Source organism: Papio anubis, chromosome 6, assembly GCF_008728515.1.
Source record: "Papio anubis isolate 15944 chromosome 6, Panubis1.0, whole genome shotgun sequence".
Classification (NCBI taxonomy): Eukaryota; Metazoa; Chordata; class Mammalia; order Primates; family Cercopithecidae; genus Papio; species Papio anubis.
The window spans coordinates 127,717,564-127,823,922 of NC_044981.1; the positions used below are offsets into that span (position 1 = coordinate 127,717,564).

General features: G+C 36.1%; 1 protein-coding gene across 4 annotated transcripts; it reads left to right on the forward strand.

The window, feature by feature from the left end:
* The first annotated feature begins 6,398 nt into the window (after window positions 1-6,398).
* HBS1L (HBS1 like translational GTPase) lies at window positions 6,399-98,073 on the forward strand. 4 transcript variants are annotated; one of them, XM_021937832.2, is made up of 18 exons: window positions 6,399-6,644; window positions 10,660-10,725; window positions 19,132-19,257; window positions 23,002-23,196; window positions 54,800-54,908; window positions 59,823-60,082; window positions 60,553-60,718; window positions 63,664-63,781; window positions 69,977-70,123; window positions 72,173-72,247; window positions 72,801-72,918; window positions 73,571-73,639; window positions 76,383-76,487; window positions 79,948-80,038; window positions 80,421-80,529; window positions 89,809-89,909; window positions 92,670-92,814; window positions 93,856-98,073. In XM_021937832.2, exons 1-18 carry the CDS (start codon window positions 6,602-6,604, stop codon window positions 93,865-93,867), a joined length of 2,055 nt encoding a protein of 684 aa, XP_021793524.1. In that variant the 5' UTR covers window positions 6,399-6,601; the 3' UTR covers window positions 93,868-98,073. The 4 variants fall into 4 exon arrangements, with proteins under 4 accessions (XP_021793524.1, XP_021793526.1, XP_021793525.1 ...); XM_021937833.2 differs by lacking the exon at window positions 19,132-19,257 and having other exon boundaries at window positions 6,471-6,644; XM_031667408.1 differs by lacking the exons at window positions 6,399-6,644; window positions 10,660-10,725; window positions 19,132-19,257; window positions 23,002-23,196 and adding an exon at window positions 24,913-24,979 and having other exon boundaries at window positions 93,856-94,525.
* Window positions 98,074-106,359: the final 8,286 nt, after the last annotated feature.

Sequence of the window (106,359 nt, forward strand, 5' to 3'; positions counted from 1 at the left end):
GCCTGGGCTTGGTGCCTTTATGAGATTATTTTAACCATTTTAGGATCTTTGCATCTCCATTTAAATGACAGGATCTAACTGACAATTTCCACACAAAAAAAACCTGGTAGGATTTTGATCGAGATAACACTGAATATAGATTAACTTTGGAGGAATTGACATCTCTCCCATTTAACATAACAATAGTGACTTTTCCAATCTATGAACATGGAATATCTCTCCATTTAATGTCATTTTCTGTATTTCTGTTAGCAATATTTTCTAGTTTCCTAGGATTAAAAAAAAAAACTTTAAGTTTTTTTTTTTTTTTTTTTAATAGGGTCTCACTCTGTTTCTCAGGCTGGAGTGCAATGGTGCAATCAGGGCTTACTGCAGCCTTGACTTCCCTGACTCAAGCAATTCTCCCACCTCAGCCTCCCAAGTAGCTGAAACTGTAGGCATACATCGCCATACCTGGATAATTTCTGTATTTTGTGTAGAGACAGGCTCTCCCTACATTGCCCAGGCTGGTCTCGAACTCCTGGGCTCAAGCTATCCTCTAGCTTTGGCCTCCCAAAGTGTTGGGATTACAAGTGTGAGCCACCACACCTGGCTGGATGATATTTCTATGCCAATGTGGCTAATACATTTTTAATTTTTATTTTTCTATTGTTTGTTTCTATTCTATATAAGTCATACAGTTTCATGATTATATATACAATTTTATAATTTTATCCAATTATATATGAATTATATACCTTATATATAAATTATACATATAGTTGTACATATAATTTATACAACTATATTCACAATTGTAAACAAATTATACAATGTATAAAATATACAATTTTGTGTATTGGTAGTGCCAATTAATTTATTAATTTTAATAGTTTAATTGTACAATTTTACCTTGAAATTTTTAAAAAAATTTACATAGCATCAAAAATATATGGAGTACTTGGCCAGATGTGGTGGCCCACACCTGTAATCCCAGCACTTTGGGAGGCCGAGGTGGGTGGATCACCTAAGGTCAGGAGTTCGAGACCAGCCTGGCTAACATGGCAAAACCCTGTCTCTACTAAAAATTAGCCAGGTCTGTTGGCGCGTGCCTGTAGTCCTAGCTCCTCAGGAAGCTGAGGCAGGAGAATTCCTTGAACCCAGTATATGGAGGTTGCAGTGAGCCGAGATTGCCACTGCACTTCAGCCTGGGTGACAGAGTGAGACTCAGTCTCAAACAAAAACAAAAACAAAAACAAAACACACACACACACACACATACACACACACACACACACACACACACACGGAGTATTTAGAATTAAATATTCCAAAATTGTGCAAGACCAGTCACTGAAAAACAAAAAGCATTATTGAAAGAAATCAAAGGAGACCTATATAAATGGAGAGACATATGTTGTTCCTGTGTTGAAAGACTCAATGCTAAAATGTCAGTTTTCCCCAAATTGATCTATAGAGTAAGAAAAATACAAGTTAAACTCAGAAGAAACATGTGTAGTAATTGAAAAACCTCATTTAAAAACACCTATGGAAATACCAAGGACCTAATATAACTAAGAAAACTTTGAAAAAATAGAACAAAGTTGGAGGATTAACATTACTAGATTTTCAGATTTATGAGGCTGCATTATCATGACAGCATGGTAGTAGTGTTAAGGTAGATCAATAGATCAGTAGTATATCAGTAGTATATCAATGGTCCAGAGACACACTGACACCAACAACTGATTTTGGATAAAGATGTTGATGCAATTCAGGGAAGAAAGGACCTTCTTTTCAACAAATGGTTGCAGAACAACTGAATGTCCATAATAAGCAAGAAAAAAACTTCTTTTTTTTTTTGAGACAGGGTCTTGCTCTGTTGCCCTGCTCACTGCAACCTCTGTCTCTCTGTCTCTTGGGTTCAAGCGATTCTCCCACCTCAGCCTCCTGAGTAGCTGGGACTACAGGTGCGTGCCACTATGCCTGGCTAAGTTTTGTGTTTTTTATTAGAGACAGGTTTTCGCCATCTTGGCCAAGCTGGTCTCCAACTCCTGACCTCAAGTGATCCGCTCACTTCAGCCTCCCGAAGCGCTGGGATTACAGGTGTGAGTCACCACGGCCAGCCAAGAAGTGAACTTTGATCCAAACCTTTCCTCATATACAAAAATCAACTGAAAATCAACCATAAACCTACATGGAAAATCCCAAATTGTAAAACTTATTTTAAAAAGGAGAAAATTTTTGTAACTTTAGATCAGGCAGAGATTTCTTAGTTATGAAATCAATAGCATACTCTATTAAAGAAAAATTTGATAAACTGGACTTTTTAAAAATGAAAAACTTCTATTCAAAAGACACTGTTAACAGTATAAAGAAATGAGTCATGTACTGGAAGAAATATTTCCAAATTTTATATCAGATAAAGAAATTGTATCCAGAATATAGAAAGAACTCTCTACTACAAACACCCTATTAAAAATTGACCAAAGATGCAAAGACTTCACCAAAGCTGATATATGGAACTGTCAAATAAGCTTAACATCTTTTTATTTTTTTTCTCAAGACAGAGTCTCGTTCTGTCACCCAGGCTGGAGTGCAGTGGTGCGATCTCGGCTCACTGTGACCTCCACCTCCCGGGTTCAAGCGATTCTCCCCAATCAGCCTCCCGAGTAGCTGGGATTACAGGTGTGTGCCACCACACCCAGCTAATTTTTTGTATTTTTAATAGAGATGGGGTCTCACCATGTTGGCTAGGCTGGTCTCAAACCCCTGACCTTGTGCTCCACCCATCTCAGCCTCCCAGAGTGCTGGGATTACATGCATGAGCCACCACGCCAGGCCATAAGCTTAACATCTTTAGACCGTATGAAGTGTTGGCAATGATGTGGAGAAGATAGAGAAAATGGAACTACATTGCTGGTGGAAACATAAAATGTTACAACTGTTTTGGAAAACAGTTTCACAGTTTCTTTAAAAAGCTAAAGATAACCAATCATATCATTCTGCTCCTAGGTATTTACCCAGGAAAAATTAAAGTTTATGTTTATATGAAGATTTGTACACAGATATTCACAGAAGCCTTATTTGTAGCCATCAAAATGGAAAACAACCCAAATATCTCTCAATGGGTGACTGGAAAAACAAATTGTGGTATACCCACACAGTGGAATCCTCCTCTAATGAAAATGAATGAACTGTTGATTCAAGCAACTACAAGGGTGAATCTCAAAATAATTATGCTGAGTGAATTAAGACAGATAAAAAAAGAACACATACTATATGACTTCACCTGTATAAAATTTTAAAGAATGCAAACAACTCATAGTGACAGAAAGACGAGCAGTTATTGTGAGGGGCCATGGTGAGGAAGCCTTGATGGGCAGGAAGGATCCTTGGATATTCTGGAATTTTTATTCTGGGTATAAAGGTACTTTAGGAAACTTTTGAAAGTCTGGATATGTTCATTATCTTGATGGGGTCGATAGCTTCACTGGTGTATACATATGTCAAAATGTATCAGAATTACACATTATATGCAGTTTATTGTCAATGATACCTCAAAAAGGCTGTTAAATTTTTTTTCAGTAATGTAGTTATGCTTCTTTCATTCATAATTTTTTTCACAAATCAATATAAAATGATTTGTATTGTTATTTATGACATTTAACAATTCCATAGCAAGATAAATGTCATTTTATTTCTCTTCTTTTACTCATTAATTCATTCACCAAACATTTAAAGTGCCAGACATTAGGGTGCTGGAGAAACAAAGATAAAGCTTTGTAATTACTGGGGGTAGAGAACTGGCATCTATTGAGTACCCACTCTGCAACACCTACTGTTTTTACATACATCATTTACTTTTCACAAAACAGAAGACATACATTTTCATATATATCCATTTTACAGATGAAGAAATTAAATCCAAAGGGATTAACAGCAACAAAACTGGGACTGAAATCCAGGTTCCTGATATTCCAGAGTCATAGTACTTTCCATCAAAACACAATACCAGAGTCTTTTTTTTTTCTTTCTTTCTTTTTTTGAGACGGAGTTTTGCTCTTGTTGCCCAGGCTGGAGAGCAGTGGCGTGCAACTTCTGCTTCCTCGGTTCAAGCAATTCTCCTTCCTCAGCCTCCCAAGTAGCTGGGATTACAGTCGCCCACCACCATGCATGGCGAATGTTTTTTTTATTTTTAGTAGAAGACTGGGGTTTCACCATGGTAGCCAGGCTGGTCTCGAACTCTTGACCTCAGGTGATCCACCTGCCTTGATGTCCCAAAGTGCTGGGATTACAGGTGTGAGCCACGGTGCTCGGACCACACCTGCAGAGTCCTGAGGGGAGTGTAACAGTCCTAACTTTTTCTGAAGAAATCAGTGAAGGCTTTCCTATAGAGGCTCTATTGTTTGAGATGCAGTAGAGGCTGTGCAATATTTAGAGTTTTAAAGGAGTGCATTATTGATGACCTAAGGGCAAATTATATATTATCTGGCAGAAGTAATGTTTTCTTATTCATTGCTTCTGTAGCACTTTGCTTATGTGGTCTATTTATAACTCATTCACTTCATACCTCAGTGAGTTGTAGTTAAGCTTGCAATTGACAATTACAGTGGAGTGCAAGCTGCCATTTGTATTTTAATAACACGATTTTTTTGGGGGGCGGGGAGGACAGAGTCTCACTCTGTCGCCAGGCTTCAGTGCAGTGGTATGATCTCAGCTCACTGCAAACTCTGCCTCCTGGGTTCAATCGATTCTCCTGCCTCAGCCTCCCGAGTAGCTGGGACTATAGGCATGCACCACCACGCCCAGCTAATGTTTGTATTTTTAGTGGAGAGGGGGTTTCACCATGTTGGCCAGGATGGTCTTGATCTCTTGACCTCATGATCTACCTGCTTCAGCCTCCCAAAGTGCTGGGATCACAGGAGTGAGCCACCGCACTCGACCAATAACACAATATTTTTAAGCACCTACTATGATCTGTGATAAATCCTCTTATGTGGATAAATTATTCACAGCTCGCGAGTTAGTATTACTATCTCCATTTTACAAAGAAACAGGTGGCAAAATAAAAATTACCTAAGGGTATAAAATAATAAAAACACTTAAGCCATATAACATTAGCAACTATCTCTATTTTTTTTTATCTTGGAGCTACATTAAACAACAATTTTTGTAGTCGAATACATTCAAATGCATGAATAAATTACGTTCCAAGCCACTTACAAATATAAACTAAATTTGGATTACTCTTATTTCTTTCTATTGTGCATAGCAAAAAGCTGAGTAAGCTTTTAATTATCTCTAGAATTTGACATTTGCCTTTGATGTGAAGTATCATCATTTCAAAAACACAAGCTAAAACTGAAGTGGTTTGTTCAGTATAATGAGGTTGGTTTCTTATATAACATTATTAACTTTACGTTCTAAGAAATGAGGACATTTAATAGTGGGTTATAGATTCATGCATCAACAACATTCATCATTACTACCTAAGGCCAGTGCTATGTCTAAAAACCTATATTTAATACAATGTTACACACAATTATGTGTTCAATGAATGTTCAGTGAATCCTTCTTTATGATGCTAATAAATATCGTTTATATAGCTAAAATCGTTTGCATAGCTAAGGGCAAATCGTTGTTTACTGGAGATACTAATGCCGAACGGAGTGAATACATGAAGTTGTAAATTATATGAAAGCAGGGTGACCTATTATAGCCAGGGTCTCAATTTAATAATATATACCCGTTTAAAAATAGCCTTATTTCCTCCTCTAAAGCTTGGACTCTTTTTTTTTTTTTTTTTAAGATAAGTTCTCACTTTGTCGCCCAGGCTGGAATGGAGAGGCCCGATCTCAGCTCACTGCAGCCTCGACTGCCCAGGCTCAGAGGATCCCCCCCACCCCAGCCTCTTCAGTAGCTGGGACTATAGGTCTGCATCACGGGGCCGGCTAGTGTTTGTATTTTTTGTAGAGACGGAGTCTCGCTATGTTGCTCAGGCTGGTCTCGAACACCTGGGTTTAAGCGATCCGCCCTCCTGGGCGTCCCAAAGTGCTGAGATTACAAGCAGGAGCCACCGCACCGGCCTGGGCTAAATCTGCTACCAAGTTTACACAAGTTTGTTGAATGCCTACTGTGTGCCTAATTAAAGATCAAAGTTTGATAAAACAAGGTCCCTGCTCTTACTGAGCACATAGCTTTCTCAGGTTATCAGAAACCACACTTGTAAAATAATCCAGAACGCTGGCCTAAGTAGGTCAGGGTTCCCCGCTTGCAACATTTAGTCCAAACCAGTCAGTTCTAGGAGGCGCGATTTCCCCATCCCCCTCCGTCGCCCAACCTTTGGGTGGGGCCACGCCCAAACGCTCCCTCCCCTCTTCCCGCCGTGCGCAGCAGTGCGCATGCGCCCTCAGGGAGGCGAACAGTGACCCCCGAGGCATTGCCGTCGCGCGGTGCACAGATAAGACGTCGCGCTTGCGCAGGCGCTCGGCGCAGAGGCCTGCGGGAAACCAAGATGGCGCATGGGAGTTCTCCAGGGCGCAGTTGGCACCTTATCAGTATCTAAGCGGAGTGTTTTGGAAGGAGTTAAGGGGCTGTGGCAAACGCCCTCTCCGCCGTCATGGCCCGGCATCGGAATGTTCGAGGCTATAACTACGATGAAGGTAGGAGGCAGGGTCATGCCGGGACGTTCTTTTGCGGTTACAGCTGGGATCCTAGCCCGTTGGCATCTACTTCAATCTGTGAGTTTCTCGTCAGTAGTGCCCTGTCGGAATTGGGAGAGCCCAGTTGGGGAATATTACAGGCCTTCTAGTGCCGCCAAATGCCGTCGTTTTTAAGTCATGATTTCTGCCCTCTGGTGTTGATTTTGTTTGGGGAAGGAGAGGTGCTGAATAGCGTCATATGGGTAGGACATTGGTGAGGTTGGGATCCGGTGATATTTAGGCACGTAAGCATTATCACCTCTTCCATTGTTTCCTCCCATGTCGGGCACTCACGTGCCTGCTTCTAGCCCCTCTCTTTCAGACCCCCTTTGAGAAATGTCCTTGAAACGTTGCTTATTTGTAAAACACAGATTGACTTAATGCTTACATTCAACAGACCTGTACCTGTGCTAGATTTACACGGTAAATCTTTTCTGTGTGTCCATACATATTTAGTGCAGAACCAGTTTGCGCTAATTTATTTTTCAACAAATTTCAAAGTGGAAACTTAGGAGACAGTAGAAAAGACACATATTAAAAAGGCCCAAATAATGAGTCGATCAGATGATCGTGAAGTTTATACTCAGTTCTTGGCTGGTAATGCTTGATGTAAATGTATTTTGAAATGTAAATAAACGGCGGTACTAGAAGAAAGAGTGTATGGGAAAGGACTTTTTGATATTGAAAAATGAAATAAAAGAAAAATGTCTATATGAATGTTCTGTAGGAGTTAACAGGAGTTAGAATTATTTTTAGGAGGAGCACATCCCTCTTCATGCAGTAGATAACTATAGACATCACCAAGCATCACATAAACTAAAAATATAAACAAGTATGAACTAATGCAGAAGAAGAATAAAGACCTATGCTTTGCAAAGTGCAGAACATGTAATGCTTAATATGTTGGTGATTGTCGTTGGCACCCCAGTAGATTATTATGGAACATCAGTGTGCTCTAACTAGAGTGAGGGCAGCTAACACCCTGTTCTCCATTTGGAACCTGTGACTTCAGTCCGTCTAGAACATGTGAATTTTCTGGTGGTTACTTTAGAATAGAGGCCCTTTTAAATAAGTATTGCAATGGATGGTGTTGCATGTGGACCATTGTCACCTAAGAAATGACTTTAGACTGAGAGATATTTTTGCAAATATTAAGTACATGAATAGGCCTAATTATTATTCGTTTCTTTAATAGTTGTTTATCATTTCCTCAACCACCATTAAGTTAGTGCTTAGAGTACTGTTCTAAGCTTTGAGGACTGACGGTAAGATATTTGAGGGTAGTCTAAAAGGAGAAGATTATACCAGTTACAGATTATTAGAGTATGAAAAATGCTACAAAAGGTACTGAGAAAACGCTATGGGAGGGATACACAGATGAGAACACTTAATTCAGAATGGATTGGGGGGAGTCAGCAGGATTTCTATGTGAAGGAATGCTTCATGGAGGAGAAGTGGTTGGCCTCAGGGAGCACCTTGGCTACTTGAGGTCAGGTTGTCATGTTTCTTTGGAACAATTGGTGACATCATAACCAAGCTGTTCCTGTAACATTAAGGAGGTTCATCCCCTTTTCTTGTTTATAAAAGTTGTACTCATTATCAAGGTCCAGTTTATTTCTCTTCTTTCCTGTTAGGCTTTCTCTTGAATTCTCAGAATAATAATTTAAAAATTCTCTTAAGTAATATAACCTCATTAGAGAGAGCGTGTGTTCTAAAACCTATTGGTTTCTCTACTTAACTCCCACTTTGTTTTTCTCTGTAATTTATATAATACTTTACATGACTGCCTCAGTCACTGATTTAAAAGTCCCAGGAAGGCAAAATCCATACTTGAAGTGGCTGACACAGTGTTCTTTACATGTAGTAAATATTCCATAATTTTGTTGATTGAGGAAACAAACTACGAAGATTGCAGGAAAGAATTCTCTTCATCTTTTTATGTGGTGGCACTTTAGGGTCAATTTCAGCATTGACAAGCTGACTTAGTAAAAAAAGAGTCTCATTATGTTTTTTTTTTTAAAGAGACAGGATCACACTTTGTTGGCCAAGCTGCAGTGTGAGTGCAGTGGCATGATCATAGCTCTCTGTAACCTCCAACTCCTGGGCTCAAGCAGTCCTCCTGCCTCAGCCTCCAGAGTAGCTAGGTCTATAGGCATGTGCCCCATGGCTGGTTGATTTTTTTTATTTTAGTAGAGACAGCATCTGGCTGTGTTGCCCAGGCTGGACTCAAATTCCTGGGCCCAAGTAAGATCTTGCCTCCTTGGCTTCCCAAAGTGCTGGAATTATAGGTGTGAGCCACGATGCCTGGCCTGTTGTTGTCTTCAGTATCTGAAAATATTTTGTTTGTGAATGGCCCCTTGTTTATTTTCAAATAAATTTTTATTAACTTGGGATTGTGATCTAATAATTTATTTAATCATATATCTTTTTGCCCAATAGTAGCATTTATCTAATTTTTCTTTGCCGTAAGCATTTGGTCTCAGCCTTTGAGCGTGCTGTTTCTGCTGCATGAATACCCTCAGAAATTAGCTAACTCTATCCTTTGGGATTGGTTTGGATTTTATATTCCTGGGGATCTTTCCCTGGCTACCCCACTCCCAGTTCTAGTTTTGTCGTTCATGTGTGTGTTCCCAAATTGCTCTGTGTTTCTCACGTCAGGCATTTACCACATGGTTTTGTAATTGCCCATTTTCTTGGGTGTATTCCTTGTCAGATTTTAGGTGCAGTGATAACTGGAAATGTGTTCACTGTTATACCACAGTTGTCTCAACTACTCCCTGGCATGGTGTTAGTGTTTGTGAAGTGAAATTTATGTAAATATATTTATGTTCTTTGTGGGTTTTTAGTTGTAATTAGTTTGATTCGTTAATTTATAATAAAACAGATATTAATCTAGTTCCACATGTGTGCCAGGTGGCTAAACCAAGTCTTGCCCTGAAGAAGCTGATAGTCTCATGTAGTGAACAGGCGTAGTACTCTGTAAATTGGGTAAGTGTGCTGGAGGGTAACAGTGGCAGAGGGGCTTACTGCTTTACCTAGAGTGGTCAGGGAAGACTTGTGCAAAGAGGAGACGTTTGAGCTAGAACCTTAGCTAGCAGAAAGAAATGGCCTAGGAAAATCAAGGCAAAGAGCATATCCCAGGAAGCAAGAAAAAAAGGGCAATTAGCCATCAGTGGGTGAGCATAGGGGTTTAGGGTAAGCTGGTTTGTATGGATGCTACTTAGCTTTTCATGAAGAAATACTACTTTTGTGATCTATTGTATACCCCCATGTTAGTGAGTTGTGTGGAAGAGACGTGCTTTGGTTATAGAGGGAACTTGGTAAAAAAAATGGTTTATTTCAGATTTTTGTCAACACTGGAGAAACTAAGTATTTTTTTTTCTTTTTTCTTTTTTTTTTTTTGAGATGGAGTCTCGCTCTGTCACTCAGGCTGGAGTGCAGTGGCGTGATCTCGGCTCACTGCAACCTCCACCTCCTGGGTTCAAGTGATTCTCCTGCCTCAGACTCCTGAGTAGCTGGGATTTCAGGTGTGCTCCACCACGCCCAGCTAATTTTTGTATTTTTAGTAGAGATGGGGTTTCGCTATGTTGGTCAGGTGGGTCTCAAACTTCTGACCTCATGATCCGCCTACCTCGGCCTCACAAACTGCTGGGATTACAGGCATGAGCCACCGTACCTGACCTCAACTATGTTTTTTATAGGATTATTATCTTTGATCCTATGAGGTGAAAACTTGGGACCTGGGTAACCCAATTAATTTAACAACTGAAGAACTGTATATGTCTTTATAAATATAGTCAGTAGATAACTATTTTGTGGGTGAAATTCTTAGAGTTTTTTTGAAAATAGACATTCTAGATTCCTTAAATTTTGGATAAACAGTTTATTTTGGAGAGGATTCAGATGCTTCCTCACTAGTAACTAAGAATATGAAAAGAACTTGTAAATGAATTTATCTCTTTTGTCTTTATTTTAGATTTTGAAGATGATGATCTCTATGGCCAGTCTGTAGAGGATGATTATTGTATTTCGCCATCAACAGGTGAATTTTAAAAAATAATTTGATTCCTTTGATTTGGTGTTTAAAAACGTAAAGTAAATGTTAGTCGTTCAAGGACTAGAAGTGTTCTGTGAGACTGTAATGTATAACACTTAAAAAGTTAATTATATGTTAATTTTTAAAGGCATATAAAATAATTTCTTTACCTGTGAGTAGAATTTAAACTTGTGATTCTGTTATTTAGTTTTAAATAATATAAAAAAGACTTTGGCTTTTTTTCCCAGCATACTTTGCATCGTGCAGTTAATCTAAATATACTAAAATGGTAATTTAGTCAATAATGAAATTCCGAAGGCTCTAGAGGCAGGCAGCCATTATATCCTCAAGGATCCTTTGAGTGTTAGAAACATGGAAGTCTTATGCATAGACTTTCCTTTATACAGTACTTTAGTTTATCTATTGTTAAACAGTTTGGTCAATAAACCAATACATGTAGTTCAGACTTCTTTTGGAGTCTGATTTGGAGAGGGATTTGGTATTCATATTTCTGTATGATTCCACGTCGGAGCTGTATCTTCTAGATTATCAGCCCAAAGATTTCTTCTCTGCCACCATATAAGGAAAACATTCATATATTCTTCCCAGCAAAGACTGCGTCATTAATCCTGATCCTCCTCTCACTTATTTCCCTAACACTACCCTTGTCTCCAAATTTCAGCCTACTATCTACACAGGTTAAAATGCCCTGCTAAATTTTAGTATGGTATAGGCTGGGTGCTGTGGCTCACGCCTGTAATCCCAGCACTCTGGGAGGCTGAGGCACGTGGATCACCTGAGGTCAGGAGTTCGAGACCAGCCTGGCCAACATGGTGAAACCCCGTCTCTACTAAAAATACAAAAATTAGCCAGGCATGGTGGCGAGTGCCTGTAATCCCAGCTACTTGGGAGACTGAGGCAGGAGAATCACTTGAACCCGGGAGGCGGAGGTTGCAGTGAGCTGAGATCACCCCATTCCAGCCTGGGCAACAAAAGCTAAACTCCATCTCAAAAAATAGAAAAAAAAAATGTACTATGGTATAAAAAGAGGGTATAATAGTATATTTACCTATAGTTGGGTGTAGCATAAATATAATTTATAAAACTCATTTTTCACAAGTTTAAAGATTTAATAAACATTTCTTTCAGAGCCTTCTGCCATGGTCTGAATGTTTGTGTTTCCCTCAGATTCACATGTTGAAATTCTCACCCCCAAGGTGATGGTATTAGGAGGTGGGGCCCTTGGTAGGTGATTAGGCCGTGAGGGTGGAGCCCTCATAAATGGGATTAGTGCCCTAATAAAAGAGGTCCCAAGGAGAACTCTTGCCCTTCTATCATGTTAGGACACAGCAAGTGGGTGCTATCTGTGGGCCAGAAAGTGGGCCTTCACCGCACACAGGCTGCCTTGATCTTGGACTTCCTAGCCTCTGAACTGTCAGAAATTTCTGTTTGTAAGCTACCTAGTTTATGACATTTTGTTATAGCAGCCTGAATGGACTAAGACATCCTTGTCTTAATTACCTTCTAGTCTGCTGGGCTGTCTTATAAACTGTACCTACTTTCATCCCATTTTTAGCCTCTTCTGACCTAATATGTCCCTTCTGACTTTTATAATTTCTTTTTATTTATAAAGGCATAGATATGCTAGAAGTTGTCTTTATCGTATCTACTCTTACCACCTTTTTCCTGTTAATTGGTTATTCTGAAATGCATCTAGCTCTTTATTTACAGGCCTGCCCTTCTGGTCAAGTACTTTTCTCATTTAGCTTAATCGTGGCCTTTGCTCTCATCTTTTAATGTTTCACTGTTATCAGTCCATATTCTGTTAGGAGATAAAGATTGTACCAGTTATTTTATCAGAAAGTATTTAACATAAAAAGTTGTTAACCAGGTATGATAGAACAAAGAATGCAAAAAGTGCAACCAGGATATCAAGAAGGTAATAAGTTCAGGAAGCACTTTACTGTCCCTAGTTCTTGGGGGAACAAATGGCAAGGTTGAAATCACCTTTTAGAAGCTGGTGGAGGCACCTTGGAACTGTGACTTAGACCTTGAGGAGAGGGTTTTTTGCTGCGTTGCCTCTGAAGTTTTCAAGAGGGACTGTGGGGCCAGGACTCAGACCTCTGGGCAGGGAGGCACTGCATGACTGATGCTGGTGCCTCAGAAAGCCCCTGAATCTTAGAGCTGGGATTCAGCCTTTTAAAGAGGGGATTCCAACCTACTGGCTGGTTGTGTTGTCTGGGGAGTGAAGAGGCAGATTGAAGCTGGTTCTGGGAGTTTTCGAAAAATCGAAAATGGATATTAATTGCAGTTACTGGAAGAAACTGCTTCTGGAAGGTGAAGTGAGTATTGCTGGGGTGATACTGGAACAAGAAGCAAAGGGAGAGGAGCATGTGCCTGCCTTCTCTGGCTTTCCAGTGTCCCTTTAGTATCTCCTTATTGGATGATCCTAAAAGGGAGCTGGGTATCAAAGAAGAAACGTGCTTTGCAGTGACTTCAATCCAGCATCACAAAGCTTAGTAAAGGATGGTAGGTTAGAAGCTGAGAGGTGGCTTAATAAGCAGCATTCCTTTATAGCTCCTTATTCAGGGATTCAAAAGAGAAGACATTTTATAGTGATTTAGGAATAAAACAATTTCACATTTTTCTAGGAACCTCTTAGGCATTTGCCCTTTGGGGCTTCTATAATTCAGCATCACAGTTGACTAGGTAACTTAAATATTAGAGGTGACAAAGTGATGTCTGGTAGTGCTATCCTCATCACTCTCATTCTAAGCACAGTAGAGAGCATGGCATATTCATAGAACTGAGAAGATGGTATGGTTATATTAGATTTGAGTTAAAAAATCTCTAATACATTGATAATGGATTAAAGGTGGTATATGGGTAGATGTAAGTAGACTCGTTAGGAGAGTGTTATATGTATTTATCTAGAGGAGATGAGGCTATTTAGGACAGTGTTCTCAAAGTGAACCATCAGCATCACTTGAGAGTTTGTTCGAAATGCAATGTTGGGGACTCCACCCAAGAGTCGGAAACTGGGAGTGAGGCATAGCAGATGTTTTAATGAGCCCACTGGGGTATGCTCGTGGTATACATTGAGAACCATTTGTTTAGGGCAAGAGTGGTAGCATTGGATTTGGAAATACATTCAAGAGAAAATTTACAGGAGTTGAGGTCTACAGGACTTGAAAGTTGGTTGAATATGGCTTTGTGTAAGCATGGAATCTTTCAGATGGGGAATTACTGAAAGACACCTTAATATTGCAGGTTAACATAGTCATTTAGGCTTCTCTGGATAAATGTTATGTTATCTTGAATAATAAGCTAACAGCACAGAAAGTCAGACTTTCAAAGGGTGTTTCTCTGAGATTTGCATTTATGGCCTAGCTTTCTTGAGGACAGGGTCAGAGTTTATCCATGTGTCTCTCATAGCTTTTGATGTGGCTCTTACCTGTGGTTTGTATTCAGGACAGTCAGAGTTACTTTTCGAACACACCAGAAGCCAACTGATCTTATCAAAGCAGGAGATAGTTAAATGTTTTTGAGTTTCTTCTGTGACAAACTGATATTTTTAACAAAAGCATGCGACTTTGGATTTTTAAAATTTTCAAAACATTTAAAAATAACAGTAATATCAGATAAGAAACTTAACTTTCCTCTTTAGTGGTATATTTTCCAAGTAATTTTCAATAAAAAATGAATAGTTTTAGAAGAATATTTTCCTTTCTTAAGCAGCTAATGTCATTGAATAGCTGATTATATTCATGGTGTAATGAAGTCTGATAATTGAATGACTTTACCAATTAATTGGAATTTCTCTCTAAAATTCATCAGCATGTGTATATTTTTTTGAATTCTATTAAGCCCAGTTTTCCTGGTCTCACTACGCTGCCTAGGCTTGCCTCAAACTCCTGAGCTCCAGTGATCCTCCTGCGTTGGCCTCCCCAAGTGCCAGGATTATAGGTGTACGCCACGATGCCCAACCTAGAATGGTGATTTTTAAATGTTAACTTTTCTTTCTTTTAGAAAGATTGACTTTGATACTGAGTATTGAACCTATGTCAAAGAGTGGGGGTAGCAAAAAGTTTGTATGTAAAACTTTATTTGAATGGTGATGTATTTTGTTTCAGCGAATATGATTAGAAGTAATCTTTATTTGCTCCATTCTAATTTCAAACCTTTATTGTGTATTTTTTTTTTGTAAGAAAAATGTTATTCTAATACATTTACAAATTAGTTTGGTATAAGGAAGCTTGTTTAAAGTCTTGTTCAAATAACTTGCTACAACAGTATGGTGGCTAAAGAAAATAACCCTGACTGAAAGAGTATGGGAAGGCTTCTGGAAGGAGTTGGGATTGAAGCTAGTAAATTTGGGAGTAAGAATGGATTGAATCCCAGCTAGAGGAAACAGTGTTGCTTAAGCAGTGACCTGTAAGTGAGGCTTGTTTCATCAGACTATCAGGATTAATGCACGTGGCAGGAGGAAACAGGGCTAGGAAAGAAAATGGGAATGAAATTGTGAAAGACAGTTTTTAGTTTTGTGTTTTTAGTGTCGACTTATTGGAGTTTTTTGAGTAAGGGAGCTAGTATTTTGTGCAGATAATCGATCATGGTCCACAAAGTGGCGTATGGGTGTGACAGAAGAAAGGGAAGACTTGTAGGTCACCAGTGTTTCTTAATCTTACCTTGTGATATGAATCTGCTGGGAATAGGTCTTTTTTTTTTTTTTCTTTTTTCCTTTGAGACAGAGTCTCATTCTGTATCCTAGGCTGGAGTGCAGTGGCATGATCTCAGCTCACCCCAACCTCCACGTGGCTCCCAGGTTCAAGCAGTTCTCGTGCCTCAGCCTCTCAAGTAGCTGGGATTGCAGGCGCCCGCCACCATGCCTGGCTAATTTTGTATTTTTAGTAGAGATGGGGTTTTGCCATGTTGGCCAGGCTGGTCTTGAACTCCTGACCTCAGGTGATCCACCTGCCTGGGCCTCCCAAAGTGCTGGGATTACAGGCATGAGCCACTGTGCCTGGCCGGAATAATTCTTAGGAATACAAATTTCCTGCTTCATTCCAGCACCACTAAATCATAATCTCCAGGGGAAGAAGCCTAGAAAGCTGTATTTTTAATGAATGCCTCATGTGATTTTTATTTTAAGGTGTTTAGGAAACCATTTTAGGAAGTTTCAGGTGTTAGGTTTTGAATTCTTTGCACTTTTATGTTTGTCAAAATGCCTTAAGTTTTGAAAATTATGTGTCCATTTTTTTCAGAAAGCACTTCCATCAAAGTTTGTGATTTACAATTTTAGAGAATAGCATTTTGTATTTATCATTTTCTCGTCATTACTTTCTCTCACTCCATTATTTCTTGTATTTGTTGCTTTTGGGGCTCTCAGTACAATTTCAGAGGTTTGGACCGGTCCCCGCCTCAGTCCCCGCCTCACCCACCCACCGTTTGAAAGTAATGGAAAAACCTGCAGTTACTTTTACACCAACCCAGTGTTTCTCCTGGGGGAATTTTCTTACTCTTTCCCCCACCCACCCTTCGCAAATCCAACCATTACTACTTCCAGAATAGTGGCCACAGTATAGGTTTCTGAGTTGGAGTTATGTGTTGGGTGTGTGTGGTGGTACAGGACCAGCCCGACCCCATTGCAGAAAAAATAGCTCCTGGCAGGCAGAGGAGAAGCCTGTACATTGAAAACTTCCTGTTCCCTGTCAGTATTTCCTGACTGAAACTTGTTAAGGGAAACATCTGATTTCATGCCTCACTTAATTTTTTAATTTGTTTTGGGTTTCTCCCTCCTACTTCATGGGTAGGAGGAGAAGTTGGGGGAAGTATGTTTGTTACTTTTAGACTAAACTGTACACAGTTTATTAAAGCCAGGAAAGCACCAGGGACCAAAGGGCCTCATTTATACCACATTAAATCTAAAATGCTATGAATTGTAAGGTGTATCATTATTTTAAGGACCACTTTAAAACTGAAAGCTATCAGTCTAAGTATTATGTAATGCTCAGATGTCATTTGATTGAAAGACACATCTCTAATTCTGAGATTTGTAATGTGAAAAAAAGTTGTCCTCTTAGAGAATTGATGAAATAGGATGTCTCTTCTGCTATTTAGCCATGCTGACTTTATACCAGTGTTGTTATCTCCTTGCACAAGAGGGGGGAAATAGAGAGATATATGCAACATAACGTGCATTCTTACAAATCTTTGTGATCTCCAGAATTACATGGGGAAAATAAGATCAGGACAAACCACTCCACCTGTAGAGTACTAACAGAAATAATCATCTTAATAAAAATGCTTGCACATTTGAAAAGATAAATTAATTTCCTATTAAGTATTCCAGTAAATATAGGATTTTACACTTTAAAAAAAATGGTGAAAGGAGATAGGAGATGTAAGAAAGGGTTGAAACTAAAGAGTAATATTGTAAATGCTCACAGACCTTGGAGAGCCAAGCAGTAAAGGCTGCCCAAACAGCGCACATGTCCAAACTGAGCTAAGGGGAAGAATGTGAAGCTATGTGGCATTACAATACAATTATACTTACAGTATAATATTTCTCTGTGGTTGGTGTTATCGGACTTTATATGTGTTGTTATTATGCAGTGATGCAAAACCTTGAAGTATTAGGAGAAAAATTTCATAAACTAAAGCATCCTCAATGTTACACTTTCATAGCCCATTGACATGAGCTAATTTGTTTTAAGGAAACATGCATTATAATAGAATGGATTGAATTCTGTCAACTGTTCTTTATTAATATTTCTCTTATTCTGTTCTTGTTCAGGATCTCTTCCACCTCTTCAATTTTCCCTATATTCCTACCTCCTTTATTATAATGCTCCAGTCTTCATTGGTTACTTCTGTGCTTCCACAGTGCTTGTTGTCCGGTATTACTCATTTGGCTTTTAAAATAAATTATTAGGTTTTTCTTCTTTGCCTTCCCTCCTAATTTGTAAGGCCATTGACTTTTACAATGAATAGAGAGTGCTTATGCTTTAACCTTCTGAGTATAGGTGTTACACATACACTGCAGCTTTATGTTCTATGCATTATCTATGCATTTTGATGTCTTTTTCTCTACCCCTAGTGTGATTGTATATCTATAAATTTTGAATGTAGCTTCCCTTTAATAAGTAATATCTTCCTGATAACCTATACACAAGTCAATGAACTTAACATGTTTTGTGCTCTTATAGAAAGCTAGATAATACCTCTAATAATACCTTGCCTTGTGAATATCATATCTATATTTCTGTCCTTCTTAACATATTCTTTAATTTTATTCCTTTACAATTGAACACAGTCTCCAGGATTCAGTTCAGTGGCCATCCAGTAGAGCTGAAAGCGTTAGTACTTTGGATATGCCTGTGATTTTCTCTTTTGCTCACTTGTATTTCATTTATGATACTCAGGCGTGTATCAGCATTTTGATAATCTGCCTTTCCTTTCCTTGATCAGATATATAAAAATACCCAGTTATATATTGAGTGATGATGTTGACAGTATTGCAGAGTAGCACAGATGTCTGAAAGTTAAAGTTAGGTATATGACCCTAGTTTACAGTGTCAGTGTATGATTGAAAGTGTGTGATTGAAAGCATGAGTTGTTTAAAGATTAAAGTCTGTATTTTCTGTGAACTCTTACATTTAGGCAAAATTAGCACTTCTTGGGAAGTGAAAATTAACTTTGTGTTTTCCTTCCTTTTCTTTTTTGTTTGAGATGGAGTTTTGCTCTTGTCACCCAAACTGGAGTGCAATGGTGCGATCTCGGCTCACTACAACCTCTGCCTCCTGGGTTCAAGAGGTTCCGCTGCCTCATCCTCCTGAGTAGCTGGGATTACAGGCGCCCACTACCATGCCCAGCTAATTTTTATATTTTTAGTAGAGATGGGGTTTCACTGTATTTGCCAGGCTGGTCTCGAACTCCTCACCTCAGGTGATCCATCCGCCTCAGCCTCCCAAAGTGCTGGGATTACAGGGGTGAGCCACCGCGCCTGGCCACCATGTGTTTTCTTAATTATGTAAGTTAGAGGTTTGATATTTGGTTTGAAATACTTGTATCGAAGAGAAAATTTCAGAGAACACAGAATAGTATACAAAGAAGAGATAATAGGAAAGGTAGATTTTGGAAGCCATGGAGAAAGTAGGCTGAGTGGAATGGTTTCAGAGATTGGGGCAGAGAAGGAAGAAGATTATAAGAGATTAATAAGTGTAAGCACATTCGAGTAGGATTTTGGGTATATGTTTTGGTACGATATTGTTTTTGTTTTCTTCCCTTATTTTGAAATGTGGGTAACTATAGATGATTGATTAGAATTTTTAATTTTTACTTTAACGTTTGTAAAAAAAGTTAATAGGAAATGACTATACCATAGCATTCTTTGGTCATTTTATATTCTAGCTGCTCAGTTTATTTATTCACGGCGTGACAAACCTTCTGTTGAGCCTGTAGAAGAATATGATTATGAAGATCTGAAAGAATCTTCCAATTCTGTTTCGAACCATCAGCTCAGTGGATTTGATCAAGGTATAGCAAAAAGTAGTGCATCTGTTATCTGAAAATGATTAATAACCGAACACACCAGAATTTATCAGTTTTGTTGTGAGTGTTTATAACAGTGACTATGAACAGTAATGATGTAAACATATCTGTCCTATTCAAGGACAATTTATGTTTTATTAAGTATGTTTTGTGAGGAGTGTATTTAACTGTATGATTGAAAAATTGTATGGCTGTTGTTTAGTAACTGGAATTTTAATTGAACTGTCCCATTTAAAATTTTTTTTCCATGGGAGAGAAACTCCAGTGATTTGTTAAGAAGACCTTTTTGAGACGATTTAATTGTTTGATAAGCTGTATGTGGAGCTTATGATTAGAATACATAAACTCCTTTACTTACAAAGATGTTAAGTTCAAAAGGTTTGAAAAAAACCAGTTGAAGTCTAAAGTGACACTGGATAAGTGTACTCAGGATTTACATCCGTGTGAATTAAGTTTCAAAATAGAACTTGGTAATGTCATTGGTTCTGAGTTTTTGCATATTTTCAACTCTCTTAAACATTTTAATGAATATATTTATATTTTGGCTTTCTTCTTTTATAAATAAGTTCCAAACATGACATGGCTTCAAACATCACTCAAGCCATAGATTTGATAGCAGAACTAAAATGGCCAGGTAAAACAATAATGCCATTTGTTGATAGCACAGGGATTTGATCTTTCTCTGGAGTGTGGCTTTGTTCTATAATTTTTTTTTTTGAGACAAGAGTTTCGCTTTGTCGGCCAGGCTGGAGTGCAGTGGCGCAGTCTTGGCTCACTGCAGCCTCTGCCTCCCAGTTTAAAGGGATTCTCTTGCCTCAGCCTCCTGAGTGGCTGGGATTGTGGGTGCCTGCCACCACAGATGGGTAATTTTTGTATTTTTAGTAGAGATGGGGTTTCACCATGTTGGCCAGGCTGGTCTCGGTCTCCTGACTTCAAGTGATCCACCCGCCTCAGCCTCCCAAAGGGCTGGGATTACAGGCGTGAGCCACTGTGCTTGGCATGATTGTTTTTACATTGAAAATTTATAATAATTTTAAAACAGAGGAATTTTATGAATCTGGGAGTTGATCTTTGAATTAATCAATAAAATATATACCAGCTGCTAACCAACTCAAGAAAAATGGAGAGAAAGCACGAATATACAAAAGTAGAAAGCAGAAAGGGAAACAACAGATAAAGAAGAAATAAAAGGAATTTACCAACTCTGAAAATATGTTGGAAAATCTGGATAAAAGTCTGTAGCTGTTGTATGCACTCACTTTATAATTGTATTTTTAAAGAGTATTATTGTTAAGATTGTAAGGAGAGAGGATACGAATAGGATGGAAGTTCTGTCCTGCTATGCCTCAGTGGACAATGATTAAGGAGTTAGGAAATTCAGAGTTATTTTTGAGAAGGAAAGTTAATCATTCCAACCTGACTTATATGTAAGTAATGACAGTAATAATGATCGTAGCTGATTTTTGCTAATACTCTCTAGGTACTTTCTATGTACTGTTCAGGTGTTAGCATCTTTAATCTTCGCAACAACTTTATGAAGTAGGACAGTTGCCCTCATTTTACAAGAGAGGAAAAATGAGACACTGAGAAGTAACTTGCCTGAGATTTTACCTGCTAGTAAGTGGCATTAGGATATGAACCAAACTAGCCTAACTCTATAACCTCTACTTAAAATTCATAACCAGCCTGACCCACATGGAAAAACCCCGTTTCTACTAAAAATACAAAATTGTCCGGGTGTGGTGGCACATGGCTGTCATCCCAGCTATTCGGGAGGCTGAGGCAGGAGAATCACTTGAACCTGGGAGATGGAGGCTGCTGTGAGCTGAGATCATGCCATTGCACTCCAGCCTGGACAATAAGAGCGAAACTCTAACTCAAAAAAAAAAAAAAGAAAAAAGAAAAAAGGACGCCCTAATGCTAGCTATACTAAGTATTTTGTTACAGTTTCAATAATTGATGTTATTTATCAGAGATAGTATTATCCCAGTATAGCTTATTAGCCTTTAAAAGTTAATCTTAGATTGAAGCAAAGCAGAATTGCCCAAATATTTCAGGAATGTATTGTTAATAATTAAGGGGCCAATGAAATAAGTATCAAATACCTTTTTTTTTTTTTTTTGTTAAAGAAAGAGTATTGCCAGTAGATTACTTGTTAAGCATATGAGCATGTACAATTAAATATAAGTTGCATTCTGTGAAATGGTTTTGTGGAATAGGGAGTTTGAAAACCTCTATTCTGTTTTGGTTATTGCTGATTTAGTAGTGCCATGATTTTCAATCTTATCTTTATTAAGTTAGAATTTGCCTGATATATCTAGCTCATAGACTTATTATGAGGATTACAAAAGAAATATATATATAAAAGTATTGTGAAACTTGGCAAGTGCTATACAAAAATATAAAGGAATATATCATAGATTTTTATTCATTGGCCCCTAGTTACCTGGTACTGTTTTAGGTTCTAGGGATACAAAGCCTCTCTTCTCTTACAGATTTTACATCATTAATAAGTATTATTAATAATTTTAATACTGTCATCAGAAAATTAAAATTCATAAACAGCTGAGATAATTCCAGACTTAAATTTTTTTATTTTAAAAGTGAATGCTGGTTGGGTGTGGCGGCTCACGCTGGTAATCCCAGCACTTTGGCAAGCTGAGGCAGGTGGAAACCTGAGATCAGGAGTTTGAGAACAGCCTGGGCAACATGGTGAAACCCATCTCTACTAAAAATGGAAAAATCACCCGGGTGTGGTGGCGGGCATCCGTAATCCCAGCTACTCAGGAGGCTGAGGTGGGAGAATTGCTTGAACCTGGGAGACAGAGGTTGCAGTGAGCTGAGATCATGCCACTGTGTTCCAACCTGGGCAACAGAGTGAGACTCTGTCTCAAAAAAAAAAAAAAAAAAAAGCCTATCCTCCCCTTAACTTCCTGGACTTTCTTGTTTTTATGGCATTTTTATATTACGTTATCTTGCCGTTTTTTTAAAGAGTCATTAAGGATTATTTTAGTTAGCTGGGAAGAACTGAAGTTAGCCAAAAAGGAAACAAGGTAGCAGCTTGAGAAATATAAGAAATATACTTTGTGAGTAACTGGGTTCACTAACAAATTAGAAATAGTTCCACACTCACCCCTTCCTTTCTGTACATGCGAAAAATGATCAATGCAGATACCATCATCATTGGTGACTGAAAATAGATATTAATGTATACTGTTCAGTGTACACTTTTTAAAATTATTATTATTATACTTTAAGTTCTACGGTATATGTGCACAACGTGTAGGTTTGTTACATATGTATACTTGTGCCATGTTGGTGTGTTGCAACCATGAACTCGTCGGCACCCATCAACTCGTCATTTACATCAGGTATAACTCCCAATGCCATCCCTCCCCGCTCCCCCCTCCCCATAATAGGCCCTGGTGTGTGATGTTCCCTTTCCCGAGTCCAAGTGATCTGTAATGTACACTTTTTAGAAACATTTAGTCACTATTATTCAGGAGACATTTTATTATAGTGATTTTTAAATTAACGAAATCGTTCCTCTGATAAGGGAAGATAGGTATATTGTAGATAAAAATGTGATCATTAGAAATAATTTTTGCCAAAGAGAAAGGAGAGTTGAATATTCTAGTACAGCTGTAAATTTTAAAATCAGTTTTGAAGATTAAAAGTTCTTTCATGGCGCCATTTAGTATAGCTTTTGACCATTGTTGTCTTTTCTAGCTCGTCTTTATTCGTGCCTTGATCACATGAGAGAGGTACTTGGAGATGCTGTGCCAGATGAAATATTAATTGAAGCAGTTCTGAAGAACAAGTTTGATGTGCAGAAGGCTTTGTCAGGGGTTCTGGAACAAGATAGAGTGCAGAATTTGAAGGACAAGAATGAGGGAACAGTATCTACAAGAAAGATGGCAAAAGGTATGCCTTTACTTGTTCTTTTTCACTTGTTTTACATAGTTAATGCCTAAAGAGAGGCTTTCATTTGCTTGAGCTTTTAAGAAAATACTTAATTTGCTTGAGCTATTAAGAAAATCTTGCATGTTATTGTTAACTTTTGATTATCAGTTGATCTTCTAGTTGTGAATTTTTAGGATGAGTACTGAGTTTCCTTTCTTCTGTTGTACCCTGTTTTTGTGGTTATTTTACTACTTGATTTTTTTTTGTTTGTTTATTTGTTTGTTTTTTGAGACAGAGTCTCACTCTGTCACCCAGGCTGGAGTGCAGTGGCATGATCTTGCTCACAGCAGCCTCCTACCTCCTGGGTTCAAGTGATTGTCCTTCCTTAGCCTCCCAAGTAACTGGGATTACAGGTGCATGCCACCGTGCCTGACTTATTTATTTTTTCTTTGTGTTTTTATTAGAGATGGGATTTCACCATGTTGGCCAGGCTGTTCTTGAACTCCTGGCCTCAAGGGATCCGCCCGCCTCGGCCTCCTGAAGTTCTTGGATTACAGGCGTGAGCCACTGCACCCGGCCTCACTACTTGATTTTATAACTAACAACATAGTGGAAATAAAATTAGATAAGACAAGACATCTTTTTCTTCTTGTTAGTAGCTTACAGAACTTTTCAATTGTTATTTTTTTAAACTCTAGTGAAATAGGAAAAGGAAATTAACAGCCAGCTAATTAATGTTAAAAAAATCCCTTTATGCTTTTATTATGTATACTTTTTAAAATTTAAATATAATTAGGTATAAGTATCATAATTATACTACTTTGCATTTTATAGCCAGAGATTTAATTTTAAATTTGTAAAATTTGGGGTGAAATTTGGAATTCAGTGGACGTAAGAGGGGAACTGAGGTGGTAGCATTATGTTAATTGGCATGCTATCTCTCAGTACGAGTATGGCAATTTGTTTAATTATGTCAGTGTTTATTGTAACCTTTGGGCTAAATTTTTCTACAACAAAGCTGCGTACAGCCTGTTACGATGAAATAAGAGTGTTTTCCGGGGATGCTGGGCCCGCAGATGGGCACTTTTAACTGGCTGTGATGGGAATGAATCTGTAATATGTCATCTTGTATTGATGGTGTATCCCAGATTATGGTAGAAATTACTGGGAGTTATTTGTTTGCTTATTTGTTTCTAATACATTAAAATATAGAATAAAATGAACCTAGTTTCTTTTGTTTTTTTAAAGAAGTTTTTGAATTTGAGACAATCCTGACTATAATTTAATTATGGTTAAAACCTCACATTTTTAAATTCATGAAAATTAGAACATTGACTGACTTACATTGTATTTATCAGTGAATAGAGTATAAAGAGTACTTTAAATTGTTAAAGGAAGGTAATACTCCCTTATTGGTTTTTAGAGTATTCATGTTAAGTAATGATCAAGTATCACTTTATTCATGTCATAATCAAAAGAAGCATTTAGTAATTAAATGCCTCATTTCATGTTTCCTTTTGGTTGCTGTGACTGTCTTCTGCGTGTATCAACCTATTCATCTGAAAATTAATGGCTCTTGTAAGGTAAGGAGTCTTATTTTCTTCTTCTGAAGTTTCAGCTGATAATGTTCAAAGTTCTTATCCTCAGTCAGCAAATCATTTGGATTATAGTTGCAAACCCTTTGATTTGTCTAGCTCAGTAGGAAAATATGGATTATCTCATAATTCTTCAGTTCCAAGTCACTATTTACTCCATAGAAGAAAGAAACTTGACAGACTTAAAAGTGAAAAGAAACTAGAATCATGTAAGTTAACAAAAGAACTTTCACTAGCTAACCTAATTCATGATATGTCAAGAGATTCCTGTGAAAGTCAGCCATCAGTCAGATTATCATCTACAGAGAGTCTGGAAAGTCTACTGTCAAAGAACGTAGATGCTGATTTGTTGAGACTTCATGCATCTGAATGTGTTTCCAAAGATGATTCTGCATTGAAAGAAATGCCAGATTTAAAGCCCGTAATCATAAAGAGCACAACACCGAATAATTCTTTATATATTCAAAATAATTCGCTATCTGATTTTCAAAACATTCCAGTACGGGACAGTTTAGGAAGTTCAAATAATCATTTGTACTTAACTAGCTCATTGGAAAATATGACTGTTGATCATTTAAATGCTAGTAAAGAAACTGAAGTTGGAAGTGTTTCTTTAGTTGAACAAAGTGCCGAGAATTATATTTTAAAAAATGATAATTTGCAGTTTTCTCAGTGTGAAAGTCCATCCCTCACTGAACTATTTCAGGAACACAAAGAAAACAATATAAGCCAGTGCTTTACTTTATCTGACCTTTATGACCAGTCATCTGCCAGTTTCACAGATCTAAGTTTGGGATCCTTTCCTCTGTCACAATTAGCAAATCGCTGTCAGTCTTCACCCGGAATATCAGAATTAACAGGATCTCTCTCGTCATTGGCATTTCATAAAGCTTCTCCCACAAGAGACCTTGAGAATTTGTCACTTTCTGAATTGATTGCAGAAACAATTGATGTAGACAACTCTCAGATTAGGAAAGAGTCCTTTGAGGTCAGTTTATCTGAAGTGAGGTCTCCTGGAATAGATTCAAATATTGATCTTAGTGTCCTTATAAAAAACCCAGATTTTGTTCCAAAGCCTATAGTAGACCAATCCATTGGTCCATCATCACGAACTAAAGTTCTAAATTCAAAGCTAGGGAAGAATTCCAATCTTGCTAAGGATAATAAAAAAAACAATAAAGGCTCTCTGACCAGGAAACCACCTTTTTCTCTCTCTTGGACCAAGGCCCTTGCTGCTAGACCTTCAGCTTTTGCCTCAACACTGTGTCTTCGTTACCCACTGAAAAGCTGCAAGCGACGCACCCTTGACCTCTATAAGACTTTTCTTTATAGTAGACAAGTTCAAGATGTAAAGGACAAAGAAATAAGTCCTCTTGTAGCGATAACACCATTTGACTTCAAATCAGCATCACCTGATGACATTGTAAAAGCTAATCAAAAAAAAGCATTTACTAGAGAATAGTAACAAAAGAAACACTTGATTGCTGTTGTAGAGCTTTTTATTTTTAATTAAAGTCTTCAGAGGATCACTTTATATTATGGGATTCAAATTGTGATTTTTATGAAAATTGTCCTAGGTCAGTTGATTAGTTGATACTTATTTTTGCACTGAATTTTTTTTAAACTATGCCTTCTTTCAGTGATAACTGGCTTTATTTAAGTTGGTAACCTATACTGAGTATATGTTTACAAAGTGGATATGGAAACTTGATGTTGTGAAATCAGACCTCAGATATTTTTGTTTGAAGCATTCAACTTTCTATGTTTTTTATGACAAAGTATTTTTTTCTATGAAATATTTTTGTGCTTTGTTCTTAAACGAAAATGCCAGCATTTGGGATTATTATAGTTTAGTGTGAAGGTTATTCTTATGTGGCACAGCATAGCTGAGACGTTATATTTTAAAATATGATATAATTCCTAGTTTCATTATTTTTCTGTAGATAAATACTAAAATTTTTCTATTAGAAAAATCTTAAAATTCCTGACTTTTGAGAGTACTGTGGAGATTGTTAAAATACATTTTTGATAATAATAAACTGAAAATCTTTTAAGGGACCATGTAAATATAGAAGTTGGATTAATATGTGAATTATTTTTATACATTTTTAAAAACCATTTGTCCTAAATATACACTTTAAAATAAATGTATAAAAAGTGTTTTCAGGTATGGTTGCATGTTCTTTGAATGGAGAATTTTACTAGATGTCTTTAGCTGCTGCTGCTGCTGCTGCTTCTGCTTCTGCTGCTGCTGCTTCTGCTGCTGCTGCTTCTGCTTCTGCTGCTGCTGCTGCTTCTGCTTCTGCTGCTGCTTCTGCTTCTTCTTCATTATTATTATTATTTCTTCTTCTTTGTTATTATTATTATTTTATTTTATTTTATTTTTTTGAGACAGAGTCTTGCTCTGTCATCCAGGCTGGAGTGCAGTGGTGCGATCTCGGCTTACTGCAAGCTCCGCCTCTGGGGTCACGCCATTCTCCTGCCTCAGCCTCCCGAGTAGCTGGGATTACAGGCGTCCGCCACCATGCCCGGCTACTTTTTTTTTTTTTAATTTAAAAAAAAATTTTTTTTTTTAGTAGAGACAGGATTTCACCGTGTTAGCCAGGATGGTCTCCACCATCTCCTGACCTCGTGATCCGCCTGCCTCGGGCTCCCAAAGTGCTGGGATTACAGGTGTGAGCCTCCGCGCCCGGCCTGTTCTTACTTTTTTAAGATGGAGTCTTTCTCTGTCGCTAGGCTGGAGTGCAGTGACAGTGACACTCACTGCAGCCTCCGCCTCCTGGGTTCAAGCGATTCTCCTGACTCAGCCTCCTGAGTAGCTGGGACTACAGACGTGTGTCACCATGCCCAGTTAATTTTTGTATTTTTAGTAGAGACGGGGTTTCACCATGTTGGCTAGGATGGTCTTGATCTCTTGACCTTGTGATCCACCCCCTCATCCTCCCAAAGTGCTGGGATTATAGGCATGAGCCACTGTGCCCGGCCTAACTTGTTCTTTTCAGTAAGTAATGGAATGTGGAGTTTTCCTTTTTGCTACTGACAGCTGTGTGCCCCACAGTGACAAAGTTTCAGCAATGGGGGATCAATAAAAGCTTTTCTAATCATTAGAATAAGTATGTAATTAATCCCTTAAAGCAGTGGTTCTCAACTAGCAATCAGAATCACTGGAGGAATTACTTCAGAACACAGACACTGAGGCTTCACTCCGTATATGCTGAAGCAGTCTCTGAGGAATGGCACTTGGGAATGTGTATTTTCAAAATTATTCCCCAAAATGTGTATTTCTGTTTGAGAATCATTGCCTTAAAGGGAGAAATCAGTAGAATGGACTTATTAATGCCAAGAATAACATCTGACTGACCTGAATGAATAATTTCTAGAAATAAGGAATACCAAGGAAAAATGCTACTTAGGAATTATAGCTTTTTGCATAAAATGATGGAGATATTATTAGTATTCCTTGCAAAAATATAATACAGTAGTATCTAAAATGTTATTTTATTTTTTTGAGACGGAGTCTCACTGTGTTCCCCAGCCTGGAGTGCAGTGGCATGATCTCGGCTCACTGCAACCTACGCCTCTCAGATTCAAGTGATTCTCCTGTCTCAGCCCCCCAAGTAGCTGGGATTACAGGTGCATGTCACCATGCCTGGCTAGTTTTTGTATTTTTAGTAGAGATGGGGTTTCACCACATTGGCCAGGCTGATCTCTAACTCCTGACCTCAGGTGATTCGCCCACCTCGGCCTCCCGAGGTGCTGGGATTACAAGCATGAACCACCACGCCTGGCCAAATATTTTTTTTAATGAAAATAAAAAGGCTGATCTTTTCCCAGTAAATATTTTTTCTCTGGCAGCTACTTTACTGTACATTTGATAATTTTTTGTGTTACTTTTGTTTCTGTTTATTTTCAGAATGACATTCCAAAATTTTAATCTCTGTGTGATGTTTTTCAGTATTTCGATGGGAAAAGTTAAGATGGCATTATGCCTTTTTTTTTTTTTTTTTTAAACCAAACACTTCTTGATTTCTTGTGATGTCTTCAGGTTTTTGTTTTTTAATTGAATATATCAGTGCACCATAATACTAATGGTTAGGAGATCATTTAAATCACAAGCTATATTTTGTGATTGATTTTAAAATTTTAATTATCACAATGGTTGAGATTGTTTTTCTAGTCTTGAATCTTGGTCAAACATTTTAGTAACTTTGAATTAGTGTATGACTGAACTAGATGTCTATATTGGCAGTCTTCAATTTAGGAGTGAATTAATTATAAGAGTTTGTTTGTAACTGATGATAATTATTGATAGGTTAAGTGCTGCACAGGTGGTCCACATTGCACACGAATCCCCAAATACTTACGTAATCTATACTGTAGTTGAATAGCAGCACTATTGTGTTACCTTCTTTTATAACAAAGTAATTTTCAAGTGGAAATGCAATACTTCTAAAGCCATATAGTAGACCTTGTCGGTTGAACTAGGTCTCCATTTGTTGGCTGATTAGGGTTGTAACTACCAGGTATGAGATTCTTTTGGTGGGGAAAAAAATTATATATTATAGGGTGGTAAGAGATGGCAACGATATCTTAAATAGGTTTCCAGGCTTCCTATTTTCCTTGGCTTGGCTACTGGTCTGTCAGGCATGTACACGACAAGTACTTCGCTGTTGACTAAGGGAATGTCACAGTCTCTGAGATTGCAGAGGTGGAACTGAGCAGACCTTTCCACCTTCCACCCTTGGCCATTGGTCCTTGGTAAAAAGCCAAGTGTCTGCTTGTTCATGAATATGCTCCTTGTGATTGTTGGCACTAAGTGTATATTCTGTACCAGCTGCTGTTTATTGACTGCTGTCTTAGTAGCTCAGGTATGCTAGGTGTTTTAGTTTACTTTACTTTCCAGTTCAGCTATAAATTTTAAGAGGCAAAGCTGTTTTTATTTGCTTTATGATCAAGGGCATTAATAATTTACTTTAGGAATAGAAATAATATTGTAATTATATTCTAAATGATATAAAATACATTAAAAACAATTTTTGCTCTTCACTCTTTTTGGTTTCTTAAAAGATTTGATGTTGTTCATGGATGGATGTTTTGTCCTTTTGCATTTTAAAGTCTTTAGTTGGCTCTTTTGGATATGATTCTTCTAACAATAAATTGCCAAGAACCAGGGTTTCATTTCTGTACAGAGCACTTTTTAAAACTTTTCCTTTTTAAAACCTTTCCTAGTTACTAAACTGGCATTTTAACCTCTTTTTCTCCTTTTAGCTTTGAATCTGTCTTTCTTAAACTTGCCTTTTACACTTTTTCTTCTCATATGTAATGATAACTATAGTCAGTGTTTTATATTTAGTTTTTAGTATTCAGTGGGGGGTCATGTAACTAATTGTCATACCAGGGATAAAACTAATAAGGTGCTCATTTTTTGTAAGTAAAAGAAACCACTGAAGATAAAATACAGTTAAAGATAAGAATAATGAGTTCTCTTATGATTATTTCCCTTTTTAAATTGACCCTGAATCTATATGTGGACCATTGCAAATAAACAAGTATACATTGTATGTTGAGAAAGAACTGTGTATCAACATGTTTTCTCTTTTATGTTCATGCAGGTATATATTTGGTTATAAAGTCAATTTTATAATAGTTCAGAAATTATTTTATATATAAACAGTAGATTATACATAAATAATGTGGACTAGACAGGGAGGGATTAATATGAATTTCTATACTCGTTTTCCTTTACCTATATATTTATAATGACATAAAGCTCAGTTTATGCAGTTACACAATTTTAATTTTTAGATTGTAAAAAATTTGTCACATTTTGAGTTTGTATATATTTTGTAAAAGCTACACTGAAAGAAATTAAAATTCTGAGATTTTCCTAAATCAAGTGTAAAAACATGCAATCTATCCATTAGGATTTTATATATAAACTTGATATTTCTGAATGATCTTTTAATCATTTATGCTGAAAGTACTGTTTTATTTCTATAAACAAATTAAAAAACAAACTACCTGTTTGTGAAAATTTTCTTTTAAGATATTTGGCATTTAGAATTCTTGCTTTCCATGGGGTAAAATTTTATATATTCTTTTTACTATTTAGGACTCACCTAGAAATACTATATAAGTATAGGTTGTGATGAATATTGGCGATGTAATTGCAGAGATGACAGTGGAAGGCAAAGGAAATGATGAGCTGGGTATGGTGGTGGCATGCACCTGTAGTCCGAGCTGTTTGGAAGGCTGAGGCAGGAGGATTGCCACTTGAGCCCAGAAGTTCAAGTTCAGCCTGGGCAGTGTGGTGAGACCCTGTCTCAAAAAAAAAAAGAAGTGATAAAATGCGTATTTATTTCTGAAATTGGCAGGCCTGATATCTACTGGATGCGTGAAGAAAAGCGTTTTAGATGAAAGATATAACCCAAGATGAACAAAGATAGTATTCTTACGTCAAAGGGGAGGGGGATATATGCACACTTCAGCACATGATTATCTTTATTACGGTGTGGCATATTATACCCTTCAAAGCTGACATCTTTGTCTTCCTCATCTAAGGTGCCACCTTCTCTTCTGTTTCCCGTCTTTGTTATTACTATCACCATCTAGTTAACCAAAACCAGGAACCTAGTATCATCCTTGGTTCATCTCTCTTCACCTGCCACTCATAATTGATTACCATTCCTGTTATTCCCACCTTATAAATAAGTAAATATATGTGTGTGTGCATGTAATATGCATACATATATAGTCGACTCTTGTTATTTACAGTAGTTATGTTTTATAGTCACTACAAACACTGAAATAATGAATACTGAACCATTGCTCCTACAAGAAATACAGGGGTAGGTTCCTGTGAGCCTCTCATAACATTTTCATCAATCAGTGAATACATAACATTGTTTTATATGTGTCTCTATTTAAAGACACCTTATTTAATGGATGTGTATAGCATGGATTCATTAACACCGAACTCAGGCCAACAGCACTGTAACTCATGCGTTATCTCCTTATCTAACATCGTTTATTTGTTAGGCACATCCTAGCCTTCTTGTGTTTAGAATACTAAGCACTACACTTACAGGCCATTTTAAAAATTATCAACAAAAAGCACAAAATTACCAACAAAAAGTATAAAACTGGAAAAAAATGTAACACTAGGTAGACCATGAAAAGGACATTTGTTTACAGTATGAGAGCTGTCACAGGAAGGCCGACTGTCACCTTCCTCACCTCACCTGGGAACTTGCATGTTGGATGATTTTTTTGCTGCTCTGCACATGTCCACAAGTGAGTGCAAAAGTGAGTAGTGATTTTGGGATTACAAGTAAATTTGTTGTGATTAGATGAATTCACAATGTGGAACCTGTGAATAATGAGAATCAACTGTACATTTTTTGGCCCACTACTCTTTCTTGTTATTTTTCCTCTTCATTATTTTCTCCTTTATTGTTACTTTTCCTCTTTATTGTTACTTTTATTTTTATTATTTTATTTCCTGTTACTTTTCCTTTTACAGGCCATTAGCTTTTAGCAGAATTACCTAAACATCTAACTGGTTTCTTGACTTTTCAGTTTATTTTGGCCAGAATAAGTTTTCTAAACTAAAGATCTAATTTTCTCTCTCCCTATCTAAATCCTTTTATTTCCTGAGCCGCTTTATGAACTCATTTCTGTTTTGTACCTATTTACCCAAACCTCCCCAAGAACACCTACCTGAGTTTCCTCTGCTTCTATAGTGCTTGCCTTTTTTCTCTCCCCCTTCCCTCCTGGCTAATCGCTGTTTGAATGGTAGTTTCGATATCACTTTACTCTCAATCATGGGGTAGGGGAACTTTCATATGCACCCGTAGTTCACTGTTCTGCCTTTATTACCACCCCATGTGAAGTCATAATTCCTCTCTCACACATGCATAGACTTTCTGTTGTAACTCTGCTTTATTCTTAACAGCACTTATATCCTTTGACACTGTGTTTGTTGTATATACACTTGTTTTTGTTATGTTTTCTCTCTGCTCTCCCTCCACCCCCCTTCCACGTAAGTCCTACAAATATAGGAATTTTGTGTATTCACTGCTGTATTCCCAACTCAGAATATGTCTGGCACATAAACATAGGCAAGGATTTTAAGTAAAAATTGAGTCTGTCTCCTAATATGGTCCCACAATCTAGTTCCTTAGAGGAAGCCACTGTAAATACACTGTTTCTTCTTTATTCTTCCAAAGGTTTCACTAGCATGTTACACATGTGTGAATGTACGGATACATTTTTATACAAATGGAGAATATACTGTAACACTTGCATATGTATCACTTAAAGCATTTTGCAGAACTTTCTTTACTGCCATATACAGATCAATCTCATTTAACAGCTACCTAGAATTCTGTAATATGATTATACCATAATTTATTTAAACAGCCTCTGTTAATGAACATTTTAAGCGTTCCAGTTATTGCTGATAATAAATGAACATCCTACATTTCTAGAAATTGAGCTGATACACTTGAAAGTTTTGGATAGATATTGCCTAATTGCTCTTGATAGAAATTGATTTCCCTCCCACTAGTTTATGAGCATTTCTGCCCAAATTCTTATAGATAGGGGTATTATTCCTTTTGGTATTATACCAACCTGATAATTGGAAAATATTTTTTTCATTTATTTATATTTCTTATCTATAAAGCTATATTTTTCTCCCTGTCTACTCTTAATCTGCCCACTTTTCTGCTGGTTTATCTCTCGTTTCATGATTTTTAGGATGTGTGTGTCTGTATGTGTGTATGTGTATGTATATGTGTGGATCCATATGTACACATACATATGTGCATATTTATATACTAAGGAAATTAGTCATAAAAATTGTTATATGCATGGAAAACACTTTCTGACTTCTAGTTTGTCAGGTCATTTTTTTAGAAGATAGATTTTGAACTTTTATATATTCAGATTTATTAGCCTTTTTTCTTAGGGTTTTGGAAAGTTATGCTCCACTGTGACAAGATAATTTTTAAAAAAGTGTCCTTGTTTTTTCTAATACATTTGTCAGATTCATTGTTTTACAGTTGGATCTTTGATTTAGCTGATATTAAGGGCTAACATAGGAATCCCATTTCTCCACCATCTTTTCTCTGTGTGGAAAGATGGATTTATCGTAGTATCTTTTTAAATTACTATAGCTTTTTAGTACCTGTTTTAATATTTGGTAGGCTGTCTTGTTTTTTTCACTCCTTATTGTAGTTTTCCTGAGTTATCTCACATGCCTCTTTTTCCCATATGAGCCTTAGAAACAGCTTGTCTCGTTACTAAAAAAAGAAGAAAATCCAGCTGTAATTTTTATTGTTGTATTTAATGCTAGCAAGAGATTTCTGAAGGAAAAAAATACTGTCTCCAGAGTTGCCAAAGGTTAGATAACGTTAGACATTATTATTATCTTAGTAGATTTTCTAGTATTGTTCTAGTCTTATGATGTAGAACCATCTCCAGTTGGTCATGGTGGATTTTTCTTTTAATGTGATGGATTTTATTTGCTAACATTTTATTTAAGATGATTTCATCTATTCATAAAATTACTTGAAATTGTGTGTATGTGTATGCTCTTTGGATATTGTTTTTTCTTGTGATGGTTTTACAAAAAATTTAGAATGATTTTGTCTTCAAATAATTCAGTAGCATTGAAATGATATGTTTTATGATAGGATTTATCTTTTCGAAGATTCTGGGATCAGTTTTGAAAGTTTTAATTTTCTTAGAAAAATATCCATTTCATCCAAGGTGACAAATGTGTTTGTTGTGCATTGTACCAAACATTGTCTTATTCTTTTAGATTTTTCTACGTCTGTAGTTACTTCTCTATTCTCATTTTCAGTATGGTTTTCTCTCCTCTAGTCTCCCCTTTCTCTCTGCCCAGCATTTTTTTTTTTTAATTACCTTGCAATTTATTTTGTTTTTTCTTCCCTAAATTTTAGTTCCTAGATCTGTAATTAGTTCTCCTGGTTTAATTCATTACTTTGTAAGTTTGTGTATGACTTAATGTATTTTCCTTATGTTTTTTGCTTTTTATTTCCTATCCTTCTGAGTAGAATATTTAACATATATGCATTTTTAATTCATCTTAAAAGTTTTTATGGCCAGGCACAGTGGCTCATGCCTGTATTCCCAGCACTTAGGAGGCCGAGGTAGGTGAATTGCTTGAGCTCAGGAGTTCAAGACCAGCCTGGGCAACAGCCGTCTCTACCAAAAATACAAAAAAATTAGCTGGGCGTGGTGGCACACATCTGTGATCCCAGCTACTTGGGAGGCTGAGGTGGGAGGATTGGTTGAGCCTGGGGACAGAGGTTGCAGTGAGCCGAGATTGTGCTAATGCACTCCAGCCTGGGTGACAGAGTGAGACTGTCTCAAAAAAAAAAAAAAAAAAGTTAGTTTTTATTTATGGAATTTCTAACAGAAAAATGCAGAAAATAATGTAACAAATACTCATGGAACTAGCACTTGGTTTTAACAAGCTAACATTTTGCCACGTAAATTTCAGATCTCTGTTTAAATAAACTGTTAGATTAGAATCTAGCCTCATCCTTTGCTTGTTCCTTTCTAATATTTTAAAGTTGATATGCATAATTCTTACTTTATTCTTATTTAATTGTATCTCTGTAGTCATTATTTTTCCTATGAATACTACATTTGCGGTGGCTTGTGGGTTCTTTTCGAGTTACTGTTATTTTCCGGATAATCAACAATTTTAATTTTCATTTCCTTTTTAAGCCAAGAGTCCAAGAGAGTTTTAGAATTTTGGTTGTTGGGGAGTTTTGTTATTTTTGTTATGATTACTGGTTTTATTATACTGTTTATCAGAGTATCTGGTCTGTACTCTGTTTATTGAGTTTGTCTTTGCGACCTAATGTATTTCATAGGCATTTGTCTACAACACTGTTCTGTTTGCAGAATATAAAATACGATAATTTTCTGTTAGCTTATTTTTCTTTTTTTTTTTCTTGAGATGGAGTCTCACTCTGTCGCCCAGGCCTGAGTGCAGTGGCACCATCTCGGCTCACTGCAACCTCTGCCTCCTGGGTTCAAGCTATTCTCAGGCCTTAGTCTCCCGAATAGCTGGGATTACAGGTGCCTGCAATCACACCTGGCTAATTTTTGTAATTTTAGTAGAGATGGGGTCTTGCCATATTACCTATGCTGGTCTTGAACTCCTGGGCCCAAGCCATCTACCCATCTTGGCCTCCCAAAGTGCTAGGATTACAGGCGTGAGCCACTGCACCCGGCCTGTTCATTATTCTTATAATCTGTTTTTTTTGTTTTTTGTTTTGATTGGCGATAGGCTGAGAGTGGTAAGTTAATATATAACACTCTTGCATTTTTATTTCATATTGCCTGGAGAGTTTACTCTGTACAATTTGATATACAAAGATACATGATCTTTCTATGGATTTGAATTTATCATTAAATTTCCCTTTTTGCTAGTTTTTTGCTTTTTGCCTTAAATTCAGTTTAGCATTAATATCATGATTGCTGCTTTCTCTTAAGTTTTATTTGTCCCTTCTTGTGCTTTCAATGTTTTGAGTCGCTTAGGTTTAGTTGTATCTCCTGTATTTATATACTTGGGTTTGGATAGAGAGTCTTTGTTTTAATAGATGGGTTCTTCTCATTTATGTTATTAATAGACCAGATAATAATGTCTGTCATTTTTTAAAAAGTTGTTGTCTTTTATATTTACATATTTTGATATGATTTGTGTTTGTTTTTATCTTTGTGTATTCTATGATAACTTGGAAATTTTATAGTTCATTTTTATCATGTAATAACATACTTTATCTTTTTAACTTCACTAACTTTAAAGAATGTATATTGATCTCTCACTGTTAAAAATGGAGATGTGAACATTTACAATTCACCCCTTTTCCGTTTCTCATTAATTGTGTTAATATTTTAAATTCTTAGGTAAGGTGTTCTCCTTTACACCTTTACTGAATTTATTAGCTTTTAAACAATTTTTTAAAACAATTTATTAAACAGTTTTTAAAAACAGTTTATTAGTTATTTTAAAAGTGATTTTGTGACCTATATTTGCATGACAAATGGAAAATAATAGTTTAGCATTACTCTTTCCTGGAGGAATTTGCAGCTGCTGCTCTACTGTTTTCTGTTGTTGCATGTTGCTAACTAGCTACCTCGATTCTGCCACCTCTAGTGTGGCTTTTATTTCTGCAGGAGTTTCCCACCCTCCCTCTGTTCTTCTTCTGAGCCCTGCTGGCTTACTTTTCCATTTGTCCTCCTATTTGTTTTTATCATCTTAATTTTATCCTCTGTGTCTTTCTTTTAAGCTCTTGTGTCAGATACTGTATTTTCTTTGCTATATTTGATATCATAAAACTTTAAAAACCCTTTTTCTTTTTACACTCAACTGTTACATATTCTTCATCTGCCTTTTGTTTTCCTCCATATTTATTCTTAGAGTATTTACCGATAGCTTCTATGTCATGCCCTCTTTGAATATTTGAAAAGGGAGGGATTTCTTTTTTGACAGCATTTTATAAAGAATAATGGGAGGGGTGTGGTGACTGAGCTCGGACCACCTCGTACTCTTGAACTTGCTGTTTATCCTTAGGTCATGTTGCAGCAGTTTTCTCAGCAGTGTCAATTTTCTCTCTTTGAGGCAAAACAGAAACAGTGAAAGGCTAAGTGAAATTCTCTTTCGAAGGTTTTTGTGATTTCCTTGTCCTTGGCGTGGATGGGTTCTGAGATTCTTCCTTAGCCTTCACTGTTGCTATTTTCCTTGTTGGGTCCTTCAGAGGTATGTTTCCAACTTTGGAGAACTCTGGCTTCTGGACAGCATCTGGAGTCCTATGTTTCTGATGTACACTGAGTTTGATCCACATTTCTGTTTGGTAAGATGTTCTTCATAGTTTGTGCTTTGGTATTATGACTGTTTCCTACTTTTTTGAAAATGCAGTATTCTGCTTTTCTTGCTCTCTCTCTCTCGGGAAAATGGGATGGGTGTCTTTTGGAAGAAGAGTGGGATAGAAACATCTTTCCTTTGGCTCTTGAAGTGGATGTATTTTTCCAAGGGCACTTGTTAGATTAGATACCCCCTTTTTAACTGTGAAACTAGACCGATCTGAGAGGCTTGTGATAATTTCTTTCTCGGTGTGTGATACAACAGGCCTTGTCCTAAAGATTTAGGAGCTTATGTATAATAGCTCCAGTATCACGTCAACTTGATACCACTAAACATTCCCCTAAAAGATTACTAAAAAGATAAACTAAAAAGATTTCTCTTTTTTCCCCCAGAGAAATTTTCAGTATTTTAATATATCTATAGTTTTAGAATGTTAACTTCCTAGTATTTACATAAAATTAGCCTCTTCTGGTAATAAGTTAGAACTAACTTCTAAAATAATATATTACATGTTAACGTATCTTAATTTAGACAATATTTTAGTTCATTTTGTTAACAGCAAATACATATAACCTTAGAGTGTTATTTTATAATTGTGTTATACATTCCCATGAATGAACTGCTAAAAAAGCATATATTTGGGGAATAAAATTGTGGAATAATCTTAATTTTCTGATGTTATTTTCCTTGCCACCTTAAATCTACCAAGAAAAAAAAACACCCCCAAGAATATGAAACTGAGTAACACAAAGTCTTCCACAGGAAAATTCAGAAATTAAAATTCATACATCTTTTTTTTGGGGGGGGGGAAACAGAGTCTCGCTGTGTCACCCAGGCTGGAGTGCAGTGGCGCGATCTTGGCTCACTGCAAGCTCCGTCTCCCGGGTTCACGCCATTCTCCTGCCTCAGCCTCCCGAGTAGCTGGGACTACAGGCACCCTCCACCATGCCTGGCTAATTTTTTGTATTTTTAGTAGAGACAGGGTTTCACCGTGTTAGTCAGGATGGTCTCGATCTCCTGACCTCGTGATCCGCCTGCCTTGGCCTCCCAAAGTGCTGGGATTACAGGCGTGAGCCACTGCTCCTGGCCCATCATTATTGTTTTAAAGGATCCTCTTCTCAGAAAAATATTATTTATGGATTAAAATTTTATAATTAGTCAACTGGAAGATAGTTTTCAACAGAGTAGATATTATGTGAAGTGAGGTTTCACTCTTACGATTCCTATTGAGGCTTTTTCTACCACTGGATTAATTTTATTTCATTGAAAAAATAATATTAAAAAAAAGTGAGCATTGAGAAAAATAGTTGGTCTAAAAATCTGGAAAAACTATCATGTATAATTTAAATTGGCCATTTTTCACAGTTTTCAAAATTGATATTTCCATTGCTTCACAAATAAAGTAGCTGATAAATGTTTATACTAATCACATCATTAAGATAATTGATTATTGAAAAGTATTTGCTTGGTTTGAAGAAATAAATGTATAATTGAGCTACTATTGACAAGGTGTGCTTTAAGTAATAGTGGTTTACCTATACTGGTTAGAAACCTATTATATATCATTTTCCTTTTCTCTTGAATTTTATCTAGTTTTCCCTTCAAGTAAAACTTTTGTTTAGAAAGTAAAGCCTACTTTTATATGATGAGGTTATATTCTTTCTAGCATTGTTTTGCCATTTTCATAGTGTTAATCTGTTAAACTTTACATAGTATATCTGTATATGAGTATCTTTAATATTATTTATAACTCAGGTGATGATTGTCATACTTTTGGTTCTTATCTTTTGTTGTTGTTTTTGAGACAGTCGCGCTCTGTCGCCCAGGTTAGAGTGCAGTGGCGCAATCTCGGCTCACTGCAAGCTCCGCCTCCCGGGTTCACACCATTCTCCTGCCTCAGCCTCCCAAGTAGCTGGGACTACAGGCGCCCGCCACCACGCCCGGCTAATTTTTTGTATTTTTAGTAGAGACAGGGTTTCACCATGTTAGCCGGGATGATCTCGATCTCCTGACTTCGTGATCCTCCCACCTCGGCCTCCCAAAGTGCTGGGATTACAAGCGTGAGCCACTGCGCCCGGCCACTTTTGGTTCTTAATGTCAGGTTGTTCCCTATTGAAGATTCAAGAAGTTAAAAAAAAAAGATAAAGGAGCTATAAACAGTTTCCCTAAGATCATTTTTTTCCTACTTGTTTATTTTGCTGTATTTGTCTTTCTCTTAGCCATCTATGTATCTCATCAGTAAATGGGAAACATAGTAACATTTGATTTTTATGAGAAAATGCAACCTCCTTTTTTTTTCCTTCTCAGGTCAAATGTATTATGAGATTTTATCTTTATCCTGGAAATAAATCCTGTGATTAATTTGAAAAGTTTATGTTACAAAGAAATATGAGATATTATGAATACTACTAAATCTGTATGAACTTTTCAATAATGCACTTAAAATGCCTCTTTTATTTTAATCCTTTTTAGTAGATTGTTAACATAGTCATATTTAATGCATCTTTTTTGGTTTCCCCTTTTGAATATATTTTTCGTTGAAAATATTTTTTCACTAATTTATTCATCACTGAGTATTTTTATTTAGACAGGAGAATTTTATACTTATACAGGTAACTTCAGAATTAATTGGCTTTCTGCTTAAAATTATGTGGGCTTTGTAAAGGAAGTGGTTTATTTCAGTGAAAAAAACTTTAGTTCAGAATGTTCTCAGCTATGTTTTAAGATTCTCTTTGTATGTACACCTACACTGGAAAAACTGAAACACTAATTGCTTAATTTAAAAATAATTTGCTTTAGACTCTCAAAACAGCGTGTCTTCATGAACAGCTGGTACCATCTATGAATTACATGAATGTTAAATATAGAGTTTTCTTCTAACACTAATTACCTTGCTTTTTTTTTTTTAACTTTACAAATTCTAATCACATTATGTATATTTGTATATACTTTCTTGTTTTATTCTAAGGCAATTATACATTCTTTTAGTAAAAAATAATTTTTGAGTGCTTTTTATGTGCTAAGTACTTTAGCCAAAGAATAGAATGGAGGGAGAGGACAAATAAAATTTAGCTTAGCCAGCATTTATTGCGTGCTTTTTTTTTTAAATTAGAAAAGCATGCTAGGCATAGGGGACATAAAACTAAGATACAAACTTTCCCCTCGAGTTTTAGAGTAGCCCCTTAGGGGCTAGGTCTCTGATTTAATAGAAGTACCTTTATGGCCAACTGCTTTCAGTCTGAACATGGTGACTGCTTTTTTCTGGTTATTTGTAAAGCTTCCTGTTCTGGGAGCTACCTCTCAAGGGGAGATAGGATGGTGAATTAACATTTTGAATATCAGCTGTGCATCAGGCTTTGTGTATGTTTTATTTGGTCATTGTAAGAAACTTTGAGGTAGATGGAGAAACTGAGGCTCATATAAAATAAATAAATTGCCTAATTTTACATAGGTGTTAAGAGGCCAATTGTAATTCCAATAGAGTTCTTTGAATCTCCAGTGCCCTTTTCATTGTTATACATTACTTTCTTGCAACAAACTTTTATTCTGTAACAGTTTAATCTTGTTAAGTGATAAGTATCTTAGGGATAAAACTGAATCCATTGTCAAGGAAACCAACTTTATCATTAGTAGGGTATTTAAAAATTATTTTTAGTTTTTTTTTCTGCTAGTATTATTTAAACAAGAGACTTGACATTCATGTATAGACAATTGTATGTTTCTAAATCCTGCAAATTAGCAGTCCTAAGAAATGAAGTCATTTGCTAGTCTGTTTAAATTTCAGATCACTTTGTGGTCTTTGGATTGTAAAACAACAATTCTGTTTGACTTAAAATACTGTATAATTTAGTTTCTTAATATTTGCTAGCTTGGTGCCATTGTAAGGACCAGCTTAAATAATACTGTTTATTGAGAACCAATTTAAGAGGAAGCGCATACCTAATCCTATGGAATCTAGAATTATGTAGCATTTTGATGCATTTAAGCAGTAATAGTAGGCAATATTAATGAGTACTTTACACCAAATGTACTAAATTCTTTATATCTGCTATCACTTAGTATTCATAATAATCATAGAGAGTAGGGATTATTTTTATGCTGGTTTTATAGTTGGAGGATCTGAAGCTCCAGAATGTAAAACATCTTCCCCAAGGCCACAAAACGAGTAAATGGTAGAAACAGCATTCACAGCAATATGTTTGTGATACTGAAGTCTTCGTTTTTATGCTTTGTGTGTGTTTCTACATGTTAGAGTATATTAGTCCTTTTTTTAAAAAGTGGTCATCTGCCTTTTTGAAAAACCCATTTTAACTTAATCATGTGCAACATTAAACAAGTCTTCATTTTGCCCTCCCCTTAGTCTCTGACAACCACACATAGACCCTTTTTTAATACCAATAAATTTAGATTTCATAGTATTCCATTGTCTGGCTGTCTGGTTATTATAGGAACTTAAGTGTTTCAATTTATTGTTATATAAAAGATACAATTTTAGAGTGGAATTGCTGGATAAAAAGGGATGGTCATTTTTAAGACTTTTAGTACATATTGTACATATAGTACTTTTAGCACATTTCTTCAGAAAGATTATACTAATTCTTAAATTTAATTATTACTCATAATGGCATTGATAGTGTTATTTCATAAAGGATAATTATACTCCACTGAAGGATTTTGTATTTGTATTGAAGTTTTCATTCATTGACAGTGGATAAAAGATAAATTATGCAGTTTTTCTTGGGCTTATGGCAGTTACCTTGTGTCCCTGAAAATTGTGTCCATAGTGCATTGAACATGCTGTTATAGGTCGGCATTGCCAAAAATACCATTTATCCATGAGAAAATAATGTCTGCCTTACAAGTTTCTGAGAAGTAAAGTAACCCATATGATGCAGTTGTCATAATGTCTTGCTCTTGGAACATGCCCAGGAAATGATCATTGAACTTAGTTCAAAGAAGTAGTGTTCTTTTATTACTACTTAAGGAACAAATGCGGTTAAAAAGTGGATTATTATGTTAAAGTCTAATGAATTGAGATGCTCAAGTTACTTCCACTGAGTTTTTTTTTTTTTTTTGGAGGGATTTTTAAAAATTCTTCACAATGTTTTTATGTAGGCCCTTTTACCTGTTACCCCTTTCTCCATTTAGCCATTTTAACAGTCTAATGTATATTCTTTCACATAACCATTTATAAAAATAGACACATACATATAGGGATTTTTTATTATGGTTTTGTAAATAAAAGGCATACTATATTTTTCATTTTCCTTCCCCCCCGCAGGAATACACTGTCAAGATAGAATAGTTATATATCTACATAGTAGTCCCCAAACAATATTAATTTCCTTTTCCTTTACTAATTGCTTTAAAATTTGTTATATTTGTTACTATGGAGTTATTTCTGGATATTGGTGCTATTACTAAGTCTTTTGCTCACACACATAAATTCAAAATGGTGTTTGGAAATAATGTATTATATCTGGAGATATACAATGATCTTATTTTATATCTTTTTTAAAACTAAATGTTTTTTTAGGATTATTCAAATGGAGTAACCTCTCCCTGTCTTTAAGGTCATGTTTCTGAAAATCCCAGGTTGAAATAAGGATTATGCTGAATCTATGAAGACCTGTGTATTTGTATTTTATTGTCACTAAAAACAATGTGTGGCACCTAAATATACAGAATATTAGTAAATTTTGATGCCATTTAAATTTGATTAACACAGTTTAATTTTCATTTATCATCTCTGATTCTAGAACCCTTGAAGTTTTCAGTAAGGTCCTTGTAAACCTTTTTTTCCTTATTTCAGCTCATGCATACTGTGAAATTTTTATTTCTCCTGAACTTTTTCTTGTATCCAAATGTTCACTATTTTTCTGATTTTTGTGACCAGAGTTGATTCTCACTGCTAGTTTCCACATTAATTTAGAAGAGCACTGGTACTTGTGTCAGAGTGCTTGGATTTAGATTTCAGCACTAGTCGTGTGTCCTTTAGCAAATTACTTAACACTATGCCACAGTTTCCTCATTTGCAAAAGTAGGGTTATAGTTCTTGTTTTTGCTGGTAGTTGCAATGCTAAATGAGCCGTTATAGTATATATTAAGTCATTATAGCATTTCTTGGTGTGTGGTTGGTACTTACTCAATTTAGATTATTCTGCATTGCTGAGGAGGTATTTCTCAAATATACATTCTTAGCTTTGCTTATAAATAATATGCCTAAGCTTAGGACAGAAGGATTAATGTGATTAGGGAGAGACTTAAGGGTAGATAGTTCCAGGGATAGGGATATAAATGAGATCTCTCAGAGAGTTTGGGATAAATGAAAGAGAAGTCCTAGGACAGAATGTTAAAAAACACCAATGTATTTGTTTAGTGTAGGTTTTTTTCCTTGTTTTTTTTTTTTAAAGGTAGTATACTATTTCATGCTGTAAAGTAAAAAGGCTTCGTTTTGTAGGCTGTCCTATTTCTAGTCCAACAAAATTTTCAGTCACAGTAATAATATTTTCAAATAAAATATAAATCTTTTTGAAGGAAAATTAGTAATAAGAATTCTTAGTGCTATAGAGTGGTCATAATATAATTTAAATTCATTGCATGTATTAGATTATAAATTTTGCATATACTAACTCAAGGTATATAATCCAATCTAATATGTAGGTTGAATTTGTTCGTTTAAATGTCTTTGTTTTAAACAATTGCTGGTTCAGTGCTATTTACATAAAATTGAAATCTAGGCTTAGTGCATCTTTTAGGTTGTTTTCTTCTATTGTGATAGGAAATGGATGCTTTATAATGGATTTGATGACACAAGTTATGCTATAAAGCTGCTTTAAAGTGGGAAAGTAATTCATAACAAATAAATCACAATCAGTGCAACAGTGCTATTGAAGGAAGTGGTTTATTCTCTATAGCCTAGGTGGGGTACTTTCTGAATGTACATCTAGTAACTAGAATTTAAATGTTTAGTCAGATTCAGTGAAATGATTTCATATTTTAAGTAGTGTTTTTTTCATTGGAAATTTAACACTGATTTCTTTGAAATTTTGAAAATCTTAATTTTTTTGTGTGTGTACATGTATCTGTATGTACTGGCACATTGAAACATTTATAGGAATAATATCGATTGATGGCAAAAGTGTACTTATCTGGAAAACCTCAGTTTTTTTTTTTTTGGTTTGTTTGTTTTTTTTAAAAATAAGCTTGAGTATTGTTTTCACCAAGGCATTTTGATCTGAATGACTTTAAATTGTGAATTTATCTCACATTAAAAGTCTGTTGTGAATTTGTTTTGAATATTTCTAAGCCATATAAATATAAAAAAAAAATTCCCCTTTTTGAAATCTTTCAAATCACCTTTTCACAATGTCAAAGTAATATATTAATGTAATAAAAGGGAAAAAAGTCACTCATAATTTTCTTACCTTGAGATAGCATAATTTATCTTTGCTTTATTTTTTCAGTTTTTTTCTATGCATTTCTATATGTTAAGGTTATATTATACATACATTTCTGTAGCCTATATTTTCCTCCTTTTCTTTATATATTTTTAAATGTGGAATAAATTTTTACATCTCAGTTTGATTCAGAATACTTTCAAAATATTGATTAAAAGTTATAAAGGCATTTTAAATTTAAAACGAAAACTAGTGTTCTACATTAGTGTTTCACATCTTTATAGATACTAATTAAAATTGAAATTACTTAATGCCACAAGTTTACTTTTAGAAATTCTCCCTTGTAATATTTCTCACATTCAGTTGAGGATTTTATGTGAAGAAAGAAACCCAACTTGATGGTTTGGATTGCATTTAAGAACATTATCCCTAGGCAAGAGTTTTCATTAACTAGTACCCTATTTTATGTAGATGATAGTATTAAAATGTTCAAACATCTTGCATTTGATGTCATTTAGAGATAAATGATCTATTTCTATGGGGGAATGATTAGGATTATAAGGACATAAACCCTAAAAGGTCATCTGATTTTCTGATTTGAGGCAGGTCTTCAAATGTCTTTTTAGTTAGGAACCTGAAACCAGTCAACAATAGGTTAGGTGATTATAATTTGCAAGTAATGTTAAATGAGTGTGAACAAATTGTTTAATTTACGTAAGCCCGACTTCTCTATCTATAAAATTAGTTTTATACTAGATAAATAGTTCTAAATCTTTTTTTCTGTCCCATGACACGTGAGAGAACACTTGTCAGGATCAGTGTCTCCTAGTGACAGTGGTTTTTAAAAGGGGGAGGAGCAAGGATGTCCCTATTATTTTGATGTACCTGTTCCTCCCAAGCTGAGAATCACTGGGTTAGAGAGTATGTTCCATTTTTTCATAAATAAATAATTTTATTAAATATTTGAGTGCCTAGTATGTACCATGCACTGGACTGGATGTTGTAAAATACATCAGAAAACAAACTTCTGGAGCTCTTAGTTTAGTTGAAGAAGTAAGGCACTATATATTTTACAAGATAGACAGAAAACAGTATATGCTACACGAGAATATGCAATAAAGTCTTGATATGCAAGTTACGTCATTTTGGTCTGGAGCTATTATTTTTAGCAATTTGAGATTATCATGTGTGACCTAAAGTTGATAGGATTATGTTGTGATATACACTTCAGAGGCTAAATATACCTTTCTCACCTCCCCAAATCACCGTTCACAGAGTGTTAAGAGAACAGTATCCAGGTGTTTATTACCAAAGGAAGAATAGCCTAGCCTTCCGGTTTCCCATTGGAAGTTAAAATTGTAGTAAACAGAAACTTTCTCTTTGTTAAGCAGAAAATGATCTAACTACTAGGCTTTAACTGTGTATTAGGACATTCTGAAATGCAAACATTAAACCTAATCAGAATAATTGGTTTTAACATTAACTCTTACTCAGAAGTATCTGAGTAGATGTTAATGATGGTTAACCTCACTTAAACTCACAAAATCGTGATCTGGACAAAGCATTAATATTTTTAAAGGGGCTGGGCACGATGACTGAGGCCTGTAATCCCAGCACTTTGGGAGGCCAAGGTGGGCGGATCACCTGAGGTCAGGAGTTCAAGACCAGCCTGGCTAACATGGCAAAACCCCATCTCTTCTAAAAATAGAAAAATTAGCTGGTCATGGTGGCAGGCACTTGTAATCCCCAGCTATTCGGGAGGCTGATGCAGGAGAATCTCTTGAACCCAGGAGGCGGAGGTTGCAGTGAGCTGAGATCGTGCCACTGTACTATAGCTTGGGCAACAGAACAAGACGCCATTTAAAAAAAAAAAAAAAAAAAAAAAAAAAAGGCTGGGCGCAGTAGCTCATGCCTGTAATCCCAGCACTTTGGGAGCCCGAGTTGGGTGGATTGCTTGAGCTCAGGAGTTCAAGACCAGCCTGGGCAACACAGTGAAACCCCGTATGTACTAAAATACAAAAAACGTAGCTGGGTGTGATGGCATGTGCCTGTAATCCCAGCTACTGGGGAGGCTGAGGCAACAGAATTGCTTGAACCCGGAAGGCAGAGGTTGCAGTGAGCCGAGATCGTGCCACTGCACTCCAGCCTGGGCAACAGAACGAGACTCCGTCCCCCAAGAAAAATAAATAAACGTGTGAGTGTATTGTGTGTGTGTATATGTATATTTAGAGGCACTTGGTTGGCAGTTTTTGTATACATTCAACTTCAAAATCACCCTGCTTCAGTTACCTTGGGAACACCACTTCCATGAGGTTCTGAGAAGATTTAGAGGACAGAGAGTGGAAAGGGGAGGGTGCCTTGGAAGCAACCTAGAGAACACCAGAGCGAAAACTCCACTAATCAGCCATGTGAACTTTTGGAAACTCACTTAAATTTTCATCTGTAAAATAATGGACAAGATCAAATGACTTCTAACATATGGCTCTCAAATTGTATGATATGTGAATCTCAATTCTATGTAAGGATTCTATGAGGAAGGTAGATACTTGTTTTCAGCCTCCCTCTCTTTTGAGTATTAGTGTTGCTTCATTGGCTGCCTTCTCATTCTTCATTTTCTATAAGCTATCTAGGTCTTGAATCACTTCATGTGTTTTAATGTTGTTTAGCATTCCTGTAAAACTGATTATCCAGCTGTTTTCTATGGATTTCTATCTGTATGTCTGGGTTGTTTTTTGTTTATTTGATTTTTTGAGACAGGGTCTTGCTCTGTCGCCTAGGCTGGAGTACAGTGGCATGATCTTGGCTCACTGCAACTTCCACCTCCTGGGCTCAAGTGATCAATCTTACTCAGCCTCCCCAGTACTTGGGACTACAGGTGTGTACCACTACACCCAGCTAATTTTTGTGTGTGTGTGTGTGTGTGTGTTTTTTTTGTAGAGGCAGTTTCTCCATGTTACCCAGGCTGGTCTTGAACTCCTGGGCTTAGGTGATCTGCCCACCTCGGTCTCCCAAAGTGGGATTATAGGCGTGAACCACTGCACCTGGCCTCTATCTGTATGTCTTGAAAGAATGTCTGACCAAATGTGTCTATATTCATGAACAGTGTCTAGGTTAGAGTCATAGCAGTCATTTAGGTTCCTGTGTTTTGCCTTCCTAAGATTTAATTAATTTCCATGTTCTATTAATGTATTGACTCTCATGTCTGTTCCTTCTTACTCATTTCCGGTGCTATAGTACTTGTTCAGCTGCAGTCACAGTGGTTGTGGTCTCCTAGAAACTTACCTTAATTTCTCTGTCTCTTTTTTCTTTTCATCTTATCGTGCTGTTCATCACATCTGTTAGAATGAAAGCTATCTGAAAATAGTCTGTCACTCATCTTTGTGTCCTCAGTGCCAAGAACATGCTGAAAAGCTCTAAAGATCCAAGATCATGTCTAGGCAGTCTTTAATAAAATAAAATTTTTGGTGACAGTTTCTACTTAGGAGGAGGAAGCAGAGTTCCTCTATGGACTGTTGTAATTTTGTACTGAATGAAAGGAGTAAGAGAAATAAGATTCTGACCAGCAGACTTCTCTTAGTTTCCTGGAAGGTATTTCCTGTTTGTTCATGGCATCACCATCTACCCTTTCTTTCTTGGCAGAAAATCTGAGGACTGTCCTTTCTCTCATCTCCTCCATTCATTCAGATATCCAGGATTCATGATTTTACCTTGTACACTTGTCTCTCGTTTCCTTGGGTTTTGGCTCTGCTACCCGCCCCCCGTCAACCATCTGCTGATGCTTAAATACCTGATATAAAATGTCATTGTATTTGCATATAACTTATGCATATCTTCCTGTATACTTTTAAATCATCTCTAGATTACTTTTTTAAAAGTACCATTACATGAAAAGGAATCTAGATTATAAGTAATGTGGATACCAAATGCTATGTAAATAGTAGTTAAATACTGTATTCTTAAATTTTTTCCAGTATTTTCAATTTGTGTTTGGTTGAATCCATGGATGCAGAACCCAAGGATATGAAGGACTGACTGTAATATCTTTTAAAGTAATATCGTTTAAATATTCCTTTGTCTATCTCCATTGCTCATAGATCACTTCATAGAATTTCTTACATGTATTTGTACAACAGTCTTCTAACTGCTTTCCTTTCTATCTTGCCTCCACAATCCATTTTCTATTCTGAGGTCAGAGTAAGTTTTAAAAGTATGATATGTATTTCCAATGCTTAAATTCCTTCAGTGGCTCTTGTGTTTCAAGATCAAGTGAAACGTTAGACGTAGTCCTAAATGAGTTGCCTGCTTTTCTAAGCTTATGTCTCACCACATTCTTGGATCTGTTTATTTCTGTACCTAGCACAGTGTCACACAGTTGGCATTTCTTGGCCTTCCCTTCATGAATGAATATGTGATAGCCAGAGAGTAATTTGTGTCTGTAAATGTCCTGGTATCACATGAGAAAAAGAGGAAGTTGGCATTTTGGTGACTGTCAGAGACCCACGGACTATGTGCTTTCTGTTAGTTGTATGAAGCATTAGGTATTTCATATGTGCCAGTCATTTCTCTAAGTACTTTACATGTATTGGCTCATTTAATTCTCAATTCTTCTAACATCTCTGTTAGGCAGATACTATTATTTAATGGACGAGGAAACTAGGCATAGAGAAAAGTTAAGTGATTCACTTGAAGTCATGCAGTGGCAAGGCCTGGCTTCACACTCAGGTTGTGTTGCTGCAGAGTCCATGTCTTATCTACCAACCTAACTGGCTGGTGAATTGGAGGCATTTGGTGTGGAAAACTTGTTGGGATTCTCCTGTGAGGGCATGAAAAGTATTCATGTAACTTTATATGTACTTTATTCTGTTAGTAATTACCTCAGAGGCTCTCAGTAAATCTTTGTGAAATGAATCTAAGAGTCTTTCATCATACATTGCTGAAGTTGGCCTCTGTGATTCATGTATTACACAAGAAGCTATGGCTTCCTTCTATTAATAATCACAAGTCTTAGCACAATAAAATTAAAGTATAATTTTCATGAAAGTAGTGGCTTTTGCATGAAACATGGAAATAGATGAGCCATGGCCATGCATGGGAGAAAACAAGAGTGTTTATGTCAGGAGTTCTCAGTCTGTTTATGGGAGTTGCAAGGAAGAGATGGATCTTGAAGGGTAAATTGTGGTCATGTTAAAGACTAAATGTACAAGTAGATTTTTTCTGTACAGAGCTATGGAGTATATTTTAGCAGGTGAGATGATGAAAACCCTAGTGGACAGAAGTAGAACATGGTTTGGGGAGCAAGAGATAGAAAGCAGAGACACCATATCAGATACTAGAGGCATGAGTCATTTTTATTATAAAAATAATATATAGTCATTGTAGCATAGAAGTATATAAAGTTTGAATTGAAAAGTCAACTCCTCTCTTTCCTACTATCACTCCCTAGAAGTAATCACTTTAAAAAGTGTGCACTTTTTAATGCCAGTCGCATAGTGGTATGATATAGGACCATTGCTATATTATATTTCAGTTGCTTTTTCTACTTCATGTGTCATAGTGATCTTTTCATACATGTAGGTCTTCTAATTCTGTATCTGTAGCGTACTATTCCATTGTTTAGATACATCAAAGCCGTTCCCTTATATACATCTACAATTTTTTGTCATTACGTATGGTAACACAGTGAACAGTCTCATTCATATACTGTTGCACATTAGTGTTAATGTTTCTATAGGCCATATTCTCAGAAGTATGGTGTACATAGCAACATTTTTTTTTTCCCTTTCCTCTGCCACACCTCTGACTTGTGTTTATTGACCTGGCCCATTTATTGCTCACTTTCTTTTTCTGAGGAGTTTTTTCTCACTAGTTTGTAGGAACTCTTTTTTTTTCTTTCTTTCTTTTTTTTTTTAGACTACTTTCGCTCTTGTCGCCCAGGCTGGAGTACAATGGCACAATCTTGGCTCACTGCAACCTCTGCCTCCTGGGTTCAAGTGATTCTTCTGCCTCAGCCTCCCGAGTAGCTAGATTACAGGTGCATGCCACCACGTCTGGCTAATTTTTGTATTTTTTAGTAGAGATGGGATTTCATAATGTTGGCCAGACTGGTCTCAAACTCCTGACCTCAGGTGATCCACCCGCCTCAGCCTTCCAAAATGCTGGGATTACAGGCGTGAGCCACCATGCCTGGCCAGGAACTCTTTATTGTATATATTAACTAACCCCTTGCATGTATTTTCCTCACATATTTTATGCTCACTTGTGGTATCTTTAATCAGGGAGAAACTTCTTTAATGAGACAATGCCTCACTCTGTTCAGGCTAGAGTTCATTGGCACATTCATAGCTCACAGCAGCCTCAAACTCTTGGGCTCAATCGATCCTCCCATCTCAACTTCCTGAGTAGCTAGGACTACAGGTGCATGCCACTATGCCCAGCGAATTAAAATTTTGTGTGTGTGTGTGGAGACAAGGCCTTGCTTTTTGCACAGGCCAGTTTTGAACTCCTGGCCTTAAGTGATCCTCCCACGTTGGCCTCCCAAAGTGCTGGGATTTGTAGGCGTGAGCCACCACGCCTAGTCAGGCAGAAATTTTTATAACAAATTTGTACATCTGTACCTGAAGTAATTATACACATATTTTTGTGTTTTTCTCTTTGCTTTACGTTCATATCATTAATCGATAAGGAATTTATATGATATGCTGTATATATGATAGAGCCTTTTCTCCAAATGAATTGGCCAGTGTTCCCAGTATAATGTGTTGAATAACTCATCCTTTTCCCATTGATTTGAAACACTTCTGCATATACTGAATTTCTATTTATAACTACATATAATGTATACATTCCTATATATTTTTTCCATATATTTAATTCCTGTTAATTCCTATATATAACATTCATGTAAATATATTTCTACTAATTGGATTATTTGCAGATGCCCTACTCTAATTCATTGCATTAGATATCTGGTATCTTGATATCTGGTAGTTCAACTCCCCTGTTGATTGCAATCCCTATCTAAAGCTCTTGGGACCTGATTTGATTTAGAATTTGATTTAGAATTTGGAATATTTTGGATTAGGAAAACGTTAGCATGTATATACCATCTGTAGTATAATAGCCCCAGTGAATTGTGGAGCAGTTCCCTGTAATCAGACACATTGCCATTTCTGCCCTGAAGTGTGTGGCTGTCACTTTCAATAGGATCAATAAGTGCTATCAGTAAATAGCTTCATATCAGTCCATGTTAGATTTTGCTTCCAAATGAGTTATTAAAATAATAAAACCCAAAACTTTAATATTTCAATGCTTTTGGATTTTGAAATTACAGATGAGAAGTAGTCAACATGCCTTCATTTTTCACCTTATATTTTTTAACCTAGTTTGGCTTTTACTTTCTCACTTTTTTCAAATGACTCTTGCTAACTCTACCAATGACTTTTATCTAAAGTGATCATGTCACCAGTGAATGTTTTCAGTCTTCATTCAGTTGACTGGCCCAGAGCCCCAGATCCTGGTGATGCCAACTCCATCAAACACTCTCTTCCCTTAGCTTCCTTGGCACCACCCTCCCTGGCTCTCCTTCACCTTTTTGTAGGTGTATTGTCCGTTATCTTGGCATTAAATGCTAGAGTTCTTCCAAGGCCTCTTAGGACCACTTCTCTTCTTGCTCTGTGCTCTCTCCCTTGGTGGTCTCGCCTGTATCTATGTCTTCAATTACCAATTATGTGTTGATGCAGCTCAGACCTCTCCTTTGAGGTCAACCAACATGTTCAACTGCCTATTTAACATTCATTGTCATTTGGAACTCTCAAATATTAGGTCCAAATTCCTAATATGTCTCAATTTCAAAATTTTCCCTAAACTGTTTGTTTTCAGATGTCCCTTTACTTCATCCTCCTCTCCCTTTCCCCTTCCCCTCTCTTTTGCTTACCTCATTTTGGTAACTTCTGCCTCTGTTAGAGCAAGCATTAGGATCTTTGGTATGACCTAAAGGTCCTGCACTCTCTGGCCCTGCCCATCTCTCCAGCTTCATGTAGCTCCCTTCTGCTCTTACTCCCTCTGAGGAACTGTGCTTCCTCCTACAGAAACGCCATTATACAAGCCTCTCTTTCTGCTTGGAATGCTCTTTCTTTCTGTGCTAGTTATTATAATTTATATTCATTTTCCCCATCGTAGCTTCAATTCTCACTTTCCCAGAGAAGCTCTCTAAGTCATGTGCCCTATCATCAAATCTTATGGCACCATATATGGATTCTTTATAACACTAATAACGATTTTAATTGTACTCTTTTTTTTAACCATTTAGTATGTTTTCCCCACTAGAATGTAATCTCTTTTAGAGCAAGTGTTACGTCTGCTCTTCACCATCGCATTTCCAGCATAGTGCCTGGTGTATATAGGCAAATAGCAAACATTTTGAAGGAATTTTATACATTAACTTATCTTTTCTTATATTGTTAGTGCTTTCTGTATATGTATTTACCAGTGTAGCACATGCAGTTTCTATAGTTTTATGTGGATCCAATCCTGATGGTACTTTTTCTGAAAATTATAAAGACACATTTTTAAAAGTTCAATGAATTATGTAGGGATCAAATGAAAAAGAAAGTCTTTCTTTGATCTAGCGCATAATTTGTTCTCCTCCATTCCTCCATTTTTAATTTTATTTATTTGTTTGTTTGTTTATTTATTTATTTATGGAGACAGAGTCTCACTCTGTTGCCTAGGCTGAAGTGCAGTGGTGCAATCTTGGCTCACTGCAACCTCCGCCTCCTGGATTCAAGCGATTCTCCTGCCTCAACCTCCTGAGTAGCTGGGATTACAGACGTGCACCACTGTGCCCAGCTAATTTTTGTATTTTTAGTAGAGATGGGTTTCACCATTTTGGTCGAGCTCGTCTCGAACTCCTAACCTCGTGATCTGCCCACCTTGGCTCCCAAAGTTCTGGGATTACAGGCGTGAGCCTATAAAAATGCCCAGCCTTTTTTCTTGTTTTTGAGACAGAGCCTTGCTTTGTCACCCAGGCTGGAGTGCAGTGGCATTATCATAGCTCACTACAACCTTAAACTCCTGGGCTCAACTCATCATCCCACCTTAGCCTCTCGAGTAGCTGGGACTACAGGCACATGCCACCATGCCTGACTAATTCCCCCATGTTCTTAATTCAGTTTTCTACATTAACCTCTTTCCCCAGATTCTTTATAGATACCAGTATTTTAGTAAGTCTAGTGTTGTGTGCAAGTAAAATATAAACTATATTCCAGCACAATTCAGTGGACTCTCAACTTGTTCATTCGTAAATCTCACAGGATTAAAAATAGTTTAGCCATCTGCTAACTGACCAAATAATTTTAGTATTGTGAAAGGGTGTGGTAGGAAAGGGAGGTATAGGGTCTAGGTATAATGTCACAACAAGGCTCAGTGCAGAAACTACCTTTTGACCTCTTAATACTGAAACTTAACAGTCAGTTCAAAATTAGGAAGAGATTTGGTGGAGGTTAAGCATAGGAGAGTCCTGACAATAGGGGATTTCCTAGATTAAAGTGACAGATTTTCTTTCAGCATTAATATCTTACTAAATTTTTTAGAGACAAGATTATGTGTTTATAAAGACATTTATTCTGCGAAAGTTATAATCTATAATTTAGAATAATACGTAATAGATTTCTGTATATTACTAAATAAATTAATTGGCCTTTTATATTTTACTCCTTAATTAGGAAAACCAGTAGATTCCCAGACATCGCGAAGTGAATCTGAAATTGTGCCAAAAGTTGCTAAAATGACTGTATCTGGAAAGAAGCAAACTATGGGATTTGAAGTGCCTGGGTAAGACTTTGAGTACCCCCTCATCCCCACTCCCACCCCCACGTTTTTGAAATTAGTATTGCCTCCTATTAGTCTGTAAGAAAGACTGTTTCAATTTTGCATCATATATCATTAGCATTGAAGTATCATATATCCTCAGCGCAACATAGTGCAAAGAGACAAAATGAGAAATTAGGCTTGATTCTGGCCTTATCTTGTGTGTATTACTTACTCTACCTCACTGTCAGTTTTCTCACATAAATATTTTATAGCTACTTTAACGTAAAAAAAACCTATGATTTTGTGAAAACTAGCACCGTGAGATAGGGAATTCTTATACCACTAGGTGGCGGAGATAACCAGATTTCGGAGTGAGTCCCGAATCATGGAATCATTAATTAAATTTTTTAATAACTGAAATATTTTTAAACTCTTTTGGATTTTTGTATTGAATAAATTGGACCATTGTAGCAAAGACATACGATATGAAACATACCTAGAATTTGAAACAAGTAGTGAAAAATGGAAATAAAGCATACCTTGGTAGCACTTGTTTGTTCTTATCACAGTCTCTAGAATCCTTCCAGAAGTTTTTATAGACAAGGGAAGTGAGTTGCTTTGAAGCCATTAATTTTTAAACTAAAATTTTTCAGAATTTTCAATTGTTCAATAAATCTTTTACTTATAAATTGTATGTATTTTGTCTGTCAAAATGATAAAGAAGCATTGTTATCAAATATAAACAATAGGTTTTTAACTGTAAACAACAGATTTTTATATACAGACTTTTTTTCCTTTTTTTCTCCCTTTTCCCAAGTTATATTTTTTAAAAAATATAAACTTAGGAGCCTTATTTTTTTTTCCTTACAATATTCTTTTGTCTAAATTAGTGAGGTATCATGAGTTTTGGTTGGGAAGAATGTTAATTATTACCTAGTTCAATTTTTGGGTTTTATAGAAACAAGACTTTATTCACTAGATTTCAAAGTCAGTGAAGGAAAGGACTCCTTATCTAGGACATAGTAGGCATTCAGTATACATTAATTGAATGATTGGATGAATGAAAAAGTTAATTTCTATCATGAGTAACTTTAGCCTGTTAAAATAATTTAGAATTCTGATTTGGTCTCAAAAAGCTTCGTGTATGCCGTTTTTCCTTCTGAACTGGGATTGGGTTGTCAGAATTATAATCGCCCCTTTTATCCTTATTCTTGAGTGCCATTTAATTCTATTATGGGATTTTTCCATTAGAAAGAGAGAAAGAGGAAATAAATAGAATATACAATTTATTGTCCTAAGGATTTTATAATCTTAGTTCAAAAGATTTTTCAGAAGTCTTAGCAACATGCAAATAAACCCAAAATAATGTATTATATTAGAAGTAAATGCATAGGTATCTAAATGAATAATTATAACGATAATGGGTAATAAATGTGTCAATAAATGTGTGTAATTTTTAAAGCTCTGTAAGTACAATGCAGGCCTTTCAGAATTTTATGACTGTATTCTTCATGAGGCCAGGGACTGTTAATGTTCATCACTGTATTCCTTTTACAGAATAGTTACTAAATATGTGTTGTTCAGGATCCTTGGGGAAATACATATTATTTTAAAAATAAACTTAAAAATGATATAAAGGTAAAAAATCCACCCATGAGGCAACATTTTGATGTGATTCTATGGGAGAAGTTGTTAGAATATGAAAGGTCTGTAGTTATAGATTGAAATACTCAGAAATGCTCAAGGCCAACCAAGTCGTACTATTATGGGATTTTTTTGAGATTTATAATAGGGATAACACTTAGCCTGTTCTGGCTTAGTCTTAAGAAAGCATATAGAAACACAATGAAACACTTTTGAGTCAAGATTTCAGCATCATAGGTTTCTATATAGTGTGATTCTCAATGATGTCTTATTTGAAAAAGGATATGGCTGGGTGTAGTGGCTATGCCTGTGATACCAACACATTGGAAGGCTGAGGCGGGAGGATTGCTTGAACCCAGGAGTTTGAGGGAGCTATGATCCTGCCATTGCATTCCAGCCTGGTCAACAGAGTGAGATTCTGTTTCTATTTGGAAGAAGAAAAAAAAAGGATAATGCATAATGTATTGCTTGGAAGGAACTGAAACAGCAAACTTTCTTTTTCTTTAATAACATTAAAAATAGTAGATGCAAGTAAATGCATGTAAGTAGAAATGGAATATTGCATATAGAAGAAATATTCTTCTTTTAAACTCTTAAATCTCAATTATTAGCTTCAAGTATTTAACTCAAGAAGAAAGATTAAACCTCTAGATTCATCTATATGTTACTTTTAGAAAGGTAGTTTAGAGAAAAAAAAAGACTAGTCATTTTATAATATTAGATAAGTGTACAGGGTGGGCATTGTGGCTCAGGACTGTAATTCCAGCATTTTGGAAGGCTGAGCTGGGAGCATCACTTGAGCCTAAGAGTTCAAGACCAGCTTGGGCAATATATTGAGATCCCCTATCTCTACCGGAAAAAAAAAAAAAAATTAGCTGGGTATGGTGGTGCATGCCTATGGTCCAGCTACTTAAGAGGCTGAGGTAGGATCACTTGAACCTGGGAGGCCAAGACTGCAGTGAGCCAAGATTGTGCCACTGCACTCCAGCCTGGGCAACAGAGTGAGAGCGAGAACATCTCAATAAAAAGAAGGAAAGAAAAAAAAAAGTTTACAAAATGATACCAGAAAGCAACTGAAAAAAATTCAACCAACTTATTCTTTCATTCATACCAATCAGTAATTAATTATAGGCCTGAAATCCAAGTGGTCATTTTTAGACCTTATCTTAGATATTTTTCAAAACTTAAAACATTGACTTTTATTTTGTAATATGCAGAAGATTTTTTGACTAAGGGCAGACTTACCTAGGATACTTTTCTAATTACTTTGGTCACTTCCCACCAACACTGTAAAATTTTAGTGAATCAATTTACAGTTTACCTAAGATTTACTTAAAAGGGGCCGGGTACAGTGACTCACGCCTGTAATCCCAGCACTTTGGGAGGCCGAGGCAGGTAGATTACTTGGGGTCAGGAGTTAGAGACCAGGCTGGCCAACATGGTGAAACCCTGTCTCTACTAAAAATACAAAAATTAACCGGGTGTGGTGGCCAGTGCCTGCAATCCCAGCTACTCGGGAGGCTGAGGCAGGAGAATCGCTGGAACCTGGGAGGCAAATGTTGCAGTGAGCTGAGATCGCACCATTGCACTCCAGCCTGGGTGACAGAGCGAGACTTCATCTCAAAAAAAAAAAAAAAAAAAAAAAAGATTTACTTAAATGGAAATGCTATCCTGAAAGTGTGAGCTTCAAGCCCCTGCCCACTCTGTCCACCATAGCTGTCTGCTTTGATCTGTTTTCCATATTGAATTTAGTGTAAGCTTGCCTCTGAAGAAAATGTTTTGCAGCTAAAAGCAAAAAGATATGGGGCCCGAGATTGTGATTTCTCCCAGGTCTGATCCAAACCAGAGCCTGTGTCTAGTCACAGTAGATCACTTGTGTTATAGTTTGTAGGGCTTTTTACATTCTTCTAAATACAAAGTTATCATGTTTTGCTTTTAGAACTAGCTGTGGTCATTCAAACAAATATTTGCAAATTAGAGTCTGTTTGATTTCACTTAATTTAGCCTGTTAGAATCATTTAAAACTATGGAACATTTTCCACATACTACTGTTTTTACCTACTAGTTTAAGATGAAGTGCATCTGTCTAAGTAGTGCTCAAAAATGAATACCTAAATTGGTTAGTAGAGATTTGAAAAAGCAAAATAAAATGAGAAAGGATATGTGGCTTTTAATGAAGTTGCAAATATAACTAATGTGACTCTTTTCCTGAGGCATATTGTGAAGTACTAATATTGGGCATATAAAAATGCCCTGACAGGGAAAAATAATAGGCAAGAAGAAAATAGATGTGCTTATACATATCCATCATGCTACAATCTTAAATGATTATTATAAACTGCTTTCTGTATGTAGTTTTTCTCTGTCAGCTCCACACTGAGTTGGATGTAATTGGCTTCATTCTTAATAACTTCCAATTTAACCTGCTCTTTGTCCTAATTCTGTTTATCCATAGTTGTTAAAGGAAAGTGAGGTATATCATAGTCTGATTATTAAGTCACATTCCTTATAGCTGTTCACAGAGTAGCACTGGTACTAGATTCTATGTGGAGTGTCAACAAGCTCATGAAGAACTAAGATCAATGTTTACTTTTGTCAACGGAAGAATAAGTTAAGCTGGGCAGCCTTGTTTCTCCTTTATATATCTGAGTTCCTCACCAGATTGTAATCTTTTGGGAGTGGTAGTTGACTTTTTAATTTCTATGTCATTTTCTTTTTGACATCAGTCCCTAGTATATGTTGTAGTTTTTAGTAAATCAAGTGTTTGTTGAATTAATGAATTAAAGCTGCACTGTCAAAAATGTTTATGAACTGTAGTCATTTAGAGATATCTCCCCTAAGGGTAGTGTTTGAGTAAAAAAGATCATAAGTCTATTATGTTGGAAGGATGAGTTGAAGTAAAACTATATTTTAGTACTAATTCATCTCCAGTAATATATTTGATGCCATTTTGACAAAATATCTCCTTTATAACATTGATTTTGATAGGATGGATTATATGGCCAAGGCTGTGGGCTTAGATTTTGAATTTCAGTTATTTTTCAACATATTTTCTTCTTATCTTCATTTTTGGTACACTGTTTTTCTCATTGGGTCTTCCACGTTTGTATTTGTGTGGTTTGAATCTAGCTACTTATCATTTCCACTTTAACAGACTTTAGCTACTTAGCAGAGATTATTTTTGGTCTGCAGCATAAAGGATTATGAAGAAACAGCTTCTCTGCCCTTCTGACATTACAGGATATCAATAGAGTTGGTTTAAAATATTTTTTTCCTATCTGTCTTCTGTAGAGTATCTTCTGAAGAAAATGGTCATAGTTTCCACACACCTCAAAAAGAACGGCCCATTGAAGATGCCATTGCTTCTTCTGATGTTCTTGAGACTGCTTCTAAATCTGCTAATCCACCCCTGACGGTTCAAGCATCAGAAGAGCAGAGTTCAACCCCAGCACCGGTGAAAAAGTCTGGCAAGCTGAGGCAGCAATTAGATGTGAAGGCGGAACTGGAGAAGCGGCAAGGAGGGAAGCAGCTCCTCAACTTGGTGGTCATTGGTAATGCTCTTTGTCCCTCTGCATCGTCAGCCAGCCATGCCTTAGCCTGCCATGCCTTAGCCTGCCCACTGTCTGGTGGCAGCATGGAAACTCTGAGTTTCTCCATGGGTGGAATGGACAGAGAGCGAGGAGGCACAGGGCCTCATAATGCTTTCTAGTCACCTGGGGAGAGAGAATGCCAAGTTACCAAAGAGGTCATTACACTTGATTGTGGGATTTTTCATTTTGTGAACATTTTGAAATCGGCATGTCTTGTTGACAATTTTAATTTTCAAAAATCTGAGAAATTTCCCCCCTTTGTAAAGAGACATGCTGTTTTTTTCAATTAGATGTTGTAACTGTCATTTGATAAATATTGGTATTACTGTAAACCACTAACATGAAATATTGAATTACACATTTATGCAGTGCCTCAATGTGTGAACATCTGGAAATGTACCTGGTATTAATCCTGAATCAATTTTCTTTAGGTCATGTTGATGCTGGGAAAAGTACTCTGATGGGCCATATGCTTTATCTTCTGGGTAATATAAACAAAAGAACTATGCATAAGTATGAACAGGAGTCTAAAAAGGCTGGCAAAGCTTCATTTGCATATGCATGGGTCTTGGATGAAACTGGCGAAGAAAGGGAAAGGTAGTCACTATATTTCAAAATTTTCAGTTTGAAGTCATACAGTCTTCTAAAATATGTGTGTAATATGTGTTGAATTTGTAAAACATAAATACTTTAGAGATTATTTTTAGAAAATAGCTTTTAAATATCAGGGAAATATTTTGACTTTTTTTGTTGTAATCTACATACTGTTTTTTCTCTTCTGAATTTTATGAAATAGATTAAAAGAATGTTTAAAAGAAACAAAACAAAAGCCATGCAGAAAAAACAGTAAAAATCATAAGCTAATTATTCTATGGGATAAGTTTCAGTTGTCACTTCCCTAAGTATTTGTCAAATTGTCTTGATTTTGAATTAAAATTATGAGTAAGACTTAATTTCATGTCAGCTTACAAAGGAAAGGTAACTGTAGTAAAACCTATTCTGTCTAGAATCTAAATAACCAGCAAATTCAAATTACCAAACAATTCATTTTTATACTGTATATATTACGTTTTTATGAGACAGTCAGCAAACAAGTAATTCTGTAGCTGTAATGCAGTTACTCCTCTGTCTCTGTTACTGTATTGAGTGCTAATTTTGGGGGGATTCTAGTAGGAATATGCAGCTACTCATATACTCTGGCCAAAGAATAGTATTTCTTTTGAAGTCTTTTTAGAGTGACAGTATAGATCGTGTTAGGGTTATTAGGGTGGGAGAGCCAAAGGAGACCTTAATAATTAGTGAAATGGCAGATACATTACTGTATCAAAATAATGACTCTTTACAAACCTGTAAAATCCTGTGGAAGTCCTAAATTAACAGGGTGATTAAACTGTGTTCCCTGATGTCTTCAGTCTGATTATTGGAGAATATATCCGGATTTTCATGCCTTTTTAATGGGTATTTTATTGCAGTCTTGGATAGTCTCCATTATAACATACAAGGTAACACTCTGTAAAGCAGGTCACAGTATTCCTTAGCTTTTCTGATATACCAGAATTTGTATCATAATGGTTTCTCTTTCTTTGTGGGTGTCTTTAGTTCTGGATAGTATCACAGACCTGTTTTCTATCCTAGTAAGAAAAATTAGCTGGACAGTTGCCAATTTTGGAAAACAATGGAATTGTATATATTGCATTATTAGAAGCTTAAATAATTTTCACCTCTCAGTTTAACAAGCACACTATTAAAGTATGTGGCTTTTTAGTTTTCTTTGCATTATCTAATAAGCAGGTAAAGACTTTGAGAACAGTATAATTTAAGTTAGAATGGTTTACTTGAATTTATCTAGTATCTTAGTTGAGCTGGCAAGTGAACTAATAGTCTATTTGATTCCTATAATGGTCAGTCATTTTAGCTTTTTTGACAATATATCTATTGATTGGCTTTCATATTTTTGCTGCTGCCTTTTACTGCTGCTAGTTCTTTATTGCTCAGTATGATATAAGTTTTAGAGTATTTCTTCATTCCATAGATAGCAGATGCTTCCAGGTACATGATGGGAGTTTTAATTCACCACCATATGTTCCTTAATAGCATTTACAAAGCGTAATATGTTGCTTATCCCACCATGTTAAATATTTGTACATCTCCTGTTCTTCTCAGATACTGAAGAACAGAAATTGGTAAGTTGAGTGACATTTCATATCCTTAGGGTTACAAATTGAAATCAGAGCTGGATCAGCAGAGTATACCCAGGTCAGTCTAGGGAGGATCTCAGAATAATTCTTAGTTCACCATTATTCTGAAGGTGCCTGTCGTTCCTAGACTATTTGGGAATTATTAAAGAGAATTAAGCATCATTTTGGCAAACTAGGATGGCCCATGCTTTCAGATTAAACTCAAATGGCTTGACTAGGGAGATCTACAGTTACTTTATTGCTAGGGCAAACCTATAGTTCATTATTCTAATTGTTGTACTCTTGGTAGTAAAAGGGAGTATTATTAGTCCTTCCTTCGGGTGATTTTGGGGCAGACCTAGTTAATTGCCACATGATTTCCCTGTCTAAATTCCTGAGGCCTGGAATGACTGAGTGCCTTTGTAGACCTTCCTTGGGCCCTTCTTTTACAGGTTAAGCATCCCTAATCTGAAAATATGACATTTGAAATGCTCCAAAATCTGAAACTTTTTGAGTGCTGACATGACATCACAAGTGGAACATTCTACATCTGATTTCACGTGACAGGTCACACAAAATGACTAAAAATGTTGCATAAGATTCCCTTCAGGCTACGTGTATAATGTGTATATGAAACATAAAGGAATTTTGTGTTTAGATGTGGGTCCCATCCCCAAGATATCTCATTTTGTATATGCAAATATTCCAAATCCGAAAAAATCTGCCATTTGAAAAGCTTCTAGTCCCAAGCATTTCACTAATCTGAATCTACATTTTTGTGGCTGAAGAAAGGCACTGTGTTTGTCTCCAAGAAGAATTAAATGGGATACAAAGCAATCTGCTGTTCATCTGTTTTTAAAAATTAGGCATCTGCTTTGATACTTTGTGTTTTCTAAATATGTAGCATACTAACCAGCCTTGCAAATGTACATTTTATAAGCTCATTTCTATAATTAGTAAAGCATAAGCATAGAACATGAAGAAAATTACCTCTTGGTCGTGGTAATTTTTCATTTATCTTTTCTCATATGCAGTATTTTCCCCCCATTTAGAGTTGTCCCCATGTATCTATCTTTCTTCACAATTTACACTATTTCTTACAAAACAAATAAGGTAATAGGGCATAACTATCATTTTTATTGAGCTCTTACTGTGTCCACCACTTTGTGTTAAAGCCGTAAGGATGCACTTCTCTTATAGCAGAAATTCCAGCCCCGAATGATAATTTAATTATTCAAAAATAATGGTCTATAAATACAATTTCCATTTTTACCTAAGAATGTAGATGGGCATGTAGACTATTATTAATTTACTCTATAGCACTATTTACATAGTACATTCTAACCATGTTTTGTTTTGTTTAAGGGGAGTAACTATGGATGTTGGTATGACAAAGTTTGAAACCACAACCAAAGTTATTACATTAATGGATGCTCCAGGCCATAAGGACTTCATTCCAAATATGATTACAGGAGCAGCCCAGGTAACTGCTGTTTTCTTTACTATAGTGTACTGATTGTACTTTACATAAAATTTCCTGATCCTGAGGTTACAATTCTAGGATTTTAACTTTTAAAATATTTTAAAATTAAAAATTTTAATCTTTATAAAGCTTGAACAAAAAAAGAGCAATATTGTATTTTTCATGATCTTTTTACCTGTACTTTGTAAAACCTTTTAAAATTTCTCACAAAGAAACAAAATGTATAAATGCTATGAGTTTCTTTATCATAAAAGTAATGGTAAAGGACTTGATGAGTATAGTTTCATATTTCCTTTATTGATAAGTTGGCATGAATATTTCAAAATCTGCTTTATGTCTTTCAATATATTCAAGTCCTATATCTTTTTAAAGAGCTTATTTATGCAGAAATAATGAAGCTTGGGTATTTTTGCCCAGTGGTTTATTTCCTTTCTTTTTAACATTAAAAAAGCATTGCAATTTGTAAATTACATGATTCTTAATAAGAATGCTGCAAAAAATCAAATATAATTTGCATTCATGCATCCCTTAATGATAAGGATATATTCTGAGAAGTGAGTTGTTAGGCAAGTTCGTCATTTGTGAACATATTAGAGTATACTTACACAAATCTGGATGGTAACATCTTTTATACACCTAGGCTACATGGAACCTATAGCTCCAAAGCTACAAACATGTATAACATATTACTGTATTGAATACTGTAAGCAGTTGTAGCATAGTGGTAAATATTTGTGTATCTAAACTAATCTAAGCATATTATAGAAAAGGTACAGTAAAAATAGGGCATAAAAGATAAAAAATGGAATATCTGTGTAGGGCACTTTCCATGAATCGAGCTTGCAGGACTGGAAGTTGCTCTGGGTGATTCAGTGAGTGAGTGGTGAGTGAATATGTGAAGGCCTAGGACACGACTGTATACTTTACAAACACTGTACACTCAGGTGACACTACATTTATTTAAAAATATGTTTTTCTTTAATAGTAAATTAACCTTAGCTTACTACAGCTTTTTTTACTTTATAAACTTTTAAATTTTTTTAACTTTCTAACTCTCTTATAATAACACTTAGCTTAAAGCACAAACATGTTGTACAGCTGTACAAAAATAGTTTCTTTCTGTATAGTCTTATTCCATAAGCTTTTAAAAATTATTATTTATAAATATGAATAATGTTTATAAATAAATTTTTTTTTTTTACTTTTTAAACTTTTTTTGGTGAAAAGCAAAGACACAGATATGCACATTAGTCTAGGCCTACACAGGATCATGATCATCAGTGTCACTATCTTCTACCTCCACGTCTTGTCCCACTGGAAGGTCTGCAGGGTCAATAAGGTGCATGAAGCTGCCATCTCCTATGATAACAATGCCTTCTTCTGGATACCTCCTGAAGGACCTGCCTGAGGCTGTTTTACAGTTAATTTATTATTTAATAAATACAAGGAATATATTTTAAAATAATTATAAAAGTGAAAAATAGTAAGTACATAAACCACTGTCATAGTTATTATAAAGTAGTATGCATAATTACATATGCTATATTCTTTTATACAGTTGGCAGCACAGTAGATTTGTTTATACCAATATCATCACAGATACATGAGTACTGCATGGTGCTATGACATTTTGGCGACCACGACATCACTAGGCAATGGGAGTTTTTCAGCTCCATTATAATCTTACAGGACCACCATCGTATATGCGGTCCATGGTTGACCAAAACGCATTATGCTGTGCATCACCGTAACTTTAAATGATTAAAGCAATGAAAATAGCACTGCATATATAGGACATTCATTTCTTTCATAATGGATGCTTACTGGAAAACATGAAGAGTTAAAATAACTTGACTCTGTTATACGGCAAAAGCGTGACTTCAAGCAATTAACCATTTTCTGGGATCTACTCATTAAAAGGTTAATTTTTTGAGACAGGGTTTCACTCTGTAGCCCTGACTGGAGTGCAGTGGCACAATCACCATCCACAACCTCCTAGGCTCAAGGGATCCTCTCACCCCAGCCTCCTGAGTAGCTGGGACTGCAGGCATGTGCCACCATGCCTGGCTAATTTTTAAATTTTTTGTAGAGATGGGATCTCACTGTATTGCCCATGCTAGTCTTGAAATCCTGGGCTCAGCATTCCTCCCGCCTCAGCCTCCCAAAGTGTTGGGATTACAGGCGTGAGCCACTGTGCCCAGCCAAAAAGAGAATTTTAATATGAAGATTTGTCAACCATAGAGGAAACTGTATGAATATATTATAACATATTTGAAGATAAATAAGAAATTTTTGGTTCCATTTTAGAAAGTTGATATGTAATTTTAGAATATTAATTCAAGATTCATGGACTGAATGTGATAAAAGATTGAAATAAAGTAATTATGACTATTAATTGAGTAATATGGGTCAAATACTGTATTAGGTATTATATGCATTTAGTTTAATATAGTCTTTATAACAACTCTAAGAAGTGTATATTATCACCATTTTAAATTAGTATACAATCATCCCTCCATATGCGTGGGTTCTGCATTTATGGATTCAGTCAACTGTGGATTGAAAGTATTTGGGGGGGGAAAATTCCACAAAATTCCAAAAAGCAGAATTTGAATTTGCCGCACGCTGAGTACTGTGTTGAATCCATGCAAATGAAATGATGTTTAGGCATTGTATTAGGTATTACACATAATCTAGAGGTAATTTAAAGTGTGTGAGAGGAAGTGTGTAGGCTGTATGCAAAGGCTATCCTGTTTTGTAAAAGGAACTTAAGCATTCATAGATTTTGGTGTCCACGGGGGTTGGGAGGTCTGGAACCAATCCCTCACTGATACTGTGGGAAACTGTAGTTTTCATTGCATTTACCAAAGAATACAATATAGTTTTGATTTCTCCTTATATGTGTATATGTATGTGTGTGCGTATGTCTGTGAGTCTTTTTCTTTTTTTTTCATTGATTACTTACTGAATCCTGGCTGTGTAGCAAGCACTGAGGTAGCAGTGTGGGCATACAATGCCTACAAAGCACTGATAGTTTAATGAGTGAGACAAACACCAGAACAAGCAGTTATAGTAAAAATGCTTTTGAATTCTAGAACCTTAGAGTGCATAGTTATTATAAAGATCGTTTATTCCAGACCCAGGGATGGAGGCTAACACCCGTAATCCCAGCACTTTGGGAGGCTGAAGTGGGCACATCACTTGAACCCAGGAGTTCAAGACCAGCGTGGGCAACATGGCAAAACCCTGTCTCTACTAAAAATACAAAAAATTACCTGGGTGTGGTGGCAGGTGCCTATAGCCTCACTTACTCAGGAAGCTGAAGTGGGAGAATCACCTGAGCTCAGGAAGTTGAGGCTGCAGTGAGCCGTGAGGGAAGGGAGTAAGACCTTGCCTCAAAAACCAAAAATCATTTATTCCAAACTCTTTATGGAATTATGGTGGGAAAGGATTTTAGAGATCATCTAATTGAATTCCATTATGTAACAAATAAATAAAGAGACTCAAAGATGTTAAGTAACTTGCCAAGTGTGGAAAATATTGCAGTGGGCTTTGGGGACACAAAGAAGCATACGAGGCATGCTGCCTCACCTCAGGGAAATCACAGTGTAGAAGACGAGACGTGAAGATGAAAGGCTAACAGTTGCACTCCAAGAACAGAGAAGATACGCGTTGTGGAGAGAGATCACTTTATTCTGCTTGATCATCAAAGGCTTCCTTGAGAATGCATAGTAGGCATTTGGACTCCCAAAGGCAAGAGCTGCTGCCTAGAAATAATATTAATAGAGAAAGTGCCCAGAAATGTTTTGGAGATGGTAATAGGAAGATTAGGTAGAACATTTGTGGCCTTACGTATCTTAATACCAATTCAATGAATTTTACATTTTAACCTAAGAAGATAAATATAATTTTACAGTTATTATGAAAACCGAATGAGAAAAAGATTGTCAATTACTGAGCCTAGGACTTGGAAGTTCAGGTCTGGATGTTCTATATAAACTATATTTACTCCCTAGTGTTTCTATGAAGTAAGTAAGTTGATAATGCAGAGAGGCTACACAACTTGCCTGAGGTGTGGAGAACGGTTATTGACTACAAGCATGCGTGAAAGAGCCAATTTTCAAATTGATTGTTTCAGTGTTTGCTTATTCTTATCTAAGAATCCTTGATCAAAAGAGCTGTATCTCATTGAGTAAATAAGTGTTCAGCTTTATAAAATATGAAGGATTGGAAGTGAAGATGGCACTTAAGAGTAGAGACAAAGCAAGAGTATTTACGTACAAGTAAAAGGAAGCAGGAATAGTGTAAATTATCCCACCAGACAAAGCATATGGATGGTACTTCAATTTAAATTGTAATATTCTGTTGTGAGAAAATATCTGAGACATTCCTGACATATTTTATGACCATTTATTTTCCATTATGGTGAGGATTATATATGATATCTGAAATTCTTTAAAAACTGGAGAGCACAGAAATAAAGAGGTCATTGGGGAAGCAACAAAGAAACAAGCTGTTGTGGACTCTGTTCTGACCAGAAAGCAGGAGAACTCAATAATGTGGATGGAATATAAGAGGACCCTAGAGAGAAAGTGATTATTGTGTAACAGTCCAAGATAGCTAAAGAGGGGAAGGGGAATGCCAGGTGTAGTCTTTGTTTCCTGGATTTCAGAAAAGTGGATTTCTGTGACAAACAGGTATGCATACAAAGCAAAAGCTGTAAAAGAGAAAATAAAAGTGTTCTTTAAAAAATGCCCCTACAGTGCATTGACAGAAATAATTGATTAGAATGAAAAGGGGGAACTTCTGTGGTTGCTCAGACTGTCTATTGCACATTTTAAAAGGCTGTATCCACATGATGCAAGCGGCATCAACACAAAAGAATAGTGGGAACCTGTAAAGTTAGTTTCAATAAGGCTAACAAAGAAACTGAGCTAAGCTAAGGTTAGCTTTCTTCTTGTGTGGGGTGTGTAATTTGAGTCTGAAAGAAATGTCTTTCTATCTGATTCACAAGATGGTCCACACAGGTTAGAAAACTTTGTTATACAAGGCTTTTTTTCAATAGCTGTAGAGGATGAATATGCTGCTTTTTGATAATTCATATATTTGCTATTTTTCTTCATTATAAACAGTACTCTGATGAATATCTTTGTAGATCTATAATTATTTCTCTGGGATAAATTCCTAGAGGTGGAATTGATGGGAAGTAAAATATGTATAATTTTTAAGTTCTTGATACTTTTCGTGAAAATACCCCCTGGAAGGTGGTGCACCTACAGTCCCGTAAGCAATATTTGAGAATGTGCTTCTCACCGCACCCTTGCCTACAGCAAATAATTTTGTCTTTTAAATCTTTAACAATGTGATTTGTAAAAATGGGAGAGGGGGAATACGTCAATGTGTTTTTATTTTACTTTTTAAAAATTTTGGTTTCTACTGAATTTGAATTTTTTTCATGTTTGTTGACCATTTATATTTCTTTAGCAAATAGCTTGCTTGTATCCTTTAAAGCTATGTCTTCTTGTTTTTTTGGTTTTTTTTGTAAAGACTCTATAGAGATTATAACTTTTACCTTATGTGTTACTAATGTTTGTCCTTCCCTGTTTACTGCTTTTTGTTTTTTTGAGACAGAGTATTGTTCTGTCGAGTAGGCTGGAGTGCAGTGGTGCGATCTCGGCTCACTGCAACCTCTGCCTCTCAGGTTCAAGTGATTCTGATACCTTAGCCTCCCAAGTAGCTGGGACTACAGGTGTGCACCACCACACCTGGCTAATTTTTGTTTTTGTTACAGAGATGGGGTTTCACCATATTGGCCAGGCTGGTCTTGAACTCGTGACCTCAGGTGATATGCCTGTCTTGAGCTCCCAAAGTGCTGGGATTACAGGCATGAGCCACTGTGCCTGGTTGCTGTTTATTTATGTTTTAATTTTGTTTATATTTTTCCTCCTTTGCTTAGATATTTTAATTGTTATATAATCAAATATGGACATTTTTTCTTGGTCTTTATGTCATTATTTTTGGTGACTTTTATTTAAAATTTTAATCCATCTTTGGGAGTCTTTTGTTTGATTTGTTATGATGGGGGTAGTTAGGGTCTTCCTTTAAAAATTTGACACCATAATTAATTGAATAATCTGTCCTTTGAATTAAAATGCTGAAACATTTTTTCTGGTTTCAATTATTTTTCTTCTTTAGGCGGATGTAGCTGTTTTAGTTGTAGATGCCAGCAGGGGAGAGTTTGAAGCTGGATTTGAGACTGGAGGACAAACACGAGAGCATGGACTCTTGGTCCGTTCTCTGGGAGTGACGCAGCTTGCTGTTGCAGTTAATAAAATGGATCAGGTATTTAAGGGCTTTGTGAAGATTTGTTTAAGATGCTAATTAAGATGTTATTCTACTCATATAGATGACCTCAGATGTCACTAGTGTATATTTTATTAGTCAGTTACCATGTTTTTAAAAATAAATTCTCTGTTCTCATCTTAAAAGAGGTGCTAGTAATTTTTAAGCAAGAACATCTTATTTTCAAAATTAATTTTTAAAACCTAAAAATTGTTTTAAATTATAAAATAATAGATGTTTATTATAGCAGAATGAAAGTATAAAAATCAGAAATAAACCTATATTTCCAATTCTCCTTCCCACCCAGAAACTTATAACATTTCGTTTTGTATATTCATCCAATTTATTTTTATAGATAAGAATCTTTTTATTTACAAAATTGGATTATCTGTTTTATCATCTTCTTTTTAAAAAAAGATAATTTTCTTGTCTTGTACATGTTTCCAAGTAATTAATAATCCTTAGATAAAGAGGGTATTGTTTTTATGACTGAATTCTAGTCTATTTTAAAAGATATAATTTATTAAACATTTACTTTTGAACATTTCCTACATATGTATTTAGAAATGGTTCATTCCATGGAAATTTCTGGGCTTAAGGGAATATACCTTTTAAGACTTGCTGAACATGATTAAAATGGCTTTGAGCAAAATTCTGGTTATTTACTTCTGGCACATATGGTGTATTTACTTTTCTAAACTCTTATCACCACTGCTGTTATTACAAAATTATTTTCCCAATTTATGTATAAAACATGATTCCTCTTTTTTAAAACATTTACTGTTCTGTGAATGTTCGCATTTAAATATGTTTTGTTGATTAACAATTTGTTTTTTCTTTTGGGAATTATTTACATAATTTCCTCATTTATATAACTGTATTTTTTTCTTATTGGTTTGTAAACATACTTTATTTATTAAAGTTATTATCCCTCCATCCTCTCTTAGATATCTTTTCCAATTTGTTATTTTACTTTTTGTTTATGGTATGTTTTGGACATATACTCAGACTTATAAATAGTTCCTTTTGACTTCTATCTTTATGCCTAGGTATTTTCTTTTTCTTTTCTTTTCTTTTTTTTTTTTTTTTTTGAGATGGGGGTCTCACTCTGTTGCCCAGGCTGGAGTGCTGTGGTGCCATCATAGCTTACTGCAGCCTCAATTCCTGGGCTCAAGCAGTCCTCCCATGTCAGTCTCCCTAGTAGCTGGGTCTACAGGTGTGTGCCCCATGCCCTGCTAATTTTTAATTTTTTGGAGCAATAGTATCCCACTGTGTTGCCCAGGCTATACTGGAACTCCTGACCTCAAGCTATCCTCCTGCCTCAGCCTCTCAGAGTGCTAGGATTATAGGTGTGGGTCACTGCACCCAGCCTGCTTAGGTATTTTGTTACCCTGGGATCTGATTCACCCACATTTGCTATTAGTTCCTTTATGGTATCATTATTACATGTACTTTTAATTTTTTCCCAGCATTTGACCATGAAAAATTTCACTATAAAGAAAAGCGAAAAAAATTTTACAATAAACATCCATATTATAACCACTTGTTAAGATTCTGCCTCATACTTGATCACATATTGGTTTCTCTATCTACTTCTTTATCCATCCATTAATCCATTTCTTTGGCATGCATTTCCATGTAAGTTGCAGACCCCTAAATACTGCAGTGGCATGTCATTATCCAGAGTTCATATTACGTATACTTTTTTAGTCTATTTGGCTTGAGGGGAGTGCTGATTATTTTATTTTGTTCTAACAGTTGGTCCAAGCAAAAGTGAGTAAAATACTCACTTTTTCCCCCCAAATTTGAAATCACTTTTAGCATATATAGAAAATTCTAAATGTACTAGAGACTATTTCTAGGCTTTCTGTTTTAGGAACAATTACTTTTAGATCATATTACTAGCAAGGTTTGATATTCTGTGTTTTGATTTTAATAGATTTTATATTTATATTTGATATAGTCTTGATTATATTTCATTGCAGAAATTTAAATTTTATGTATCATGTTCTGAAGCATAGTTTTAAAAATAAATTGGATCTTTATCAGGTTAATTGGCAACAAGAAAGATTTCAAGAGATTACTGGAAAACTTGGGCACTTTCTTAAGCAAGCAGGTTTTAAGGTAAGGTCATTTCAGATTTATTTGTTATTACTTTCCTTAAGTCATCTTACTGATATGAGAGGAAAAACTAATACTTTGATATTCTTATTAAATTTGTTTAATTCTCTTTGCTTTATTTTCTCTTGAGTATCATGTATATAATATATTCTTTGTCTTATTTCACCTTAGAAAATTGCATATGTTTAATATTTGGGTTGGTTTTTATGTAAGCAAAATACTTTTACCCTACTTATTAAATTAGATGGTATAGGCTTAGGGAGGTAATAGACGAATGTGGAAACTGATAGGGAAGAATTTGTCCAGCAAGCATCTGTAATATGCCTTTGTTACCAAATGCTTGAATATTTTGGAATAAATTTGCAAGTTTTCCACAATCAAAAAGGTTGAAAATTAATTGGATCAGATGACTTTAGGGCTGTAGTTCTATGATTTCTATTACCTTTTAAAAAGTACATTGTTGCTTTTGCAAACTTGGTGCAGTTATGGTAATGGTGAATCTTTTAATGTTTTAAAAAATGTTGTATTAAGTTTCTTAAGTCATTCTTTTTAATAGGAGAGTGATGTAGCTTTTATTCCTACAAGTGGTCTCAGTGGTGAAAATCTAATCACAAGATGTCAGTCAAGTGAACTCACAAAATGGTATAAAGGACTATGTTTATTAGAACAAATTGGTAAGTATGCTGCCATTCTAGCTTTAATGCATTATAAACTTGGTATTATTATTTAGAGTTCTTTCTGGGAGATAGTCACGTGTGAAAAAGCATAGGATTTGTAGTCAGAGGAACTAAGTTGCCTGTTTTGTCATCATGTGCAATACTTAACCTGTCTAGTGTTCAGTTTTCCTCAGTTAATGAGCCTAGTGCCTGGTTTACATATCTATAGACTATTGTTAAAATTAAATGAGATTAACATTCATTTTATAAACTACAAACTATTACTTGGTTGAATATCCCTTATCTGACATGCTGGGGACCCAAAGTGTTTGGGATTTTAATTTTTTGGGGGGGTGGATTTTGGAATATTTACATTATACTTACCAGTTGAGCAGCCCAAATTCAAAAATCTGAAATCCAAAATGCTCCAATGAGCATTTCCTTAGAGCATTATATCAGCGCTCAAAAAGTTTCAGATTTTGGGGCATTTCAGATTTCAGAATTTCAGATTTGGGATGCTCAACGTGTATATTAGTGACAGTTAATTTGCTATTAGTAATTACAAAAAGTAGTTACTTTCTAGGAGAAGTGCGATTATAATGAGTTTATTGAAGTGAGTCAGACATTTAGTTTTAAATTAAACCTTGCCTTTTGCAATTTTTTTTTCCAGATTCCTTTAAGCCTCCCCAGCGATCTGTTGACAAGCCTTTTAGATTATGTGTGTCTGATGTTTTCAAAGGTAAGTGCTACCTCTGCAGTGCTTCTTCAGTATAGCCCCCTTTTCCCCATTCCCTCCTAACTTTCTTTCCTGGACTAAGTTATGACAGTATATTGCCTTCAGAGTCTCTCTTCTCCATGCCCAAGTATGGATCATTGCCAGATTAATCTTAAAATGCACAGTTTTAGTCACTTAGCTTTAGTTTACTCACCATTTCTCATCTTTCAAGCATAAGAAAACCTTGCCTTTTGTCTTTCTAACTTTATAGTTTTTTTTTTCCTTCCATTAGATTCCTTTAGTTTTCAAATCTTTCAACCAAACTGGATTGTTTATTGTTTCTTAACCAGACAGGATATGTTTATTGCCACATGTCTACCCATACTTCCCTGTTGTATTGTTCTTTCTCTTTACTGTCCATTTCCTATCCATCTGTAGCAGTCTGGGTCCAGTTAGGAGTTAGATACTACACATAGGTGAAATGGGAAATGTAATATAAAGAATTATTAACTATGATAACAATACAACTAAAAGATATACAGAAACTTTATAGGTAGGCCTGAGGAAGGACCAACATAAAAGAGGTTCAGAGCTTGCTGGAAGAGATGATATATTAAATACCTAAGAATATAACTAACTTAATATGGGCAATATCCCATATAGAAGACTATAAAATGGAAATACAATTTAAAAACTCAATAAATAAAAGGATGTAATATTTATTATTAGGATAATAAAAACTGTAAGGGTGTCATTTGTCCTCCTAATCTCCATTGTCACAGAGCCAGCAATGCAGAGTGAATCTGGAACTGAGCAGCAGTAAATTGATAACTGGCGTGCTTACCTGCCCACATGCCCTGATGTGTTCCCTCTGTATTCTCTGTACCCTCTGTCATTGTGCTTTCATGCAGCATTATAATTTTTTCTATGCTGTCTGTTTATCTCACTTAGATTATGAACTCCTTGAAGGCAAGTACTGTCTCTTCTTTATCTATATCTGCAGCCCTTACCCAGTGCCTGGCACATAATATATTTAATATATGAATAAAAAAATGAATGAATGAAGGTGCTTTGAAAAAATCATGCAATGAAATTGAAATTTATCATTATCATTATTAGCTTCCAGTGTTCTAGTAATAGAGGAAATATGCTAATAGTTTCCAAGATGCCCATTGTTTGTCAAGAATACAAGAGGTGGTTACTTTTCTTTGATTAACAGTGTTTACTGACTGTACTTTCTCACCTCCTGTTCCCCTTTCAGGCTGCTTCCTGGCTTCCGCCTACGCTGCTCTCCTGAGTGTGTTCCTCCTGAGGTCATGAAATGACCTCTTGGTTGCCAAAGTCAATATACACTTTCAATTCTATCTTACTTGAATTTGGCATTGGTTCTGATGCTGGTAGCCACATCCACCTTGAAACTCCTCCCTTGGTTTCTGTGACCTGCTTTCTCCTGTTAACCTGTCTGTTTCTCTGACCGCTCTATATCTTCTCTGTGGGCTCCTCATTCTGTGTCTCTTAAACAGTGTTCTGCTATGCCTCAGACCTCTTCTTACTCTGCAAGTCCTTTCGAACTGACATCCATGAGTTTCTCTACCTACTGCATCTTGATGCTTCCCAAATCTGTATCTCCAACCCAAACCTTTTCACTCATTCTCCACTCACTTGTCTAAGCACTACTGGACATCTGTCCTGGGAGAGTGTTCTTTTAGGGTTACCATTCTTATGGAATGTGGTGTGATTGGTCCCCCCTGGAATGCAACTTCTGCATGTGTATGTCTCATAGACACTTCAGATTTACCAAGCCTAAAATGGATCTTGTCCTTAGTTTCATATCTCACAGTTAATGCATCATCATCTCAGATTTTCCCCTGTCTGTCATTAGTCTTCACTTTCCTTACCACTCCAAACTTGTTATTCCTTATTCCCGAATTCTTGAGTTTATTCCCTTTCTGTAGTAAGTTTGTGCATTTGTATCAGCCTCTACTCTAAGACAGAAATACCATCACCTTACTTCTCCGGTCACAGTATTTACTGGCTTCTTATTACTTAACTGCAGGATGAAATTTAAACCCTAAGCGTGATTTATGAGACCCCTTTATTATTTCTCCCTTGCCTATCTCTGTTGCCTGCTGTCTTGCCTTTTCTTCATTATTCTATATGGCCCCCTCCCCATAGCCCCAACAAGTGACACATGGCTCTTAGCCCATCCCACATTTGGTTATGCCTTTGCACACACAGTTTCCTGGGCAGCAGTGTCTTCCTTTTTCTCCTTACCCATGCATACAAGTTACCTAATAAACACTTACTCCTTCTTCACAGTGCCCTGATGTCTATTCTCACCATCATGGATTCTTTGGTGCACCTTTCTGTTTCTATTGTATATTTTAAATATCATTTGTCTCAGGACAATGTAATTGTTTTCATCTTTCTCTTCACTAGTATATCTTTATGGGCAGGGACTTACATTTTTATTTTTTTTATCCCCAGAGTTTAGTATAATGTCTGGCACTCAAATATTTATTATTTCTCAATGAATATTTGAGAAAGGAGTGAACCTTTTTTTTTTGTAATATAAGTCTTATTTGCAAAAAAAAAGTAAAGTGTGGTATGACATACTTAGTGGAGATGTTAATTCTGAAATGACTATTATTTAATGTCCATTGAATGGCTAGTTTTATATGACTACTTGGGAACTAAGTATAGTTAACAGTATTAATCATCAGATAACATTGCTGTATGAATCGTAAGCTTTTGGTATGTTTTGCAGATCAAGGATCTGGATTTTGCATAACTGGTAAAATTGAAGCTGGTTATATCCAAACTGGTGACCGACTACAGGCAATGCCTCCTAATGAAACTTGTACCGTAAAAGGTATTTATCTACGAGATGCTTTTGCTAAACAGGCCTTAAGTTGAGACAGCAGATTTTTAAAAAGTAGTTTAGTTACAACTCCAAAGTAAGTAACCTCTTACTGAAATTGTAACTGACTGTCAAAATGATACTGACTGTTGAAGATTAAAATGTGAAAACATTAAACGATTTTTTTCTGTTGTGACTGTGTCTATATATATGTACATGTAACATTCTAACTGTGGTAGCATTCTGTTTTTGACACTGATTTGAGAAGCCTGGTTAGGATTTAACGAGATATGTATAGATACCTAACAGATATATTTGGAATAATATTCTGTAGCAGAAATTAAATCTAGTCCTAGCCTGACCCTAACTAGTCAATGGCAAAGCAACCTTCTATAGTCTGTTACTTTGAAATGTATGTTTCAGAAAACTATAAATTAACAACTTCAATCATGTTTATGCCAAAAATGTAGGTATATTTTATACGAAGATATAAGTAAGATTCAAATGGGAAAAAACCCAATGTTGAAAAGAGAAATTGAACTAGTTTAAATTACCAGTCACTGTTTCTGCATATAGATCTAATATTTTTTTCATAATGGCTGATAATTATTTTTGTCTTCTAATACATCTAATACATACATATATATTTATGTATATGTATACATGTTATATGTTACATGTACATGTGTGTTATTTTCCAAATTTTGACTAAAACTTTCTAATTCTATGCCTCTTTTATTCTGGCTTCCAACTTTAAGCCTCTGATTTCTGAAAATCTGTTTTATACTATAAAATAATATTATTTGTAACCACTTTAAGCTGAAGTATAACCTATTGAAAATGTAAAAATTTTTTAGATTTTAGTATTTTTTTCTCTGTTACTCTTATAGTTTACATTTACCTGACTACTTTATTTGAATGTATGTTTTTCTTGAATTAATATGCTCTCTTTAAAAGAAGATTTCTTGAAAAGTTTAAGAAATTAGTATCTATTGAAGTTACATGGTTTAAACTATATTTAAAGATGAGTAAGGGAATGAAAACCAGTTATTTCCATTTGAACTTTTTATTTCTGCCCACTAGGGATCATGAAATTTCTGTTTTGATAAAAAGTAATATGCACTTTAAAAACAGTGTCATTTTCTATAGATCTGTTCATTGTGTGCAAGTACAGGTGTCTGCTTTTGCTTTTTAAAGTGATTAGAGCTATAATACTTTTGAAACACTATTTTTTTGGTATGTTAATGATCTTTTTTGAGAACAAGAATTTTTTTATGATTAAGAGCCATAAATTAAAACCATGATCCTAAAGTTATCACAGACCTTGAGATTGGCTCCCTTGTAATCTCTAAAATCCTTAGTCACCTCTGAAAGTCTCACATTCTTTACCCCCCTCTTCTCTATACTTTCTACATGTAAACTCTAAAGTATTGTCTTTAATCAGTGTTTGTTAAGAAAGAAGTCTTATCAGAAGCCCCAGGGAAGAACCACCCTACTCCTTAAGAGCCAGACTTTTAACTTAACGGAAAGATTCTCAGTCCTCGATTTCTAACCTTACTGCTTTTGCTTGGTTTACTTGATTCTTGAATGCACTCTTCTGTCTCAACATTTTTGGGTACTACTGTGGCTCTCTAACCAGTACTGTCCCAAAAGAAACACTTGACTGAATCTACTACCAACAAATAGAAATTCTAAATTACTTTTTTTACTTTATTAACGTATCAAGCTCATGGAGTATTAAAAAAGGGCTTCTTTTTGTAATGTTTGTCCAGTGAGAAAAGTTTTTTGATAAATGTCATATGTGAAACAGTATAACATCATTGAGGGGAAGAAGAACCAGATAATATAATTACCTTTGGAAAATTTTATACTGTTAATTGAACTTGTAGTGTGAAACCTCTACAAATTTTTAAGCCAAAGGCAATATCTTTTGTATGTAAATACCTAGCTTCTCTTTTTTTTTTTTTTTTTTGAGACGGAGTCTCGCTTCAGGTATTGCAGTGCAGTGGTCGGATCTCAGCTCACTGCAAGCTCTCCCGGGTTCACGCCATTTCCTCCTCGCCTCTGCCTCCCTAGTAGCTGGGACTACAGGCGCCACACCTCGGGCCTCGCTAGTTTGTATTTTAGTAGAGACGGGTTTCACTGTGTTAGCCAGGATGGTCTCGGGACTCTGACCTCGGATCCTCACTGCCTCGGCCTCCCAAAGTGCTGGGATTACAGGCTTGACCTAGCTTCTCTTTTTAATTCCATATTTCATAGCAAAATTCAGATACGGTCATTCTAAATTTACATTTTAAAGTGAAATCTAGTAAGTTGATATTTAGCAAACATTCCTTAATACCATAATTGCTAACATATTTGGGAGGAAGAATTTCTGATACTTGAAGAAAGTTATGCCTCCTTTTCTCAAGATGAATGCAGATGTGCACATACATGATATTTTGCATAAAACTCTAGATTGTCTCAGAGCTCTTAAAGTTAAATCCTTGAGCTCCCTAAAAGTCAGAAACTCTCCCTGCTGCATAGGAAATGAGTATTTTCAGAAAGATATGGGTGGATTATAATTTACTAAGAACAAGTCAACATGTCAATCAAGAACTATCCACAATGGTTGGCCTACACATTCTCTTTGTCAAAAGGCCTACATTCCTATGGAAAGGAACTTAATCCATAAATGGATTCCATAAAATCAGAAAATATGGGATATATTTTAAAAGCCTTTGAATAAGATAGCTGAGTATTGCCCTTGGGAACTGCCCTCCCCGACTACCTTCAGGACTATGTCTAGGTAAATAGATGTATATCTCCAGATATATAGCAACACCTAGGATCATTTTTAAATTAAATTTTCTTATCACTATTTCCTTAATATTTTTCTTTTCATATAAGCAATCATTAGTACGCAGATCTCTCTCTGGAAAGAAGTTCTTTTGAGCCAGGAGTAGTTAAGGGGCCTGCTGAGAGGACCATTTGAAATTCTGACTGAGAGTACGTGTCCCATGGGTTAATTGGAAAACAAGGATTACTTGTTTAGTTGGTTGTCTAATTAAAAGCAAAACTCAAGAAAATACTGCTAGACATCTTCTCCAGTCCCGTCTTTTATGTCATTATGAGTAACTTGAACTGTGTTTTGTCTGTATCCATTAATATAATAGAAATATTTGAATGGGGCCTGTTTAATGAATATACCAATTGTGTCAATTAGTTTAAAAATCTTGATTAAATAAGCAGAAGTCGGCCTTTTATGGGCAAATACAAGTCACTTTATGTTTAGGGTGGTATTCTAGAAGAGTCAGTTCTAGAGGAAATGTGTTTTCCTCAACGCTCACAGTTACACTTCTTACTCTCAATCCATTCATATTGAAAATGATGAGTAGTGACTGATGAAGCACAAATCAGCCAAACTCTGTTGGTTGTTATGGTTTGATATCGAGGTGTTTCACTGTATGCTTTGGTTCTTACTCATTTCCAGGAATCACTCTGCATGATGAACCTGTTGATTGGGCAGCAGCAGGCGATCATGTTAGTCTTACTTTGGTTGGGATGGATATCATCAAAATCAAGTGAGTGAGAAAATGAGTTTAAGCAACTGTTGTCTTCATATAGGACCTCACCTCTAAACACATGTATTTTGCAATCTACTAGTTCAGTTTTGAATTTCATTTGACCAAAAATAGACACCTGTGGAAATATAAGCAAACTTACTTAAAATTTTAATTAATACATGTCAGCAAACATACTTGGCATGTGCTTTGAGTGAAAGCTCTAATGTGTAAAAATGACGTAAGGTTAATAATGGTTTAAAGCCATGTTTTAGCTCAGAAGGGAATATTTAGAAAAAGTCCCTAACTAATTGTTTTACTTTCCTTGTAAATGTTTTTGAGGTCTTTCTATTTGATATAAATTTGTCCCCCTACTACCTTTCCTCTTTTTTTGTTCTTACAGTGTTGGCTGCGTATTTTGTGGCCCCAAAGAACCTATTAAAGCTTGCACTCGCTTCAGAGCCCGAATCCTCATCTTTAATATTGAAATTCCTATCACTAAAGGATTTCCTGTAAGTTCCCAAATGTTTTATTCCTGTTTTTATAAATTCAAAGTAATTTTATCCTAAAAGTGATAACTTTCTTTACAAGTGGTGATACTATATTTATTTTCAATTAACATCTTATTACTGTAATCCAGAAAAACTTATGATTAGAAAATCATTTTTATTTTGATCTTTGAGCCTGGGGCTTTTTAAAAGGCATTGAGAAGATATTTCATAATAAATAGGATACAAAGTAATGATAATAAAATTTATCCAGGGAAAAATGATAGACACATTTTCACTGTGTTCTAAAGTTTACCTAAGTTTTTTAGGTTGAATCATTCTGGGTTTCCATTTTGTTTAATATGTCGATTTGCTTTTTCTGATAATAAAAGTAATAGATTGTTTAGAAAATTTTTGAAAACACATAAAAATATGGAAAATAAAAATGCCATATATTTGCATAATCCATAAATATGTATCTTTACATGTCAGTGTGTTTTAATGTGAGCATATTATCCACCCAGTATGTGTATATACTGGTATGTATTGGGTGTATTCTGGGGATCCTAGACAGACAGTAAACTTTAATTGTGCTGAAGCAACACATTCAGACCCTGCATGTTGTAAGGTTGGTTTGCCAGCATCATTTGAACATATACATTTTATGGGAAGAGGGAGATTTTATACAATAATGTTACCTGCCCTGAAAAGCTGTTACTTGTTAATAGTCTGGATTTTTTGTTTTATGTGTAATTGTTTTGAGATATTTGGGACCATACTCTTATAGTTTGGTACCTTGCTTTTGTCACATGACGGATGACCATTTTCCCAGTAGACTTTTTTTTTTTTTCTAATTAGCTCATATAGTACAGATTCTGCATGACAGTAAATGTTTCTCAGTGACGTTTCTACCATTTGATGCATCTTTGAAATAAAAGTAAGACTTTTTAAAGTTAGCGATAGTGGTTTAGAGGTTAGCAATACATTTATTTGGGTCATTTATACTGATACACTTATATTTGAGATAATCATGTACTTTATAATTCTTTGTAATCATTTCTACATTAATTTGATCATGTAAAATTATATTTTAAGGTGCTATTTAGGTACTTTACTTTCATAATTATATTCCATTTCTTCCATGCACTAAAAAAGAAATGAAAGCTTTAAAAAAAATTACTATAGTTGAAGATACTTAAATATTCAGAATTCATGTATTGATCATTAAGTAACAACAGGTTAATTGTTGTGAGCGAATGGAACTCATTCATAGAAAGCAGTATGTCCTATGGGGCAAAGGAGAGGTTGGTTACTGCATATTTTTACTCATGCAGTAATAATATTCGCCAATGGAGAGGGAGAGAGGTCAAGAGGTCAGTAGTGACTTTGAATAGTAATATTGTCTACCTGACTACTGTAGTTTCTTAAAAATAAGCATGAATTGCAAGTTTTTCAGTGTTGCTTTAGGAGATTCTACTGGCATATATTGATTCAGAAATACCAGGATCAAATTTGTTTCAGAAAAAATGGTCATATTTTGTCAATCTACTCCCTATGGGAGAAAAACTTCAAAAAAAATTTTTTTAAGCAAACAAAGGTTTCCTAAGCTATTAAAATTTTACTATTTAGGGACTAATACCATAATACTACATAAATGTATTTAAATTTCCCCTATTTTATTTCAGTAGCTTTTGGGGAACAAGTGATTTTTTCCTTTGTTTTTTATTTGTTTGTCAATTTTCTTTTGACTTTTTTTTTTTTTTTTTTTTTACCAACTAGTGGTTTTTGATTACATGGATAAATTGTATAATGGTGAAATCTAAGATTTTAGTCTATCCATCACCCAAGTAGTGTACATTGTACCCAAGATGTAGTTTTTTATCCCTGACCCTCCCCCAAGCCCTACCCGCTACTGAGTCTCAAGTGTCCTCTATACTGTTCTATATGTCTTTGTGTACCCATAGCTTAGCTCCCACTTTTAAGTAAGCACATATGCTATTTGATTTTTCATTCTTGAGTTACTTCACTTAGAATAATATCCTCCAGCTCTATCCAAGTTGCTGCAAAACACACTATCTCTACCCTTTGTATGGCTGAGTAGTATTCCATGGTGTACATATACATTTCCTCTATCCACTCATTGGTTGATGGGCACTTAGGTTGGTTCCACATTCTTACAACTGTAAATTGTGCTGTGATAAACATGTGCATTCAGGTATCTTTTTGACATAATGACTTATTTTCCTTTGGGTAGATACCCAGTAGTGAGAGCACTAGATCAAATGGTAGATCTACTTTTAGTTCTTTGAGAAATCTCCATACTGTTTTCTTCAGAGGCTATACCAATCCACATTCCTACCAGCAGTGCACAAGTGTTCACTTCTTCATTGCATACATGGCAACATCTATTGTTTTTTGACTTTTTAATAATGGCCATTCTGGCTGGAGTAAGGTGGTATCCCATTGTGGCTTTGATTTGTACTTCCTTGATGATTAATGATGTTGAGCATGTTTTCATATGTTTCTTGGCCATTTGTATGTCTTCTTTTGAGAAGTGTCTCTTCATGTCACTTGCCCATTTCCTGATGTAATTGTTCGGTTTTCTTTTTTCTTGCTGATTTGAGTCTTTTGTAGATTCTGGAAACTACCTGTCAGAGGCATAGTTTGCAAATATTTTCTTTCATTCTGTGGGTTGTCTGTTTACTATATTCAGGATTTCTTTGCTGTGTACTAGCTCTTTAGCTTAATTAGGTCTTATCTATTTATTTTTATTTCCATTGAATCTGCTTTTGGGGTCTTAGTCATAAATTCTTTATCTAGGTCAATGTCCAGAGGAACCTCTCCCAGGTTTTCCTCCAGAATTTCCATGGTTTCAGGTCCTTGATCCAAGTCCCTCTTGAGTTGACTCTTGCATGTGGTCAGAGATAGGAATCCAGTTTTCATTCTTCCATATGTAGCTATCCGGATTTCCCAGCACCATCTGTTGAATAGGGTGTCCTCTCCCCAATTTATGTTTTTGCATGCCTTGTCAAAGATCAGTTGGTTGTTAAGTATTTGACTTTGTTTCTGAGTTCTCTATTCTGTTCCATTGGTCTATGAATCTACCTTTATACCAGTAACATGCTATTTTGGTTATTACAGCCTGTAGTATAATTTGAAGTAAGGTAATGTGATGCCTTCAGATTTGCTTTTTTTGCTTAGGATTGCTTTGGCTAATTGGGCTCTCTTTTGGTTCCATATGAATTTTAGAATTGTTTTTTCTAATCTTGTGGAAAATGATGTTGGTATTTTGACAGGAATTGTACCAAATCTGTAGATTGCTTTGGGCAGTGTGGTCTCTTCCACGATATTGATTCTTCCATTTCATGAGCATGGGATGTATCTCTGCTCATTTGTCATCCATGATTTCTTTCAGCAGTGTTTTGTAGTTCTCCTTGTAAGAGATCTTTCACCTCCTTGGCTAAGTACATTCCTAGGTGAGTTGGTTGGTTGGTTTTGTAGCTGTTGTAAAAGGGATTAAGTTCTTGTTCTTGATTTGATTCTCAGCTTGATCGTTGTTGGTGCTACTGATTTGTGTACATTGATTTTGTAACCCGAGACTTTACTGAACTCATTTATCAAATCTAGGTGTTGTTTGGGTGGAGTCTTTAGGGTTTTCTAGGTATGTGATTATATCATTGGCAAACAGAGACAGTTTGACTACTGTTTTCCAATTTGGATGCCCTTTATTTCTTTCTTTTGCCTGATTGCTCTGGCTAGGACTTCCAGTACTGTGTTTAATATAAGTGGTGAGAGTGAACATCCTTGTCTTGTTTCAGTTCTTAATGGGAATGCTTTCAGCTTTTCCCCATTTAGTATGATGTTGGCTGTGGGTTTGTCGTATGTGGCTTTTATTATTTTGAGGTATGTTTCCTCTTTGCCTAGTTTATTGAAGTTTTTATCATTAAGGGATCCTGGATTTTATCTAGTGCTTTTTCCACATCTATTGAGATGATCATCTGGGTTTTTTTTACTTTTAATTGTTTCAGTGATGAATCACATTTATTGACTTGCATATGCTGAACCATTCCTGCATCCCTGGGAGGAAACCTCCTTAATCATGGTAAAATATCTTTTGGATATGCTGCTGGATTTTGTTTGCCAGTATTTTGTTAGGGATTTTTGTGTCTATGTTTATCAGCGATATTGGTCTGTAGTTTTCTTTTTTTGTTATGTCCTTTCCTGGTTTTGTTATCAGGGTGATGATACTGGCTTTATGGAATGAGTTAGGATTCTCTCTTTCTCAATCTTTTAATAATTTCAGTAGGATTGGTGTTATTTCTTTGAATGTCTGGTAGAATTTGGCTATGGATCCATCTGGCCCTGGGCTTTTTTGTTGTTGTTGGCAATTTTTTTATTACTGATTTATTCTCACTGCTTGATACTGGTCTGTTTAGGATTTCTTATTTCTTCCTGATTCAAGCTTGGAGGGTTGTATGTTTCCAGGATTTATCCATTTCCTCTAGATTTTTCAATTTGTGTGCATGGATGTGTTTATAATAGTCTGAAATGATCTTTTGTATTTCTGTGGTGTCGTTTATAATGTCTCCATTTTCATTTTGAATTGAGCTTATTTGAATCTTCTCTCTTCTTACTCTATATTTTTTTAAGTGGAAATAATAGAAGAATGGATTAGACTTTAAGTTAATTTATATTTGATTTTATTATTTTATATATATATATATAGCATGGAATTTACCACTTTTAAGTGTACAATCAGTGGCGTTAAGTACCTCCACAATGTTGTGCAGTCATCACTATGATTCCTTTTTTTTTTTTTTCGTTGAGATGGAGTCTCTCGCGTCCAGGCTAGAGTACAGTGGCACAATCTTGGCTCACTGCAACCTCTGCCTTCTGGGCTCAAGCAGTTCTCCTGCCTCAGCCTCCCGTAACTGCCTCAGCCTCCCGAGTAGCTGGGACTGCAGGTGTGTGCCACCACGGCTGGCTAATTTTTTGTATTTTTAATGGAGACGGGGTTTCACCTTGTTGGCCAGGCTGATCCCCAACTCCTGACCTTAGGTGATCCACCAGCTTTGGCCTACCAAAGTGCTGGGATTACAGGCGTTGAGCCACTGCGCCCGACCAGGCATCGCTACTATTCATCTGCAGAACTTTTTCAACATCCCAAACTGAAAATCTGTACCCATTAAACAGTAACTTCCCATTATTTGCTCTTGGTATCCCCTGGTAACCATTCTTCTACTTACTTTCTCTGTGAATTTGCCTGTTCTAGGTTCCTTATGTAAGTGGAATCACACAATATTTGTCTTTTTGTGTCTGGCTTATTTCACTTAGCAAATTGTTTTCATGGTTTGTCCGTGTTGTAGTGTGTATCAGAATTTCATCCCTTTTTAAGCCTGAATAACATTCCATTGCATGTATATACCACCTTTTAAAAATCCATTTATCTGTTGATGCATATTTGGATTATTTCCATCTTTTGGCTGTTATGAATAATGGTGCTGTGAAAACGGATGTACAAGTATCTATTGGGATTCATGCTTTCCTTTCTTTTGGGCATATGCCTAGGAGTGGAATTGCTGGATCATATGGTAATTCTATGTTTAACTTTTGGAGGAACTTCTAAACCATTTTCCACAGGGGCTCTACCATTTTACATTCCCACCAGCAGTGCATAAGGGTTCTTTTTTCTCTACTTCCTTGTCAACACATTAAATAACAAGTTTTCTAGGGGTGAGGTGTGGGAGAGGGATTTTTAAAAATATAATAGGCAAACTAATAGTTGTTAAGTGGTGTCTTATGGTAGTTTTGATTTGCATTTCTCTAATTAGATGCTGAACATCTTTTCATGTGCTTATTAGCCATTTGTATATCTTTGAGAAATGTCTTTTTAAATCCTTTGCACATTTTGAATTAGGTTGTGTTGTTATTAATAGAAATTCTTAATATCATCCCCTATTACATACATGATTTGCAGATATTTTCTCCTATTCTCTAGGCTGCCTTTTCATTCTCTTGATAGTGTCCTTTGCTGCACGAAAGTTTTTAATTTGGTCGAAGTACAGTTTATTTTTTCCTTTGTTGCCTATGTTTTTGGTGTATTCTAGAAATCATTGCCAAATCCAATGTCATAAAGCTTTTGCGCTATGTTCTCTTCTAAGAGTTTTGTTGTTTTTGCTTTTATATTTAAGTCTTTGATCCATTCTCAGTTAATTTTTGTACATATGTAAGGTAGAACTTCATTGTTTTGCATATGGATATCCAATTTTCCCAGCACCATGAGTTGAAAAGACTGTTCTTTCCCTATTGAATGGTCCTGGTACCCTTGTTGAAAACCAATTGACTATGTATTTGTTAATATTTTTAAAATACAGGTTATCTAGATAATTAAGGAAAATAATCTATTTGGCCACCTAACAGGTTATGTAGCCCATTTGAGTTTATAAAACACTAGATAATTTGATTCTCATAACACTACATGAAGTCTAGAATCCCAGCCTTTACCTGAAACCCTTTAGGCCAGTGGTTTTAGAACTCAGAAATGTTAGAACTTTAGAAAGGTAAATAATGCATAAAGTTACACAACAGAAGGGAACAACACTCTAAAATCAAAATATTAATGTTTCTGCACCAGAACTTATTAACACTAACTGAGATAAATTAAGATCTGTACATTGCCTCACTTCAAGTCTGGTTTTGCACTTAAATGGGCTTGTTACAGACTTAGGAAAAAACTTCAGATTTTCAGTCTTTTGGGACTTGGGAATTGCAGATAAGTGATTGTGGACCTGTATTAGTATGGTTCCCATTTGTAGTTAAGGAATTGAACCCTCCGAGAGGTTGTCCTATATGAATAATAAGTGATTAAGCCAGGACTCCTTATTCGTTACCTTTACTCTGAAATCCAGTGCTTTTTTTTCTATTACACTATGCCGCACATTGCTTTGAATTATAGATTACTTTGGTTATATATAATCTGAATTAAAATGTTGAGATAGTGTACAGTCACTTCTCTCTGTTATTTTCGTGTAATAATTTGTTTGAGCTACTATTTGCAAGATACTGAGGAGATAAAAAGACATATGAGACCTAACTTCATGCTGCCACCACCCATCCTTTGTTCACCCTGATTTTACCTGGAATGCACACATAGCTCACCAAGGGTAGAAAGAACTTAATTAGGTTTGTGTGCTTCTGTTCTTTCAAATTTGGCCATGGAGATTGGTTCCAGTTCCTTTGTCACACCTTGGCTAAGCGAAGTGAATCCTACTTGTTTACATAAGTTGTTTGTTACAAAAGAAATGTTTCTTAGATACTTAGACTTATATTTATGTTATGTTGATACTGGTTAAGACCTGAATGCTTTGAATGCACAGAGGTGTTTCTCATCACTTTACCATGCGTTGTGGCAAGTTTTTCACCCCCAGTAGTCAGTTTTTAATTCTTTTGGAATCTTTCTAGTTCTGACTCCTCAAGTGTCATTGAAAAATAAAACCACTTTTGTCTTTTTGGAGTAATGGAGGCTCAGCTGTGCCTTTTTGTTTTGTTTTGTTTTTTTTAAATTGAATGAGTTGGTTTGGAAAGTTCCCAAAGTCTAGGATTGTGCATCTACAGCCCCTCTTGCATTTCTGTTTTCTGAATGTGCAAACTGTTTTGGCTAGGAAATTCCAGAGTAGAAGTGTCAGTGTTTCTACAAACAGCATTAAATGGTCCTTATAAACCAATGAAACTTTGATAGTTCTGATATGTCCTGGGAATTGGTCTTTCCAATACCTCCAAACTGTAGACATATTACACACTTCATGCTTATTGCACACTTATTATTTGAGCGAGGATAGTCAATCAATGTTCTGGTTTGGATTAGGGTGTATCCAAACCTTAGCTTCATCTTCATGAAGCGAAAGGTTCCATTTGTATGATTTCTATAGGCCTCCTTGTAAACTCAAGTGGGAAGAGCTTTCAATTTGTAGTTTCAACTGACATAAGCCTAAAATTCAGCTCTACACGTAGCATCATGGCCACGTTAAATTGCTTAACCTTTTTGATTTTAATTTTCCTTACATATAAAACATGGAAATAATAGCTAATATATAAGACCATCAGTTAACTGAATGCTTGCCATGTGCCAGGCACCACTTTAAAATAACATTATCTGATTTTCCTCATTTCAGTGATAAGGAACCAGAGGCTGGGGATTTTAGGGGTGGAAGATTGTTAAAGAAATTGCGCCAGGCCAGGCACAATGGGTTATGCCTGTAATCCCAGCACTTTGGGAGGCCAAGACAGGCAGATCACCTGAGGTCAGGAGTTCGAGACCAGGCTGGCCAACATGGTGAAACCCCGTCTGTACTAAAAGTACAAAAACTAGCTGGGTGTGGTGTCGTGCACCTGTAATCCCAGCTGCTCTAGGGGCTGAGGTAGGAGAATTGCCTGAACCTGGGAGGTAGAAGTTGCAGTGAGCTGAGATTGCACCACTGCACTCCTGCCTGGACAACAGAGCAAGACTCTGCTTCCAAAAAAAAAGAACTTGCCCCAAAGTTCACACAACTAGAGGTGATTTGAACCCAGATCTGTCTGACTTCAGGGCCTACTCAGCTGCCGCATAAATTAAATAGAACTTATAAATCGTATCATACAATGCTTGTACTCTGTAGTTAAAAATGTTGTTGTCCTTCCTCTTTACCTCTGATTTATTATAATATTCTTATTCAACAATGAATTCATTAATTACTGTGAATATGGTATTATCCCCCTCTCTAATTTGTATGAGACAATTCATATTCATTGAACATCTACCATGGCAGGCACTGTGTCTGATCCTATTTAATTTTCGTCATAACACTATAAAAGCCTACTTATTTTACACTTGAGGAAACTGAGGTACAGACAGATAGAAGAGAAAGAGTTGAGATTCAATCCCAGGTTCTTTCCGTACTACTTATAATAATAAAAATGACAAAAACATTTGTTCTAAATGACGAATTATCTTACTTAATCTTTACAACAACCCTAAGATGTTGTTACCCTCCATCTGTACAGAGGAAAAAGCTGACAGGTTATGCACTGAGCTAAGTTGATACAGCAATTGGTGCGGTAGAAATTTGAAATGCCTCTCATGACTTTTTTCCCCTTAGTAAGTTAAGTAACCACCTGATTAGAGTGGTGGAACTTAGAGGAAGCAACTGGAGATCCTGAAAGACTCCAAGCAGTAGCACTGAATTGAAGATAATTAAGTGTAAGTGCCAAAAGAAAAGGACAGCGATACTATGCAGATTTTTAGTGTTATAATTTTTTTTGTTTTAGGTGCTGTTACACTACCAAACTGTCAGTGAACCCGCCGTTATTAAACGATTGATTAGTGTCTTAAACAAAAGCACGGGTGAAGTCACAAAGAAAAAGCCTAAGTGAGTGTTTTAATACAGAAATGATAAGCAATTTAAGCCAATTTTTTTAAAGATTAGCTCATTTGTGTAGTATTTCTCTTTGTGGTAAGTGAAACCCATTTTTAATTGTTCTAGAAATTATTTTTTTCAAGGACTAGATTAAAACAAACATAAAAACAAGCAAGTATTTAAGCTTTTGTTTAGATATGAATGCTAGATATAATTTCTATTATGTGTGGTGGTGGAGGATGTGAATTATAAATAAACGTAAATATAAGCTTATATATGTGTGTACATTTCAAGCCATAGATACTGATGATGTGAAAATAAGGGCATTTCAAAAACCAGACCTACGTTTTAAAAAGTATGTCTAGACACTGGTTCCAAATTTCTACTGCGTGTTTAACTTTCTTGTCACCTCCTTAATAAGATCATTCCCTACGCTAAGCTAAGAAGAAAGTAATCTACACACTCTGTAGTGCCTGCTCTTTTCCCATCTGGAAAGTTTTTTTTTTTGTTTTGTTTTTTTTGCTCAAAGTCCACGTGGAACCTTAAGTTGAGGTGATCAGCATCCTGTTGGGCCTGCTGATTAGCATTAATGTCCAGGCCTAGGTGTGACACTTTCCCTTTGGCTAGGACAAGATTGGGATTTTTTAAGTACTTCCTCATAAACTAAGTATGTAAATAAAAACAAAATACAAGACTAGAGATGAATGTTACAAAATAGATTTCTTGGCCGGGCATGGTGGCTCATGCCTGTAATCCTAGCACTTTGGGAGGCAGAGGCAGGCGGATCACCTGAGGTCTAGAGTTTGAGACCAGCTTGGCCAACATGATGAAACCCTGTCTATACTAAAAATACAAAAATTAGTTGTGTGTGGTGGCTCACAACTGTAATCCCAGCTACTCAGGAGTCTGAGGCAGGAGAATCCCTTGAACCCGGTGGGCGGAGGTTGCAGTGAGCGATGATCGCGCCACTTCACTTCAGCCTGGGCAAAAGAGTGAAACTCCATCCCCCCCGAAAAAAAAAGAAAAAAAAGATTTCTTACCCTAATCCAAGTTAAGGCTAATTGCAATTTGGTTTGGCTGCTTTAGCTTTGGGGTTTCCCTTCCAACGTCTTTTCCAATAACATCCCAAGTCCCCTTTTTTCTGTCCTTGGTGTTCCTCATCTTTTATACCTGCAGAAGAGGCCAAACGTGGGTAGTGGGTTAATAGGCTGACTGCAAGTGGAAGAGGAAATCTTACATTGCTCTAAACCCTTGCCTGTTTCACTGTTAGGAGGAAGGGCTACTTTACCTCTCTTCTAAAGGTAGATCTTTATATTTAACCTGAGTCTTTAGCTTCTGGCATGAGTGTTTGCCGTAATGTTCTGAGAAACACGATATAACTATACGACTAACATTTCTTGAGGACCACTATTTTTTAGGTTGTATTGTGAATGCTTTCACATGATGTATATTCTTAGCAGTCCTGTGAAGCATCTAGCAAGTGACACAAAGCTCAAGTGATAGAGGCAGGATTCTAACCTAGTCAGTTGGTTTACATAACTTACATTCTTTTGTTCAGGAGCCAGGTTGTTTGACCCAGACAATTGATACAGAATTTTCAGTCTGAAATTGGCTCATCATATATAATCCTGAGTCTTCCCCTCCATGCTTCTGCTACAAAATCCTAGCTCAATGATGGTAGAGTTTAACATATATTCTCATGTTTGTGTTCCCTGTCACCTTATTTGTAGCTTTATCCTTTTATTTTGCACAGCTGTTTGGCTTTTCCCTTTCATTCCTGTTCAGGTACGTTGTAGGCTCTTGATTATGCAGTATGGAATTTAATATTTTAGAAACTAAATTAGGAACAAGCCATGTATGTATTAGATGCTCTCCTTCCTAAGGAATGAGCTTAAGCCTGAAATTGTCCGAAACCGATATTTGGAATTTTTGGTGTATTTTTTTAGAATCTTCTTTTAGTCTGTCTGCCCCTGAACTAATCTTTCAAAAGGAGAGTTTATGATTTCTGTCCACTATACTTCTAGAGTACATCAAAATTAAATTAGAAAACAATTCCAAAATGTCCCTTTTTAGGTTCTGCCTCTCTCACTAAGTCTGAGCAGGACCTACCCTAGAGATTTTTTGTTTACTTATTTTTATGAAACCATTTACAGTCTGATCCATGCCCAGTCTTCCTTCATATTTTACAAGTATCATATTGTGGAAAAGCTACTTATGTGATTTTTGTCCTGAACTCTGCTAAGGAACTATTATTCCTGTGTGGGGAAACAGAGAGATTGCTTGATTGATTGTCCTCTTTACAGATAACTTCCTAATACACATTCCCCAAATTACAGTTTTACTAGGAAAGACATAGGGCATTATATTCCGCTTTGCAAATACTTTTTTCATAGAAATAAGCCTTAGTATAATTTTCTTTATTAGATAATTGAACTCACTTTCTTGAGGGAATGGAAGAAAAAGCATTTCTTTCATGAGGAGGGGCCCTAAGCATTTTAGGCTATGGTGGTCCTGTAAGGGATAGAGTTATATTTGGAAGACTGGTAAAAATGAACTACCTAATGTTTCTTAAATCTAGAATTACTCCTCATTTCTTTCAACTAAAGCAGAAAGTCCAAAGACATATATTTTTATTCAAAAAATATTTTTCTTGGTTTTGAAAGACACAGTTGATATGTTGGTTAAATGTGAAATATTTGTTTTTCAGGTTATCATTATTACGTTTATTCATGTCTATCATATATTCATTTGTTCTTTTTTTTGTCTGAATAGGTTTTTGACTAAAGGCCAGAATGCATTGGTAGAGCTGCAGACACAAAGACCAATAGCTCTTGAGCTGTATAAAGACTTTAAAGAGCTGGGGAGGTTCATGCTACGTTACGGTGGATCTACAATAGCTGCTGGTGTTGTCACTGAGGTATTTTATTTTAAAGTGACTCATTATATATCCATAGTTATGATGCCTTTTCCTTTTTACCTTTTAGGAATGAAAAGAAAGCATTGAGGGAATGAAAGAAGAAGCATTGATGAGGAGAGGCCTTACGCATTTTAGGTTGTAGTGGTCCTTTAAGGGATAGAGTTATATTTGGAAGATTGGTAAAATCTTCAATGAGATTTTATGGCTTAAAGGAAACACAGTTATGCTATTAGAATAAAAAATTAGAGTTTATATTAAATTCTAATTGCTGGAGAAAATAGCCAGAAATGAACCAGAAAATTTCAGTGATTTAATTTCTTCTACATTATCATAATTAATATGAATCTTATGAATATTGTATTTTAAAGGGTACTTCATTACTCCACATGATTGTTTTCTGCCTAAAACTAGTTCATTTAATTGGATATAACACACTCTTTAAATTGCATCCAAAGTGAGTTACACGTATTATGAAAGGTCTTTCTTTTAAATTGCTAAAGCACCAAGAAACTCTATATACATCATTTAAGTAAAATGCATATGGAAGGCGGTGTGGGGTGGAGGTGAAGAAAACAGCTTTCAGAGTTACACTGCCCGTTTGTGTTCTTGCTACACCAACTTTTAGCAGCATAAATGCATTTCTTCTTCAATTTACCTCCTTCAGTATAAAAATAGGATAATAGAATCTACCTCCTAGAGTTGTTGTGAAATGAAATGATAACGTGCAAAGAACTCAGCACAGCAGTCGGCACATACGAAGCATCCAATATGGTAGCTGATGTCATCAACATCACATTTAATCTATCAAGGAATTCTTTCTAAAAGAGCATTCTGAAAATAAGATAGAGTTGTTTGTGGAGAATAATGGAGAGAGTATAGTAAATTGCAGAAATAGCATGACTAGGAAAGGAAGAAAGTTGCAGAACAAAGAAAAAGATTTTATCTTGATATAATAATTCTTTCACTGTAATTTTCCCGTTGTTGTTCTTATAATGTGATTGATTAAATGATAGCAAATGTCTTTTTTTTTTGCTTTAACAGATAAAAGAATGATGGGTCAGAATTTCTGCCGTGTTTCCGGATACAGTGAAATAGCTAACCTCTGTTTCAAAGAATCCAGTCATTAAGTCAAAGGAACAATGTGCAATTGATATTTTTTTGGATGAGAGGAAAAATTAAAGCTAAAATTAGCTGCAAAGAAGTATTAATAATCACCTCTGTAAAAATTATAAGTTGCCAGCTGGCAAAGAAAGGCTAATGTTAAAAACAACTTTCCCTTTGAAATGTTAGTAAATGGATTTACTTCGCTGAGATTTATGGCAAGTGTCAAAAATAGTATCCGAAGATACTGAATCATCATGAAATGAACTCTACTTCTGGCCAAAGCACAATGTATTTGCAGTTTTCTCTTTTGATTCAATTATACTGCACATGTTTTAAGGAAAAGTAACTTAATTGGGTTTTTCAGGCAATTGATATTTGACCTAAGCTTTTTTTTTTTTTTTTTTTTTTTTTTTCCAGTTAACGCTAAGAAAAGATTTGGGGAAGGTTATAATAAAGGTATTTTGTGGTGACCATAAGAATGTCCCTCCCCAAACAAGTAAACTTGTTAAAGTTTAGTTTGGAATTAGTGGAAGCTGTTCCTTTGAAAGCCAAGATATTATTTAAGTTGTAAAGCCAGCTAATAAAATGCCTTAGTTTGAGCATAATACAAACTGTGTTTTGTTCTTCAGACATTTATGAGATTCTCTAGACATTTATGAGATTCTCTGCCACTAACATTAAATATGATTTAGGGGTTTTGTGGGATCTTTTCCACCTAAGAGTTTCCTAGCTCTGTCACATGAATTATTTTTTATCCTAATGGCAGATCCAATTTCATCTCATCCATTTTTTTAACCATAACTTGCTTTTCCTATTCTCACTTTTAGAATTACACCTATGATGGCCCTGTCTTTATCTTGCTTGCCTTATAAATTATAAGTCCCCTGTGAGTAAGTAAGAGTCATATTTTTCTTTAAGGTTTCAACAACAAACCCCAAAGTTTACTTATTTAAAAACAGGTATTCGTTGAGGTGCCTCCTGGGTGCAAGGAGCTTTAGAGTAGATTTTGACCTCAGCTGAACCTGGAACTCTGATCTAATAGACTATTTATGATAAGCCTTTTTTTTTCTTTTTTTTTTTTAATTAGAAAGCAGTGTGATTTGTATATTGATGGCTTAACATATACAACAGCATTTCTTTTCCCCGCTCCTTTTCATGAACCTGACATTTTGAACATAAGCAATAACATCCATATGGTAAAGTAGGCAGATTATACATGTGCTGCTTAGTGGATGATTACCAAGTGAACACACTTGGTATGTTTCTTTACCAAAATACATGTGTAGTTGTCACTTCAGAGTAAATTCACTGAGTTAAGAAACTTTTATTTATATATTAATATTAATCAGGAATTTAACAGATACATGTGACAGAAATCTAACTTCAAGTGACTTAAGCAGCAAAGAAAAATTTTTGAATGACATAACTGAGAAAATTAGAGGTAACTCTAGGTTTGATTCAGTTTAAATCGAGCAGCTCACCCAATGTTAGCAAGGACTCATCTCTACTCTGCCTTCCTTAGTGCTGGTTTTGCCCTCAAACTCTATACAGAACTCTTAGCCGGGCACGGTGGCTCACACCTGTAATCAAAACACTTTGGGAGGCTGGGTCGGGAGGATAGCTTGAGCCCAGGAGTTTGAGACCAGCTGAGGCAATATAGTGAGACCTTGTCGCTACAGAAAAAATTTAACAACAGATCAGCTGGGTGTGGTGCCACATGCCTGTAGTCCCAGCTACTCAGCAGGCTTGGGTGGGAAGATCACTTGAGCCCAGGAGGTCAAAGCTGCAGTGAGCCATGATTGCATCACTGCAGTCCAGCCTGGGCAGCAAAGCAAGACCTTGTCTTCAACAAATAAAAAACCTCTCCTGTAATGCCAGGTTCTTGACAGGATGTGATAATTCCACACTTACATCCTCAGATCTTCCATCCAGGGCAAGGACAGACTAAAAGAGCATATATTTTCCAGAAATCCTAGAAACATCTCATCATTGACTCTGATTGAATTTTATTTATTAATAATTCCCTAGGATATCCTGTGTTTGAGTGTGAAGTAAGTATCACACAAAGCATATAGCTAACAGTTGTGGGAAGATTGGAAATTCAGGGTGCTGTTAGGAAGGGGAAATGGATTGAGGTTTAAGGTAGGGGGAGTAAAAACAAGAAACCATCCACTCTGTATATTATATAAGACCATGATCGAATTAAGAATTTTAGTTTACAATTTAGCATAAACAAATAGTAGTAGTAGAAATTAATGCATTTATTCATTCCTTCTCCAATAGTATTTAAGTACAATCTTTTTTTTTTTTTTTGCATTTTATTGATGATTGATTGTGGTTGAAGGGAGTGGTGATATTATTTCAAGGATTCACTGTGTGAGAACACTGTTGGTAGTGGAAGACTGGAGTTAATTAAGTGACAAAGAGGTAGAGCAGGCACGCCCAAGCTTGTTTATGCTCTGATTTCCTCACCCTGTTACCTTCATCCATAATTTATAGTACATCCATTTTGTGTCATTTTGCTTCAGGTATTTCTTGTCCTGACTCTTCTTTTTTATGATTTTACTGTTTCTTCACACTAATGGCTTTGTCCTCTGACTTTGACTCTTTGTGAGATTCTACTGAGCAGTTAACCTCTAGGATAATGTGGCTTGAACACATTACAGAACCGTGTTTTGACTTGTTAGTAGTATTCACACATTCATGACATTTGAACCTCTCTACTGTGAGAAATGTTTTAGAGACCAGTTTCTAGGCATAGCTGTTTTTTCTCCTGTGAGTATGGAAATCAATACTTTAACCGTTGTTAAAATGCAATCATAGTGACTTCAGAAAATTTGGAAAATACAGAGAAGAATAAAATTAACCCACAGTTCTATCACCTAAAGGTAACTGCTGCCAATGTTTTCATGTATTTCTTTTGTGTCTCTCCAATGCATTTTTTTACATAGTTGTGAGCATTAGCCAAGTTATTTTCATTTTATTATGTAATCAATTTTTTCAATAGAATTATTAGAGGTATTTTTTATTGATATAAAAATAACAATTACAGATCCTGATGTGCAGAAATTAGTCAAAATTATACAGTTTCCAAAAAATCAAGACAAGTAGGCCCAGTACAAACTACTTAATCGTCTTCTAATTTCCCTCTAAAATATTTATAGAAATGCGTAAGAGAAAAACATTCATCCTTTCCTCACTAATTATGAGCCTGCCATATTCCAGGCACAAGAGAAAGCTGTCCGGCTTGAGTCTTAATAGGGCTGATAGTCCAACCAGGGGACAGGATATCATAGAGAGATAATTCGAAACTTTACGACTGGGGAGTAGGTGATGGTAGAAAATTCTGCAGCAAACGTCTGTTGATGCTCATCATTTGTTGATGTCATCAAAGATCACCAGGGCATAATTGTAATCAAAATCAGTTTTTATTGATGCTTGCTGCAGCAAGAGAGACTGCACACCACTGGGGTCTATAGGTGCTTCTCAGTGGGAAGGTGTAAGGAGGGGCTTGCTAAGAATTTGAGCACATGTAGCTAATTTTAAGGAGGGCTGAAGCAAGCACGGGTTTCTTCTGGATTGAGTGAGTGCTGTCAGAAAGTGGGAGTGATTTTGCAATTGGGTATCTTAATTTTTGTGTTGTGGATGGGAGGAAAGGAAAGAAGCAACAGTCATCCATGTTAGCCACAAGAAGAGGTTGGCTATTTATGGTTTGCACAGTGACTTTGTTTTTGTCTGTGCTCAGGCATGATTACAGTATCTCATTTTATCCGGATTACAGTGACCTCATCTGATGTTAGAGATTTGAGAATTGTGAAATGTTCAGCAGGAGAACACCACCACATAGTGTGAATGCTAGGTCAGAAGCTGCTTTTTCACACCGAAACCATTTAAGTATGTACAAGTAAGTTAATAGTGTAAATGTAGATGTAAAATACAATGCAAAACAAAATAATGAAGTAAGTGAATTAAATTATTGTGCCAAATATGGGGATATGAAATAGGGAAAGAAAAGCATTAAATTACTTATAGTCCATAAAGGGACTACATTATTTTGTTATTCTGATAATCCCATAAAACAAAGTTTTAAGAATGTTTACAGTAACCACGAGTGGAATTAGTGAAACTATTCATATCAATGCAAAAAAAAAAAAAGGCAAAGAAACTAAGTCTGTACAGCAAAAGATGGAAAGGAAACAAGAAAATTAAATGAAGACAAAGGTTGTGATCATTACAATAAATGAAAATAGGTTTTTATCTTTAAAATGTAGACTCAAACTGCAAAGCTAATGATATGCCATCTACAAAATATTCCTATTTTGTAAATAAAACCATAGATTTAAAGAAGAAAGGGCACAGGTGTACTGGGGAGACAAAAATAACTGTGATCTGTTGGATGTCTACCATGTGCCAAGCAATTTTCATATACTCACTAACATGACATATCTATAATTATTACTATTAACCTCAGTTGACAGATAAGAAGACTAAAGCCCAGAGGGATTACTAAAAACTAGTAAATAAATTATGGAAACATGATTTGAATTTAGATGTAAGTCTGACTGAGGCATATTCAAAGACACTACACTGCCTCTCCAGAAATCAGGAGTAGCAATATTAACACTGGACTAAGAATTTAAAGCAAGTAAAAAGAAAATTAAGGTAAGAGAATTTCATATTAATAACAAGTATAATGCACAATAAAGCTGTACCAAATGACATAAAAATGCATAATGAAATTTAGACATTAAAAATTAAAGGACATAATTACAATTATTGAGGAATTCTCATAGCTCTGCCTTATAGATAATGTAAACAAACAAGGTCATAGAGGACTTAAACAGCAAAGCAGAAAAAATGAACATACGTAAAAAGAGAATGTACTGTTACAAGTTTCCTTCAAGAATTGGATAATGAGCAGTGATAACACTGCTCTTGAAGAGTTACGTTATAAAGTGAACTCAGTGGATCAGACTATAGATATGGGAGTTGTCTTTTAGGTTTGGAATCATTTAAATGGACTACAGATATTGGAATTACTGGTTACAGAATATAAAATAGCTGGCTAAAATATTTAAATATGTAATATTTCCTTATAAGAGGTGAGTAAATAAGAGACTATAAAATGACCATATGTGTTTTAAAATCAAACATAATGTTTAAGTGTGAAATATATAATTGAAACTAAAAACTATTTAGATTAAACAGATTAGATACAGCCAAAGACAGAATTAGTAGCTGGAAGCATAGATCAGAGAATTTACCCACAATAAGATAAAGATGAATAAGTTCATGCGGAATGGAGACTAGAATGAGAAGGTATATATTATATAAAATTAAAGTTTTAGAAAGTGGGAATACAGAGAATGGATGTACAATATCAAAAAATATAGCTGTAAAATTTTCCAGAATTGATGGAAGACGTGAATTCACAAAGAGAAGCAATACAACATATTTCAAGGATGGTAAATAAAAAGAAATCCACTTTTAAGTACATTTTAGTGAAACTGCGGAATACTGAAGACAAAGATTCTAAAATTGGTCATAGAGAAAAGTCAAATCTACAAAGGAACAGGAATTAACAACGAAATGGAAAACAAAAATAGCAAGTTATCTGCAAAGAGTTAAAGAAGGTCTGTGCCATTCATAAGAGGGCTTAGTTATCCATGGAATCTTGAGAAAGGTTCACAGCAACAAATGCTATTCATTCAAAGCTCTGTCTCTCAGTCTGTTCCAACTGCTATAGCAAAATACCCTAAATTACCCAGGTCATTTATAATAACAGCCATTTATGTCTTAACATTCTAGAGGCTGGGAAGTCTAAGATCAAGACACCAACAGATGTGGTATCTGGTGAGGGCTCTCTGCTTCAAACATGACATCTCTTGCTGTGTCCTCACATGGCAGAAGGGACAAACCGTGTTCACATGAGGCAGAAGAGCTGAAGGGACAAACTTGCTCCCTCAAGTGCTTTTATAAGGACACTAATCTCATGCATGAGGATGGAGCCCTCATGGCCCAATCTTGTAATTAAAAGGCCTCAACTCTTAATACTGTTACATTGGGAATTAAATTTCATCATGAATTTTGCAAGGACATAAATATTCAAATGATTGCACTCTGTCCAGAAAGGAAAGACTCCCTGGCTCCCTTGGCCAGGCCAGGCCCAATTAGGAGATAGATACATAACTCTGAGCTAGATTCAAATACTGCTGAATTTTGATTTGTCTGATGTCTCTTCTGGTTCCTTGTTGTTCCTTTAACTTTTACTGAGCTGCATAAGTTCTGCTGAAGGTAAGAATAAATGTGCTGAAGTTTGATTGTTTGGCAATTCAAGTAGTTTAATTAGAGGAAGGGAATGTGCCAGGAATGAGGACACAAGAATCTGGGGGTTTTCTGATATACTTCTCATCGTATATAAATAAATTGGAATTTGGGTGTTAAATATTAACCTCTTGAGTTTAGTTAAACGAGCCTATTCTCAGTATATTGACAAATTCAGATCCCAGAGCCTATAAGCCAGATATCAAACCATGGTAATTTCAGCGAAATACTGTTGATGCCCCGAGAGCCTCCTGCATGACAGCATACTGACATTTTCATCTGAGGAGTTTTACCTGTGGCCAGACTTATTTCCTTAAACACCTTCTAAAATGTTCATTTACAAAAATTGAGTAAAGTATTCTTAGTGATGAAGAAAACCCCAGGTTATCAAAAGCATAATATTCAAATGTTCTGTATATTAAAATGAGTTTTTAGAAATACTTTAGTCATGGGACGTATAAAAGACACTCTTCTAAATAACCTAATTTAGAAAATTTAAGATTATTTTCAAAAATGAAAGTGAGACTACTTATTAAAGCTTCAGATAGCTTTATACTGACGATAGTTTTCTTTTTGTTTTGGCTGCCAGGAGGCTGACAGCCAAATTTGAGGCCCCAAACTGTACAGGATCTTAGGCATTTTGTAAACTACCCGTATCCCTGGCTTTATCTTGTTTGTGAGCACTTCTTTTTCATTCTTCCTAATATTTTCTCCACCCCCAACCTATTATAATGTATGTGTTTTTATTTCTGTAAGTCATCTCAAATCATTTGTGGAATACAAAGTAATAGAAATAAATCAGCAAAGTAAAAATTTTTAAAAATGTGTATAACACATATACCTATGTATTACATGTGTATACAACAAATGTATTTTACATATATGCATGTGTATATGTGTATATATTTGTATGTAATGGAAACAAAGCAGTATATCCTTAAATATTTTTTACTATAGGCCTATGGGAAAACTAACTTAAGAAACATTTAACTAAAAACCTAGAAAAGAAACAGAATGACTGTCCTTAGGAAATATACCCATGAGTCCATACCAATATGAATAAATGATTGAATACATAAAAGGAGATTGAATACATAAGAAAGGGGAAATGAAGAGACAAATCTCCCTTGTAAAACCATTTCAAATAATTTATGTAGATAAATCATGTAGATCAATCATAATTTATGTAGATAATCATACCTTCATGGAGGTAGAACGTAACACTCCACTCCTCATGTGTGGGGCTGAGCCTAGTGACTTCTTTCCAAAGAGTACGGTATGGAAAAAGCAGTGAAAAGAATTTTATAATGGAAAAACCTGACAAGTACTTCTTCAGCCAGGTGATCAAGGTTAACATCAAGAGTGATGTCATGTTGATTATACGTACCAAAACATATGTATGTATAATAATGTGAAGATGGCACTTTTTCTCTTTGTTCTTCCTCCTAAAAACTCACAACACCTCTCTAATCATGATAAAAACATCAGGCAAATTTTAATAGAGGAGCATCCTACAAAATTCTTGGCCAATACTCATTAAAACTGTGAAGGTCATAAAACATTAAGAAAAATCTGAGAAACTCATTGCCATGAGGACGTAAGGAGACATAAGCAAGTGTAATGTGGTGTCATGAGTGGGATCCTGTACCAAAGACATTAGGTAAAAGCTAAGGAAATATCAATAAATTATGGATTTTAGTTAAGAATGTATCACTACTGGTTCCGTAATTGTGGCAAATGTATTATTCTAGTATAAGATGTTCATATTGGGGGGAAACTGGCTGCAGTATTTCTATAAATATAAAACTGTTCTAAATAATAAAATCTTTAAATTTTTGTTATATAGTATTTAATACAAGCGAAAGAACATTTGTAATTAATATATAGATTAAAACAATTAAGAAAACCCCATAAACTCTTCCCTCTACTAATGATTAGAACATTAGCAATAAGTGCCATTGAAGCTATCCTAATATATCACAGCCTTTCCCCAGCCCTGACATTTCCCTTCTTTAAAAAGAAATTTTTTATGGGATATGAATAATATGTTCATGATATGAGGTAAGAATCCACTTTTCTGTTATGAATATTTTGGAAAATATTTCAAATAAATGAAAAGTTCCAAGTCCAATAGAAACAATTTTTTTCCTAAACCAGGTTGCCACATGATGTCCCATCACTACTGAATTGAATATCTGTTTCCTACAAAGTATTCTCCAGAGGTTGGGTGCGGTGGCTCACACCTATAATCCCAGCACTTTGGGAGGCCAAGACCAGGAGAACACTTGAGCCAGGAGTTCAAGACCAGCCTGGGCAACATAGTGAGACCCCATCTCTACAAAAAATAATGAAAAAATAGCCAGTCATGGTAGTGCATGCCTGTAATTCCAGCTACTTGGGAGGCTGGGGTGGGAGGATTGCCTGATACCAGGAGGTGGAGGCTGTAGTGAGCCATGTTCATGCCACTGCATTCCAGCCTGGATGACAGAGTGAGACTATATCATCTATCTATCTTTCTATCTGTCTATCTATATCTATCTATATCTATCTTAGCTAGCTAGCTAGCTCTATCTTCTGCATAACCACAATAATAATCAAAATTGAGAATTTAATATGTGTAGATTACAGCTGTTCAACTAGCCTCTATTAACATTTCACCAATTGAAACAAAAATGTCTCTAACCCCACTTTGTTCCTGATGTAGGGAGGGCAAGGCTATTCTCTGACTTGTCTTGGAGCCCTGCTGTCTAGGGGTTAGGGAAATCCCACACTCAGCCCCCACTCCCACCACCATAGTTCTTCAGTGGATGGAGAATTGTTGAGAACGTGACCTTCACTTTTCTGGCTCAGCATCCAGCACAGGGTCTCACTGTTACCCAGGCTGGAGTATAGTGAGCAATGATTGTGCCACTGCACGATCACGGTTCACAGCAACCTTGACCGCCTGGAGCTCAAGTGATCCACCTCAGCCTCCCAAGTAGCTGGGACTACAAGCATGCACCGCCACACCTGGCTAATTTTTTTCTATTTTTTTGTAGAGATAGGGGTCTCACTTTGTTGCCTGGGCTGGTCTCAAACTCCTGGGCTCAAGTGATCCTTCCACCTCGGGCCTCCCAAAGTCCTAGGATTATAGACGTGAGCCACCATGCCCGGCATTAAAGAATCCACTTCAAGATACAGAGCCTTTTTCTGAAAGATCCCTGTTTGTGTTGCCTGTGAATCCTACATGCCATAGAGAATTTTTATCTCCACTTTGTTGTTATTCCTGGCACCTTAACAGAGTGTCAATGTAGATTTCTAGATACCTATTCTGCCTAATGCTGATCCTTGTTCAGCTATATACTGGGCAAGTCTTTGCATCTGTCCTTTGTTCTTGATCCCTGAATGAAAGTCTAGGCAACCAGGGCTTCCTCCCAGGGTGAACAAATAAGCAGTGAGATCCCTGGCCTCATTCCTGGTTATTTGTATACATGGCCCGAGAAGCCCATGTTATAAGCCCTGCACCTCTTCTAGATATGCCTGAAAACATCTTGTTAAATCTCCTGGATGATAAGAAGTGGTCCCTGGCCAAGTAAAATCCTTCCTGTGAAAATCAATTCCTAAAAATCTTTCCCTTGGTAAACTGGATCTGATCACAGAGTTAGGAAGCCTGGAGGATCTGCTGCTGCATGGGAGTTGAGAGTGAGGGAGTCTCACACCTTAGTACATTTTGAAAAGAAAAACAATGCCAGTCACACCCATTTTAAGGTATTGTGGGTCAGAATCATTTCTGAAGTCTACTTTGCTGAGCAGTTTTTTCCACTTAGTATATTTGGTGTAAGATATTATTTTCTCTGATTATCCTTGGCCATTTGGCCCAGAAGAACTGCATCTTAATTGATCCTAATGTCTGATCCTCCCCAAGTGTCCAGTCACAAATATCAATCACGGTACTGTGGAGTCAGATGGTAGCTGCTTCCACAGCTTGTGGCCTTTGTAATATCAATTCGCCACCCCTTAACTAGGTTTAAGTTTTGACATCTTAGCACTGTTTCCATACTGGAGAAGGTGTACACCTTCGCCCTGGAGGCTCCTACCTTCCCTCCACTGACCACAGCTTTAAGTCTTGCCTCTGAGCTGGGCACTGGACTTTCACCTCCTTGGTTAGGGAAGTAGGCTAGAGTTGCATCATTAACATGGTATGTAACACCTGTCAGGCCCCACGTATTTGACCATGCCCTTTTCTTTGAGGAAAAGAGCTGTGTCTCCTCACAGAGGGCTCTATTCCTGTCTAGATATGGGATCATTGCCCAGGGACTGCTATCTGCAAGACAAAGAGCATCAATGAGAAATTTTGAAATTTTAGCCAACTAAAGTTATATGCCTGCTAACCAGGGTAGGCTTGTTTATGCTGTGATTGGTTAGAAATTGGTGCCCAAATACAGTGGCATGGGAAAACACATGTTTATTTCATGCTAATTATCACCACATGATAGAACTGTACTCCGTAGAGTGACTTAGTCCAGGCTGACAGAAGTTCTCCATCCTGTACCTGCCACCGGGAACACACAGCCTTCCTAGTCTACAGGGAAGTGGGAGAGACAGTGGACAGTCCCCAGAAGGCTTGGCTTTTATTCAAAGACCCTGGCCAGAACTATCCAAACGGCCGCACCCCGTTGCAAAGGGGCTGAGGAGTACTCAGGAGGAGAATTGTATGTTAGAGAACATTAGGGGTGGCCACCACAGGGGGCACCTGGCATTTTCCCCAAAATGACTGAGTTTAATATAAGCATATGTGTTAGGGTCTTAACTGTTCACACTTGAAACAATCCCATATACATACTTCTTGAATTTCTCTCTTATACATTGTTCCTCTCCTCACCCAGTTTTTTTAGTCTTCAGCTATATCTCTTGGGGGATCCTGCAACCATCATCCCAAGACAGTGGTCCCATTCTGAGCGCTGACCTTGGAGGGCAAGGACATGTCCCCAAATTCCTGAGTGGAGCACATGCAACCAAAGAAACCTCTAGTGTTTCATATTGATAACCTTGCATAGGATAATTCTGATGTGTGATTGTGCACAATACTTCCTCCTAGTAGTGAGGCTAAGAAGATTGGGGTTTGGGGGTGGCAAATGGGCAAGAGAACAGCATCCTGCCGCATATAAGTGAGGGTAGTTATTCCAATAACAATAGCACTTTCATTTTAATTCATTCTATGTGATGTTTTCAGTAGGAGAGAAGGATTATAGAGGAGAGGACAGAGGCCAGAGAGCCAGGGAAGATTCTTTTAAATGTTTGTTTACTATATTATTTTGTTTATATGATATTACATTGAAGAGCCTGAAAGTGCCAGGAGAGAGGAGAAGAATGAAAAGTTAGATGATAATCCAGTGAGCAAGGTTCTTGTGGAGGCATAAGGAAAATGGCGCCCCCAAACAGGTATTTATTTGGCCTGGAATTACCCTCTGCTCTTTTAACTTCCTCTCCATGCTTCTGTTTCCATGCTCCCCTATCCTTCTCCAAAGCCTCATCTCTGATGGCTTCATTTCACTCTCATGGCACTCTCCATTCCCCATTCTGTGTTCCTCCTGAGTCTAGCGTACCCCTCCCAGCTGCCTCATGCTGCCATGCTGTGATTTTTGTTTACCACTGTTGGTAGTTCAGAACTACAGTATACCTGGGGCCCCCTAAATCAGGACTGCCTCTCCCCTTTTAAAGAGAATAACTTTTGTTCTATTAGAGAAAACCATCTTATTCTCTTTTGTAATATTCTAGAGCAACTAGCTCTCTTAGAATATTAGTATACTTAATACCTCCCATTTATAATTTTTTCTCAGTGCACTCAAGGTCTTGAGTCCCCTGTCCTCACTGTGCAGGACCTGGCAGTGAATCCACCCCTTGGGATGTGGTGGTAGGTAAATTCTGTTACCGCAAATGGGAGTACATTTCCCCCATGGGTCAGAATGGTGTTAGAGGGATGTGGTAGGAAAAAATCTGCATTCAGCAGGACACAGTGGCCAGCAGATGGAGCCAGCCAGAAGAATTCAGGAGCAGGTGATAACCCACACGTTAGTAGGTTCTCAGCCACTAGGCCCAGATATAGGATTTCATGTCTCTTCAAGGGAAACTGACAGG

Excerpts from the sequence above, each read along its gene's own strand:
- HBS1L (XM_021937832.2), top strand. The coding sequence starts at position 6,602 with ATGGCCCGGCATCGGAATGTTCGAGGCTATAACTACGATGAAG. Across the intron at positions 70,124-72,172 it reads CAGTTAATAAAATGGATCAG|GTTAATTGGCAACAAGAAAG; the intron begins GTATTTAAGGGC and ends GATCTTTATCAG. Across the intron at positions 76,488-79,947 it reads TGAAACTTGTACCGTAAAAG|GAATCACTCTGCATGATGAA; the intron begins GTATTTATCTAC and ends ACTCATTTCCAG.